The sequence below is a fragment of the Camelus ferus genome, chromosome 10, assembly GCF_009834535.1.
Source record: "Camelus ferus isolate YT-003-E chromosome 10, BCGSAC_Cfer_1.0, whole genome shotgun sequence".
NCBI classification, from domain to species: Eukaryota; Metazoa; Chordata; class Mammalia; order Artiodactyla; family Camelidae; genus Camelus; species Camelus ferus.
Window position 1 is genome coordinate 59,834,947 of NC_045705.1, and position 123,829 is coordinate 59,958,775.

General features: G+C 51.2%; 3 protein-coding genes, 1 long non-coding RNA gene and 2 other non-coding genes across 11 annotated transcripts; 4 read left to right on the top strand and 2 right to left on the bottom strand.

The window, feature by feature from the left end:
* Window positions 1-9,364: 9,364 nt before the first annotated feature.
* RPS3 (ribosomal protein S3) lies at window positions 9,365-15,230 on the top strand. Its single transcript, XM_006173296.2, has 7 exons — window positions 9,365-9,569; window positions 10,820-10,950; window positions 12,092-12,185; window positions 12,646-12,740; window positions 13,875-14,062; window positions 14,525-14,721; window positions 15,157-15,230. The coding sequence occupies exons 1-6, from the start codon at window positions 9,540-9,542 to the stop codon at window positions 14,716-14,718; spliced, it is 732 nt and encodes a 243-aa protein (XP_006173358.1). The 5' UTR covers window positions 9,365-9,539; the 3' UTR covers window positions 14,719-14,721; window positions 15,157-15,230.
* Window positions 10,531-10,678, top strand: LOC116666761. The gene has a single exon (XR_004323656.1). It is a non-coding gene; the product is annotated as a small nucleolar RNA SNORD15 (small nucleolar RNA).
* On the top strand, window positions 14,274-14,417 carry LOC116666760. The gene has a single exon (XR_004323654.1). It is a non-coding gene; the product is annotated as a small nucleolar RNA SNORD15 (small nucleolar RNA).
* A 7,927-nt stretch (window positions 15,231-23,157) lies between the features above and the next one.
* On the bottom strand, window positions 23,158-33,307 carry KLHL35 (kelch like family member 35). The gene is made up of 7 exons (XM_032489411.1): window positions 33,013-33,307; window positions 29,541-30,419; window positions 28,235-28,419; window positions 26,619-26,737; window positions 25,776-25,964; window positions 24,268-24,456; window positions 23,158-23,346 (listed from the first exon to the last, which is right to left on the bottom strand). The coding sequence occupies exons 1-7, from the start codon at window positions 33,018-33,020 to the stop codon at window positions 23,158-23,160; spliced, it is 1,758 nt and encodes a 585-aa protein (XP_032345302.1). The 5' UTR covers window positions 33,021-33,307.
* A 2,230-nt stretch (window positions 33,308-35,537) lies between these two features.
* On the bottom strand, window positions 35,538-118,461 carry GDPD5 (glycerophosphodiester phosphodiesterase domain containing 5). Of its 6 annotated transcripts, none has more exons than XM_032489404.1 (18): window positions 117,692-118,461; window positions 84,605-84,688; window positions 75,032-75,208; window positions 61,904-62,007; window positions 58,678-58,771; window positions 58,390-58,515; window positions 57,961-58,020; window positions 51,880-51,978; window positions 51,479-51,572; window positions 50,958-51,103; window positions 46,478-46,560; window positions 45,189-45,339; window positions 44,419-44,637; window positions 43,620-43,777; window positions 43,245-43,392; window positions 41,942-42,024; window positions 39,023-39,135; window positions 35,538-36,482 (listed from the first exon to the last, which is right to left on the bottom strand). In XM_032489404.1, exons 3-18 carry the CDS (start codon window positions 75,146-75,148, stop codon window positions 36,334-36,336), a joined length of 1,944 nt encoding a protein of 647 aa, XP_032345295.1. In that variant the 5' UTR covers window positions 75,149-75,208; window positions 84,605-84,688; window positions 117,692-118,461; the 3' UTR covers window positions 35,538-36,333. The 6 variants fall into 6 exon arrangements, with proteins under 6 accessions (XP_032345295.1, XP_032345296.1, XP_032345297.1 ...); XM_032489405.1 differs by lacking the exon at window positions 117,692-118,461 and adding an exon at window positions 93,651-93,671; XM_032489406.1 differs by lacking the exon at window positions 84,605-84,688.
* Window positions 43,774-48,971, top strand: LOC116666477. Its single transcript, XR_004323360.1, has 2 exons — window positions 43,774-44,277; window positions 45,166-48,971. It is a non-coding gene; the product is annotated as an uncharacterized LOC116666477 (long non-coding RNA).
* Window positions 118,462-123,829: the final 5,368 nt, after the last annotated feature.

Below are 123,829 nucleotides of genomic sequence, written 5' to 3' on the forward strand. Positions count from 1 at the left end.
ACAGCAATCTTTTAAGAGTGTTATGGCTAGGAGCACTTGTGCCCCTCCCTGCATGCTAGTACCCTGGATCAGACCCTTCCTGATGAGTAATGGAAAAGAACTAAATTTCAACGGACCACTGAGCTAGGAAAACACCCAGCTGGTTCAGGATCTTCCTGGAAAATCACCCAACTGAGCCAAGTCTGAGTTAACTCAGCCAACCAGGGCAAGGAGAGTGGATGGGTTAGAGGTTGAGGGTCGACCCCACAGGGAACTCTGGATTTTCCAGGGTACACAAAGACATTCCAAGGGTTGTGTGGAATGGAAATACAAGTTCAAGGAGAAAATTAAACAATGTATAACATGCAACTGTTTGAGAAAAACTTGTTTGTCTATCTTAAAGTGGATAATTGTGGGTATCAAACCACTGTGGCCTTTATATATCCCTATGCATACATTTAAAAGAGTGACTAACAGCTTTAAAGAGTTGACATTATGATAATACTGGAAATTAGAGTCTTTTTGAGTTTGTTTAAACTTACGATGAAGAGTTCTACCTATAATAAAGATCTCCATAACTTGGATTATACAAAGGAAAACCGCATCCTTAAATTCTTGCAGAGAGAATATGAGCACAGAATTTTGAAGACTGGGGATCTGGGCTGTATACCCTGGAGTGGAATTGCTGAGGTTTGGGAACACACAACCAACATTCCTCAAGGATACCAAAGTTTGCAAAGCAACTGTGCTAATTTACACTCCCCCTGGCAGTGGAGGCGAGTTCCCTCACTCCACATCCTCCCCAGCGCTGGATGCCTGTGTGGTGGTCTGCAACATTCATGAGGCAAACATATGGCCTTTGTCTCTCTGGGGAAGCACAAGGCTAAGCAGAGGTTACCTGGAGCCAGAACCCCTTCTGAGCCTTCTGAGCCTTCTGAGCCTTCTGAGCCTGAAGAATCAGGGTTTGGAGAACTACATTAGATGGTTCTAATGGCTTCTCACTACAAAATCCCAAAGCACTCATTACTAAGAAAAAGGCAGCCAACCCTCCTCATACCCCAGGCCTGGCTCCTGCCCCTGCCCAGTGCTGGATGAAGGCCAGCCCTTGGCTCTTGCCCTCTCCCTTTGTCTCCAAGCTAAACAGCCACCCGTTCACACGGCCTGGCCCTGGGCAGGAAGCTAGGCAGTTGGTAGCACTGGCTTGTTACCACCTTGTTCCTGTCCTCTGGTCACCCCACTGGAGCCTGGGTAAGTTCAGCCTTTAAGTGTGGATTCCACTAGTCATTTTCTGGGAAACCAGCCTCTTGCCTCCTGTTTCTGTGGAAGACACTCATCTCCCCGGCTATGTATTGTTCCACATTCTCAGCCCCTTGCACGGGGTTAATCAAAGATGCCCACTTAGCTAGCGACCAGCTGCAGGGGTGGGGAGCGTCTTCGGGGGAGAGCAGCAGCCCCGCTCCTTCCTGGGAAAGAGGCTGACCAAGGCGCTGTAATTGCCAGTTGTGGCCGCCAGATGGCGAAGTATGCAGAGCTTTTGGAGAACCGGTTTAGGAAAGGTGGAATTTCCGTGCTCTTAAACCAAACTGGAGAAACTTACTGTTTCTGGGTACTCCAGCTGTGCTCCCTGTCCTTGAGCCGGCTTGGTAACACCCCTTCAGGAAGGGTCTAGCTGGTCTTTTTCACCTGCCCCATCCGCACCCTCTGCCGTCTCCCTCCCAGCCCTTACTGGCCCTGGGCAGGGCCTGGTTACAGCTGTCCTTGGGCCCCACCTTTCCAGACCAGGCACTGATCTCACACCCCTGGAAGAAGCTTGATGAGTTGGGACCCCCATGGCCTTTTTCTCTCCCTTGGCCATGTCTTTCTGTTTCTGTGTAGCCTGATATCCCCCACATCTTTCCCTTATTTATTTTTCTGCCCCATGCATTATAGTATGGTCCTTCTACCTGTAGTTAAATAGTGCCCTGCGCGTGTGAGGATGAAAGGTACTGGTGGTTCGTGACCTTCTGCAGAGAGCAGAGCTGTGAGTCTGTGGGTTAGTGTTGGACCGTACTTGGCAAGATGACTAACCCTAACCCAAAACTTTGAAGACTGATGTAAAACTAAATGCCAAGTTGTTTATTTGCACTAAAAGTCCCATTCCACAAACACTTTCCACATTCTGGGCACTATGCTGAGTGCCTTAAAGATGCCACTTAATTCAATCACAGAAATTCTATAAGATTAATGATCATTTCTCCACTTTCCAGCTGAAGAATCTGAGATTCAGAGGGGTTAAGTGACCTACCAGAGATCACAAAGCTGGTAAGTGGCATAGAGCTGGAATATGGAACAGTTTGAGCTGGATTCATTATTTCTCTACTGCCCTGCCTTTGACGAAGCTGTGTACTCCCTCAGCACCTCCTGGCAGGACTCCAGCATCCTTCACGTCATCCACGCATTGGGTGACCCCATCTGTGTGACGTTGTGTTGCCGAATCCAAACGCGTTCTGCTCGCCGAATGACAGGCCAATAAATCAGGAGACGAGGTGTTGGGGCAAGGAATAGTGACTTTATTCAGAAAGCCAGCAGCCCGAGGGGATAGCGGACTAATGTCTTGGAGGACCATCCTGCTCTAGTCAGAATACAGGCTCCTTTTATGCAAAAAAAAAAAAAAAAAAAACAAAAAAAAAAAAACAAGGGAGGGTGAAGGAAAATAAGGGAGGAGGTGTGGTTGTTGTAATCTTCTTGCTGCAGGCATTCTTTGTTCTTGCAGGCATCCCTGTGGGCTAGGTCATGGCGTCCCTATAAACCTCCAACAAAACAAAGGTTATTCTCTGCTACAATTGCAGGTGCACAGCCATTCATCACATTGTCTCTCACGGGCTTGAGAGCTATAAACATTCCCCAAATGTTTGTACCGCTTAACCAGAAGGGTGTCATTTTCATTTGCTTCTCTTTTTCATTGTTTTTTATGAATGCATTTTATTTTTTTGAATCGGGAAAGAACACTATTTTCATAATGGTGGGGAGGAGTCCTTCTTTTGCTCCTATTCATTTTGTCTGATGTGTCTGCCTGTCTGGCAACCACTCAAGTGTCTTGTGAGCCTCAGTTGAAGGCTTGGAGCTCTGTGACATGTTTCCAACACCCTGTCCTCCTCAGTGCCCTGTTGTCCCCATCATACTTAAAATGTTTATCTGTCTCCCCAGCCCCCACCCTCAGCTCTGAGTTCCTGGAGGGCAGGAGCTGAGTCAAATTCATCAGTGTCCCCAGGACCTGACATAGGCAGTGGACCCAAGTTACGCTAATGCTTCTTGAGCCCTATGTTCCAGGTGCTTTACTAGGCACTAAGTACTTTACCTGTATCAATTAATTTAATCTCACACCATTCCATGGGATGAGTTAATTATGATTTCCATCCCATTTTACAGATGAGGAAACTTATGCAGAGATCATTCAACTAAGGTCACATAGCTAGCAAACGATCAGACCAGGGAGGTGAACCCAGGCCGTCTGGCTCAAGTCTGTGACCTTAAACATGACATCACACCAAATAATCGCTTGCAAAAGTTTTGCTGAATGAGAAAACCTGGAGTTTCCCTAAAGTATCATTCAACCTGAAGGATGTTTTGAGTGTCCCCAAAGGCAGGGATTTAAATCCATACCCCAGCCTGCTGTATGGATCCAGTGACACACAGGCAGTTTGCTCACAAGAACCTGAACAAGGTTAAATGGTTGCTGTCACTGAATTCACCTCTATTCGTTTGCTGGACCTCGTGGGCTTCAGTGTATAGAAGAAAAGTGGCTCGTGTATGTGGAGGAGGGGGCTATGATGGTCTCACTGTCTTGGCTCTGGGAACAATCCCAAATTCTGCCTGAGGGGCCTCTTCCCACCTGTCTAAAGCTGATCTGGGCCAGGGCGGGGTCCCAGGAATTCAACTGAGCAAGAAACAGCTCTGAGTTTCCCAGCACCTGAGGCAAACAGAGTAACAAGATTGGTATGTAACACTCCACTGTAATCTTCTGTTCTTTAAACAGTTACTGCAAATCTTCTGTTCTGCAATCAGTTACTAAGTGTCTGCTCTCTGCCAATCACTGTGCCTAATCTCCTGGACACAAAGAAGTAAGACACCATTGATTTCTGAGGTTGAAAGGATAACAGCAGCATGTCTAACACAAATTTAAGAGTCATAGGTGGGAGCCACAGATGTAAGTACATTTTCCAGTAGCCACATGAAAGAAAAGCGAAAGAAACAAGTGAGCTTAATTTTAATAGCATATCTTATTTAACTCAACATATCTGAAATGGTATTGTTTCACCATGCAATCAGTATGAAAAATTGTTAATGAGATGTCCTTTTTAAACTACTTTGAAATCTGGTGTGTATCTTACACTTTTCCACTCAAACCAGCTGCATTTCAAGTGCTCAACAGCTCTCCAAGGCCAGTGGCTGCCATATGGCAGCCTTAGTCTGACTAAGAGAATTTTCTTTACCCTGAGCATCCAGAAGAAAGGATGATGGGATTTGGTATTGGAGGCTGGGACATTCACATTGAATTTTCACAAGCGGCTATGTGATCAGAAATCCATACCTTTATGTGGCCCTTGCTTTTTTTCCATTTTTATGCATTTTAAATTTCACCAGTGATACATGAATAAATTTTTATTATAAGAAAGGTCAAGCAATAAAGTAAATTGCCCCCAAACCTCCCCCAATACTGTTCTAATTTCCCAAGTAATCTTAGAAATGTTACGGAAACGACAGGCCAGTCAAGAAACAAGCACCACTTGGAGGGTTGGAGTACTCAGATGTATTAAGCCGGCAGGCTCAGAGGGGCTTCTGCTCCGAAGCTCTGAGCCCCTTCAGGATGTGCACATGAGGTTTTATAGGGTAAAGTACAAGCTTGGGGTGTTCAGCCAATAGGCATGGAACAGCTTTAGCAGCATTATCATCACAAAAGTGGAGGTGGGGAGGCAGCAAACCAACATTCCAAAGCCAGATATGTATCTTTGAAAATCCAGCTGGCTAGCAAAAAAACATAAACAGCAAACCAACACTAATTAACCTAGATTTACAAGTTAGTCCAGCAGAACTCAGATCAGTATTCCAATACTTAGATTTGTGAGTTATCCTGCCAGCCCAGCCCAGCCTCTCCACATTCCTAGACTTGTGAGTTATCTTGTTAGACCAGCCCAGCTTTTCCTTCACAGTAATAAATTGGTTGAGTATACACCTTCCTATGTATTTATATGCATATACATTTTATCTTATCGTACATAAATATTACACAGGTCATATTGTTCTGCAAATGAGTTTTGTCACATATTTTTAAAAATTTTTTATTGAAGTGTAGTTGATTTACAATGTTAGTTTCAGGTGTACAGCAAAGTGATTCAGTCATACATATACATACATATATATTTTATTTTCAGATTCTTTTCATTATATGTTACTATAAGAAATTGAATATAGTTCCCTGTGCTATACAGTAGGTCCTTGCTGTTTATCTATTTTATATATAGTAATGTGTGTCTATTAATCCCCAACCCCTAATTTATTCTCCCCCGTCCTTTCCCCTTTGGTAACCATAGTTTGTTTTCTATGTCCATGTGGTCACATATTTCTTGGTGCTCTTCTCATGTGCATACACAGATTCACCTCATTCTTTTTCATCATTATATAATATTCCATAACCATTTCCCTACTGAAGGGCTTTCAGGCTGTTTTAATTTATGTTTTCACTATTATGAATAGCACCATAATGAACACTCTTGCACCACTTCCGTTTGCGTGTTTTTCTGGAGCAGATAAAAAGGAATATATTTTCTGGGCCAAAGGGAATCAACATCTCAAATTACAGTAGATATCATCGAGCTGCCCTCCCAAAGGAGCCCAGTTTACACTAGGGTGAGGAGCTCCTTTTCTCACACCTTTCCATACACTGTATCTTATTTTTATTGGAAGTAGGGGTATCAGCAGTGAGTCTTTTAGCAATGACACAAAAGCAGTACGTTTAAAAAATTCTTTTAAAATTCATTCTACAGTATTCGTCTATTTGTATCTAGAGACTCCATTCCAGGCCCAGAGCAAGTCATTGATGTATTTTAATCAAATTAAGAACATAGTGGCATCACACCTCGCTTGGGAGTGTCATCTAAAGTGAGTGATGACAGAATGTGGTCGGCGTCATCCTAGAACAATAATCCCTTAGAGATGCTCTGGTGGAGATTGATGAATCCAGTTTTCCCTCCAGGACTGGAACAGCCCCCTGATTCTTTGGTTGGGCACTAGATAAGTTTGTTGGATATTCAGGGGTTTTGTAGGAAAGAAGACGTAAATTGGTGAACACTCAGCCCAGCTGATGCTCATCCCATGAGAGGCCCTCGGGGAGGGAAGACCTAGATGGCCTGGCTGAGCAGGAGGGCCTCTTCTGTCCTCCCACCTCCCGTGCTCACCGAGAGCCATGTGCTCACAGAGCTGGGTGCGGGGGCACCCATCCTAACTCACGCTATTTAAATTCTCTCTTCTTTTTTTGCCAAGTTCCTCCAACTGGATCCGCATATGTTAAATGTTTTCTATGAGATTCCACTGTGCTAGTCTTCCAGGGACTAAACTGTTCTCCAAAACTGTGGGCTATATTCATTCAACCAGGCAAAGTCTCACCTTTGATTTTTAGGAATTTCAGGACAGGACCTGTGTGGCACTCACAGACACATGGCCCTCTCTTCACAGTTTTGGGGGCACTTCTGTGGCATGATGGGACAAACTGAGTAACGCTTGTTTATATTTTGGCTATCCAAGAAGAGAGTAAGTCACTCTCACAGTCTCAGCTCAATTAGAATTCAGTGTATTGTGACTACTATTTTTACAGCATTAATTTGAGTAATATAATGTCTTCTTATAATAGATAAAACGAAAGGCATTATGATAAAGATAAAGACTTCCTTCATGGGATTTCTCTGGGACCAGAGGGCAATACCCAGGCAGGCATCCTCTTGTGTCACTGGGGAAGGGCAGAGCTGAGCCACCATGGAGACTCCAGAGGTGACATTTACTCAGAGAACTTGCCATGGTCTGAGTCTCCACAACTTGTTTTTGTGGGCTTCCCAGGTAAGATATATGGCACTTGCAAGCAAATTCATATGACTCATACTACCAGGAATTGATCTAAAACCAGACTCCATGCACTGCTTTGTTTGCTAATCAAACTTTTTTTGACCCTGGGCCTGAGCCAGGCCATATCCTAGGCTCTGGACATAATGAGCAAAACAACCTTGGTCTTGGCCCTTAAGGAGCTTACAGTGCAGTGGGACAAACACGTAAATAGGCCATTCCAACCCAGCGAGATGAGTGTTACAGGTGTGGGAGCAACTAGGGAAGGCCCATTCCTGAAGGAAGTGACATGTTTAACATGACAGTGGGGTAGGAAAGAGCCAGTAAAGGAAGATTTCACAGAAAAGGGAGAGCATAATTGCTGGAGCAAGGTCTCAAAAGAACAGAACTAAACTTGACTCAGAACACAGGGGGTGAGTGGGTGAGGGGTGCAGATGACCTTCGGCAAAAAGATGTTCTCTTTTCTGAGTAGGGAGAAGAAGGGCCTTGGATGGCCAAGGGCACACACAATTATATGGCAGGTGAGAAGCAGTCCTTGGTTGTACAATCTATTTGCTGGACAAGGAGTTGACTGCTGAGAGTGAGAGTGAGGGGAGGTTCTGATTTGTAAAGATTGTAATAGGCACTGTGGGAGGAGAGGCACATCTGAATGAGGAAATATTCTGACCCCAGCATGCAAGGTTGGGTGCTCTCCCACAGTGCCCACACCCCAGGTGAGGGTGTAGAGAAGTCAGGTAGGCAGATTCTCCAGGGTGGAGATTTTAGCAGCCTGGTACCACTGAATTAACAGACCACGGAGCTGGATGAGGACTAAGGACAGGAGTGAAGAGCAGAGGGAGATGACAGGTGGAGAAAAAAGTCTGTTTCTGGGTTCCTCACCTCAGTGAGGCTTGTCACTAAGCATTCACTCCTGGAATCAGAAACCAGTGCATTGTTCTCAATTCCCCCCTCACCCTCAATCCATCACCAAGATACATCAGGTCCACAGCCTGTCTCTTTGGTTCATCCACTTCTTTTCATTTTCCCTGGTGCCTCTGTACAGCCACTCCTTGCAGCCCCCAAAACTCTGTTAATTTCATGATTGTAAGACAGATCTTGGCATTAGAGTTGTTTCAGTGCTGGGGAAAAGCTCAAATGGCTTCTAAGACCAGACAAGAAATGAGTGAAGCTGCCAGGGACAATTCTGGAAAAGCCCTAATCCATTAATAGGGAAGGAGAGTGCTGCTATGAGGAAATGTGGGCCCAGTGCTTTGCTAGACTTTTCTGTGTTTTTAAGGAAAACCTAAAATAGTTCTACAGAGAAATTTCCTGATTTTTAAATAGAGGCAAAGTATTTAAATTTAAAATAAAGCTGTTCATCACAAGGAAAAACTTTTTTCTTTTTCCTTTTGTCTTTATTGTATCTATTTGAGATGACAGATGTTAGCTGAACCTATCATGGTAATTATTTCATAATATATGTAAATCAAGAATCATGCTGTATGCCTTAAACTTATACATTGATATATGACAATTATTTCTCAATAAAGCTGGGAAAAAAACTGTTGTTGAAGTGTTAAGGAATGAAGTATGCTGATGTCTACAAGTAACTTTGAAATCAAAAGGTACATTGTTGGGTGGATAGAGGGATGGAGAAATACGAGATAAAGCAAATATGGAAGAAATGTTCATTGCAGCACCTAGGTGATGCATATATGGGTATGCACTGCACAATTCTTCCAACTTTTCTGTGTACTTGAAATTTTTTGCAATAAAATATAAAGGGAAATTTTTTTAATTGAAAAAGAATCGTTAGCCACTATTGTGATTGCTGTTACAGGTTGTAACAGACTTTATGAAAGTGAGATAGAAGTAAATGGATTAATAATGTAAAGGTCTTTAAACAGTCCTCAGAATATTTAATGATGTTATCATTAACGTTTGGAATGGAAGAAATGGACACATACTGGAAGAGATAGGCGCCTCCATGAATTTCACTGAGGTATGAAAACGAATATATGTATGTATATGTATTACTGAACTATTATACTGTACACCAGAAATTGACACAACATTGTAAACTCACTATACTTCAATTAAAAAATTTTTTAAATAAAAATAAAAGTTTCGTTGAGGGCTTTCAGCCAATTTTCATTACAATGTAGAGGGTAGGGACCAGGGCTCCAAGTATACCTGTAATTTCCATCTCTGCACCTGACGTTGCTCATTTTTAATCTGAGAATTGAACTTTATAAACTCCCTTGCAGTTTTGAAGTTCTGATTGATCTGCTCCCTTTCCTGTTTCTGCCTATAGGTGTCTCCCTTACTCCTCTCTTTCCTTTTACCGCCTTCCTAAAGTAAAAACTACATTTCCCATGAACGCTCACAGGCGTCGACGTCGCGCAGTTTTTTGTCGTCGTACTGCGCCCTTTATACGTACTTCCGCCCTCTAGCTCTTTCTTTTCCTTTCGGCGGCGCGCGGCGGCAAGATGGCTGTGCAGATTTCTAAGAAGAGGAAGGTGAGACTCTGGGGCCCGGGTGCAGGGAACTGTGGCGCCGCGTGAGTCAAGGGATTCTCTGGGTGCCGTCGCGAGACCGGCGGCTCCCTGCGTTGCTCTGGGCAGCGGCTGGGCCGCGGATGGCGGTAGATTGAGCGCAGGCCCTAGCCGGGCGAGCGCAGGCCCTAGCCGGGCGAGCGCAGGCCCTAGCCGGGCGAGCGCAGGCCCTAGCCGGGCGAGCGCAGGCCCTAGCCGGGCGAGCGCAGGCCCTAGCCGGGCGAGCGCAGGCCCTAGCCGGGCGAGCGCAGGGTGTTGGGGATGGGAGGGACGGGTTTTTGCCGGTTCCCGGCGGAGAGCAGAGTTAAACCCCGGGGGCCCGTCCAGCCCCGGAAAAGGTGCTTGTGAGTATTTCTTGGTCAGTGAAATTAGTAAACATGTGGTGGTTTTGAGGGCGTGAGCCATTCTCGCAATCTTACCATGGCTTTGGAAAAGGGAGGTAGCATTGTATTTCTTTACTAATAGTGTCTGGGTGCAGTCCTCTGACGCCAAAGACCTCAATTGGGAAGGCTACTGACAATTTCTTGTTCCATTTGAGGCCATTGAGAAAGTTCTGGGGACATGGAGGAAGGGGACCTGGAAAGAATGTTCCTCGAGTTTATCTTTACCTTTCCATGGGAGAGGGGTGCCCATTTGCCATTTTGTGTATCCATAACGTCGATGTTAAAATGAAATCCATAGGTTTTTTTGAGTTAGGATGCGTAGCTTTGTAAAACGCAGGTGGGTACAAGTAAGGCAAAATAAGATGCCTGGGATTCTAGTGATGGGCCAAATTGTATCTACAGGTGAAACTACTTAACTCAAGGCCCTATCTGTTCTTTCACTGGTTGCAAATATCTTCTTGCTGTGCTGTGAGTTGTAAATGTGCCCTTTTAGAGCAATTTTTTGTTTAGTATGTGTACATGTAAATGACAATTTTAAAACCCTTCAATGAAGAGAAGATGACGAGTCTGACTGGAGGTGTTCTTTGTCCAGGTGGCCTCTATTCTGTGCTGCGTTCTGTGGCACAGTTTTAAGGGCCCTGGGTCAAAGTAACTTCCAAAAGATGACCTAGAGGCATTTGTCTGAGAAGGGTGGTTATGTTCCTCCTGGAACAAAGGTAGTATGATTGATGATGGGTCATTTGTTGGAGGTGTTAGGTTTTGATGAGGGCTGCACTGGTTGGAAGACTGGGCTAGGAAAGTCAAGCCTGTACTCATGTACTTTTTGTTTAGTTTGTCGCTGATGGCATCTTCAAAGCTGAACTGAATGAATTTCTCACTCGGGAGCTGGCTGAAGATGGATACTCTGGAGTCGAGGTCCGAGTTACACCAACCAGGACAGAAATTATCATACTGGCCACCAGGTAAAAACTCATTTTTCCTGGCCAGCACCTATAATTATCTGTACTAGGATGGTTTATTCTGTAAACTTGGGACAACCAGTGAATTTGGCCTTTGCCGATGTGATGTTTTTAAATTGCATTGAAAAATAAATCTAATCCTACTTCTTGTCATCCAAAATTTATTCTTGCTTGTGTCAGATGAATGAGATTTTACTACCACTTATGCACCCAGGAGTTAAAATTGCTTCTGAAGTTTTGTGAGAGCTGTGAATTGTCACTTTTTTTCCCTTTAAAAAAGTCATAAGGTTCTAAGTCACATTTATCAGTTCATTCGGTCCCATATAATTCCTGTTGATTTGGATGAAGTCATCAGGTTTTCCGTTAGCGTTTCGTGCAGCTACAGTTCATCTTCAATCACTTGGCGCTGTTCCTCAAGTAATTTAGTATACCAAATAAGTCGAATTTATTCCTCCCTGAGATGTCTCAGGACTCCTTTGAAGCAAGCATCCCAGAGTTAGCTGGAAACTAAGAACTTGATGTAAAATTCGATATTTGGGAAGTGCTAAAAATACCAAAAATGTTTTAAAACAAGTTTGTCACTGAAACAATGCTTATTCAGTCAACTAAAGAGACAGAGTTTTAAAAAAAAAAAAGCAGACACAAGTCCCATAAAGGCACAGAAACTCATACAACCTGTTACCAAAAGCAGCATTCTAAATTTTGCTTTGAACAACAAAGTCCATTTACTTACTAAAAGTAAATATAAACTTGGACAGTCCTAACCGTGTACAAAACTTTTCTCAGGGTTCCTTTTGCACGAAACTTCCATCACTTTTCTGTGTCTGTATTGTCCCCTGATTGTCTCATCTAGAAACAGCTCTGGGACAAAATCACTTTAACAAAATGCAGTTCCATCCTTTACACCTTTCTTTGCTTACAACACACATTTATTTACTTTGACTCACTCTAGTTATTTTTTATTGAAGTGTAGTTGACTTACACTGTTAGTTTCAGGTGTACAGCAAATCAGTGCAGAATACATATATATATACATATACGTATATATATTTTTCAGATTCTTTTCCATTACAGCTCATTACAAGAAATTGAATATAGTTCCCTGTCCTATACGGTGTGAATTGTCACTCTTTATTTTCCCCAGGACACAGAATGTTCTTGGTGAGAAGGGCCGCCGGATCCGGGAATTGACTGCTGTTGTTCAGAAGAGATTTGGCTTTCCCGAGGGCAGTGTAGAGGTGAGTGATCCTGGCTTGTGCCAGAGGTTACTATGGGCCTGGAAATGGCGCTTTAGGATGGTACTTCTAAAAACTCACATCATCCTGAAAACATTACTTGTTTGTGATCATTGAGTATTACAAATGGATTGGGATCTTGTTGAAGTTCTCTTAATAAGCAGTTGGAGGATTTTATATTCACCTTGGCATGTAGTAATGATATATGAGGGATTGGCTGCCCCATCAGTCTCTTTGGTGTGGCTGTAGGAGCTAGGGGTGGGAGGGCAATGAGGAATGGTTCAGCCTATGTTACTGTGTTAGGTGTGGGCATTAGAATTGCTTTAGTACTTGGATACTGTGAATGAAAATTGTTGCACCGTGATACATACAGTGGTGTGCTTGTATAATGAATGGGCTGGTTTTTAGTTGCAAACAGGTGAAGGTGACAAGTTTAAGGGTGTGCCTTGTTTCCTTCTTAAAGCTTTATGCTGAAAAGGTGGCCACAAGAGGTCTGTGTGCCATCGCCCAGGCAGAGTCTCTACGTTACAAACTCCTAGGAGGCCTTGCTGTGCGGAGGTAAGTGTCCTGAGACTAAAATGATTGTGTCCTTTTGTGGATTGGAATATCAGCCATTTTGTCAATAGACTGTGAAGGGCTCTGCTAGTCTCTGAGGGTTTTAATGAGATATTGCTAGTCTGTTGTCTGAACTAGCAGCCTAATGAGAGACTAGTAAAGAAGCAGGGTTTTAAAGAGTGGTCAGTGCTATAATGGGAGACTATTTTTGGTGTGTTTTGGGAGTACGTGAAAAATAGAACGTGGTAGGTTTCCTGTTAATCGTTCAGATCCATTATGTGTTAACTCTTTTGGGGACCATAAGGAGATAAGACCTTTCTTTCCCTGGTGAGAGAGCTCAAAATCTAGTCAGATCTCTAGGTGTATGTCAATAATAACATGAGGAGTGATGGACTGGGAAGGACTTGAGGTGGTTAGAGTGGCCCCTGAAACTGGGCCTGCTGAAGAGATGTCAGCTGGCAGTTTTTTGAGCAGTTCCACTATTTGTGGAGTAATTGGAATGTCTTGCCTGGGTGTTTTTGAATTTGTCAGTACTTAATACAGAGCCCTGGGAGGTTTTTCAGCATGAGAGCTATGCTGTGGACAGGTTGATAATGGTGGGAATACTGTAAGGAAGGATGTGCAGAAGACTGCCCACCTGGTTTGCCAGCTCCACCACAGTGTTCTCAAAAGTTTGGTCCCTGGGCCAGCATCACTGCTGTCACCTGACAACTTGTTAGAAATAAAAATTCTGTTTCTATCCCAGGCTCACTGTATTGGGAAGTGGGGGGTGCCGCCCCACAACTTGACTTCATAAGCCCTCTCTAGGTGAATTTTGCACACACCAAAGTTTAAGTGATTCTTTTTAACCTTGAAGTGATTCTTATGTGCAGCCAAGGTTGGCAAGCACTTGGTTAGAAGGAACTTTGTGTGTATTCCCTAACGAATTAATGTAAGTTTAGGTGTGATGGGAATGGAAGAAAATTTCTATTTCTTGAGTAAGGCTCTGGTCAAATTTATTCTCCATTAAAGGAACATTGAAAGTAATCAGTACAGACTAATGAGTCTTTTTTTTTTAATGCGTTGGGGGCAAGGTGGGGTTGAGCAGTCCTGTCTGATGATAACACATATGGCTATCTGTCTCTTGCGCTCCCAAAGGGCCTGCTATGGTGTTCTGCGGTTCATCATGGAGAGTGGGGCCAAAGGCTGCGAGGTCGTGGTGTCTGGGAAACTCCGAGGACAGAGGGCTAAATCCATGAAGTTTGTGGATGGCCTGATGATCCACAGTGGGGACCCTGTTAACTACTATGTTGATACCGCCGTGCGCCACGTGCTGCTCAGACAGGGTGAGCACCCAGAAGTGCTTGGGCAAGGGGCTTTAAATGAGTGGAAGTGGTTTGCCATACACACCTCAGTGTTCTGGGAATTTGGGAGTAGTGGATCATTTTTGTACTCCTTAGGTTTATTGTTTAGCTTCATTGAATTCTTAAGACGTGAATTGCTGGTATCCGTCAGATCTGAGAGTTGGTTTGTCATTGTCCTAGGTGCTTTTGTACCCTTCAGTGATGACATGATGACGAGTCAGAAAGGGCACATCCTTGCTTTTGGTCCTTGTCAGTGCCACGTTCTGTGGTGCTGTGCATGGGTTCCTTTTGCAAGTGTCCTGTTCATTGATTGATTAGAGGCATTTGTCTGAGAAGGGACTAGACTCAGGGATGCCTGAGTAACCAGTTTTCCTTCTGCCATATCCTGTTGTGTAGTGGGGACTAGAGGAACCATAGCCAGGTCTTAACTGTGGCATCTTCCAGGTGTACTGGGCATCAAGGTAAAGATCATGCTGCCTTGGGACCCAACTGGTAAGATTGGCCCTAAGAAGCCCCTGCCTGACCATGTGAGCATTGTGGAACCCAAAGATGAAATACTGCCCACCACCCCCATCTCCGAACAGAAGGGTGGGAAGCCAGAGCCGCCTGCCATGCCCCAGCCGGTACCCACAGCATAATAGGTATGTCTCTCAGGGTCTCTTGGAGTATAATAGGATTCTGTTCCGTTGTCCTTGTGTAACACTTGTGTCCCACAGTGTGGGAGCACCTAGAGAATAATTGTATTACACTTGCTTTACATGAGAACACAGATTGAAGCAGGGATTCATTTAATTGGTATTCTGTTGGGAATGTTTGCCTTTGGTCTCTAAGAAATTTCTGCATTTACCAGTGTTTCTAAGTATGAGTTTTCCTTTATTGTCCTCCCTTGTTCAAACTTCAAGGCATTCTTGCTAGTGATTAGCTGTTTTTCAGCAGCCCCCTTAAAACTAACAGCAAGCCTCCTATGTGCAATGCCTGTTGTTGTTTCTAGGCATCCTGCATCTTACTAATTTTTATGCAAACCAGGTATTCAGGTGAATTTTCTATTCTTATTGTTGTACTTTGTTTGGTTTCAGGGTCTTCTTGGCAGCTGGATCTGGATTCTGGATGTTGCTCTATAAAGACCTTTAATAAAATTTTTTAAAAGACATGTGACCTGACTAGACTCTACATCCAGTATTCAGACTGAGGGTCATGTCGCCCATGGAAACATTGCTCGATGAAGTCTTAAGGCTGTCTTGTTTGTAATGTTTCTGTGCTTTCTCTGAAATCCTCTTGGTTTTAACTGTACTTGGAAGACGAGGGCCAGAACAGGAGGACCCGAGCAGAAATAACCGGAGAAATATCATGAGGTGGGAGAAAATCTGGTGACAGTAAAGGTTGATTGCTAACAGGACAGCACTTTAATAGACTCACCTGGAGTCTGGGGTTATAGGTTTAGAAGAGGGGCATAGATGGTTTTCTGTATTACACAGAAAAAGTAAATACAATGGCCGTTAAGCTTTGAGTTATGTTATGCTTTAGGTGGTCTTTCTATATACATTCTCATTAATTCCTCAACATCTTTAAAAGGGGATTTAATTGCTCTGCTGATGAAGAGCCTGATGCTCAGAAGTAAATTTGCCTAAGCGTTAGAGAGCTGTGATTAAAATGCACATTTCTACGTCCTGTTCTCTTAACCATTACACTCCAGAATAAAGTGTAAGAACGTTTAAATTATCTACATTTTTATCTAATATTTTGAAATGTTTTCTATTGATAATGTATTTACAAGAAATAGTTTTTCGTTTATTCAGGTGAAACTAGTAAGAGGGACAAATTAGCGTGAAAATCCTGCAAAACTAGAGGTAGTGAATTATGTTAAGAGCACACTGATGTGTCTGTGTGTGTATCCCCTTTTAATGGAGCCTTTGATAATTTTACCGTGTAGACAGTAACATCTCATTGTTTTTGTCAGTGTTAATGAAATTGAGACCACATCTCATTAGAAATACTCCCTTCTAGAATTCTCTACAATTGAAGGAGCTAATATGTTAATGACCATCTACTTTGTTCCAGGGAGTGGTTTCATGTATATCTTCTCTCTTGGGAGCTAGATCCTGAGTACAAAATAGTCTTCATTTCCCCACGCTTCCTCTCACCTCAGGGGTGACACATTTCCAGGAATGAGCTCTTTATCGAGCCAATGAAAGTTTTCTGGGAAGGGCTAAGAGGTAGTTACTGAAAACGTCGGGGTTTGAGCTCAGCTAAGTTTCTTTGTTTTCCTGTATTTTTGCACTTGTGGATGATTGATTGGTAGTGAAACCAGGTCAACTAATTTGAGCCTGTAGAATAGTGGGTGCTGAAAATAACCTAGGTTAAGACAGTCCTGGTTATCTCTGATTAGTATCTAGTACTGGCATCTCTGATTAGTATCTAGAACTGACTAGTCAGAAGGTTCTTTGCATATTTGATTGGATGATCTTTTAAATTCCTTTTTTAGTGAGTTTTCTGCAAATACCAGTCCACTTAAAGCTGGAAGTTTTTGGGTTTCAGTAGTGCTGTTAGCATTCCACCAGGTGGTGCTGTAACAGAAAAAGCACCAGAGTAGCAGCTTGGGGAGGGAAAAATACTCATTGAGGTATACCACATATGCCGAAAAGTATGCAGGTTATTAGTATGCAGGTATACGGCTTGAATTACCAATGTGAACATCCCTGTATACCCATTACTCAGATTACTCCAGGAGGGGTGAAATTAAATCTTTTGTTGCATAAAATCATGGAATAAATGTAGAGCTTAGATGAGCATTCCATAATCACAGCCCATCCAAAAATGCATACTACCTTAGCGGATGTCATCACCACTACTCCCAGACTCAGAATGATTTTTTCAGCCATCCTTTTCTTTGCCTCATTTCCTTTAAGGTTCAGGTTCCCAGGTGTGAGCATCTGACAGCTGTTCTTGTGGCCAGATTCATGCAGTGATCCCCTCCCCCTTAGTAGGCAAGGTATTGATGCTGGGCAGTCAAAACCATGTTGTAAAATGGCCCTTGGGACCTGCTGGTGGAAACTGGCTGTTGGCAACATGGAAGCAAATGCCAAAGCCTTGCATGGGCTTTTCACCAAGAGGTTACCATCAGGTTCTGAAAATGTAGGTTCTGGTCATTAGGATTTCTGGCAGCTGGTGGGGGGGTCTCAAACAAAAGTCGGGTACTGATTGAACTGCTTACCTATCAGACAAGGAAAGAATATGTGCTGGAACGTGAGAGTGTGGGAATAGGCCCAGAGGGCAAGCAAGGGTTGGAGACCAAGCAACTGTACCATCTAGAGAACCAGGAAAAGCACAGGAACTGGTGGGGTCAGGACAATGGTTAATTTTAGAGGGGATGACTTCTGCCTCTAGACAGAATCTGGTTTTGCAGGCTACTCAGTTGCAAAGGCTGTTGTAACCCACAGCTGAGTGTAGGCTGTATGTAGATCTTTGTATCCTATATGCCCTCGCATCTACCCACCCCAGGGCAGCTAATCCTTTCCACTAGAAGCTGGGAAATGAGGCAAAAGCTATGAGGGTGTCAGAGCATAGTGAGGGTGGTGGATACCTTTCTCTGCAGAACGCTTTACAAAGGAAACTCAGGGTTGTGGGGAGAATCTTGGCTTTGCAATTGGAGACGTGGGTTTAAATGCTGGCACCAGCACTGATTTACTGAGAGGTTGACTGGATCTTTCTGATTCTCAACTATCTCACAGGGCTGTTGTGGGAGTTAAAGGAGTTGTAAATATGAATATGTTTCTTCAGTATTTATCGTTTAGTAATCTGGAGACAGTTCTAAGCCTAGGTCTTCAGGTAAGACTGAATTCAAAACCAGATTCACAACTTGTAGCAGTATGAGCATGGGCACATCAGTTAGATATCTGTGCCTCTGTTCCGCTGTGTGCCACTGTGTGTTCTTGGCAGTGCCTGGCCCATAGCAAAGTGCTCAGTGAATGCTGGCTGTTACTACTACCTGCTTAGCATATGCTCATGGAAACCTTTAATAGCTAACTTCATGGTAATAGATTCTCCCCATCCTAACTGTAAGGGCCCTGGCCACAGGGGACATGCTTTCTGGTTCTCCAGGGAGGTGGGCATAGCAGGGCATTTCACTAATCCCATGTTAATGGTGAGTGCCCTTTTTCTGTGCCATGTTTCATCTTGTGATTGTTTTTGAGCTCCAATGATTGTATGTCAGTAAGGCCTACCAACATCAGACCAGGAAAACATTGACAGTCAACATTTTCTCGAGAGAGAGTTTTTCTTACTATTTTCTCAGAGACATGAGATTATCAGATGGCTACTAAACAAGCCATTTCCCTGTTACTAAAGCTACATTTATAACTTGATAAGCAGCATGACCGTGGTGATATAATTGTTACATGCCCTGAGGCTGCTTTGAACATCTTATTTAATCTTCCCAAAATCCCTGTAATGGGCAGATTCTCTTACTAACTTCATTTTACAGCAGTTTTAATTAACCCATGCAATACATCTTAGGGGAATGTGTGATTTCTCTTAGGCTTTGGAAAATACAGTTAACCTTTGAACAATCAGGGTGGTAGGGGTGCAGACCCTAACATAGTCAACCCTCTGTGTACATGATTCCTCCATATCCACCTTTCAGCATCTGTGGATTCAACTAACCCCAGATAGTATAGTCCTGTAGTTTTAAAAAATTTGTGTTTAAGTGGACTGGATAGTTCACACCCATATTCAAGGGTCAGCTGTATTTTGACTATCTTGAGCTCACCATAACAGCAGAAAAGATGGAGACCTGCAGCTCTGACATTCAAATGAAACCATGCCTCTGCTGCTCAGTCCTGTATTGTACCAACAGCTCAGTCACCCAGGTGCAGCTGGGCCTTTGTCCTCTTGAATGGTGAGGGTGGCTGTGGTGGATTCATCCTATCCTCACCTGGCAGTCCTTTGGTTGGTGAGCCAGAGGAGCTGGACCCATTAAAATCCAAAATTGCCTAGAGGGTGGGTAGGGCTCCTGTAACCTTTAAAAATATGTTTGCTTTTCAGAGGGAGGGGAAGAGAGAGAGCATAGGCACTGCAGTAGGGTCACTTTCTTATCAGGGAGGGGAACAGAGGAGATGGGTCTTTTGCTCACTGGTTTTACCCTCAATATACCAGGAAAAATAGTTATGAATATTTACAGTCTGGGCCCAGAGACATGTTCCTTTTATGTTTTAAGTCACTTTACAAATAATTTACAGAAGTAAGAGTAAAGGCATAGTGGAAAAGATTTATTACAAGTTTTAATAAGTACTCAGAAATATTAAAAATATAACAAGTATTAACAGCATAACAATATACTAAAAACATTGGATTGTAACCTTCATATGGGTGAATTGTGTAATGCGTGAATTGTGTCTCATTAAAGCTGTCGTGTATATGTATAAACTACACATATATGAATTAAAACAACAAACACCTTCACATTTTACTTGTCTTGAAGGCATGTATACTCTAAATAAGCCTTGTCACTTGATGCAAAGAAATGCTCATTAACTGCCATGAAGTGAAGGTATTCATCTTGTAACTTGATTCTAGATATCAAATACATCTAATGAGCTCTAGCTTCTGGGGCCTTTTTGGTTTTGTTTTACACTTGGATTGTCAACATGCAGTGCTTTTAAGATTTTTGGTTGCTCATAATTTTTTTGAAGAGTGGACAACCATTTACTTAATAATTTTGAAACATTTTCACTTTTAGATTTATAAGGGTCAATTCAAATGACCAATGCAATGAATTTTTAAAATTTCTACTGCATCTATTTCCCTCCATTTATCTTCGTATACAGCTGCCTTCAGCATGTCTCTACTTCTGAACTGTAACAAACTGCCAAGTAAATTTGGGGGCATAGGCATCATGAAATATTATTGTCACACCACCTTTGAGCAAAACAGGATAGTCCAGGTTTTTGTCATAAAGAATTGGGTGATGAAATCTTTCCTCTTGAACAACTTAACTGAATAAAGTAGTCCCCTCTTATTCACAGGGGATACGTTCTAAGACCTTGGGATGCTTGAAACTGCAGATAGTACGGAACCCTATATGTTTTCCTATACTAATGAATGGGTAGTGTATACGGCATGGATATATTTTGAATTTATGAAAGAATCCAACAAATCCATACAGTAATTGCAAAATATAATGTTTTGCTCTGTTTTTTAAAAAAATAAGCAAATTTCTCATTGTTCTTTAGAAGCCCACTAAGAAAGAACAATCATAAATTACCAATCCTTACAAATAGAACTACTCAAAAAAGAAACTGAAAAATTAAATTTGGGTCCAAAGGCTTCTGATGGCATACCAAGAGTTAAGTCTGTTCTCATCTGGGGAAAGGATGGCAAAACCATGTGTGGCTAAGGGGTCATGGACTTGTGGTCTGGCTTCCTGCTGAACTGAATGTAACAGTTCACATTCAGCAGGCAGCCCAGAGGCCCAGAGAGCAATGGGCTAGGAGCCAGGGAGACCCTCTTTTTATAGTCTCAGTCTAATCAGTAGTCCTAGGAAGTTAGGACATATTGGTGTCAACTTTTGCTTGTGTTCCTATGAGCCTCACTCACCAGGAGCATGCACCATGTCTTCCCTTATCAAGTCGGAAGCCCAGAAGGTCAGGGATAATACCGTATCAGGCTGGAATTTCCCATGGTGGAAATGATGTGTCTTCTACTTTTTCAACAACTCCAGTGCTGCACTCCAATCATTTTCTCAGATTAGCAGAGGCTGCATGGAGAGAACAGGCTTTGGAGATAGCTGGACCTGAGCTGGAATCCTGGCTCTGTCACCACTCGACCTGCACCATGACCTTAGTAAGCAAGTCACTTCATAAATCTGAATCTGTTCCCTCATTTGTAAGGGGCTGGAGGGTGGGGGCAATAGTGCCTACCTCACAAGCATTATGCGATGGAAATAAAGGAAACTTTGATTTCATGTGTTCAGTGGGAGGTCTTACTGTCACTGGAGGACACAGATGAAGCTGATACCTTCCCTGCCTCAAGAGGCATCCTATGGGTGTGTCAGGAGAGACCAGAGATGTCACATAAAGGCCTGACCATATGTCAGGTGATAGAAGGGCTGATAAGGAAGGGGCACAAGGAGGAAGTGGTCAGCTGTGGGGTGGAGTGTGTCAGGTCTGCCAGGTAGGGCAGGAAAGAGCCATCAGGACTTGCATGAGAGAGCACTAGGGGCACAAATGGCCATCATGTGGGAAAGCTAGGCAATCTGCCTGGCTACACAGAAATGCTCATCCTAGGTAAGGCACCCATGTCCCAGAGAAGAGCTTGCCCTGGATTTGCCCCTACCTTCCTCTCTTGTCTTCTGCCTGGGTAGGCAAGTGATAATGGCGCCTTTGCTTTGTCCTGAGTGTTATCTGTGGGGTGGGAGCAGGCAGGCTCTGAGGCTGGGCTTTTACCTCACTCCCCTCCCACTCTGCCATTATCAGCTGTGTCCAGATGGTCACAGGCTCCCTAATCTGGGATAATCCCAGCTGGGACCCAGGCCTTTGTGCTGGGCTGTGCTGGGCCAGCCCCAGCTGGAGAGATCCCGCAGACAGGGCCTTGGGGCTTTGGAAGATAGAGGGGGGCACGGAGCTGGCCCTATGCTGGAGGGGATGGAGGAGCACATGACAGCTCTTCAAAAAGCAATCTGAGTGTAAATAAGGAGAGCCCCAGATGGGGCCTGACCATCTCCTCCAGGCCTCAGAAATACAGGCACAGCACCTGAACCACTGGGCCTTGCCTCACAGAATCTGTGGCATCCTTTGTTCCTTTTTATTTCCTCCACTGAGCTCACTCCTCCTGACCCAGCAATTTTCTGTTGTTGCCCTAGAGCCCCGGCTAAACCTGGTGCTTACAATGGCATCAGGTGCTTGTGCCCCCTGTTAATGTTGAGACGTGTCCAGGGCTGATTGGAGTCTTAGGGGCCTGTGATTCTGGAGCCTACCACCCTGTCTCTCGAGTTTGCTGTGAGCCTTGACCTCAAGGCTGCTCAGTTGTACACCTGTCTTTGTTCTGTTTTGCTTCAACTTCTTTTATGAGTTGGGGAACCCCACCTTGGCCCAGGCTTCTAGCAGTGAGCCTGGTTTGGAATCCTGTTTTTAAGGCCTTTATCCCAGAGTCTGAATCCAAGAGCTTGAGCTACTGCCTGCCTTATGGTTTTACAGTTCTGTTTCTGGTTCTCATACGTGTTTGCTTATAAGCTTGTGCCTCTTTTTAGTTGTCTAGATTTTAATTTTATCTATCATTTCTACGTGTTTGAATTGGTGAAGGTGGTTTAGAAAGGGAGAACCATCCGGTCCATAAGTGCCTCATAGATTCTGAAGTTTCATGAAATAAGTCATAGATTCTGCCTCTTATTAAGTATATGGCCTTGGGTGAGTCTCCTCATCTTTTTAAGCCAGTTCCTTCTCTGTTAAAATGCAGATATTAGTAGCTAGCTCACTAAAAGTTAAAAAAGCAAACTGCTGATAACCTGAAATTTAAGAATAGTGGCTGCTGGGGGCTGGCGGTGGTGGTTGGGGTTTGGGGTATGGCTAAGTGGTAGAGTGCATTCTTAGCATGCACGGGGTCCTGGGTTTAATCCCTAGTACCTATGTTAACAAAAACAAACAAAAGAAAATAGTGACTGTTCTTGGGAAGAATGGGGTAAGAAATGGGTTTGGGGCCTACAAAGGCATTTGTAGTGATCTATTTATTAAGTTAGGTGGTGGGAACACACTTATTTTATTATAATTTTTAAACTGTACAAAATATTTTTTCTTACATATGAAATATTTCATAATTTTTAAAAATGTCCACACTGCTATTATGAAGGTAAATGAGGTAACCATATATGAAGGTGCTTTGTAAAGAGTCAAAGCAAGGAGCAGGTATTGGGTATCACTTCTCTTAGCTAAGGAGGCTCAAGCTGGAACACAGACCCAACCTTTGAAGGTTTTTATTTCTACGAGAAAAAGGGCAGTAAGTTAAGAGGCTCTTTACATGGAGGTGCCATGAGGGGAGCAGTGGTGAGCCTGAGTTCTCCCCTCCCCACCTCCTGGCTCAGGTATGAGTCACCTGCCCAGGCTCTGGATGATGGTGACGCAGCCATGGGAGCTGATGCAGCGCTGCAGAGGTGGCTGGGCCTCTACCTGCCCACTGCTGGGGTCAAAGGTGAAGACCTTGTCGGTGCTTTCCCCGTGATCATCCCGCCCACCAAGGATGTGGACTTTCCCGTCACACACAGTCACGCCGCAGCTCTCCTGGGTGGACAAACAGACAATTAGCTACAATGTCCAGCCTGTCCCTAGATAGCCAGGTCAGACAAGAAAGCTTTGACCCACAAAATAAAAGCAGGCCGTCTGGATGGCAGGCAGGAATTGCATGGACCTGACTTCAGGCTCTGGCTTGACCCTTACTAAATGAATAGGCTTAGACAAGTCACTTCACTTTTCTGGGCCTCAGTTTCCTCATCTGCAAAGTGAGAAGAGTAATAGTAGCTTCTTCATAAAGTTCCCTTAACAGTTAATGAGCTTGAGCTTGGAAAGCATTTTACACAGTGCCTGGAATATAGTAAGCATTCCATTAAGAATTACCACCCCACCAACTTAGGATCTCAGACTCAGAAAAGCCAGAAATCTCAGGCTCTTAGTATCACAGGAGGTCAGAGCTGGCAGGGACCACCAATCCATCCACACCACTATAGAGTCTTTGGAGTTTTGGAAAGGGAACAGAACAGTGTGGGGAGACAAGGAATGCAAGGGCCAAGCTTCCAGGGCCTAGACTTCCCTTCTTTCATATCACTGGGACAAGGCAACTTAACAAGTCCCTTTTCCATTCTCCCTCCTCCCCCCACAGTAGGCTACCAGCTAGTGGCCTTCAGAGCAGGAGAGACTGCAGGGTCATTGAGACCAAGCCCCACATCCAGGGCTACAGCACTTGGAACTGGGGTTCGAGGTTCTGCCTTTCATGGCCTAACTGGTGGCCTCAACCTCTCTAAGGCTACTCTCCTTATCTTCAAAGTGCAAGGCTGATTATCATTGTAAGGACAAAGCTAGAGAACTATGTAAAACCACCTAGCATGGAGTCAGACACAAGACTCACTACCTCTGGGATCCAGATCCTTAGAAGTGGGTCTTCACTCTCCTAAATGGAACCAGTGTCAGGGCTGTGCCTCCACTTACCACAGGGCTGGGGAGGACAGCTGCCTCCCCCCAGACATCTGTGCCAGGGTCGTAGGTGAAGATTTTGCTCATGAGGCCCCCGACCACATAGATGCTGTCATTCAGGGAGACAGCCTCGAGGCATCGCTGTGAGAAGGGTGCTGGTGACCGCAGGCTCCACCGGTCCTCCTTGGGGTCAAAGCACTGCACCTGAGGGGCAGGAGGAGCGGTAGTGAAGACTTAACCCCCAACTGCCCTGTTGCCCACACCGTTCATCTCTCTCTGTCGGGGGGACTTACTCAGCACATTTACCTATGTCTGCCAGGCCTGAGCTAGCGTCCCTACCCTCAGATGTGCTCATCCTGGTTCCATGTTCTACCCCCAGCTCCTGGACTCCCATTGTCAAAAGCCTCTTCATCTTTCAAGGTCCAGGAAGAGGTCTGCATCCCAGGAGTCTGCATTAGTCTGTATTAGTGCTATAGGTAGTTCTCAGAGCAGGTGCCCCATAGAGATGCATTCTTGGCTGCTTATACTATCAACCCTCTTCCCCCTTCATGTGGTCTGAGGTCATGAAAAGATTCCAGCTGGGGTGTCTTGCAGCCTCCATTCCTACCATTGTCCAGAGGCCTCCCAGGCCCATGGGTGTTTACGACACCTTCCACAGTTTCTAAGGGCTCATACCTGTACATGCCTGCTCACTTTACTCCCTGTTTCCTCAATTATTGCCTTGGAAACCCCCAGAATGGCTTGTTTACATCAGTGCTGCACAAGATGGTACCAAAGGGCATTCCCCTAGCCAGCCCAGGAAGGTGTGCTGGGAGTGGAGTCGGAATAAGGAGGTGAGGGATCCTACTTTGGGAAAGAGTCAGATCCCAGGACCACAGGCTTGTGAGGCCATCAGGGCAGGGAGGGAGCTGCCACAATGAAGGTCAATTTTTATTCAAAAAAAATCCTAGATGTCCAATATCAGAAAGTTTGGTAGACTATGATTCATCCACCCAGTAGATTATTACACAGACACTGAAATGATGGCTGTGAAGAGTTTCTAAGCATGTGGAAAGTACTTGGAAGAAAAAGCGGAATGCAAAATTCTACTAACAGTAGGAACACAAAACTAAAAAGCTAAAGCCGATTCAGAGGAAGCTTAGAAGGCAATGCACAAAAATATATTAATAGCAATAGTTATCCTTAGGTGGTGAGATTATGAATGTTTTTTTCCTATTTCTGTTTTCTAGATTTTCAATCATGAGTGTATTTTTTTTTAATGGAAGAAAAGCATTTAAACTAATCCCACCCTTGCCCTCACTTAATTTTTAAAATCTATGAAACCCATATGGAACCAACCCAAACGTTTGGGTCCAGACCTACTGTTTGACCTTGGGGTCGCCTCTCTGAATTCATTTCCTTGCCTGAAACATTGGGGGTAACTCCTCAGGGCTGTCGATGAGATTAAGTGACAAAACAGGACATGAAAGCCCCAACTCTGTGCCTGGCAGACAGCAGACTTCCACTGCCCTCTCCCCACCCACCTTATTGGTGCTGACGCCGTCCTGCTTGGCGCCCCCGATCACGTAGAGCCGGCCCACGCAGGGCGCCACGGCGGCGGAGCTCACCCCCTCTGGGAGTGGTGCGACTGCCGCCCAGGTGTTGGAAAAGGGGTCATAGCGTTCCACGCTGCGCAGGCGCCGCAGGCCGTCGAAGCCGCCCACTGCGAACAGCTGCGGATGAAGAGGGTCAGGAAGGTCGCAAGAGTTAACGAAGCCTGCATCTCCCGCCCACAGCGTTAAGGGCCAGACCCACCTGTGGGCTCATCCCAGCTCCTGGCTCCTCCACCCCTCCCTCCGCCTCCGGTTCTACCCTACCCCCCACCCCGCCACAGCCTCCCCTTTACTGAACCTTCCTTAGCAGATTTCGTCTACCAACTGGGGATAATGACATTGGTTTGTAGGATGGGTACTGAATGAGGATTAGATCTATAAAGTACTTGGCACCAAGTTGTTGCTTAATACAAATAGGTAGTAATTTCTTAGGGGTTTACCACCTTAGAAATGATTCTAAGAAGCACTTTTGGAATTCAGGGTGTAGCTTACAAAGATAATTGGCAGATATTTTTTTTCTTTCATTTTGGTCTTAAGTGGCAAAGTCAAGATTCAGACGTAGGCTGTTTGGCCCCATGTTGCACATCCTTGTTGCTCTATTAGGTTGTACTATTACAGTAATTGTTATTATTAACATTATGCAACTTTGGGCAATTCCTTTTCCTTTGGGGGGTTTCACATCCCTTCTTAAAAAGAGAATTGTAGACGGCCTTTCCCCAGGAATCTATAAATCTCTACCTTGGGCTCAGGGCAGCAGCTGCTGGGTGTCCCTACCTGCCCCTGCATGACCGCCATCTTGTGCCTCCACCTGCCCTTGTGCAGTGAGGCCACCTTGATCCAGGTATGCAGATGCGAGCTAAACATCCACACATCACGGCTGTTGATGTGACCTCCTAGAGTGAGAGAAGCAGCTTTTGATCCCAGGTCCTCTTGCTATCCCCAGCACTTCTAAGGAGCTAGAGACAAGGGTCCCCAGATCCAAAAGAAGGTTTAAAGGTAGACAACAGGGAAGACTTCCCCCTGGGCTTATGTGAGACTCTGGGTCTCTGACCCAGACAGTGTGCTTTGAATGAGCAGTGGGAATGTCTGAATTAGAAAAACAGGCAGAAAGTCTTGAAGGGAGAGGCCTGAGAGATTCTGAGAGAAGCTGATCTTCACTGGGTGCCTTGTGGTGGTGTATTAGGCTCTGTGCTCAGGGAAGCAAAGAGAGGGGCACTTACCACTCTACAGAAGGTAGTGGCCTCTCACTGCCAGAGCAATGACCAGAATTTCCAGTCCCCCACACTCAGCATTGGTATGCCCCAAGTGATTGGCTGAGGTGGTATTGCAGAGCCAGTTGGGCCAGGCACTGGGAGTGCAGGTTGTGGGCTCTCCCAGTGTCTGGTCATCCTGGGGTTCCTGACCAGTGACTCACCTCTCAGGAGCAACCTTCCCAGGGACAACCCTAGCTGCACCCCTCAGCCTGGGCCTGATCTTATCCGCTTGTTTTGTAACCCTTGCTGTGTATTTCCAGTGTATCAGGCAGAGGCCCCACATGTTGCTCAGTGGCCATCAGTGGTCTTGAATAAGTTATCCAGTAATAAAGTATGGCCTGGTTGGTTGCTGAGGCCTTCCTGGCTCATTCTCCTTAACCTTCCCAGGTACCCACAGCTCCCTACTACATCACGTGCAGTCTACTTAGGCCTGGATTCAAAGCCTCCCTGATCTGACTCCAGACTCCCTTTTGTGCCCTGTCTACAATTGTGTCCCTACCTCTCCCAGAGACATTCACCTCCACTTTGGAGACCTGAGTAAGCAGGGTTCCTGCCTGCTTTCATGTCTTTGCCTATGCTGTTCCCTCCAATTTTCAAGGTCTAGCTGAAAAATCATCCCTTCCATGAACTTGGACCAGATTCCTTGATTGGGAATCCAGATCACATAGGGACTCAGAGCTCTGATCCCATTCTGCTTGGTGGTAAAGTGAAGTCTATGTCTCCCCTACTCCAGGGGAGCAGGCACTGTGTTTTATTCTCTGAGTCTTTAGGACCCAGATCTCAGATGTCAGACTAATATTTGCCATTTTCAAGACAACAGGGAAATTCTTAGTCTCCCTATAAAATTTGGTTGTCCTGGGAATTAAATAATCTAAGCTGTTTAGCATAATGCACAGCACATGGTAGACTAGATGAAGAGAAGTGATTAATATAACCTGAATTGAAGTAAGCATTGCTGAATAAAGGGTGGAGTCACACCAGTGATTGGCTCTGCAGTACCACCTCAGCCAATAACTGTAGGTTATCTGGAAAGATCCCGCCCCCCCGCCATCCCAGTTGGAGGGAAGAACAAAGAGGGCAGTGTGCGGGAGATGGTGAGCCAATCCTGTGGGACGCTGGCTGCGGCTCCGCCCTCACCAGAGACATAGACATCATTGCGGAGAGTACAGGTTGCGAACTCTGAGCGCGTGTATCCCGGCAAGCTGGGCAGCGGGGTCCAGCGCTGGCTTTCTGGATGGTAGATGTCAGCGAAGGGAAGCTTCAGGAGCCCTTTGCGGTCGCAACCGCCAATGACCACGATCACTTCAGCTAGGTCCATGAATCTGGTGTGGGGACAAGCCCAGTGCTGGTTGACCCGCACCCAGGTTTCAGCCCTCTTACCCTCTTGTTGACCGCACTGCCTTCCCATGCCCTTCTGCTCCCCACCCTTCCCATGCTGGACTCTGCCACTTCCAACCTTCTCTCTAGTAATTGATAGGAAGAGCGTCACTACTCCTTACCCTATTCTACTGACCTCAGAGTTACAGGAAAGGAACTTTACAGAGCCCATACCCTTACCTAGAAAAATCACCTCGTTTAATCCTTATGACAGTTCTGTTAGGGAGGGATTATTACTCCTTTTACAGAGGAGGAAACAGGCTCACAGACTTTGGCTTGCCAAAAGTCATGTAGCCAAAAATGACAGAGCTGGAATTCAAGCCCAGGTTGGTCTGCCACTAACCCATTCTCTTCACCCTTGTCTGACCTCCATCATGGACTGCTAATTCTGCTGCATCCCTCCTCTGGTAACCATCTCCTAAACCCATCCCCTAATCATGAAATACACTGAGCCAGGCTATACACCTTTTCAGCAAACATTCCCCCTCCCACTGACCCCTCAGGCTTCTGACTTCACCAGAATTTCCAGACCCTTTAGCCAATGGTTTACTGCCTAATCCTTTAACAAATATTGAACATGTTCTTGCACTAACTAGGCCCTGAGTTAAGTGTTGAAGATACAGTAATGAGTAAGGCAGAACCCGTCTCTTATTCCTCTGAGGGTGACAGACCATCTTGACCACTCCACTCAAAATCTAACAGTCTGCATTCCAGGGGTGGGAGTAGGCCTTTTTCATTTTTTCCCCGCGCCCTGCCTATTTGTACCCTTTACTAGATTGCGCTCCTAGAGGGTAAGGGGTGTTTTCAGATCACTCCTGAGTGTGGGGCACGAGACAGAATATGCGCGAGGTGTGAGGTCCCTGCATTTCTTCATTGAATTGTGAACTCTTAAGGGCAGGATGCCCAGCACCAAGCCTATGAAATGTCTGTTGAATGTATGACTGGATCTCTTTCAAGAGGCACTGTCAAGTGCTTGGGTTAAAGGATGGTGGAGGAGTGAGTGAGAAGTGAGTTGAAGAACACAGGAATAAGGGAAGGCATGAGGCAAGGGGGCAGGTAGCTGTACCTCCGCGGCCGGGCCCGCAGCACGCCGGCCTCGCGGCCCAGAATGAAGCAGGCTCGGGCTTCGAGCAGCAGCGGGCGGCACTCGCCACAGGCCTGCAGCAGCTCGTCAGCCTCCACTTTCTCCAGGAAGTAGGCAGGCGCCAGCAGGGGCAAGCGCACGTGCTCCAGCAGGCGCCGCAGCTGTCCACGGCGGGCAGGCGTGTCGTGGCGCACCCAGCGCATGGCCGCCTCGAACACAGCCTCCTCGCGCACCACGCCCAGCGCCGGGTCAGCCAGCAACGCCGCCACCTCGTCGGGCGCCAGCTCCAGGAAGTCGGTGTGGCACGCCACCTCGGCGAAGGCCTGGCGCAGCACGCGGCCACAGCGCTCCGCCAGCGAGGAGAGTGAGAAGGCAGCGGCTACTCGGCGCAGCGCCAGGCTGTTGGCGGCGCGCAGTCGGCCCTCGAGAAAGCGCGTGCAGGCTTCGCGCAGGCCCGCCACACCCAGCCGCTCGGCCAGCGCCAACACTGCGGCCGCCTCCTCCTCGGTGCGCAGCCGCACGCCCGCGCCATACACGTAGTCGAGCACCACGGCCAGCGCTGCCGCTGCCCCTGCCCCTGCCGGACCCATGCCTAACACCTCTGGCACCACGGGCACCACGGACAGTTCCCCCTCCGGCCGCCCGTTCGCAAACAGGCTGTGGAAGTAGGCGCTGCCCGCGCTAAGCGCGGCGCGGTGACATGGGAAGTCGCGGCCACCGGTGCGCAGCACCACGTCGGTGAGGGTGCCGCTCCGCCGGTATGCATTGAGGGTCTGCAGGACGCGTTGCGCGTGGCAGGACCCCGCGCATGGCGCCTCGGAGCCCCGCTCCGACTCCTCTGGCACTGGGCCCTCGAGCATCCTGCCGGGCAGAGAACACAGACAGCGTCGGCAAATCCACCTGGCTGGGGCCGGGTTGGACGGCAGGAGGGCCCTTATCCATTCATTCCCTTGGATGGTTCACTAGTTTATTCAGAAAGGTGAGCAGGAACTAAACGCGTGTGCTTTCATTCACACAATCGCTCTTCCTTACATCAACCCTTCCATATTCTTAATGGCCTCGGTGAGCTAGTCCCTGCCTACCCAAAGGACTAGACCCTATCTTAGCTGTGCCACCTTCTCCCCCACTGACCTACTCCAGCCGTTTTGCTCTTTTTGTTCTTCAAACTCCCTAAGCTTTTTCCTATCAGTATTGGCAGGAGGCAGATGGCATACTCTCAAATGGGGTAATTTGAGAAGAGTCTAATATTAAAGGAAGGATTTACAAAGGCATCGACGGTGTTTTGGGACTCCCACAAGGACTAGAGCAGTGCCACGTGGCTACCAACAGCAGGGAGCCTTTACCTATCCAGGGTCTGAAGGCAGAGGCCTGGGAGGTTATTGAAACTTGCACAAAATATCTGTATAAGGAGGGCCCCCTGACAGGAGGTAGTCTTTAGTCCAGGAATTCAGGTGACCCCCCAGAGATCCAGTGTGTAGGCAGGGTATAACTCTACCCCGCTCTCCTCACCTTATCCTCTTTCCTAAGGATCTCCTGTAAGTGCTCCCCCATTGACCACACCCTGATTATTCTATTTAATATCTGCTCCTCCCCACAAAGTACAGGATCTGGCCCATAGTAGGTGCTTAATTAGTACCCATTCAAGGTTGAATGAATGTATTAAGCTAGTATTTATTGAGAGCCTATTCTCTGCCAGGCAGTGAACAAGACATAGTCCCTACCCTCTTGGAGCTCTCAGCTTGGCGGAGGCCCCATGGGGAAGTACAGAGCATTGGGGAGCTCAGAAGGGGCATTGAACCCAGTTGGAGCAGTCAGAGAAGGTGTCCCTGAGGGGGAACCATCAGACTGAGAAGAGTAGGTAGAATTAGCCAGGTGAAGGGAAGGGAGTAGAGGGAGTAAGTCTCCACCTGAGAGAACAGTCTGTGGACTCAGAGGGAAGAAGGGCATGAGGTTAGAGCCTAGGCTGAGAAGGAAGTTGGCCCTCTCTCTCTAGTGAGTTCTCTGTTCTCAAGGAAGCCCTGTGGGGAAGTGAAAAGAGCTGGCTCTGAAGACTGATCTGGGTTCTAATCCTGCGTCTACCACTGACTCACTGTGTGACCTGCACAAGTCACTCCCCCTTCAGGTTCCTAATCTGAAATGGGGTTGTAATGCCTCCCTCATGCAGTTGTTGTGACTTGGTGACTATTAAATGGATTGTATGAGAGGTGCTTGGTACACAGTACAAGCTCAACAAATGTTTCCTCACATGTTTTTACTATGTGTTCTAGTTGCTTTTATGTCCATAATTTCATTTGATCCTCACAAACCTGAAAATTTCTTTAAACTCTTTCCTCCCTTTTTAAAGTTTGTCATGCAGTAACAATCACACAGAGGGAACCTGTCCTTTGGAGGTTGCTGTGAGGATCAAAGGAGGAGTGTTTGTGAAAGCATTCTACAGACTGAAAGGCTGGTTGGGGTCTGGCCATTACAAACATATAGACTCTGCTTGCACACCTCCAGGGACAGGGCGCTCACTCCTTTATGTGGCACCTTACTGTAGGGGAGCAGAGCTCTGCTATCTGCCCCTTGCCTCTCCTTCCATTCTCTTGATATCAGCTGCTCTGCCTCCTCTGAGACTGCTTTGCCCTGGAAGTCAGATTTGCCTAGTAGTCAGTCTGGCTTTCACTGCTCATTCCTTATCCTGGGTGGTGGATCCCTTGTCTCAGCATCAAAGGAAATTAGCTCTCTGGTGGGCAGGGTCTAAGGAAGTTAGCTACTTTGCCCAAGTAGAGGGGCTGGGGCCTGAATCCACCTGGCTCTAGACTCTGCATACCTAGTGGGTTAGCCACACTTGGTAGGGTTGGGGTGTGTCCCAAGAAACAGTCCAGGACCAGAGGAAGGAGGTGAGAGCAGTCATGGGAGCATGCTGCCCCTATTCTTTTCTCTGCTGGCTGAGAAAGCAGCCGCACTCTGAGCTGAGGCTCAAGAGGGCAGGTCATATCAGCACAGGAGGGACTTCTCTCTACAGAGATGTGACTTCTCTCTGCAGAGATATCCTGGCACAAAGGGTTGCCTGGAGAGGGGAAGGAGTCCCCTCCTGGGAAGTGCGCTAGTACTTTTTCATTCATTCTCCTGCTGTCTACTGTGCTGGGCACTGGACACAGTAGGACATCAGACCCCGTTTCCACCCTAGAGATTTCCAGTCTTGGCGCTGAAGGACACCCTGTTGGAACATGAAGGGTAGGGAATTCCCAGGCAGGGCTTGATGCAGTTTTCTCCCATCCAAGCTATGAGTCTAGGCGTCTCAAGCTGAGGGTCCTGACACAGACTGAGGGACCCACCCCCTAGACATTGACATGCGACCCTGTCTCTCTTTCATACCCACATCCACTCACACAAACACACTCAGACTTGTAGATACCAGACAGCCAGGGCAGCCCTGGATCCTAAGTCCCCAAGTGTACCTGGCACTTACCTGGCCATGACCTCTCCCAGGCACTCTACAGCTGCTGCTCCTGCACTGACCACTCCTGTCTGTCCTGCTGCCTGCAGCCCTGGCAGCCTGGGCTCCAATGTCCCTGCCGCTCTGCCTGGACTCCCTCTCAGGCTCAGCTGCAGGAGGACAAAGGGGCTGGATGCCAGAGGGGAAGGGAGGGGAGTTAGGAGGATGGGGAGGAGGGGATGCTGGGCTTTTGTTCTACTCTTGGACCAACCCTGGGAAGGGAGAAGGGAGGAGGGTGGGGGTAGATGTGGGATTGACTGTATGTACAACTCTGGGATCCGCATGCCTGGATTGGGAGTGATTTGGCACTAGCTGTGCCCCTGAATGATACATGGATGTGAGGGTGGGGGACGGGGTGTGGGGGCTGGGGGGGTTAAGTGTGCAGGTGTTCCAGAATACCCGTATGTAAGTGTGGAAGTGCATGGGGACATGGTGACTGTGTGGCATTGGGGTGGGTGTGATTGAGTAGCTGTAGGTGTGACTAAGAATGTAACTGCACAGTTTAGAGGTCTGGGCTTTTCTCCTGCCTCTATATGACTCTGTACTGTGTTCCTACATGACAGCAGATATGTCACTGTGGGATTTCATGTATCTGGTTATATGCCTTGTGTATCCCTATCTGTGTCTGTATCCCTATGTGATAGTTCATTTCTGTGTGTAACGGGGGGCTGTCTCATGGACTGTGTGTGTGGACAGCATGTGGTCCTGGGGCTGTGGTATGGTGTGAGTTGAGGTGGTTTTTACTCGACAGTGTACTTGCCTTGGAGAGGGCACAGTGAGGCAGGTGTGGTGTTAATGGGCTGGCCTGGTGGGGGTGGGGGTGAGAACAAAGTAGCTCTGGGCTGGCCTGGCCTCCTAGAACTAGAGGAAAGTGGTTCCACAGGCTGGTGTCTGATCACTTGCTACCTCTACGAAGGGTCACAGGGCCTGTGTCTGTGGGGCAGGCAAGGGGATTTGCCTTCATGGAAGATGGCACCAGTTTGGGAGGAGGTTGTCTAGATAAGAGCCTCAGTGGTCCTGGGGCACCTGGAGCCTGGTCCTGGGACTCACCATGCAGCTCCAGGGTGATCACTGCCCACCCCTTCAACCCAGCTCTTCATCTCAGCAGGCAAGATGGTCTAGTTGCGACTCCTGCTCTGCTAATCTTATTGGGGTTACTGTGACACTCAAGAGGGTTTGTGAGTGAAACCCAAGTGCCATGTAGTCTGTGAGGCTGGGATCCTGTAGGAACCTGCCCCCCAGAGGTTCAGGCAGGCCAAGTTTGTGGAAAGAGTCATGATGGGAGAGGGTCACTGTGATGCTGGCCAAGTGTGTGTTTGATGGGGAAGAGTCTGTTCTGTGGACTTTGCTCCGGGGAATGGTGTATCCCATAAAAAAGGGGTGTATGTGTTGCTGTGTGTTAAAGGATGTGAGCGATTCGGGCACCTTTACACCTATACTTGAGAAGGAAGGCCCTGGAGGGTATGGAGGGTGGACTCAGCCTGGAAAGGTCTCACCCACTAAAGCTAAGAGAGGAAGGAAGGAGTAGGTCTGCAGGGGTGGCAGGAAGAGAAGGGCCTGTTTCTCTGTAAAGGGCAGTTAGGCCATCCTCCACAGACAAAGGAGGACCCACGGAGAGCATTAGGAAGGTAGACTTCTCAGTAACCCCTCAGGTCGAGGGACAGAAGCTAGGATTGACCACAGGCTGTGGGCTTAGCTGAGGGTGGAGAGGGGTCCACCCATCTGCCCAGCTAGGGGATGGTCTCCATCCTTCTTCCATTGTTTGGGATGAGGGGAGGCAGCTAGACTGCCTCTGCATTGGGGAATGGGTGGGTGGGGTACAGTGTAGGGCTCTGGTAAGAGTGGGATGCTGACTGGCTGTTCCACTCAGAACTCCCAGTCCCCCCTCCCCACTCCTGAAGACTCCAGGATCTCAAGTTGCCCAAGTGTGGCCAGGAGCCTGGGACATGCTGGCCAGTGGGCCCAGGGGCACTGACTGGACAGGAAAGGGCTGGCAGGAAAGGTCAATTGTGTTTTTTTGGGAAGGACTGCCAGAGGCTGGAGAGGAGGTTACTGGGGCATTTGGGTGGGGCAGTGTGCCCCACTCCTGACCCAGACATTACAAGTTTCACTCACACTTCTTGGTGCCCAGGAGAGGCTGGAGCTGACCTCTGCCCCAGGAAGGGAGCACTTGGCAGATGTCTGAAAGTGATACTCCCTGGGGCCAGATACTCCCCCCCCCCGGGGGGGGTGGATTCCGGCTCTGCCACTTCTAAGCTGTGTGGCTGTGGACAGTCACTTTACCTCTCCAAGACTGTCTCCTGCATGATATGGGGACATGGGTTCCCAAGCCCAGGGCTGTTAAGGAAGCCCTGGCACTGGGTGAGGCAGGGGAAGGGCACCACCATGCCACTCTCCCATTCATTTCTGAGAGTGGTTCTTCCTGTCATGGGACCTGAATCCCAAACCCAACAAGCTCTGTCCCCACCATTCCACTGACAATTCAGAGATGACACATGTCAAGGTGGCAGCTTTAATCATCTTGGCCAAGGTCCCTCAGGCTCCCACTGCTGTAGGCCTCCTTGGCCATATACCCACCCTTTACCATGCTTGAACACTTTTCCCACGTGGCCCCTGCCCTGTGCCCACTGACGTGGGAACCTGAGGTTGTGTCAGTTTGTGGATCTCCTGGGCCCTCAGGCCAGTCTGCCCTGGAGGCCTGTTGGACACTTGGGTGTGGGATCCATCAGCCCCAAGCCTGCTCTTCTGGCCATCTCCAGCTGCTCCTAGGGGATGGCTCAGGCCCTCTCGGGCAGGGCCAGCAGCAGCAGGAGGCTGGACAGGGAGGAGGAGTGTCTCCACCACTGCAGCAGTGTTCCTCCCAGGCCAAGCTTCCTTGTGGGTTGAGACTGATGGAAGAGCACAGGCCCTCTAGGCAGGAGAGACATGAGAAGTCTGTTTCCTTGCAGCGCAGACAAGAGAACAGACATACGGGCACACATGGCTCCACATCCTCCATTGCCACAGGGGTCATGGAATAGCCCAGTGACCCCTCAAAGCTTCCAGAATAGGATGCAAGGGAGGGCCTCAGGGAGAGGAGCAGGCCCCAGGCCACAAACTTCCCAGAAGGAGCCCTGGGCCTGCAGGGGCATCTGGGAGGCTGGAGAGGGGAGCCCCTCCAAGAGAGGCCATGGCTGACAAGGGGCTGGAGCCGACAAGGAGGCCGTGGAGTTGGCTCTTGGAGCATGCTTCTGCTAGCTCTCCAGGCTTCCCTGTTCTCCACATGAGGTACAGACTGGACAGATCAGTCTTCAGCTAATGCCCACTCTGGTCTGTGAGGATCTTGGCGCGGCTGCTGCTCCCTCGGGGGGCCACAGGGGCAGTGGCGCTGTTGGCGTACATGTCATAACTGTTGTCCGAACATACAGAGAGCTCATCGGAGACCTCCATGCCATCGCTGATCTCTGTTGGGCCAGAGGAGGCAGAATGTGAGTGTGGGGAGGAGAGGAATGGACAAGGATGGCAGCAGATGCAGTGGGAAGAATGGTCTGTGGCAACAGGTGTGATATTGAGTTTGGCATTCAAGGCCCTCCTTGGTCTCTGTGAACCCTCTGGCTGCACCTCAGTCTCCTCTCCCCTGGAACTCTACCTTCCAGCCACAGAAAACTATGTGCACCCTCATGAGCTTGCCATGCACGAGTTTACTCTCCTCAGGGCTCTGCATATACTGGCCTGTCTCCTGGGAGCGATCTCCTGATACTACCTCCTTTTCTTAAAATCTGGCTAAATTCTTCTTATTTCTATTATTGCAGCCTCCTCTTGAGCCCCCAGGCCAGGGTGGTGCCTCCTCATGGCTACCCTGCTCCCACCTGCCCCATCATACCCTGTACTGTCACTGTCTGTGGCCCCCACCGGCTGAAGCACTTTAAGGACAGGGGTGAGGTCTGGGCATCTGTGTGTCCCCAGTACCTGGCACAGTGCTGGACACATAGCAGAGGCTCAGAAAAGGTCTGCTGAAGGAAGCTAAGCCCACCCCAAGGGGACTCAGGGTACCTTGGGGGGCTGAGGGTCCCTGAAGAGGACTTCTCAACCTGGAGTGGGCAAGGTGTGAGACCTGTGGCTGACTCCTCAGGGCCAGGACTCAGAAGGTGCTAGGCCTCTCTGGCACTGCAGAAGGGGGTGGAGGGGGGTGGTTCGGGCCTGGGGGACAGAACTTGCCAGGCCTAGGTGCTAGCCTCCTGCCTTCCATTCATTCTACCCACCCTTTCTCACTTCTCTGGGCCAGGCACAGTGCAGGAGCCAGACGACCAAGGGTACCCTGGCTTGGCCCCTTCTAAAACCTCCCCAGTGTCGTCAGAGGGCTGTGGGACACCAGGGGGAGGCACTCCAACCCAGCTTCGGTGCTTAGGGAAGGCTCCCAGGAGAAGGGTTTCTGAGCAAGGGTAGGAGAAATTAAGTACACCCAAAAGCAAGAATCTGTGTATCTTAAGCACTTATAACAGTGCCTGGCATGTATTTGTGGAAGGAATAAAGGAGTGAATGAGTAGATGTTCACAGGCTCCTGAGAGTCAGCCTCACTGGGCTCTGGTTCATTTAAGCTGTGTATACCAAGTACCCCTCTGGGCCAGATGTGGCACTAACCCTCCCAAGTACCCTGTGAGGGGAAGCTAGCCCATTTTACAAATGAGGAGTCTGATGCTGAGGGAGGTTAGATCGTGCTCTTGTGCACACAGCTGGGGGATAAGCTGATATTTGAATCCAGGTCCATCTGGCTCCTAAATGTCTCTCAAATCTTTCCTCTCTGTTTCCATGCCCACATCTCTCATCTGAATTACTGGTTTCCTTGCCCCCAGCTTCCCCCTCTAACCCACCCTCCACCCTTGTTAGGGGTTGATTTGTGTTTCCCAAAATTCATATGTTGAAGTCCTAATCCCAGCACCTCAGAATGTGACCTTTGGAAATAAGGTCATTACAGATGTAATTAGTTAAGATGAGGTTATCAGGGTGGGCTCTAATCCAAAATGACTGGTGTCCTTATAAAGAGGGGACCTTTGGACACAGAGATGCATCTACAAGCAAAGGGGAGAGGCCAGGACCAGATCTTTCCCTCACAGCCTTGCTTACACCTTGATAATGGACCCTTGGCCTTCAGAACTGAGATAATACATTTTGGTTTTTAAGCCACTCAGTTCATGGTACTTTATTACAGCCTTATGGTAACAAAGAAAAATCTACCTGTAATCCTCTTCTGCTATCAGAACAAAGCCCAAGCTCCTGACCACACACACTCGAGGCTCAAGTTCTTCCCAAGTGCCATCCTGGGGTGAGTCAGCCAGAGGCCGTCCCTTCAAGCCAGGTACAATGATGTTTAGTTCTTGTTGCCCAGCAAGCAGTGCCCCCTCACTACCTCTGAACACATGCTGTTCCTGCCTGGAATGTCCTTCCTTCCCATTTCAGCTATATCCCCTCGTAAAGTAGGTCCTAAAACCTTCCTAACTGCTCCAGGGAGCTCTGAACCCTTCTGTCCTCCTTGCACCCCACTCTGGCTCAGCACCCCCATCTGTTAGAGCTCTCATGACACCTAATTTTCCATGTGTGTGTTTACAGCTGCCTCCCCCATCAGACTGGGAATGTCAACAGGGGTTAGTGGCAAGCTGAGGTGAAATCAGTATTTGTGGGGTCTGTGTATGAACCAGGCATGGCAGGATGGGCCTTCAAAGCAGACTCCTCCCTCCACCCCTGTATGTCACCCTTGCACACCACCCGTAGGGCTAACACTAATCCACAGTACCTGGCTGCATGTGGAAGGGTGCACATTTCTGTGTGTGTGTGTGTATTTGCGTACCTCTGGACCAGTGTGGGCATGAAGCTAGGTGGATATCTGTGCCGTGTCCCTACTGGTATGTGCTGCGTGTGAAGTGTGTACATATCCACCTGTGTGCACGTGTTGGGTGCAGAGAACAGAGCACAGAGCCTATCTCAACCTATCTGCAGGGCTGCACACCTGAGAAGATGAGTTTCTCCTTCATGATGCTGACGTCCCGGCTGGTCCGGCGTACCGCAGCGCTCAGCATGATCTGCTCAGGGTTGTAGCTCCGTATGCCACCCAGGCGCCACCTGCAGAGACAGCCCCATGGGCATCAGGTCCTTCCCCACCCTTCCTGGGAGCAGGGATCTTGCCCACTCCCATGTTCTCTCTGGATCTGGCCTGAGACCAGCAGGACTCTTGTCCTGTACAGATGGGGAAGCTGAGGCCCAGAGAAGGGCAGAGCTGGGGCTTGAGTCAGAGTCTGCTCTCAGCCAGGGCTCTCCAGTCCTCTTACTTCTAGAACCCTAAATCTACTCCCCTTGCCCAGGAAGATGGTTTGGGGTTGGTTACTTATGTTTCAGGTGCCCCCAGTTATACACCTAACTCTCTTTGGATAGGAGAAATTTGGGGGTGGGGGTTTCTTAGCAGGCATGAACTCTGATGACCCACCTAGGGTACACACCAGTCTTGAGGAGCCCCAGCTGATGTCACCTACAGCTCCACCATCAGAACCAGGCTGAGTGAAGCCAGTGAGGAACCCCCAGAGGAAGTGAAGGAAAGCAGGGAGGGGAGGGGAGACAGCAGGGAGCTTATCTTCACGGGTGCACAAGGCAAGGGTGCTGGAGTGACTTCAGGGTGGGGCCTGCTGCTGCTCTGTTCCAACAGCCTTGGAAGAGTGGGGTGCATAATCCCTAATGGGGAGGGACAGGCTGGGGTGTTACCCCTTTAATGATGGGGAAAGGTGGGGGCAAAAATTAATTGAATGGGCTGAGAGATGGGGCTGCATAGGTCATGTAGGGACCAGGCGGAGCTGGGAGAACTTGGGCTCCTTTGCCCAGCCCTGGGTACAGTTTTTGCTGTTACAGTTTTTCTGAACTAGCCCCAAATCCCTGGCCTTTGAACTTGTATTTTTCTTGGAACCTAGACAGAAGGACTCATTTGACCCCCATCCCCACTCAGGGAAGTGGGGATCAGTTTGGAAACAAAAACCCAATCCCTCAGGGCCCTGAGCCCTGCTGGAGTCGGTGGAGGGAGCCCAGACTTCACCAGAAATTGGTTGTTTCCAAATGGGATCAGCGCAGCAGAAATGAACAGAAAGGACAGGCAGACAGGTGGATGAATAAAGCAGACAGACAAGGGGAAAGCCAGAGGCAGAGGGGAGGGCAGCCGGCACTCTTGCTGGGCTGGCTGCCCTACATGTCCATGAGGACAGCATTTGGGTCTCTTACTTATCGCTGTGTCCACCCCACCCCCTAGCACTGAGTACTATAACTACTTGATTAGTGAATGAATGGAAATATGAGGCCCACAGGGAAATGATCTTCTTCCATAGGGTCCTCTCCTCCATCAGGCCTTTCCTGACCCCCAGGAAGACAGTGATGCTGCCCTGGTTGTATCCATGGAGCACACTGGGGCTCTGGGTGGGAAGGCCTGACTCCTTGCTACAGGCCCAGTACAGACCCAGCCACCACGTGTGTACATATGCCGACTGAGATGGTGGAAGGACCAGGTAAATGGCTGTTTGCTGGGTTCAGTCCCACAGTCAGGGAGCACGGAGTTCCTCCTAGAAGCTGGTCAGTGAAGGTGCCTGACCCAGGAAGGCCCAAGGCACTTGACCAAGGGGGACTTGGATCCCCAAGACTTAGGTCTTACCTTGGAAATTAACATTAAACCCAGGAGGAAAGTGTCAGGCCCGGCCGGGTCTGTACAGCAAAGTACATCAGGGATAGGAAGCTCAACCACTGGGGATCCTTCCCAGAGGAAAGTGGGGGATGCTGTGCACATAGGGGGAGACGTGTGGTGGGAGTCAGAAAGTGAAGAAGTGATAGGAACAGATGAGAGAGACAGACAGAAAAATAGAGAGTGAGCGATGTGAGAGGTGGGGAAGCAACAGGTGGGCAGGGAGAGATAGAACTTGATAGGCTGTGTGGCAGGTAGTGGTGAAGGCCCTGCCCAGAGTGCCAAACTTGGGAGTGGAGGTAGGGGTGATGCCAAGGAAGAACCCCCTCCCCAGAGGGAAATGCTTTGGTGCTGAGAGAGGCCAGGTCAGCAACCTACAAGGAAACACTTATTCCTTGTCTGTGGGAAGAACAGAGAGCAGAGGGACACACACAGCAAGACGGGAAGAGAGAAGGGAGGACTGCAGGGGAAAGGAGGGGAGGGGAGGAGGCTTCAGGCAGGGAAGGTGTCTGGGAGGGTGACCCGGGCCCAGGGCTCTCAAGAGGCAGGCTTTTGAACGGAAGTGGAGAAGGGGCGGTGAGAAGGGAGAAAGAGGAGCAGGAGGAGGAGGACCACACCAGAATTACCTGATCAAGTGATAGCTGTGAGATGCCAGAGTGCAGCAGAGAGGGGGAAAGGGAGGGAGAGAGAGGAGGGACATGCGCCGGATCAGAGCAGTATGGGACAGAGAGAGAACATCAGTCAAGAATAAAACCCCAGCCCACTGCTTTATGGCTGAGTTGGGGCCCCGGCTTGGCCCTAAAACCTCCCTGGGACCAACCCCGACCTCCCCTGTGGCTACCACCCCAGCTGTTGTCCTGAGGGGTGGAGAGATCTGCAGCCTGGCATGACTGTGTGAGTGCTGTGGGAACCCATACCCTAGGTGACAGGCAAGGAGACAAGCCTGGAGGGGAACCAAAACTTGCCCAAGTCCACACAGCAAATCCTGGCACAGCTTGGCTCGGGACTCCCAGCTGGTTGCTCATTCCAGAAGCCACCCTGCTCTGGCTGAGAGGGGACGGGCTGGGGGCCACTGGGAGGCCTCCTCCCCTGAACAGGGCTGTCTGGTCAGGACAACTCCTGGCTGAGGGCTCAGGAGGACGTTCACCTGGCTAGGGTCGGGGCTGGCCTGTCTTGGGCAGGGAAGGCCATGGAAGGTAGTCAGGGCCTACTCACTTTTGGAGCACGAAGATGCCAATGATGAGGGTGAAGGAGATCAGGTCGGCGGTGACCCACATGAGGCAGTACTCGTCCGGGGGCTGTGGACAGATGGCCCATGGCCAGCCTCCAGTCATGGCTGGTCCAGACCAAGGGTCCATGGGCAGGAGGACCCCACATCACAATCAGGGAGGGGCAGAGGAGGTCCTGGAGGGGGCTTGAGATTATACTTTGTAGAGGTGGGCTCTAGGCACCGGGTTTGGGTGTGTGTGTACACAGGATAAAAGAGATCTGTGCAGTGTTCAGAGTAGAGGTGGTATGTGTTAAACCTAGAAGGTCTGTGTGCTTAAGGGCCTTAAAGCGAGAGCTGAATAATGAAAGACAAGTAGCTGAACATGAGGGTGTGATGTGACTAGCAGGTGTGTATGTGAAGAGGTGTGTGGCATCCATGTGGCTATCATTGTAGGGTGTGGAGTGTGGGGGCTTCCTCCCCAGGGGATGCGTAGAGAGGGGACAGGGAGGGCAAAGCCTCCAGACCGGCCAGGCCTCCCACCCCCTCGATCTCAGGTAACGTGTGGAGGAGGGGTTGGGGCTGGGTGAGGGGCACTTCCTGCTGTTGGTCAGCTCCTGTGGCCTCAAATTTTGTGCTCATAGCTCCTGCCGCCACAGTCAGTTACATCATCTCATTCCAAGCTGAGCCTTCAGAGATTTTAAAGGACAGTGGGTGAGTAGACGGAGATAACCACCCGTAACCTAGATCTGGTTCACTGTCATTGTCTTAGCTGTTAATGGGACTGTCCATCTGCCTTGCATGTCCTCAGGGAGGTGGCAGTGGGAACACAGAAGGGAGGTCAAGGGCTCCCCAAGCTCCCTGGTTGGCAGAACTGGGACTGGAATGCAGGCCTGTCTTCAGGTGCTGGGTCAACCAGCTGAAAACTGGTCTTACTGGCTGTAATCTCTGAACAGATTTTAATGTTCCTTATTCTTGTCTTATTACCCTCTTTCCCCAATGACTTCCCTTCCTTTAAAACAAAACATAATAATCCCCCAAACCAAAAAAGCCCAAGGAGGTATTTATTTTTCTAGGGCTCTTGATGTTTTTCATCATGTGGCTCAGGCCCAGGTTCCTCCTACCTCCCAGCACCTTGGTGCAGACCCCAGAGGCCATAGGAATCCTCTTCGTGCCTCATGGCTGTCCCCCCCACCTGCCTGCACTCTTCCACCCTGAGACCTCCCCAGAGAGACAGCCCCAAGTGTGGAAACTGCCTCCCACCCCAGGTGTCACAGGCAGCTCTCTGCTGCCAACATCCCCCCAACTCACCATGATCCAGAGTGGGGAAGGCACCTGGGACAGGGTGTGGGAGTTGTCAGAGGTGACAGACGGGACCCCCGCGCACCACAGCAGGGAGAAGAGCCACGGGGCATTGACTGTGTAGAGGTTCACACTCAGATTCCAGGATGCATAGTCCCTGTGGGGCAGGGACAGAGGCTGGTTGGCCCTTGGACCAGTATCGGAAGCTTGTAAAGCAGGGCCCTTCACAACCTCATGCCATCCTCACAACTGACCCTGGAGGAAGGCATCCCCACTCCCAGAGGGCCAAGCTCACATACAACCCAGGTCTGCCTGATTGTTCGCCACCTCTGCTTTTTGGACCCTGAGCCCCGTGAGTCCAGTCCTCCAGGTGAGTCTGGGCACCTGAGCTCCTGGCGGGACACCTGAGTGTAACGCAGGTTCAGCCACTGGATGTGGCCTCTCCGCAGGCTGGCAGCTGCCTCCTTGGAACCCGATGTCTGCTGGAAGCCAGGAGCCACCTTCCGCACGAAGGGCCTCTGCCTATTAGGCAACCACAGGACCTGCGGGCAGGAGAGGAGCAGCTTCAGATTTCTCTTCTGTAAGGTGGGGTTAGGATGTCTACCCCTCCCTAATGGAGTACCTGGAGGGGGTAAAAGTGAGAGGACCTGGCATGCAGTGAAAACTTACATGTAATAATCATCTCCAGGGACGACTCAGTCCCAGCCAAGGCTGGGAATTGCTCTGGCAACACCTCAGGAAGTTTCCCCTCCAGACCCAAGTCAGGACAAGACTGATAATCTCTCAAACATCAGTTACTCTGCATGTGGCCACCAGTGTCCAGTGTGCTGTCATAGTTGGTATTGGATATTACACCACAAGGATGTGGGCAACACTTCATAGAAGTACTGTGTTCCCAAGAACGGGCCCTGCTTCTGCCCTTTGTGCATTTTAAAGAACTTTCTTGTTCCCTCTTGACTCCATGATGACCCTGTCAGGGAGGCGAGGGGCATGCTACCCTCATTTTACAAATGTGGAAGCTGAGGCCTGAAGAGAGCATGTGGTGAGTTTATTGCTGGAGCAAGACTCCAGGCAGGCTGGGGGTGAGGGTGCGAAGCAGGGCAGGGCTGGGTGGTGCTCCCGGAGGGGAAGGGCAGGGCTCCCTAGGGGTAGAGCTGGATGAGACTGGGCTGCAGGACCTCACCTGGTGCTGGGGGAAGCCCGAGTGCAGTAGGGCCTCCAGCGTGACGTTGAGGAAGCTGCTGCGATAAGGGTGCTCCCGTGGTGGGTCACGCAGGTTGAGCAGCAGTGTGGCATTGCCCTTGGCCAGCTCCAGGAGCTCCACTAGGCTGCAGATGGACTGGTTTTGGGCCTCCCTGTGGTCGGAGGGTGACAAGGAGCTGGCCGTCCAGAAGGGGTCCGTCTGGCAGAGACAGGGACGCACGTAGCTTATCTCACCAGTCCTATGGGGCCTCCGTGTGCCTTCCTGGCTGCCAAACTTGGAGACCCCTGATCTGTCAGTGTCTGCTGTTGTGTGCAAGTCAGGCAAATTGAAGGCTGTGGCCCTGTGGGGCTCCAGGAGAACCCATTCTAGCCTCTCTGTCCCAGTCTGCTTACCAAAAGATTGATTCCCTTGGAACCTCTCCCAGACCTCAGTAGTTTCTCCTTCAGTAGCATTTCAGACCAGAGAACAAACCTTCTACAGTTTTGCAGCTTTAACAACTTTAACTATTAACCATTAAAATCATTATCAAATTTTTCTGGTGGGGAGACAGAACCAGACAAGCAGTGACACCCACGACATCTGGGCTGCAGTGGCAGGAGCCCAAGGAAGCCACTAACCAGCCTGGCTGTGAGTCGGGGAAGCTCAGTGTGTAGGGGTCACCTGAGCTGATGGCTGCCCCTGGCCCCCTCACTCCTTGGGGTCCCCACCCATGCTTTCCATGCCTAGGACTGGGACAGGTGCTGCCAGACCTTCAGGAACCACTGGCCGGCATTGAGCCTCTGCAGGAAGGTCCAGTTGAGCATGGAGGCAGGCCTGCGGGCAAGCTCCGGGAACTCCTCCTCCACGTTGGTGGTGCGTTGCAGGGTGGTGTCGTGCATGAGGAAGGGCACACCGTCCAGGCTGTGGGAGGGTTGGGGCCATGGAGTCACTGCCCACCTAGGTCCCTTACCTGCCCCTCCCACACACTCCTCCTCGCCCACCTATACCAACCTACCAGGCAGGCTCTGCCCCTCTCTAGGTCTCAGGTTCCCATCTGCAGACGGAGGTCAGTGGACTAAATGACTCCCTCTGGCTCTCTCTGAGGGTCAGACAGGGGTGGGGACTGCTGAGGGGGGAAGAGCTGGGCCTATTCTCTTAGCAGTCTTGGAAGGTAGGTGCTATCTCATTTGATAATGGGGAAACTGAGGCTGGAGAGAGCAGTATCTAACTGAAGGCCCACCAGAAAAATAAATGGTAAAACTTGGCTTAGAACCCACTCCACATGAAGCCACTATCAGAATAGTGCAAATGCAAGCCCTTTTGACAGATTCCACCCTACCATTATCCTGGTCTACCTTGCTGGGGTTACCAGTAGCCCCATAAAGTAGCTTAGTGTGAAACAGTACAAGGCACCTGTGCTCCTCTTCCTCAAGGAGTTTTTCTACCATCTGCTAGAAAGTTTTGATAAATACACAATTCTGTGTCTATAATGGGAATCATGTCCTCACATATGTGGTGCCCTTGTTCAATACACAACCTGTGGACCTATAAGTGGCAGCCCTGTCCCTCTCCTCTTCTCAGAGATGTTATCAGATCAGTGTGGATTCTCCTTGCCCTTTACACTAACACATACTTACACATCTTACATATCTATGTGTAGAAAATGTATAAATCATTTTTAAGTGATCCTTAAAATTGTAATTGACATCACAGTGAATGTATCACTCTGCAACTTGCATATTTCACTCATCACAATGTTTGAGCTCCATCTCGCTGAGCCATATAGATAAAGTCTTTACATTAAGTGGATCTGTGGCAGGACTCCAGGTCCTCACCTCAGCCCTGCTTGAACCAAAAGTGTCTTTTTTCCCCCTCCATTTTATATCCTGGAATTTGGCACAATATTTATTTGCACTAACATGGTGCCCTGCAGTGGATAATCCTAGCCTCTGCTCTCCCACCTCCAAGGCTCTGGGACCAGAGGTTTCTCCAGTAGATACCTGGATGTGGATGTGCTGAGGAGAGGAAGAGGTGCTGTCCTCCGGGCCGCCACACCTACCTGATGGTGATGTCAGCCTGGAGTCCATACAGCTTCTGCTCTAGCGCCTTCCTGAAGGACATCAGCGTGTGCTCTGGGGCGAGCTGGGGAGGAAGGTGGTGGTGAGGGGAGGGTTGAGATTTAACTGATGTACTCTTCCCCAGTCAATGGGAAATCTTTCATGTTAGGAGGCTGGTGGAGGCCTGGTTCCAGTTCTCACTCCTCCAAGCAGTAGCTGTGGGGCCCTGGGCACCTACACAGCTTCTCTGAAGCTCAGTTTCCTCATCTGTTAAATCACATCTGCCTCACAAGTTTGAGGGGACAGACAGGGGTGGCTAGTGTTGATGTATATAAATGTAGGGGTGGGAGGGTTTTTTTTTTGTACAGTCCTCTGCCTGTATGCAGTCTTGGGCTGGGCTGAATGCCAAGTTTCCTCCTAATTATACCCTGAGTCCAGGTGGAGATTCCCAAAGGGAGAGGAGAGGGAAGGTAGTATGGCAGAGTTTCAGTCGGGTGACCCATTCCCACATATATATAAACATGACAAGACTATCTCCTGGAGTGTTATAAGGATTAAAAGCCCCTAACACGTTGCCTGACATATAGCAAGTGCTTAATAAATGACAACTGTTAACCCTATAACATATATATCGGAAAATCCTGGTCTAGTCCAAACTCTGCCGTTCACTAAGTTTGTGACTTTCACTGCATCTCTTTATCCTGTGGGCCTCAGTTTCCCCACTTGCCACTTGGGGGTGTACATTCACTGTTCTCTGAGGGTCCTTCCAGTTGAGGGAGTTGGGGTTCTAGTCTCCCTCCCTAGTTGTCTGGTCTGATGATCCTGTCATACACTTCGCTGCCACTGGGGGTCAGCACCATACCAAGGACTAGGCTTGGACCAGGTGTGGTGTGGGATCGAGGACAAGGAGGACTTCTGGCAGAGAGGGATGGGTGGAGCATGCTCCTGTGGATTATCCCATTCCTACCAAGACATGCTTATTCTCATCTTCTCTCCTTCTGGCCATGCTGTTCCCCAGCACAGAACATACTCTGGGAAGCAGCCTGGCAAGGCAAAGGCTTTAGAGCTGAGAAGGAGCAATTTACCTTCCCAGTCACTGACCTGGGCTGTCACTTCACCTTCTGGACCTTGGTTTCTTTAGCTATAAAAAAAAAGGGCTGATTTTATCAAGCTCATAGGTGAGGTAACAGACGTCAGCAGTCTCTGCAGTGTGAGCTCCTTTCTTCCCCTTTCCCTCATGTTCCCTGGGGGATGTGCTGCCTTGTCTCTAGGTCTAGTGGGCTGTGTGAGACCACACAGAGGCATCTAGAGAGGTGGATTTACTGCCTGATCATCTTTATATGCCCTGTGCCCAGACCTCCCACAAGTGACCACCTGAGAGGTACCAATGTCCCCTCCCACATGGGCTGGAGTGGCAGCAGGTAGACTAGGTAGACACGAAGAGTGTGGCAGAGGCTATGAAGACCCTTGCGGGGCAGAGGAAGTGTTTGGGAAAGGAAAAATCTTTTCTGGAGGTTTTTTAAACTCAGATCTCCCAGGGTTAGGAGCTGGCCTCCTGGAGAAAGAAGACCCCCACTGCCTTAGGCCTAAGCCCAGGTGGGGTTATTTGTCAGAAATGTGCATGTGGGCCGGGTGGTTAAAAGGCCCAGCTTTGGAGTTGGTCTTATGAAATATTAAAGTACGCCCGTATGCACAGGCCACCCACATAGGAATGATATCTCCAAGGGCACATGGACAGTGTCTCCAAAACAGGGATGAGCACTTGGGCTTACCACACACAGATGTGTGGACCCAGAGTCAACCACCCCCTCCCACACACCCAGGCAGATACACACAAGTGTAGACACCAATACTTAGGCATTCACAGTGACACAGGGAGATGTGTCAGACCCCATGCCAGCCCCTCAAGAACTACCACCAGGACACAATCAGCCAGGCACACAATGCGGGAAATTGTACAGGACAAATGAGTCCATTTCTTCAACAAATAAACAGCATATGGGGGAAAAAAAGAGGAGCTTTATTATAGACTAAAAGATACTTAGAAGACCTCAGCCATATGCTTCATGTGGGCCCCGTTTCGATCCTAATTTTTCACAACGCAACTATAAAGTATTTTTGAGGCAACAAAGGAAAACTGAACATTGATTCAGTATTAGATAATATTGAGGAATTATTAATTTGGTTGGGTGTAACAGCATTTGTTGTGGTTCTGTTTTAAAAAACCTTTATGGGTTTAGAGGGTGGGAGGGCAGGCATAGCTCAGTGGGTAGCGTATGTGCTTAGCATGCGTGAGGTCCTGGGTTCAATCCCCACTACCTCCATCAAAAATAAGTGAATAAACCTAGTATAACAGCAGCCTTGTGGTTGTGGTTCTGTTTTAAAAACCTTTGTGGGCTTAGAGGGTGGGAGGGCGGGCATAGCTCAGTGGGTAGCGTACATGCTTAGCGTGCGTGAGGTCCTGGGTTCAATCCCCACTACCTCCATCAAAAATAAGTGAATAAACCTAATGTAACAGCAGCCTTGTGGTTGTGGTTCTGTTTTAAAAACCTTTGTGGGCTTAGAGGGTGGGAGGGCGGGCATAGCTCAGTGGGTAGCGTACGTGCTTAGCGTGCGTGAGGTCCTGGGTTCAATCCCCACTACCTCCATCAAAAATAAGTGAATAAACCTAATGTAACAGCAGCCTTGTGGTTGTGGTTCTGTTTTAAAAACCTTTGTGGGCTTAGAGGGTGGGAGGGCGGGCATAGCTCAGTGGGTAGCGTACGTGCTTAGCATGCGTGAGGTCCTGGGTTCAGTCCTCACTATCTCCATCAAAAATAAGTGAATAAATCTAATCACATCCTTCCCTCAAAAAATAAAAAATAAAAAGCCTTTATGTATTAGAAATACATCCTGAAGTAAGAATGAGTAAAATAGTATGTCTGGGATTTGCTTTAAAATGTTGAAGCAGGGGGAAAAAAGCAGATAGATGAAACAAGAATGGTAAAATGTTGATAAATGTTGAAGGTGTATTGCATTATTATACTATTCTTTCCACTTCTGTGAATGTTTGAAATCTTTCTGCTAAAAAAAAATCCACACGAGGGCCACCTTGCTCCCTCCCTCCCCTTGCTCCTTCCACCCTGCCTCAGCACTCCCTCTTGTCCCATGGCCTCCAGAGCAGGTGGGGTGGGTAATGGGGGTCACAGAGAGAAAAGCAGCTATATTCTGGGCTCCTGCCTTCTGGAAGAATGTGCTCCTACTCATCCTCACAAAAGTCAGCAGCAGGAGGCTTGGAGGGGACCAAAAACCTCCTGAGACCCAGAGAGCAAGTGGCAAAGCTGGATCTCAAATCCAGATTCCTTACTCCAAAACCATGGCCTTTCCAGCTGGTTGCCTCCAGGAGGTGCTAGGAGTAGCACTGTTCACGGGGTGTGGTGGGAGGGCATCAGGGTCCAGCTCAGGGGTACAGGTCTCAGAGCCTTTTCTAGACAATGAACACACTAATGCCTCCCACACCCAGTGAGGGGTAGGACCTTCAGGGTGATTCACAGCCCTGACAGACTTTTAAACGCTTACTTTGTGAGGCCCCTTTGACTGCCCTGAAATTCAGTGACACCATGGAACTCCCAATTACTGTGACCACCAAGAAAAAGCTCTCATGGAGTCCCCAAGCACCCTCTGGTGATGAGAAGTGGTACTGTCTCAGTTGAAAACAGGTTCAAAGTTTTCATAGGTCAGGAAACTGTGTCTGGAGAAGGGCAAGGGCTGGTCCAAGGTAACAGGAAAGTTAACTCTTACTTTCTGTGAGCCAGGCTCTAACCTGGGCACTTCACATGTGCTAATTCCTGCTTCTTGTGGTCCTATGGTGCAGGCATTCCCATTATCCCAAGGTATAGGATGAGAAAACCAGGCACAGAGAAGCTGGAATTGGCCCAGGTTCCCACAGCTGCCAGGGAGCATGGAAGCCTGGCTCTGGAGCACGTCCTCTTAAAGGCAGGGCCTATTGTGGGGTCACAGGAGTGTCAGAGGAGGAGCAGGCGCTGACTTTGACTCTTCCTCTCTGTTTCACCCCAGTTCAAATGTTTTGCTTTAGCAGTGGGCTCTGAGCCTCCTGCACAGCATGGTGGGCTTTCCTGCTGCCTTGTCCCTGCCCGCAGGCCCAGCTCTCCTCTCCCAACATCTCTCTCTCCTGGGCCTTCCTAACCCACAACCTGGTGGTGTCTTTCCAGGGCTTGGGATAAAAGTTCTGTCTTTTCAGCAAGATGCTTTCAGGCTCTTCAGGACTTGATCCCAACCAAGCACTCTCTTTTCACCAATCCTTTACATACCACCCCCCACCAAAAGGGTTAAAAATTGTTGCTATTAGTAACATTACAGGTATTATATCCATTTCCCTGCAAGCTCCTCCCTACAAGGAGATAGGTCTTTGCCCATTTTCCCCTGGAATGGCTGCTTCGCCACCCCTCACCCTGGTCTTTAGGGCCCTCAGGTGGCACTCACCATAGGAGCCCCGCGGTGACCAATGAGGGCAGGCTTGGGACCCAGGTCCTTTTTCTCCATGATGCAGGGAGAGGAGATGGTGAGAGGGGCCAGGTAGAGGGTAAACACGACGGCGAAGAAGGTACCAAGAATGGCCACCTGGGAGGCTGCAGACATGGGCCCAACCATGAGCCCTGGGCAGCTAGGCAGGGCAAGCTGGACCCCTCCTCCCTCCACCTGTCAGAACCCAGATGCTCCAAGGGGACCCTGTACCAAGGAGAAACCTCATTCTTCCCAGGAAGGTGAACCTGGCCTCAAACACACAAATGTAAAGACACGGAAGAGGAAACATGCAAGGCCGAAGCTGCAACCTCTGTGGAACCTGCAGGCCACGCTGACCAGGACCCCTTATGCTGACAGTGAGGGTCCCACAGTATCCCCAGGCCACCCGGGTAATATCCAGGTTGGGGCAGGACAAGCTGGCCTTGGTACTTGGAGAACATGGTGGGGGTGAGGGGCAGGTCCTGCCCAGTTGTACTTACAGGACCGCTCTGCACGGGCAAACTGTCCTGCCACAATCCAGGAGAGCGCAGTGATGGCGGCCAGGGCCCCCACATGTAGGAATGGCGCCGTGCCCTGGTGTGCAGGAAAGGGCAAGAGAGATCACTGGCTCCCAGCTGTGCCTAAGCCCTCTGGTCACACACATCCTCACAGCCTATCTCTATCCATGGGGCAGGCAACTCTGTGTCCATTTTTCCATGGAGGAAACTGGGAGTCCAGGGACCCTGGGTTGTAGTACCGTCTCTGCCTCTGAATTGCTATGTGATGTGGACCCCTCCCTACCCACTCTGGGCCTTGGTCTGGAAAAATGGGAGACGAGAAGGCACTGCCTTGTTTAGAGGGTCCTGGGGAAGCAGCTACCCAGCCCCCCACCCCCACTTACCTGCAGGGAGATCAGCAGTATCTCCCACTCGTCCTCCCACAGCTGGGCCACAGCCGACATGGCCACTACCGTGGCCACCAGGACAACCACCAGCCCTATCTGGAAGGGGAAGAGCCACCAGAGGGTCAGGGCAGCGTCAGATCCTGGACAGCCCAAGGGTCCCCATGAGAGGGAGAGCAGAGGCAGAAAGACAGGGAGAGGCTGAGAGATGGACAGTGGAGAGTGTGAGAGAGGCTGACAAAGCAGGGCAGAGATAGGCACCAACTGAAAGAAAGCCAGAGGCAGCCAGACAGACTACCGACTGCAAGGGACAGAAGTAGGAGGAGGCAGGCAGACCCAGCGAATAAGGGAGGGTGGAGAGGAGAGGAGACCAATGCGCTGGAGCTGGGTAAGACAGAGGCAGAGCCCCCGGGCTCAGGGTGTGAGGAGGGAAGATCCTCAGCAAATGGGGGCCTCCACGAGCCCAGCAAGTCCCGTCCCAGGCCCCGCCCAGCCCTCCCAGCCACCTTTCATCAAGCATGACAGATGAGGAAACAGGGGCTCCACTGGAGGTAGTGAAGGGTGACTTGCCCAGGCCACAGGGTAAAAGGCTAAGGAGCCAGGCCCTTTAGGAGCCTGATGCTCAGCCCAGCCCAGCCCACTCCCCAACCCTGGTCTTCAGGCTGGACCAAGCAGAGTTGTGAAGCAGGGGTCTGGCCCACCTGCCCCGTTGCCAAGGCTTACTCAGTCCCAGCCACCAGATTCCAGATTCTGCTATGCGAGCTGCCCTCCCAGAGAAAGTGGGGAGCACAACTCTGATGCAAGACTAGACAGAACCCTCGCAAGACAGAAAGCTTTGGGGACAGATGGGATCTGAAATGTGTAACACAAGATGCTAAGTGATGCCTAGTTTCCGGCTACTCAGCCCTCAGGGCTTCCCTCTTGGGCCCTGGATCTCACTCTGCCTACCCTCTCCACACCACCAGGCCTGCTCAGGTCACATCTCTACCACGAAGCCTTCTAAAGCGCCACTGTCATAAGGGGCCAGCCAAGACCACCACACCCAGCCCTCCTGACCCCCTGGTGCCTGCCTCCAGCTGTTCTCTGTGCCAGCAGGGCCCTCGCTCCTTTTCTCTTCATGCAGTGCCTTTCCTGGAGGCAGCAGCATTCTGAGAACCCTCCCAACGACTGAACAAGCTCTAAATTGAGTTTCTAGCTGGTAAGGCCAGAGACAGAGGCTAATCCATCTTTGTTGGCTGCCAGGCGGGGAAGATTCATTTTGTCTGGGATTAGGTTTTCCTTTGGAGGTTTGTGGTTCCAGCCCATCAGCCTGAAAACAAATGTTCCAATAAGAAGCAGTAATAAGTCTGGAATGGGCAGGGGCCCTTATGGACTGAAGTGCCAGCCTGGAGGACATGGGAGGAAGAGAAATGACAGTGTGCAGAGGGCCCAAGTGGGCCTGGGTCTGTGGGAGGCACTTTCCTTGTTCTTCATGTTTGTTCTCGTAAAATCCCAGTTGAGGTGTTATCATCTTCATTTTACACGTAGGAAAATGGGGCTTGGAGAGCAGAAGGGTTTGCTTGGTCATGTAGCTTTGAGAGGGTGGATCCAGAAGCGAACCCCATTCTGCCTGTCTGGGAGGTTGTGCTCTTTCTGGGCTACAGTGTCCCTGGGAATCCGCCCTGCCCTCCCCCGCCAGCAACACACAGGCTCCCTGCAAGCACCTCTGAAGGGTCATCTCTGGGAGTGTTCTATTACAGTTATTTAACTGCTTGTGGAAATACTTGTAATAAAACTGATTTCCCAGAATCCTAACGCAATTAAAATTTTTATTCTCTCTGTGCTCTGCAGTTGCTGTAGTGGCACCCATCATGCTGCGCAGCATTATTACAATGTTCAACATCTGTGGGATTTCCCCATACACAGCCTTAAGCCATGATAACAGCACTGACTCCCAACAACGTGACCACCATTCCTCAAATCTGACTGGAAAGGATAAATCCCACCCAGAAGGCCCAGGGCAGCCCACTGTCCTCCTCTGAGAAAGCAGTCTTTGGTTTTCTGTGCTGGAGGAACTGTGGTTTGTGAGGACAGCAGGAGGGGTGGAGGACTCAGGAGGTACCCGTGTGGGGACCTGGGAGGAGTGGGAACCCAGCCTTGCCAACAGGTTGGCCTCTTGTGGGGGGTGGTTAGAATCTGGGTTCTCTGGTCCAAATGGCAGCCGGTTGGCCCAGGGTTCAGGGACACACTTATATCACCTCCCTCGATGACTGTGTTAGCAGGGGTGGTTTACCTCTCCAAGTGTGTTTCCTGAGCTGTGAAATGGGGAGAATGAACACCTACCTGAAAGAGGTTTGGAAAGAAAAATGAGAAAATGCAAGCGAAGAGTTTTAGCATCATGGCTTTGCAGATGCAAAATAGCAAATGCTTACTAAATGTTAGTGGGATAATTTTCAATTTTAATTTTTAAAAGTGGGCATAATATCAAATGAACAGGATTATTACAAGGAGTAAAGAAAATACAGTGTGGAAAGCGCCTCACATGTAACCCAATAAATGATAGTTTTGGCACAGTGCCTGACATGCAGTATGAGTGTGCCTTCCTGAGCTGCAGCTGGAGGGATTGAGGCTAGACACCAGGAAGAACTGTGGATCCTGGGCCGGTTGTTTGGAGGGCAGTCTGGATTCATTGGGGGTATTAACGGGGAAAAGACAGCCTGAAGAGGCAGGAGCTGTGCTCAGAGCCCCTCACCATGGTGGTCTCTGAGCTGATTGTAGAGTAGTGGGGTTAGGAAGGGAGGTACCTCAGGGAAACCACCTCCTATTTGCTGTAAAACCCCCCCAGCACCCTTCAACCCTCTTCTTCCTGCCCTGGGTCCCTGGACTTCTGGAGGCTCAGCAGCAAGGGGTTTCCGGGAAATAGGAGTTTTGGGAGGACTGGGGAGGAGGGGCAAGGCCCCAAGTGGACACTGGATCTGCTCATAGGACCCAACCTGCTGCAAATGGTTCCCTCCCTGCACTGCCCTGAGGTCCTCTGTCCTTCAGGCCTCCCTTACTCAGGACTCGGGGGGGACCAGAGACTTGAAATAAAGATTGTGATGAAAACATAGCATAAAACTGTAGCATTAAGTATGGTACTGGTATATGACCACAGAGATAGATAAAAGTAAATAAAAAGCTTAGAAACAAGTCTAAACACATAAAAATATTTAGTATATGATAAAAGTGGCATCTCAAATTAGAGGGGAAAGGATGGATTACCCAGTAGAGAGGTGGGAACACTGGGAAGCCATCTAAAAAGCAAAAAGTAAGGTCACACTATGCCCTTCCGTAAGTTGAAATGTTAAAAAAGTAGAAACATAATTATCAAATGATACTGCAAAGAAATTTTTTATAATCTTGGAGTGGAAAAGCCTTTTCTGACACAAAACCCAGGAGTCATAAAAGAGATGACAGAATCTTTAAGAATAAAAAATCGTTAAAGATAAAAAAATATCCGAGGGCAAAAATATAACCAGCAGAGTCAAAAGATGAATGACAAACTAGGAAGGATTATTTGCAGTTCGTCAGCCAAAGGCCTCATTTTCTGTATCTATACAGAGCTCCTGCAAATGAATAAGCAAAAAGCAAATCTTGCAGCAAAAAGGGCAAAAGATATGAAGAGACAGTTTATAGAAAAGGAAATGCAAATGACGTAAGCAGGTGAAAAATGCCAAATCTAACTCATCATAAGGGAAATGCAAATTAAAACTACACGGAGTTATTACCCCTTTCCCTTATCGAACTGGCAAAGTCAAGAAATCTCTGGACACTTTATGGACAAGGGTATTTTTATAGGCGCAGTCATGCATTACTGAGGGACCATGAATTGGTGGCACCTGGCAAGGAGGCAATTTGACAAGAACTATCCAAATTAGAAAAGTACACACTTTTAACCCAGCAATTCCCCCACGCAGGTCACTGCCACATTGTCCTGGCAACGAACTGAAAGTGACTGGGATGTCGATCAGGCCCATCAACAGGGGACTGGCTAGATACCTCGGGAACTAGGGATTAGGTTGTGGGACAGGAGTAAGGGATGAACACTGATGAGAATGCTCTTAATGTCCTGAAGGGAAGGGAGCTTAAAATATCTCTGGAAAGGTAACAGGGAGATTTACATTTTGAGCTTTTTTGGCACCTTTTAAATTTTGAACCCTGTCAATGTATTAAAGGTCAAAAATTGGTTAAAACAAAACAAATACGGAATCCTTAGGATTTTAGAATCAAATGATAGAATCTTAGAAATAGATGAGTAGACTTTCAGGCCCTACTTGAACACTCTGAGACCCACTCCCTCCTGGCACAGTGGGTCCAGCTATGGACCAGCTCTGCCTGGGGACTGTCCTCGTGCTGAGATCTCTTGAGAGGGATCATAGGGGAGAGGAAGGCAGGACTGGCACCCTGGGAGCTGGCACCAGTGCAGATGAAGGGATCTGAGTCCCCTGCCCCCAGGAGAAGACCCCCTGCACTGATCTGCTGGCCTGACTGGCTTGGCGCCTCCAGACGCCTCTCCGCTAGGATCAAGGAGGTGCGCCCTGGCCTGCTGAGAGCTAGGCGTGCCCCAGAGGTGTGCCAGCCCCTGCCTGGGTGCCAGCGGGTGCAGTTCTTTCAAGTGTTAGCTTTGCAGCTGGGAGAAGAAAGTCCCTCACAGAGGGGACTTCAGAAGCCCAGAGGAGACCTTAGGCAAGAGTGACAAGCAGGAGGAAGGTAGGAGGGGACCAGGGGTGGCTTGCTGTTCTTCATCCCTCCAGGACTCCAGTCACCTGGGTCTGGCTCCCTATCTCCAGATTTCAGAGCCCACCCCCCGCCCCAGATGCCCACAGGCACCTCCCATTCCATGCAGCCCAACCAGGCTCACCAGGTCCTTCTTCTGATTCCTGCTCCATATCCTGCTAGCTGGAAGTGAGCCCCTCCCCTCAGAGTCACTCTGGACCCATCTCATGGGGTCATGGTTATTTCTGGGCATTTCTTGCCCCTCCTAAGTGGCATGACCACTCTGAGCCAGGTTTGGGGAAAAGAGATGTCCCTGGCTTCCCTCCAAGGCCCAGGTGCTCCTGGGAGAGAGGGGCTCTCTGTTGGTCAGCTCTGTGCCACCCCTGTGCCCACTGGGGCCTCAGGAAGGGCAGGCATCAGCCCCACGCATTCAGCACCATGTGTGCCATGAACAATGAGTGAGAGCCAAGGCTCTGGAAGGGATGGAGCCTCTCTGCTTTGGGCTCAGCCCTGCGTGGGGCACTGGGGACACGGAGATGAATGATCGATTCTGGTCTGCATAGAGCTCCCAGATCAGAGAGGGTTGGGGTCAGGGAGCCAGATGGAAATGGACAACAAGATGCCAGGACTGTGGCAGGGGCTGCAGGGGCTGGGGGAGCCTGAGAAGCCTCGTGTAGGTGGAGAGCCAAGGAAGAGTCGGAAAGTGAGAGGGAGGGCAGGAGCGCAGGGGTAAAGCAGAGAAGAGGCAGACAACTGGGAGGGCCTGAGATGTCTCGTGGCAGGAGCTGAGGGTGAGGATCTGGTGACAGCAGTTGGGGAGACATCAGTGGTGCCAAGTCATAAAAGGCCTTAATGCCAGGTTGGGGGGTGTGGATCATCCTGGGAGTACTGGAAGTGGTGGGAAGGGCTTTAAATTGGGAATAATATCACTGGATCAGAGTTTTGAATGAGCTCACTGAAGAGAGGGTGAGACCGTAGGCAGAGCCAGCCAGAGGGCCGGAGCTGTGCCCTGTGCTGGTTAATCACAGCTACAGAGCTAGCATCCTGGAGCCTTCCCTTCTCAAGTGGGAGGTCTAGGCAAGTTACTTTACCTCTTTGTACCTCAGTTTTCCCAACTGCAAAATGAGATAACAGTACCCATGTCATAGGGCTGGTGTGAGGGTTAAATGAGTTACTAAGTCTAGACCGTGAGAACAGTGCTGGACACACAGTGGGTCCTCAGTGTTAGCTACCAGAACAGTTACAATCATGATCCAGGGGAGAGAAGACGTGTCCAGGCTCTTCCTCTGCTGCTGCGGCCTCCGGCCTCCCCCCACCTCCCCCAGCCTCCGTGTAAGCAGCCCCTACCTTGTGCAGCCAGTGCAGGTTCATCTGTTGCCCCACAGCGATGTGACATAGTGCCAGGACCTAAACAGGGGACCCGCAGGGCAAGAGTCAGGCACCATATGTGACCCGAGTGTTTCTGCCAGTTCCCCAGACACCCTTCTCCCCACTGCTCTCTGGGCCTGTCTCAAGCAGTCAGCAAACCCTCCCTGTAGGCGACGACAGTGCTCAGCCCAGCCCAAGCCTGGCCTCCTCCCAGATTATTCCAGGCCTCCTCCCAGATTATTCCAGGCCTCCAGGCTCCTATTCCTCTAGGATTCTTCCCTCAAGAGGTCATTGGGCCCTCCTGCACTTGGACTACCTAGTTAATCTTTTGGGCGTTCCAAAGCCTAGGATTCTGAAGCAGACTTGAACCTTGTCCCCAAAAAGCCCCCAGTCCAGCACGAAACTGACCTGAGTCTGGGACCAAAGCAGAAGATCCTGGAAGAGGAAGTCTGCAGTGGGCCTTAACGGTGGGATGGCTCCCATGGGGTCGGGGGAAAACATGCCAGGATGGGGCAAAACAAGGTGACCTTCCACCTTGAAGGAAGCAAGCCCCAGAGGTGCAGCAGCCCAAGAGGCTCAAAGAAAAGCCAGCTGTCTTCCTTAGTCCAGGGCGGGCCCCTCCATCAGCCCGGCCCAGGCCAGGTCTCTTTCTCCCTGGGAGCAGGGCCACCTGCCCCCTGAGAGAGTCCCACATACCAGGAGGCCCGCAACGTAAGTGAAGGCAGCGGCTGTGGTTATGAGGATGGGCACAGACCAGTCACTCCAGTAGCCCATTCGGTTGTAGAGGTACCTGCCGGGAGAAGGGGCAGGGATCAGATCTCCACCAGGGAGCCAGGATGCTCCCTCAGGCCGGGCAGCTCTCAGCTCTCACATGGCCGGACTCAGTGACCAGGCCCTGCTCACTCAGGAATGATGTCATTGCTTCCCTGAGCATCAGTCAGGCCTGTGTTGGGGCGGGGGGCGCTCACAGGGGACCCCTGGGCATGCCAAGAAGCATAAAAAAGAAAACGCTTCCCGCTAATTATACTACCCAGAAGCAACCATCACCAAAATTTCACTGACTTCTTCCAGTGGGTTTGGCCCCCTATGCTGAGACTTACGTAAAGAGCAAAGCTGGGACCCCACTGTGTACAGCAGCGGTCGGAGTGCGGACTTTGGAGAGAGGTGCACATGGGTTCAAATCCCCACTCTATCTCTGACTGGCTTGCAGGAGTCTGTGGAGAGGTGACAGGCTCCCCTGATTCTAAGATGCCATCAATTGTGACATTCTTCTCAATTTCAATGTGAAAATGTGACAAGACGAGATCTTAGGATTGATAAAAATGTAATACCCGACTTCCCTGAGCCTTGGTTTCCTCCTTTACAGGATGGGGAGAGCAGAGTGCCTTTCACAGGGTTTCCTGAGGATGAAGTGAGGTGAGGCATGTGATAAGTACTCAATTCTCCTCTTCTTACTAACCCAAGCATTTGCTGATGTCAGTCAAATCCTGAGGAAACGTGATTTTTTTAACAATCACGCGGTCTTCTATTGAATGAATGTACTGTATGAAGCCAGCTTTCTACTAACAATTAATAGTTTCCAATTATTCACTATTATAAATTAACATAAAAAAATTTTTTTTGCACATACCTTTCTGTACTACTAATTATTTCCATAGAATAGACTTCTACAAACGGAATTACATGGTCAAAGGGAATTAACTTTTTAAGGTTACTGATAGATCCTGCTTAGTGGTTCTCCAGAAAGACTGAACCACCCACATCCTCCCTGTATAACAGGGGAAACTGAGGCTCAGAGAAGGCAGCAATTTGTTCAGGGTCATCAGAGAAACTGAGGCGGCGCCAGGCAGCTTTAGGCCTGCTGCCCTCTTGGGCTTGGGCTGGGAGGGGACACCAGGAGGACATGATGGGGTATCTGCTATCCCCCGTACCCTTCCCTGGCCCTCACCCTCCGATTCCACGGGAACGCCTATTGCCTGGAAGATCACTGAGCGCTCTCTTCTTCCTGCACACTTAGGGAAACAGAGGCTCAAAGTGGGGCAGGACCTTCCCCTGGTAACTGCTCCTGCCAGATGTTCCAGCTCCATTGTCTCTCCCTTTTGACGGAGAGCCCCCTGCATAGCAACAGCCCAGGTCCCTCCCTGGGTTTCCTCATCCAGCCCTGACCATCTGGGTCTTGCTCACCTCCTCTTATGACATAAATTATCCCCAGAGACTCTCCAGACCATCAAGTCTGGGCCATGTTCTCCCGAATCCCAGCACTGGCTCCACAAAATGGAGGTGACAGGCAAGGGGAGCTGCAGGTCCCCAAGCCATCCCTAAGCCTAGGCAGGCCTTCCCTCTGCAGCCTCCCCAGTGGAGCAGGCACCTGTCCTCTGCTTGAGCTGCCCAGTGACAGGGGGCTCACACTCTGGGCAGAGCCGGGTAGCTCCATGGACAGCATGAGACAGTCAGGCAGGTTCAAGTCCCTGACCCAGATCTGACTGCATCTTGCTGTGTAACTTTGGAAAGGCTACTTAACCTCTCTGAGCCTCAGTCTCAGATTGTCCTCAATGTGTACATTTGACACTGACTGGCTGTGTGGCCATGGGTGAATCTTGCCCTTCTCTGGGCCTTAGCTCCCCTATCTGTACATGATAGGGTGGTCCCTGTGATCATCGGGGCAGCAGAACTGCAGTTCAGCAGAACTGTCCAAGGTCTGCAGTTGAGGGCCAGCAGGGAATGCTCCTATTTGCCGACAGCAGTCCTGTGCTTTGGATACCTGCAAAGATGAATAATTGATTTACGGCATTTAATAAAGGCCAGAGGCCACCTCTGGGACTCAGCTGGGGCTCTGGCTCATCTTGCCAGGCTGCAGTTGGATGGCATCCCCTCCTTTATGGGGCTCATTTATAAAAATGCCAGCCCAGTGCTATGCAGAGGGGAGCGGATGCCCAGGCTCTGTGAACCAAATCTTAGGATCATCACAAAATCCTAGAACCACAGCCCATCAGAAGCCCAGAGTCCAGAAATTCTAAATTCTAACATCATGGCCACCTTCCAGCCAGAGATTCAGCCTCCTAGGAAGCAGCCCTCAGGTTTAGGTGAGCTTGGAGCTCTGTCATGTCCATCATCTCATCTCATCCTCGAAAAGACCTGATGAGGTTGGAGTTGTCCCATTTTACAGTTGAGGAAACTGAGCCCGAGAGAGGAGTCACACTTAGTGTGCTCATGGTCACACTGAGCTGAACTAACCAAAAGGAAAAGACAGCACTGGATGGGGAGTGAGGAGGCCTGGCTGCCAAGCCCCAACTCTGCCCCAACCTGGCTGTGTGACCTTGGGTCTCAGTTTCCACATTTGCTGATGAGGGAGTTCCCAAAGGAACCCAGGGAACTTCCCCTCCTCCCATGCTTTTCACTGTGGGGGGCAGGGGGTGACGAACAAACAGGTGCCCTTGTGCACCCAGGTCCCAGCCTCAGCCCTGCCCTTGGACCTGAGGCTGGGCCCACAGAGGACCCTGAACCGTCCCAGAACTACAGCACCTGCCAGCCCTGCCCAAGGCCCTGCTCAGGGAGTTAGGTGGCCTCAGGTCTGGAGCTACTTCCTCTACTGAGGCCTTGGTCTCTCTAGGCCTTGGAGTCCTTGTCTACAAAGGGGTCCAGAGGCCCCTGCCCCTGCTGAGCGCAGCCCCCATCTTACATTCCTATTTTCCATGACAGCAACACCAGGAAGGAGTTCCCTGTTCTCCCCAGCTGGTCTCTGTTCCTGCTAAGCCTTCCCTCTTTCCAGAGGACTATGCCCCCAGGGCTACAGAGCCTGTGGCCAGTGGAGGCAGAGCCCTGAGGACCAGCCTGGGAGAGCAGCTCAAACCCAAATCCCGGTGTTAGTCACCGGATGCCTGGGCCCAGGCCCCTGACCCCCATACCCCAGATCCCCACTCACCAGTTGAATTCATCATAGTCATTGTGGACTTCCCACCAGAAGTAGAGCCATGTGAGCGTGAGGCCGAAGGTGAAGGTGAGGAGCAGGAACCAGAGGCGCTCCCACTGGAGGGGCAGAGGGAAGGGAAGAAAGGGGTCAAGTGGGGCAGGGCTGGCCCCTCCAGCCACCTCCCCCCAGAATGTTCCTACTCTTCCTTCTTTGGAGCCCAACTGCCAGGCAGGGATTACTGCCCTCTTTACAAGGGTGAGGACCTGAGGCTCAGAGAGGGAAGGGACCTGTCCAACATCACCAAGCCTGAAGTCACAAAACAGTGGGGAGCTGGAGCAGGGTCAGACTCCACTCCAGAGCTGGGCCTTTTATGTTGCAGCTGGAGGCCCTTCCAACGTGCACCAGTCTCCAGGAGCAAAGGCCACGTCTGCCTAAGCCTTTGCCTTGGGAGGGGGATCCGCACTCTGAGAGGTCACATTCCTCCCCTCCTCCCCTATGTCTGCAAAGCAGGTGTTCCTCCTCACCTCTGCCCTGGGCTACCGATAAATACACTGGGGCCCAGAGAGGTGAAGCTACTTTCCCAAATCACACACCCAGTTAGAGGAGGATTGAAAAGCAGTGCCCAGCCTCTGGACTTGAAGAAGTGCGGTGTTGTGCCACCCTTGCTGGGCGCCAGGCCTCTGTCTCCTATGGGGGTGGGGGCAGGGGGATGGGAGTGCTGACCCCACCACTGCTGCTTCCCGAGGGGTCTGCAGGCATGTCCGGCTGAGCCGTTGGGTTTATCCCTGCTTTCATCCGTCCGCTTATCTCAGAAGTACAACAGGCTTGGAACATCCTGCTCTCTGGGAAATTGCTGAGATCATCAGAACAACAGCCCTCGAGGGGAAGTCAATGCAGCAGAGAACCAAGACCACCCCCCACCTAGAGGGGCTGGAGGAGCCCAGCAGCCCTCACCTGGGCGTGGCCCAGGCCCCTTGCCGAGCTCCTTGCAGCTCTCCTGGCTTCTTTGATCCTTCCAGCACAGGACAGCCAGTTGGAGCTACAGTTCTAAGCCCAGTTTAACCTCTTGATGGCTCCATCTAGAGAAAACAGCCCTTCTCTGGTCCACGGGGCAACCCCCCTCCTCCCCGAGGACCTCCCTATCCCAGCAGGCGAATCCTATCTCCTCAGAGCTCCCATGACCACGGTACCCATGTTAGTCATGGCACAGACCCCACAGTTCTAGAACTGTCCTTCTATACCTTGGTCTCCCCTGTTCTACTCTAAGCACCTTAAGGATCTGTGCGGTCTTCATATTCCCAGGGTGGGTGGAAACTGAAGAAAGATTTGACAGTGAAATCACAGGTGAGAAAAGACCCTTTCTCTTACGCTGGCATGAGTATGCCCACCCAGGAGGGACTTCACTGGGGCTTACCACCAAAACTCATAGAGGAGCCCTTGGTCTTTTGTGAACCCCAAGCCAGCGGCAGTGAGTGGCCATCTGTCTGCAGAGATCTCTCCACCTCAGCGGGGCAAGGCCGCTGGCCAGAAGACAAGGTTCTGAGAAGGGCCCAGGTGAGGGGTGAGCCTTGGCCTGTGATGGGTCTTGTCCCAGGCCAGCAGCATGGGGATCAGTAGGTGGTGGGGCCAGGGAAATTGCTGCAGGGACAGTGGCAGGTAGAGAACCTGCCACAGGTACCTGGGGGGATGTCATATGGTGATGTGTGATGCAGGACCCAGGGGCAATTCTGACAGGTGGCCAGGAAGACTGCAGGTGTCAGGAGGGCCCACAGGAGACAGGGGTCTGTGCATTAAGGGCTACTGTCCTCACTTGGCTTGATCCTGACAGTGGGGCAGGGAGGACAAGGCAAGAATGAGGGGCTTCCCCCACCCCTGGGAAATAAAGAACTTGGAACCCCATTATCGGAACCAGGCATGAGCTGGGGTTGGGGGCCACCCAAGGATGAAAATCCTGGCAGCTGAAAGCCGGAAGTCCCGTGGCCACAGAGAGCCTGTAGATGGGGATGGAGATGGCAGGTCACTCTAAGAACAATCAGAGGGAAAAACTGAACGGCAGAGGCTGAAAGAAAGGGGAGAGAAGGCCAGGAACTGGGGGAGGAAGTGGCCTGGGGAGCAGCCTCACAGACAAAGAGGCTCCAAAGGGCACTAGTGGTCCTTGTCAGGGTGCATTACAGGAAAGAGGCCTGAGCCTGCTCCTCCCATCAACGGGCCAGCCTGGCCCTGCTCCAGAGATGCAGGCCATGGGCAGGGATGCTGGAGCCACTGGCCCTCTGTCACCTCCCGCAGTCTGCACGATGCCTGGGTGTTTATCCCCATCCGACAGTAAATGAAGACACCAGGTCTCAGAGAAGGGCCCACCACACTCTGCTGAGCAAGTTGTGGACCCCAGCACTAAGAAGTGCCACTCATGCTGTGGTTACCATCGATGCGCAGATTTGTCATGACAGTTTTCCAACAGTCACTGGTCAAGAGCCCTGGGGAAGGGGCACCCCTTGCTAGTTTGCACAGAGACTCAGTATGGGTGAGCAGAGGTGAGGCAGAGGGTGAGCTACATACACAAGGTGACCAAGTAGGGGAGGAGTAGGATGGGGCTGAATGCAGGTGTCCATCCTCTGCAAGCCCCCCTGGGAGCCAGCCTTGCGCAGCTCTCCCCCAAACCCGCCCTTGCCCTCTGGGACCCAAGCGTGGTGATCCCAGGCCCAGCTCAGCGCTCTGGCATTCCTCTTTTCTCTCTCTGGGACTCACTCCTCAGGCCAAGCCTCCTTCTCCTTCAGGAAGCCCTCCCATCCCTCTAGCCTCTAAGCCCTCCCTTCCCTGACTGCTTCTGCACAGCCTCTTGGTACCCACCAACAACCCTCAGGCACATTGTGAAGTGTGGAGGCAGAAAGAGCCTAGGCTCGAGACGTAGACAGACCCAGGTCACCTGGGTGAGTTACTTCACCCCTCTGAGCCTCAGATTCCTCACCTGTAAAATGGGAATAATAACCCCTACCTCGGAGGTCTGATGTTAAAAGAGGTGATGCCTGTCATATGGCACACTGTAGGTGCATAATGAGGGACAGCTCTCAGGGCTGTGGACTCCTTCAGGGCAGGGATGGCTGGGCCCATATCCTCGGAGGTGGTACTGAGACATGGTGGGAGGAACAGAAAGTGTGCATGTGATGGGGGGAGATGTGGGGAGACCTCAGGCCACCAGTGGACAAGGATGTCATCCAACCCCAGACTTATCCTCAGGCTGAGCTTGGAGCCCGAGGGAAGGAGCTCCCATTGTGACACCCCAGACCCTTTCTATCAGAGCCTAACAGTCACTGGGAGCGGGAAGAAGGTCAGGCGGTTCTTGGGCTGACAAGTTGCAGCAGGGACAAAGGAGTGGCTGAGAGCAGCTGGGGAAGGGGATGGCCCCTGGCCATGGATGGATTAGGCTGCTCCATCCCTGCTCCAGTAGTGGCTGTGACAGAGAATCCCAGAGGCCCCAGCTCCTTCCCATCTCCTCCTATTCTTGCCCCCACCCTCCAGGAAGATGAGACCCTCCATCCCCTGCTGGGCACCAGTGTGCTGATTTCTCCTGCTCACTGTCTCCTGATTGTCCTTCCTTCTCCTCACCCCTCTTATCTCTGTCCCACCCAGACCAGAGCCTTCTGCATTCAAAGAACATGCATGCAGAAAGAGAGCTTCTGAGCAGCTGGGGCTCCTAGGGTCACAGAGCCCTGCAGCCGCAAACCCCAGCCCTCCGCACAAGAGGCAGGCGTGGGCCCTGCTGCTGCCGTATGCTGCCCACTACGGGCGCCTGCCCGCCCCAGACCCCGTCCCTGGGCCAGGGCACAGACACTGCTCGCATAGCCAGGGCCCCCAAAGGCTCTGGAGCACTCCAACCCTGGGTCCCCAAAATAGAACCTGGAGCCTGAAATCTGCATTGGGACAACATCTGAGCAGGAGCCGCCTCCCTGGCCTTGGCACCACCGCAGACTTCAGATTCACTGTTGGAGCCAGAGCTGTCTTGTTGGACTCCTGTTCCCTATCTGTCCCCCTTGGGGCAGAGAGTGCCTCTGTGGCCTCCAGGGCAGCAGTTCGTCCTGCTTCTGCTCCAGCAGCTCCAGGGATGGGCATTCTCCCTCTGGATGCTGCCCACTCCTCCACTGGACTGAAAGGTCTTCCTTCTGAGACAGCGGCCGGAGAGGGGCTGGCTGCATCTGGGAGTCCAGTAACACTGGTTGTGAATCCCAGACAGGCCTCCTACTAAATGGGTGACCTCAGAGAAGGCATCGTTTCATCCTTCCTGAACATCAGCTTACTGCTCTGTAAAATGGGGACAGCAGCGTTGGACAGCAGTGTCTGGTGACAGCAGGGTGGCAGGAGTTGTTTTCCTTGTCTCCATCCCTCCCTGAGGTGCAGCTGAAATCTGCCTCCTCAGCTGCTGACCTGCAGCTGCTTCTCTGATACTACACAAAACAAGTGCAGCAGGAGGGCAAGAATACTGGGGTCCAACGACCAGGACGTGGAGGAATATAATCAAGAGGTGGATTTTAATTCCCTGCCATTCTCCCACTGGCTGTGTGGCTGTGGGCCAATCACTCAGGATCTCAAGCCTCAGCTTCCTCCTCTGTTTGTGGGGATGACATCACCTCCACCTCACGGGAGGGCTGCCAGGCACGAATGCGATTACAGGTGTAAGCTGTAAGTCGCCAAATCCATGATCATGCCTATAATTATCATTCCGTGTCTGACAGCCCTTTAATTATGTGAAGACAGTGATCAAGTCTTCCCCACCCCCTGCTCTACACCAAATTTCTATGGCTGTTGAGGACAGCTAAGCAGATCACCCACTCCCAGTCCAGGGTCGGTACCATGGTCAGGGGATGCAGAGGTCAGGCTCAGTTCTGCAGGCTGCAGTCCTAGGAGCCAGCATGAAGGAAGATGAAGGAAGAAGACCCCAGCACAGCAGCTGCCCCACCCCGGCTCACAGCCCCGCTTCCCGGGCTACAGACAGAGCCTCCATGAGCACCTCAGAGTCAGGGCTGGGGCACTCCTAAGAGCCCTCTGCTTACTCCATCTCATCTCATCCTCTCCACAGCTCTGCAAATCAGGTGGAATAGTTGGAGGAAAACAGGGCTCAGAGAGGGTAAGTGACTTGCTCAAGGTCACAAAGGGCAAATGTAATGATGGAACCAGAATTCACACCCAGGTCTGAGTGCCTCCAGCTTCCTCAACTGTCCAAAGCAACAAAAGCAGGACATGTAATTATCCTTGTCTGACCAAGGAGGAAATTGGCTCAGAGGGGCCAGGCCTTGCCCAAGGTCACACAGCAAGTCACAGAGAGTGCCAGGGCAGGAAGCCTGGAATTAGAGTTAGAAAAAATTTCCGAGATCATCTTGCCTCATCCTCTAAAGGTCCAATTAGGAAATGGAGAAACTGAGACCCCAAAACAGGGAATGTCCTCGAAGAATGCACACAAGATTAACACCAGGTAAATTAGTACAGAAAGGATGGAGAATTCAACAGATGGCGTTGGGACATCTGGACATCCATTCGATAAAAAAGAAAATGAGACCCCTACCTCACACCCCACTCCAACTAAATTCCAGCATCTCCCCTCCACATCCTCACCACCAGTCTCTTCCAGTCATTGTATACACAGGTGCTAAGCCCCGGACACCGGGCGCTAGATGAGGCCTGGAGACTACTCCGAGCAACCTACACAGACCAGCTAGCACGCAACTCCACTCCTAGAAATGACTGCGGTGACTGGGGCTCGCAAGGGCTGCTTAGGATCACACTGCTAGTTATGGGAGGAGGGATGGTCTGGAAGGCTTCCTGGAGGAGGCAATGCCTGCAAAAAAGCTGAAAGGAATGGGCTTGCTGGGATGAGGTAAGGGCAGAGTGAGGACGTGGATGATGCAGAGGTGCAGAGCCTGGCAGCGTTTGGGGCAACTGGCTTCTTTTCATATGGGCTTATAAAAGCTTTCTCTATGTAAGAGAATTAACTTTCACATAGATGTCTATTTTTTCCTATTTTATCAGTTGATTTTGTTTCTCATGCTTTTCATATAAAAATTTAAATTTTTATGCAGTCAAATCTACACTCTTCTTTTCCTTTACAGGTTTTTGCCTTTGGTATCATGTTTAAGGAAGGTGGCCCAAGATTATATATTTAATTCATATTTTACATTGGTAATTTCTCACTGTTTACATTTAAATCTGTAATCCACCCATCTATCTATAGCTCCCTATGTGTGTATATGTGTATGGAGAGAGGTTTGAAAGCCTTTCCTCTAAAGCATTGAGATTAGAATTTCCTTTCCTTTACATCTTCCTGAGTTGTTTGAATTTCCTCAACAAATGTGTACTCCCTAAATAGAAAAAAAGGGATCTTATGGAAAAAAAAAATACATTTTAATCCATCTGGAATTTCTTTTGGTTTGAGGTAAGAGGCAGGGATCTAATTTTACTTTCACCAAACGGATACTTCAGCTGTCCCTGTACGGTTTGTGATATTTGCAATAATTTCCACGATCATTTGCTATGCAGTACGTTCTCAGATGTGTGTGGATTGCTTCCAGGTTTTCTAGCTTGTCCCAAGGCAGCCCTTTCCCCGTGTACTGGCTCTGCCTGGCACTGCTCCCTCCCCATGTCTGAGCTCTGCTCCCTGTGCCACTCCTGTGGTCCCAGCTCTGCTTTGAGGCCTCAGAGTCCAACTGCGCCCTCAGCACCACACAGTCTTGCAGCAACTGGAGGGCCATTGAGGGGTGCCGACCCACCCAGTCTGCCCACCTGCAGGCTGGACCTTGGGCATGCCAGCTCGTCCAGTCATCAGTCTAATTAACCCTCGCCAACTTCCAAATGGGGGTGCTGATGAATGTCAGCTGGGAAGGGTGTGGGGCGCTTGCAGGAGAGAGATGGGCAGCCCTGGCCAGGATTACTCTGGCCCTGACCCAGGAGATTTGGGGGAGGGTGCAGCCTAGGGAGGTTTGAGATGTATTGCAGCATTAGGGCCGTAAAGGGAACAGGATTAAAATCCCCACCCCCAGCCAGCTCCTGACAGCCTAAGAGGCTGGATTTATTTTTCTGGGCTACACAGAGCTGGGCAATTAGGCCTCTGTCTGCCCTTGCATCTGCTGGGGTGCACTCAGAGTGGCTCATTAGACAGGAAAATGAAACCGGGCTCAGCCTGGAGCGGGCCGTCTCTCCCCACCCATCCTGTGGTTGCATCAGCCCGTGGGGAGACATGAGCAGAAGAGCTGGGGGCCCTTAGAAAGGATTATCCCAGCGCCCCACAGAGGGCTGTGCCAAGGCCACAGGGTGGTGACTGTCCACAGCCTCCTGCTGATGCCCATCATCTCCTGCCCCATCCACGCTTCCTAAGCAGAAACTTAAGGTTGTCACGGAGTCATGAACAAGAGCGTATCCGTTTCCCCGGAGTGTGGCGTGACTATACCAGGCACCCTCTGTGCCATTCAGAGAGAAGCTAGGTGGAGTCCGGGGGTTCCCGAAGGCCAGAGGCGGCTTGGCCTTATTGCAGTAATTAATCCTCAGCTCCCTGCACTGCAACAGCCAGGCCTCTGCCAGCCTTTTCTCTCTCTCATGGATGCAGTAATATCGTCTCCCATTTTCTTATCCTCATAGCAACCCTGCCAGGTTTCCAGGATTAAATGGGTCTTATCATCTCCATTTAGAAGGGGGAAACTGAAGCTCAGAGGGCCCCTCTCTGACCTGCTGGGTCCCTTTTCCCCAAAGCACCAGAGAAGGGAACAGCCATCCCTTTGAACGTCTGTATGGAGGACACATTTTCCCCAGGTTGGAACAAGGGTCTGTCTTGTTTGGGACATAAGACACGATGGTATCTGTTATCTAACTGGACACATGGGGTGTGGGTTTGTACCTCCACTTGACCCACAAGCAAGCTGAGGCCCAGAGAGGGTCTGGCCTTGCCTAAAGTCACACACTAAGTCACTGGAGGAGGCAGGGTACAGTTCAGGTCATAGTTCCCTCAGCCAGAAATGCCCAGGTGATTCTGGCGGACTCCAATCACACCCTGGAGCCCATCCCAAAGGCTGCTTCCTCCAGGGAGTCCACCTTGATTCCCCAGTGAGATCCATTCTTCCTTGCCCCTGTTACAGGTCCACATGGTGTTGGTAGGAAAGGAAGGTGGGGAGCCAGTTAGGAAACTCACCCCCTCTTCCTGCCCATTGGCAGAGCCTGAACCCAGCTCCAAGGGTGGCCTGGGAGGTCCCTTGGCTGAGTCAGCACCCCTCCCTCCAGCTATAGCCAGGGGCACTGGAATGCAGTAAGCAACTCTATAACCAAAAACCCAATCAAAAAACAGGCAGAACACCTAGAGATTTCTCTAAAGAAGACAAATGGATGGCCAATAGGTACATGAAAAGATAGATGCTCAACATCGCTAATTAGAGAAATGCAAGTCAAAACTATAGTGAGGTATTACCTCACACTGGTCAGAATGGCCATCATTAAAAAGTCCACAAACAATAAACGCTGGAGAGTGTGTGGAGAAAAGGGAACCCTCCTACACTGTTGGTAGGAATGTAATTTGGTGCGGCCACTACGGAAAACAGTATGGAGATTCCTTTAAAAGCTAAACATAGACTTACCATACGGTCCAGCAGTTCCACTCCTGGACATGTAACCAGGGAAAACTCTAATTCAAAAAGACACACGTACCCCAATGTTCATAGAAGCACTATTTACAACAGCCAAGCCATGGAAGCAACCTAAAAGTCCATCCACAGCGGGGGTGGGGGGTGGGGGTGGGGTTGTGTGTGGATGTGTGTGGGTTTGGGTGGTTGGGGGTGTGTGTGTGTGTGTGTGTGTGTAGCAAAGGGTGAAGGCATGTTGATGGATTTCCTCACTGCAGGTGTCTTCCTGCCATGGTGGGAGGGGCTCCCATTGAAAGAGGTAGGCAGCTGGGGGAGATAATCTTTTCTGTGTTCCCCCCAGCTCTACCACGCTATTCCTGGCCTCTGCTGAGACCGGGCCCACTCTGGGCAGAGCAAGGTTTCCCACCTCCAGGAACGGCCTCAGTCAGGTGGGAATCATAGGATGACAGGAGCATCATCAAGATTCGACTGCACCTTCTAGATGCTTCTGCACCTAGACTCCCTCCCTTTGTTATATCTATGCAGACCCCTTCCCCTTGTTGAGACCTCAGCCTTTCTCATCTGGCTCCCCGCCCTCCCCACCTCCACTCAAGGCCCCTCAGCTCATTCTCCATGATTGAGCCAGAGGGGTCCCCACACAGCCCAAGTCCGCCTGTGCTCCCACCGCCCAGGATGGACAGCAGGCTCCCTAGCACAGCCTCTGGCTGAGCCCCCTGGGCCGCACTCTCCCCCTCTCCTCACCCTGGCCCCCCAAGGCTGAATTGCTTTCAGTTTCCAAACGCAGGACACTTGTAACACGCAGCTCCCCTGCCTTGAATACTTTCCCACTTGGCATGACATGACCAGCTAACTCTCTGACAAGCTTTCCTGCCTGGGGTGTCCCTGGGCCTTGGCAGTGATCAACCTGGGTGGTCTGGATGTCAGTTCCTGTCTGCTCTGCACCCTCCTGGGAGCCCTTCAAGGGAAGGAGAAACCAGGTTTGATATACCTGAGACCCCCAGACCCAGGGCAGGTATCAGGACAGGTTTGTTGACTGAATAAATGACCAGTACTGCCCAGACAAGACTGTTGTTGTGGGTCAGGGGACAGGGCATAGGACTGGGGGTGCAGTCAGGGGCAATGCATGCTGTGCCTTCTGCACCTTAGCTTGAATAGATCACTTCCTCTTCCTGGAGCCCCATCCGTAAGAAGAAGGGGATCACAACAAGCTTAAAATACCCTTTGAAAGGCAAACATACTACAGAAGTACAAGAGACTTGACTATCACGGTCTGTCTCCTGCAGTGTCTCGGGCTGGAAGTTCCTCTAGGCATCTGACCTGTATCCCCCTTGCTGCAGCGAAGCTGGTTTTGACACTGTGCTGCCTCCCACAGATGCACAGTCTTCAGGGAACCCTGTGGGGATGGCCTGAGAACTGTCTTCTGTCCTGCCCCATCCTTAATTGGCAGTAGTAGAGTAATGAGTCACAGACAACAACCAATTAATTATCCCTAGTTATAAAAAGCTTTTGCTTCCCCTTCTTAGCTGTCAAGAGAGCCGGCCTCCTGCTGCCAGGCTCCTCCACTCCCTTCGTGCTGGGGGACAGGAGAAGAGGTCATTTCACCTCTTCCCAGTCCTCAGTTTCCTGTTTCCTTATTTGTCAAGTGTGTGTCCTGGGGGGAGGGGACAGGAAGGAAGGAGGCCAGTCTGGGGAGAGGAGGGGGCTCCTTCCCAAACTCCCTGCCCTGCCTCTGCCCTCCCCAGGAGCCACTCCAGGACCACAGGGCCAGATCTTCACCAGGGAAGCACTGAGGGTGCCTAGTCTGGCACTCAAGCCACTCACTCCCTATCTTGTCCCAAATGCTCCTGGCCCATTGCTCTCTCTTTGCATCAGGTAACTTCCCAAGTCCTCCTCCCTGCCCTTCCTTTCTTCTCCTTGAAACACACCCAGACTCAAAATGCACCTGCCTTCCCTCCAGCCTCTATCTTCCTAAGGCTCTTGCTGCAAATCTCTCAAGAACTCCAGGTATGACATGGCTTGGAGCCTTGATTTCTCCATCCATAAACAGCATGCCCCACAGGGGTATTAAAACAATAAACTTGGCAATGTTAGGCTCCCTGTAAACAATGGGTGCTCCAGAGGTGCTCAACAAGAGACTCTCCAAAGAGGTCCTGAGGAAAGGCAATGCCTAAGAGGGGGCGGTTCACAAGGAGGAGGGGAATATGGGGATGACGCCTCTCCACCTGCCAAGCCCGAGGGGCTCTCCTTTCACTTCCCAGCCTGTGCTCCCAGAGCTCACTCTGGGCCTCTATTTGTTCAGCAAAATTCACGGAGCTTCTCTGCACTGACCCTGACTTTGAGACCCCAGACTGCTGTTCCCTTCACTGTGTCAGGCCAGAAGCCCAGCCCCCCATCCCTGTCCTGGCCCAGCTGTCTGGGGAGGGACTGGGGAAAGAAAAGAGAGGAGAGAGATGGGGAGAGAAGGGGGGCAGGCTGAGGCTGGAACCCAGGAAGTAGGAAGGAAGCGGGAGGAAGGGGGAGGAGACAACTCCTCAGCTGGGAGGCTGGGGTTGCCTGAGGTAAGCTCAGCCCTTTCTGCAGAGGCCCCACCACTCGGAGGTGCTGCAAACCCTCTCCCCTCTCCCAGCCAAGCTGCCTTGTGGCTCACAGCCTCCTGCCATCACCCCGTACCTGGCACCCTGGGCCTTGGCATTTGCAGAGCCTGCACCAGCGCAAAACCGGCCTCAGCCTACCACTTCCTCCACCCTGGGCCTGGCGCTGGCCACAGCCAAGACCTGTCACTTCCTGACTCCACAGCCTATGACTGGCTGGCCCTGGGCCCACCATGAGGTGTGAGGTGCCTGGGAGATCCACCTTCCTCCAGTGTCTACTTCGACAGCCAAGGGCTGTCTGCTGGGATCTCAGCCAGCCTTCTCCTCCCTTCCTCAGGCTCAGCTTCTCCCCTTCCCCCTTCCCAACTTCCCCAAGAGCTTTGGGCCCACACCACACAGTGCCAGATCTCAGCTCTGCCCCTCACCGGCTGTGTGACCTCGGCCTGGTTACAGACGTCCCTGGCTTCTGTTACCCATGTGAAGTGGTGGCAATGACAACTAGCTCACCTCAGCACCCGGCACACAGACACCCGGGTGCCAGCTGCCTGCGAGCTCCGGCATTCCTGACACACGGAGGCCCTGCTGCCTCCCTTCCACCGTCTCAGGGGAGAATGGAGCTCAGAGTAAAGCAGAGGGACTAAGGAATTCTGAAGTCTTAACCCAACCTCGCTTCTACCTCAGATGTGAAGAGGCCGAGGCGTGGCAGTCAGGAATGACTTGTCTAAGGCTAGCCACAGCCAGCACTGTGCCGGTCACTTCATGTTGTGCCGCACGCCATCCACCCAGCAGCTCCTTGAGAGTGGTGGGTGTTGTTTAACACTAGGTGAGAAGGCTCAAAGTCAAGTCAGTACAACTTGAACTTGAGGCTGCCTGACTCCTGATCTGATGGCCTGCACCACTGTTGAGGAGATTCTAGGTCCACATTAGAGGGCAAGGCTGTCCCGGGCGGGGGCCTGCTCTGTAGGCCTGGGCAGGCCCCTTCCTCTCCCTGCCTCCTCTGTGCTACACTGGAGACATGGTAACAAATCAGGCCAGGTGCCCACCAGGTGGTACGTGCTTCTCACCTTTGGGGGTCATGACCCCAGGCTCCTGACTCAGCCTAGCGCTGTCTCTCCCCGCAGAGGCAGAGGAGGGCAGACAGGCAGACAAGCTTCCCCAACCTCCCCATCTAGACAGCCCGGCGATGCTTGGCCTCTGACCTTAGCCGCCACCCCGCCCTTGGCCACTCTGGCCTGTTTGGGGGCTGGCTGAATTTGGAGGCTGGCTTCTTTGTTCAGACAAGCCAGAGGGAGGAGAAAAGTTGTTTTCCAGACAGCAAAGCTTTTAGATAAACACCATTTATCTCTCTCTCCATTCCCTCCTGAAGGAATTGGGTTCCTTCAGAGAAGAAACTAGATCCACTGGCTGATGGCGCCCCAGGGACGGAAGTGCGGCTGGGGGTCTGGCCTGAGAAGCTGGACACTAAAGGAGGCTTTCTTTATCTGGCTGAGCACCTGCTGCCAGCCCTGGCAGGCTAGCAGCTCAGGTGACTGGGCCCTGGTGCCAGGCGATGACACTGCCAGCTCCCAGGCTCCAGGATGGCCTGACCTACCTCCTCACCCTCCCCTCTGGCCTCCTGCCTGGTCCGGATCTGCCAGGAAGCTGAGAACTTCTGCTCACCATGGGGAGAGCCCTCCCTGCCGAGAGCAGCCCAGCCCCTACACCGTCAGAGAAGAGTTAACAACTAGCTACACCCATGACAGGCTGGCCTACTTCCTTGCCCACCAAGTCAGGTAGATTCGGAAATTACCACAGGCCCATTTTACAGAGGGAGAAGCTGAAACCCAGAAGGGGCGGTGGCCTGTCCGGAGCCACACAGCAGAGTGACAGAGCTGAGACCCTTCCCCCCAGACCCTGGGGCTCCCTGGGTCCTTTGTCCCCATCCCAGCACAGCTCACCGGTGTGGTGTCATCGTGAGAGCGCTGGTAGCGCTTCCAGCGGCAGCCGTAGATGCCCGTGAGGCAGGAGAGGCACAGCTGTGGCTCGTAGTACTGCAGGGGCTGGTGTCTCACCATGCTCGTGCCTGCGGCCCTGGCGCCCTGCCCTCAGGCGCCCATGGAGGCCCCCAACTGGTCCTGCAGGAGGAAGCACAGGCCTGTGAGGCAGGGGAAGGGTGACAACTTGGCCCCAACACAGCATGTGTCATTGTAGTCTAGGTCAGAGTGGGTCAGTCTCTGCTCAGAGCCCTGCAATAGGTCCCTGTCTCTCTTGGAGTCAGAGGCCTATCCTTGCAGGTCCCCCAGGACAGTGCCCTGCCACCCACCCATGACCTAATCATCCAACAGAATCCCCATACCCATTAGCAGTCACTCCCCCACTCCCGTCCCAGACCCTGCCCACCCAGCAACCTAATCTACTTTCTGTCTTTATGGATTTGCCCATTCTGGACATTCCATATAAATGGAATCATATGATATATGGCCCTGTGTGTCTTGTTTTTTTCACTTCAGGTTATGGCCTGAATCAGTGCCGTATTCCTTATTATGACTAAGTAATATTTAATTGTATAGATATACCATTTTATCCATTCATCCACCAGTTGATAGAGTTTTTGGTTAAGTCCGCTATGAACAAGTTTTTGTGTGTGAATGTATGTTTTCATTTCTCTTAGGGACATACTTTGGGATGGAATTGCTAGATCACATGGTAACTCTACGTTTAACTTTTTGAAGCTGTTTTCCAAAACTGTTGCACTATTTTACGTTCTCAAAGTACTATCATCCCCATTTTACAGATCAGAATTCTGAAGCACAGCAAGGTTTAGCCATCTGTCAAAGGTCACACAGCAGAGGCCAGCAGTCTGGCTCCTTGCTCTAACCTGGGGGTTGGCAAACTATCTCATGGGCCACATCTAACCAGCCACATATTTTTCTGCAGCCCACAAGCTAAGAATGGTTTTTACATTTTCAAATGGCTGGGGGGGGAAACCAAAACAAAAATATGTTGTGATCCGTGAAAATTATAGAAGAGTCAAATTTCAGTATCCATAAATAAAGTTTTATTGGACGCAGCCCCATTCATTCGCTTATGTACTGTCTATGGCTGCTTTAAGTATAACTGCAGGGTTATGACAGAGACCATGTGGCCCGCAAAGTCTAAAATACATACTGCCTGGCCCTTTACAAGGACAGTCTGCTGACCCCGTAACCACAAGGCTATGATGGCCCAGGAACTGGTATTGGAGTGCAGGATACAGTGGAGAGAGGAAAGGGCGCTGCAGGGGCTTAACAGTTACGGGGAGGGTCAGGGCTGCTTCCCAGAGGCAGCGCCAAGCTGAGGCAAGATGAGCTCCTCTTGCTAAGGCCCCAGAGGCCACACCACAGGGGCAGCGGGCTTCAGGCCCACCAACTACTTCCACGTCTGGGCCTTACTCGGGGCCTCTGCCTAACACCCCCTACTTGCCCCCACTCCCTAAGTGCTAACCTCACACAGGGATTACAGCCTCCAGTCCGGGTAGGGAGATGCATCAGGGGCTTGCTGGGAATACTGGCTGACATGGATCCTCCTAATCACTGGGATTTGTTGATGCAGCCTCTGTGCCCGCGGCTCCCTGGGGAGCCCCGTGGAACATGGTGCAGCTCCTGTGGACTCTCTGAGTAGAGCCCAGGGCTTGGGGGATAGGATAGGAAGGGATGCTACTACAGTTGGCTTAGCTCTCAGGAGGCTGGGGAGGTTGGGGCCGGGGTGGGCAGGTAGGAGATCGTCGTGGCTTTACTTTCCTCCTCTCTAGAAGGAGTGTGTACTCACTAATGTCCTCCTATGGCCACGGCCTTCCAGAGGGGTCAAAGGCCAGAGTTCACAGCCAGGGAGTCAGGTCTCACCATGTGCACCCCCAGATGAGGGCCTCCACCGTCAGGTTGGCCACCACCCCTGCCCCTACCTCCCCAGGAAGGGAGGAGGCAGCTGATATGTAGAAAGAAGCCCAGATTCATCCCGCCTTGGCCAATGGCTTGCCCTGTAGCCACAGCCACTCAGGGCTCTTCCCTAAGCCTTGGCTTCAGCTTTTGCCTTGACTTCTAAAAAAGATCAGATGACTGGGGAGGGGGATGCCAGGAGGGCACTTCACGGCAGTGACTGAGGTACAGCAGGTGGGCATTCTGCAAGCAGGTTCCCTCGCCCTCACATTCCTTTCCCAGGACCGCCACCCCCACCCAACCCAGGGCTGATTCCCATGTGCCCTCTCACCTCTCCCCCTCCCCACCCCCATGACTGAGCATTACAACTCACCCAGGAATGGAATTTCCATTTCAAATCTGGAAAAGAGGGAAGTAGATGGGCCGGCTCCAGGTCTCCAGGCCTCACCCAGGACTCAGCTGATTGTAGCTCTTGGAATTACTCCCCTCCTGCACTCCTTCTCCCCCTCCCCCACCATGAATTTTCACAGTATTCATAACTGCAGGGGTATCTCAGAGAGGCAAACTTCTCTTTCCTCTGCACGTTCTCCTGAAGCCATCAAGACAGCCAACGGCACAGTGCTGTCTCCAGGGGGTCACCCAGGCCCTGCAGACCCAGCACACAGTGACCGCCTCACCACCCCCAACCTGCCTCTAACATCCCTCAAGGCCCTTTAATCACCATTCCCTCGGCCCTGCCCTGGCCAGGTCTCATCTCTCCCCTGGATGGGGAATCCTCTGGCCTCCCTGCAGTGGCCTTGCCCCACCAAGCCAAGCTCTCACCTGCAGCCAGAGTGAGCTTTTGAGCAGGCAAATGGCTAGGATCCGGCTCCCCCAGCCTCACCACTCCAGAGTTTGCTGTCCCTTCATCTGGCTAACACCTCCGGATGTTATCTCTGCCGGGGAGCCTCTCCCAAGCCTCAGGTTTGGTTAGAGGGCTCCCAGCGTTCCTCATTCTTCCTGGGCAGCCTGTGTGAGCACCACTGACATGCCCGTCTCCCCCATGGGACTACTCGAGTTATTCCCACATCCCCAGGGCAGCACGGGGAGGCGGCCCTGGGGGCTTCCTAGACTACACTTCTGAGAAAGTCCAGAAGTTCTGCTAACAGATGTGCTGCCCAACCTTGGGTAGTCTGGACGAGCTCCCAGAGACCAGACCCTCCCCACCCGCCCCACTTCCTGCCAGCGCTAATGGCATTACTTAGCATCAATTGATTTCTCCAAGCCACCTCCCAAAGCTGCTGATATCAGCCAAGTTCCAAAGAAACCCCAGCCCAGAGCCCCCATTGGCTCTGGGACAAGAGAAAGCTCTCACCTCTGAGTCTGATGTTTGAGGGCCCTCCTCAGCCCTGAGTCTTGTTTTCTGTCTGAATTCCTGGTCCCTGCCCTGAACTTGCACAGCCTCCTGTTTGCACAGGGAGGGGCCTTCCAGGAGTCAGGAGTGAGATGGAGTAATAGATTTGGGGACAGGCCCACACCTCCAGGGGCCTCTCTCTCCTGACATCCTGGGAACACACCTCACCCAATCCCCTGCTCCTTGTCCCTCCCATGACTGGCAGGCCCTCACTGCCCCCAGAGCCCGCTGCCCCTGGCCCCAAGCTTGCTCTCTTTCCTGAGTATGGAAAGAGGACTCCAGCTTGGTCTCCTTCAACTGACTTGCTGTGTGACCTTGGAGCCTTACTTCACCTGTCTGAGGAGTGGGGACTAGACAGAGTGACACAGAAAAGCCCAAGGCTGCAATAAGAAGGGATAAAACACTGATACATGTTACAACATGAATGAATCTTGAAAACAGGATGTTAAGTGAAAGAAGCTGGTCATAGAAGGTCGTGTGGGGGCTTGTGGGGCCCATGCTGAGCTTCGTACCTGCCTCAGCTCCTGATGACAACCGTCCAAAGCAGAGCTTGACTGACCTCTTTTACAGATGAGAAATATGGACCCCAGATGAATGGATGAAAAAACTGGGGTCCATCCAGACAATGGCGTATCACTCAGCAACAAGAAGAAATGAGCTATCAAGCCAGAAAAATACATGAAGGGACCTTAAAAGCATATTGCCAAGGGACAGAAGCCAATCTTAAAAGGCTACAAACTATATGATTTCAACTACATGACATTCTGGAAAAGGCAAAACTATGGAAGCAGTATAAAAAGATCAGTGGTTGCCAGGGGTTGGAGCACGGGATTTTTAGGGCAGTGAAATTATTCTGTATGATACTTAATGATGGATATCTGTTATTAAACATTTGTCAACCCCCCGAGAATATACAACACAGAGTGATCCCTACCATAGACTATGGACTTTAGTTAATAATATCATATCAATATTGGCTCATCAATTACAACAAATATACTCCCCTAACATAAGATGTTAATAAAAGGGAAAACCATGGGGTGGGGGAGGGAGATTATGTAGGAATTCTGTACTTTCCAATCAATTTTCCTAAAACCGTTATAAAAAATAGTCTATTAATTAACTATATATGTATTTAATTTAAACATCTATGTTGATTGATCAGTAGATAGCTAGATCAATGGATCTAGGCCTGAGAGATTAAGTGATTCACCCATGGCCAAACAGCTGTGGAAGAGAGAAGATATGAACCCAGGGCTGCCAATCCTAAAGACCAGTCTTTCCATGGCACCAGCCCCAAAGGGAGCGTCTGCCCATGTTTCTGCCGCCTTCCATGTCTATGCCTATGCCAGCCACAGCATTTGTCACTGCAAATTGCACCTCAAAGGGCCAAGTTCAATATTTTGGTTGGCACCAAAGAAGCAGGGGCGTGGAGTGTGGGACCAAGAACCCCAGGGAGGAAAAAGAAACCTGCCTCTCACTGACTCCTTCCGGGTTGAGGGAAGCACAGACCTGACCTCCTCCAACAACCTGCCAGGGCCCCAGGGAAGGAGGCAGGGCACACCTGTGGAGGGGGGACCACCTCGCCTTCTCCTTGGCCATGGCTGTCCTCACTGGGCCTCAACCCTAGCCTTGCCTTGGGGCTGGAGATGGGGGAACAGGGCTGGGTGACCTCCACAAGCCTCTGGCCTCAGCGTTCCCATTTGTATCACAGGAGGGTTTGAACAACATCAGATGATCTCCAAGGGCCTTTTTGGCACTCAGCTTCTAAAACCCTTTCACCACCAGCTCTCTCCTCATCCCCCAGAGATAAGCAGAGACGGGGTTGCTGGAAGGGATGGAAGGATAAATCCCACAGTCCTTGCCTGATCTGATGAGGAAGAGCCCCCTCCATTCCCAGGACCAGTGGCTGGAAGTCAGCAGCTTGCCACTGACTGGGGTAGTCGAGATGAGGACGAAAGCTGCAGGAAGGCCTGCGACAAGGTTAGAGGCTTGGTCACCCTGAGCCCCAGCCAGGGCTCTGCTGCTGCCCAGGTGCCTCCACATCTTTGACAGGGACCAAGGTGTAGGCAGTCATGGCCTGGATAACTCAGTGAGGAGCCCAAACTTCACTTAGGGTGAAACTCAAGGAATAAAAGGCACAGGGCCATGGGGACCCCTCCTCACAGTGCTCAGGGAACATGGCCCTGGAGCGAGACAAGGGCCTCCCTGTTGTCCTTTCCCACGGCCATGACTATCCCCTGTCCCCAAGCAGGTGTGCCTGTGAAACCACCGTAGCTCTGGGCTCCTCTGCCCATCCTCAAGGCCTGGAAAACTCCTACTCATCTCAGCTCAGCAGCCCCTCCCCCAGGAACCCAGCCCTGCCTAGGTCAAGGTCCCTTCTGGATCCACAACTTCTATGCTTCCTCTGGTCCCAGCTCTGATCACTGCAGGGCGGCTTCCTGGAGAGGGTGGATATCAACAGAATTCAGAAATAAAGGAGGATCTGTAGCACAACAGGGAAGAAGGGGCTCTAGGTAAGGGGACAACAGAGGGAAAGCCTGGTGGCAGGGAGGGGTGGGCAGGGCCTCTCCCAGGGCTGAGGGCTCCAGCAGCAAGTTAATCCCCATGTGGGTTCTGTCTGGTGGTGACAGTGGGGTCTGCTGCCAACAGTAGCCTCCCAGCCCTCTGAGGACCCAGGGGCAACAGGGCACCCCCCAGGCAGCTCGCCAGCTGGGCTGTTTCTCCAAACAACCAACCGAAGTCAAACCCACAAAACAAACCACTGGCCCCAGAGCTGGGGCTTGAGATGGGGGGACAGGGCTGATTCTGGGACTTCCCACTCTCCGGACCAGCCAATTCCAGACCCCACCCCACAACTCTCTGGCACAGCCTCCGAGCTTAGCTTATGAAGAATGTTCAGTCATTACATTCCCTGCTGCCTGGGCCTCATTAGATGGCTTAACCTGAGAGATGTGGGCTGCCACATCTCACTGTGTGGCCCTGGGCAAGTTATTCCACTTCTCTGGGCCTCAGAGAAAGCCCTAGATCCTAATGAAATTAGCAGAGAAGATAAGCAGGTGTAGGGCAGGAAGGAAGTCGGTCACTGAGGCAGCTGCCAGTGGGGAGAGGCTGGGGGAGGAGGTGCAGGAAGGGGCCTGGGGGGCCAGCAGCCCCCTGTCATGGCCACTCTTTCTTTAGGGAAAAGCTACTCAGTGGGCCAGGCTGGGACTCCAGCAGGAGCCATCAAAGAATCAATCATGCCGTAATTAGGGTCATTATTAATCTCTTTCCACTGTGGGGCCAGGGCCTCCTGTTTACCCAACACTTCTGTCCCAGAAGACTCCTGACTGCGCTTCCTCTCAGGGAAATTCCCAGTGGTGGGTTCTCTGGTTCTCTGGTCGCTCCTGGCTGCCCTCCTGCAGGAAGCACTCCCCGCTTCTCCTTCGGGAAGGGCTGGCTTCCTGGGAATCCCGGCCCCAGAACGATCTGTTCCACATCTAAGGCTTTTTAGCTCACTCAGTGAATGCTTCCCCTATGCACCAGGCACTGCTGGGACCCAAGAGGGATTCACAGAGAATGAGACATGGCCCTTCCTTTCAAGGAGAAGACCTCATCGCAGCAGCAGCAGCTATGATTATAACCATACGCACAGCGCTTTACAATATACAAAGAGCCTTCACACACATTTCCCATTGAAGCACGGCCTCAACTCCGCAGATGAGTACCAGATCCCCATTTTATGGATGAGAAAGTTGAAGTTGGTGGAGGGCAGGACTGGTCTGCTGAGCCGCACCCTAGGTTAAGGCCCTCGGGGGACAGACCTGCATGTTTGGGGCCATAGGCTGAATGGGGGCCAGGCTCAGGACCCTACCCAAGGCCTGTGGGTTCTTGGCACAGAAAGGACCTCTCCTTGAATCTCTCCCAGGTCAGGGCTATGAGCTTGGGCTGCAAAGTCACTGGGATGGACCCAGACACTCTCTAAACTTAGAACACCTCCTCCAAGATGCACACAGCCGTGGAGTCCAGTCGCAGCCCAACAGAGATCACAGAAACACCCCTGGATTTCAGACTATGAAAGTCATCAAGTGTCAGCACCAGGAAAGACCTGGAGCTATTCCATCCAGCCTCCCTTCCCTGCAGAAATTCGCCAAAGAGCCTCAAGTGGTGGTTCCCCACTACTGGCCTGCATGGGCTTGCAGACGCCTCATGACAGGCCCCTCCCTCCCTGAAGGGCTGAGTGGTTCCCTCTTTGAGCCAGGACAGTAGGAAGGCCCTTGGATGGGAGTGGCCCCAGCCACCTCCTCCCCCATCAGCACTGACAGGTTCTGCCTGGAGCAGGCAGAGTGAGCCAACGTCCCCAAGGCCTCAAGGGCTAGCCCAGGGGACTGACGAGGAGAGAGACTTTCACCAACCTCTTGCCCTCAGTGGACACCCTAGCCCCTCCCATGCACGCAGTGATCCAGTCACAGGGACCAGGCCGGCTTTTTCCAATGCCTCTCCCTGGGTTCCTGGGAAGGGGGAAGGGAGTGCGAACAGGAGGAGAAGGAGGAAGCGGAGTCTGGCAGAGACATGCACTGAGCAAACTTGTCTCTGCCCAGTTTTTGCCCCCTGAGGGAATGGAGAGCAATGATTTATTTTATTTATTCATGTAAAATAGCAGAGGTATTACACAAACAGGCTTCCCAAGCAGGCCCTGGGGATGGAAGGAGAAGGAAGTCCTACCATTTTCAGAATCTTTCTCTTCCTTCCCCTCACGCCTCCCTGTGTAGCCTCACCTGCCCCTGCCCACCTCACACCGCTGTGGTCTCAGCACACGGCGCCTCCCAGCCTTCCCTGCTCTGTGCCTTTGCTCGGGCTGGGCCCTCTGCCAGGAGAGCCCTCCCCCAACCCCAATCCAAATCCCACCCATCCCAACCAACACGCCCTGGGCAAAGCTCAGTCTGATCCCTGCACAGGAGCCCACTGCTTCCTCCCTTTGTGCTCACATCACCAAGCAGAGCTCTTGAGACATGATCACAGGCCTCTGTGCACCATAATTATCTGCTTCCGAAGCTGCCTTGCCCACCAGGTTGAGGCGAGGATTTCTGATCCACTCAGCCACGCTTTTCTAAAGAGCCACAGTATCTGTGACCCTACACCAGGTGATGGGGACACAAGATACCCCAGGCCCCGTCCCTGCTAAAGGAACCACTGTACAGGGGGACCTGTGTCCCTGCACTGGGCCAGCATCAAGAAGGCACCCATTTATATGTCAGTCAGAAAAGCTGGTTAAACGTGCAAAGGAAGAAGGAACCCGTTGGAGCCTCTTAAGCCATCCAACTGCTGAGCCACTTCTGAGCCTGGTCCCAATTCTGCCTCTGAATAATAATTAGCTTTTTCCCTATTTACAGAAAATTTTAAGTTACTAAAAAAAAGGCTCAATTAAGTATTTTCTCCCACAATTTTTTCTAAAGCCTCTGATACCTGTTTGCACATTTCTGTTCCAGGTCTAGTATAAGAGGACCTCAGATTTAGCACAGAATACTGATTTCCTCACTGTCATATGCATCTCTCTTCACCATGGTGCTCTATGGTGAGCAGCAAGCCCTCTACTTCCAGGCAAGTCTGAGAACCTGGGGCCTGATCTTTCCTCCCCCTGTTTCAAATTTCCTGGTTTCCTTTTGAGGGGAAAAAAAAAAAAAAATGACCTTGCTCGAATGCTGAAAGAGAAAGTCCCTAGGGTTGGTTGACCCAACACACCTTGAAGGTTCATGCCAAATCCATGATTCAAGGCCTCCAATTTCATCATTCACCATTCATTCCTTTGGTTGAAGCATCACTTTCTCTAGGATTCTCTCTTAAAATAAATATCTCCCCTGGAAATGGGAGCCCATTAAACCTTCAAATTAGAGGTCAAGGAAACTTAGTTTAATACTTGGCTTTAGAGAGGCAGTAAATCACAGGGGTTAGAAATGTACACCCAGCGCCAGCCTGCCAGGCTTGAAACCCAGCTCTACCATTTACTAACTGAGCAGGCTTCTCAATGCCTTTGTACCTCGGCCTCCTTGTCTATAAAGTAGAGCTAATACTAGGACCAACCTCACAGGCTGTTGTGAGGATTAAATGAGCTAAAATGTGTAAGATGCTTAGATAAGTACCTGGTCCCCTGGAGTAAGCAAGAGACGACTCAGAGTCTCCATTTTTTTTGTTTTCCCTTGCCTCTAACACCTTTCTCCCCGCCTCCTTCCTTGCTTTTTGTTTACCTGGAAGAAGGTACCAGTGGCTGTAAGCTGGGCTCCCAAGGGGGTCCTGTCCACGGAGGTGGTGATGTCACTTCACTGGGAGAGCTGAGGGGACAAACCCAGACAGATTACACATCAGTCCACCCCGCCTTCTCCCCTCCCACCCAACTCTCAGTGAACCCTCACCTTGTGCTCACCCTGTGCTGGGTATGGGGCCCAGGGATGGGTCACATCTAGTCCATTCCCTGGGGAAGCCGCCAAGCTGGTGGGTGAGCCCAGGAGACGTATGTGAACCAGTCGTGGGCCGTGAGACCCCACACAAGCAATCCTACCCTGACACACGCTGCCCACAAACCATCCCCAGCCCCAAACCCAGTACAACCTGCTCCTTGAACCACTCCTGCCCTCTCAGGACCCACAGAAATGTGATCCAAGGCCCAGCCACCCTGGGATGAAACCTGGGGCTGTGCCTGGCTCCTGGGCGACAGAGGCCCTTTTGTGCTACCCAGGGACCTGCTTCTCTGGAGGCAGATGCCAAACCAGCTGTCTTCTCAAGCAGCCACTGAGGGAGGGCCGATGGGCTGGAGGCGGGATCTGGGGCACCACAATTATGTGGCTGACTTCTGACTCACGCACTGCCTCCCCATCACCAGGTCGTACAGCCAGCAGGGCAGCCCCCCTGCCCAGGAACTGGGAGGAGAGATGGTACTGACAGGCCCTGGGGAGAAGAGGAGAGTGGAAGGGGGCTCCAGGTCAGCACTGCAGGCTTTGGAGTATCGATGCTGCCACGTTGCCCACTAGGGGACACTGAGGCTGGCAGGGCCAGGGGCCTACCTATGTCACCCAGAGAGTCAGAGTCAGAGCCAGGGTGAGACCCAGGCCTCCTGGTGCCTGGCATACCCAGGGAAGCACTGGTTCAGGCCTAGTGCCCAGCCCAATCCCATGTCAACAGAATTCTCTTCAACCTGATGGGGCCCTGGAGCCACACACCAGCAAGAAATATAGCCAAGTCTCAGCCCTGGACGGGAGGGGCACAGAGCTGGGCTCAGAGACAGCTTGAAAATGACATTCAGCTGCAGAGAGATGGACTCCTGGGAGGCCCCCAGCCCTGCCCTCCACCTCCAGGCCGCAGGTTTCTCACTGAGCCCTGAATGCACTGCACTTTACAGTTTAGAAAACACACTTATTTCCTTTATCTCCCACAACGATCCTAAGGCTTAAGTGACAGAGGGAAAATAAACAGAGCAGGGCTTCTCAAACTTTAACGTGCAAACAAATCACCTGAAGATCTTGTTAAAAGACAGTCCAAATCAGCATGTCTAGGCTGGAGTCTGAGATTCTACACTTCTGAGAAGCTCCTGTGTGATGCTGATGCTGCAGGTCCAGGGACCACAATTTGAGGAGCAAGAACACAGCTGTTAACAGCATGGGCGCTGGGGTCAAACTGCCTGAGTTAGAATCTTGGCTCTTACTGTGTGACCATGGGTAAGTGACTTAACCTCTCTGTGCGTCAATCTCTACATATAAAACAATAATCATCATAATAAAATATACCCCATAGGGTTGATGTGAGGATTGAATTATGTAAAATGCTTAAAATGATGATTATTATTTCAAAATTTTTAAAATGGAGGCTCTGAGAGGTGGACACACTCAGCAAGGCACTGGAGCAACAATTCAAACACAAATCACTTAATGTAAATCCTGCAGTAACAATTTGCCACAACATGTGCCAGCCAGCAAGCCCTCCCTGCATTAGACAGACATGGATATTGGGGCCTGGAGAGGGGCCAGGACTGACAAGGTCACCAGAAAGTCAGTGTCAAAAATTCAAGTCCATGACTCCCAGCCTAGTGCTCTTTCCATCACACTTTACTGTCCTGAAAGGAAGAGAAAGTGTCACAAGTTCTCTCTGGGGGTGGGGTCGGGGTCGGGGGTTCCAGCCCTGCTGTCAGCACCTCCTGCCCCTCCCCCCACAGTCTGGGCCAGGAGAACAGTCTAGCATCTTCCTTCCATCACCCATTTAATTCCAGTCAGTGGCACTCGGTCTTAGGGTCACCCAGCTGGGGTGGCAAGCAGGGGATGCAGCCCAGACCTGTCTCCACCCCCTCACTGGCTTCCCAGCAGGGGGCCATTGGGGACCAGTGAGTCACTTGAAGGAAGCGCTTGGCCACAAACAGGAAGTAGCTCTTCAAACAGAACCCCCCTCCTCCAAGGATCTCCCCAGGGCAGGTGGCCTAGATGGCAGAGTCTGATGAAGGAAGGGAAGCTGACTGAGACAGAGCAACACTTATTCAGATTTTACAGAAAACTCAAACGCAGCACCCATCCTCTGCACTGTGAAACCTGGCCAGGGGACTTCTCTGCTGTGTGATCTTAGGTACATCAATGTCCCTCTCTGAGCCTCAATTCCCTCATCTGTAGACTCATGGGACTGCACTACAAGACTGCTATGGCCTTTTGTTCTACAATGAAATAAAGGATTCGGGGATGTGAATCCAGATTTAAATAGATGAACAAAAACATATATGAGAGAAATGAATGAGTGAATGCCAATACCTAGATTTAAGCTCCAGCTGTAGCATAAGCACCATCACTTATTTATTGTTTGCTGTAGGACAGAGATCTCATTGGCAAGAAGACACCCCCTGAATCACACTTAGGCACAGGGAAGAAGGCCATGCCCTGAGCCCCACACACCACAAACGTTATATATTCCATAGGTATATTACAGAACATACAGAACTTCAGTCACACACCATCCTTGGGACCCACAAGGCTAATCTGCTCCCCTAACGTTGCTCAGGTCCCAGGTCCCAAAGAAATTCCTTTTCTTGGGCTTGAAGAACAAATGGTGACTCTGTCCAGATGAAAGTCTGCGGGTTGCACAGTTGCTGATGGGGGTGAGGGGTTGGGGGATCTGGGACACTACTCGGGGCAGGGGCCGGGAGAGGCAGACAGAGGGAACTAAGTGGCAAGAATGTTTAGAGGGGCAGACAAATTAAACTTGTCAAATCCTTTCAGAGAGCAATGTGCAACAGCTTCTTGCATAACAAAGTATCCGTTTCCCAGTAATGCTGAGCATCCTTTTTTTTTTCTTTTTGGCTTTTCTCCCTGTTCCAATTTGTGGTTCTAAAAGTACTTGTGAATTAGTGTGGTATTCACAATAAATGCACAAGGCAGCTGAGGAACATCTTACAGTCTTTAACAATTGATGTTACTCAAATCAATGTGACATGGAATGTGATACTAACCCTTCACACTGACAGCTAGATGAACATTAAACACTGAAACTGCGAATAGTTTCATTTTTACAAAATCTTCAAAAATTTGAATTACTATTTTGTGTCTATTTAAATAATTTTATTTGAAAATCAGATATTTGTTATTTATGATGTGTATAGTTTTAAATTCCTAGATAATTTCAAGGAATAAAACCAACTTTTGAAAATAGAAATTTTCTTTTTATGTTTAATTTACATTTTTGATGGAAATATATTCAAATTCTATGCACTTTAAATACAACTGCATTTTGTTTCGGATCCTTCAGACTATTATCATCAATACAGAATTTTCAAATGATGTGGAAATCTTGGTTATAACAATTATAGTGTCCTTGCTAAAATGAAGATAATAAAATACATCTTATGAAATAAATAACAATGTATGAAATATGTCTTATTATTCATCCAAACATCACCAGCCCACCAACACAACACCCAGATGTGCAATAATAACTACATTCATTCTTCCTTGATATTTTGCCACTTTGAGTCGTACAAAACCATAAGTTTAAAGAGGGAGGGTATAGCTTAGTGGTAGAGTGCTCGCTTAGCATATACAAGGTCCAATCCCCAGTACCTCCATTAAAATAAATAACCCTAGTCCCCCCCCACCAAAAAACATAACTTTACATGTATATCTCAATTTACGTTATGAAGTTTTATTTATCAAAGTGGGAAAATGAAACTATCTTATTTAATAGTTTCTTGGTCTTTTTCATAACCTTCAAATATCTGACAAACACATATGGGTCTCTATTCGTATTTCTGTCCTGAGCTCTGCAAATCTGGGGCCAGACCTGCCTGTCCAGCACCTGCACACCAGCTCTCATTTTTGTGGGACCCAGGCTGTCTGTGCTGGTCGCTTCTCCTCGCTGAGGCTCAGCGGGGCAGCCAGTCACCCTGTCTTCCTGAATCTGCCTTTTAGAAAGTGCCCTATACATGAGAGGTCCTCATGCTTAGATCAGAGTCTTATTTCCAGAGCTGACATGAATGTCCTCAAGGGCAGTGACCATGACCTGACTGCCATCTCCCACAAACCTGGCTCTCCTTAAAGTCTCTTACATTCCAGCAGCATCTGCGAAGGGCCCTGGGTGGACCTCTGGTACACCAGGCTGATAGCCTCCTGGCCAGGCTAGCGCCAACTAGCTCAGGCTGAGCGTGGCCCACACAACTGGTTTTCTCTTCCTCTGCACCCCAACTTGGTCCACCTCTACTCATGCCCTCCTCTTGCCCCCTTACTCTGGGCCTACCAGTCACAGTGACCCTCTTCGGGCTAAAGCCACCAGCATGCAACTTCAGCCCCCTGACATCTGGGCTGACAAATCACATTCCCTGCCTGCCACCCTTCCTATCATTTTCCACAAAGGGCATCTCTGGGCCTTTCCAGAGGGCAGGAACCAGGTTCTGGAGGGGCTCAAGGTAGGGGTGTTGAGGAGAGGGCAGGAGACTGAGAGCAGGGAGACCTGGGTTCTGGGCCTGGCCTGGCCACTGAAAGGCAGGTCGGCCCCCTCTTTAGGCTCGGGGTCTTCATTTGTCAGGTGGGGATACTATAGCCAGCCCAGACTGCCTGTGTGATGAATGGAGATCCCAGTGAGCAGGATCTGATGGGGCTTTGTAAACTGTAAAGTACTGAACCACGTGATGGGGCCTAACCTCATCTTACCTGTTCTTCCTACTCAGTCTGGCACATGTAGAGTCTGTATACTAAGACACTGTCCATCATTTATGGAGGGCTGGCCACAGCCCTCTACAAGGCCAAGATTCCCAGTCCGTTCTCTCACTTAATCCTCTTAGCCTCCCATTCCAAGTACGTTCTACAGATGGCAAAACCAAGGCTCAAGGGGGTTTGGGTGCCGTGCTCAAGGGCACAGCTAAGCAAGTGGCAGAGTCAGGATTCATACACTGTCTGTCTCCCAAGCCAGTCTAGACAACATAAAGCCAGTCACCAACACGTATTTCCTGAGCTCTCCTGTGTGCCAACAGAGCCCTGAGGCCATGGGACAGACCTGCTGGAGGAGCCCACAGTCCACAGTACAGACAGACGTATGGAGAGTGCATGTGAACAAAGGTATCCTGCCTGGGGAGGGGCACGAGAGAGCCTTGTTGGTGGATCAAAGCTGCCTTGCCTCCCAGCCTAGCCCACCATAGGCAGCAACAGATACTCAGGAGTGGAGCAAACTTGTTTCCCCTGTACCCACCACTCAGCCAGCACCCGCGTGCCTGCCCCTGGGAAGGGCAGGGCCCTAGACAATTCAGACGACCTCCTCCTCCTCCAGGACCACCACACTATGTCCACCTCTACCCTGGGGTCTGTGGGTTCCCCAGGCCTTAGGATAGGGTGCAGCCTTGCAGCAGACTAGACAGTAAGCCTGGCAAAAGTAGGATCCTGTCCATCTGAGCACAGAACCCCTACACAGTAGGTGTTTAATAAACTGTGGTCAGAGAACTAATGACTAAATAGCAGTGACTGACCACTGTGATGCCCAGCTCAGTTCCTTGTGACCACTAGGCAGTTAGCTCAGGTTTCCAATCAGACTAGGGCTGGTGGGGGCCGGAGCAGAGCTGATAAAGGGTAAGGTGCTCAGATAAGCAGCCATGGTGGGGGCAGGGCAGTGGGACCCAGCCCCCTTACCTCCACCCTTTTGCTATGTGATCAGGAGCAAATCACTTCACCTCTCTGGTATGAGTCAAGCAGGGATTAAGATCACATTGAAATCATCTGATTTTAGATGGGTGCATATGAAACTTTGGTCAGAAACATGCGGCACAGAGGCTCAGAGAGGGCAGGTGACTTGGCCAAGGTCACACAGCAGGTGATAAACTCTAGACTAGAACCCAGGCCTGTCTCACTCTGTGGGGCTAGACTCCTAGAGGCCAGATTAGGGTGACATCCTTTGTGATATCACAGGTGCCAGAAAGGGTTTGGGACAAGTTCATCAGGCTCATATCACCAGTTAAAGCCATCATCATCAGAGTCCTCAAGAAGCACAGTTTGTTTATTAGTTCCTGGGACACACTGACCAACACGAGTTTCATAAGCGATCCCTGAGCACTTTCTATGGAAAAAGCCCAGTAGACAGAGTTGGGTAGGCTGGGCTGGGCAGAAAAACCAAATTCAGTTCAGTTGGGGATGGGCCCCTGGGACCTCAGTTTCTTCCATGGTGCTCACTGCCTCCATGGTCCTGACCAAACCTCTGCCCATAGCCCTGTGCTATCCCCTGATCTTCACTGATCCCCTCTGGGAGGTGTAGGCAGGGCTGGAGGCAGGGTGGCATGGAGGCAGACTTCCCCAGAAGGGGCTATCAGGGCATCAGACCCTGGGCAGGGCTGGAGAGACTATCCAAAGCCAAGTGGTGGGAGAGAACCCCAAGGGCTGGGGCCAGGGGAGCTCTGAGAAATTCTGCCTCTGGAAGCTTAGAGACAGTGAGCCAGTGCCTGGGGTCGGGGGGACAGTGAGGGCACAGGGCAGCTCTCAGAAGGTCCTGCCTGCTGCTGACCACACAATTCTGGGCACCCATTCTGCACCCCCTTTATAACAGGTGAGAAGAGCTGACACTTACTGGTGCTTCCTCTGAATCAGGTTCTGCATAATTGGCATCCCATTTGCTCATCACATGAAATCCAAACACAAATCCTCAGGAGAGGCCTCTGTTCTTTCCACCCACCCCTGGGATCCCTTTGCCATTCAGGGTCAGACCAGGTTGTACCTTCCCACCCAGCCTCCCAACAGCCAACATCTGTGAAGGCATGTGGACAGACTGCCCTCAGGCTGCCTGAATCCCTTTACCAGTGACCCTCAGGCAAGGTCTAAGTTTCCCAGCATTCTTGCCCCTGGCAGCCAGCTCTAGGGACTCAGCCAGGTTCCCCTCCCAGAGCTTGGCTTGAAGTCACTCTTGCTTCTCCTTCTCTTTTCTTGGTTCTACTTTCCCTATTCCCTTAGGTTTTGTTTTGTTTTTAAACTTCCTAATAAATCCCTCTCAAACAAATCCTTGTCTCTCAGGGTCTGCTTTTTAGACCCTCCAACCTCAGACAGCCATGACATAGATGCTGTTAATCTTCCCATTTCAGAGATGAGGAAACTGAGGCTCAGAGACTCAGACTTGTCAAAGATGCCCCATGTGGCAAGCCACAGAACAGGGACTTGAATTGAGGTCAACTCCATGCAAAGCCTGAGCACTGACCCCTTCGGTCCACTGCCAGCACAATCTGAGCCTGTTTACATCCCAAACGCTGTCCCCTCCAGGCCATCTGAGTTAATTTTTCCTCTTTTTTCCTACTGGAAGGAAAGCAGGAGAATCTGTAGATGATCCAAGGAGGATGACTAAGTCCTCAGATTCCTCTCGTTGGCTCAGATCCTGTTTTGGTCAATCCTTGCGAATCAGGGCGGGTCTGACATTCTGGGAATGCAGGGAGTCTTCAAACCAACTTCATGAAAACAAGTTGTAAAAGCCCTGGCCCCCACTCAAAGAGGCCTGCTGAGGAGCTTGGCTCCATGGAGCAGGGCTGAACAGGTTCACCGGTAGGGAACGCACAGCAGGAAAGACTAAGGCTAGACCCAGAAGAAGAACTTCCCGATAATTGGGAGCTGGCCCAGGGATGGGATTGCCCTCTTTGGAGGCAGAAGAATCGATGTTCTGACATTCCCAGGCCTTACTTGTTTGAAGTGTCTAAGAAGCCACTTTGGTGAGCACTGAAGACACAAACCACGGAGACCAACTCTGCCCAGCCCTGCGCTTCAACTGCTGACCTGGAACCTGGTTTATGAGGATGCTGAGTTTGTGGGGCTTCTGCCTCCTAGGAGGTCAAAAGTCTCAGGACCCCCAATCCTCCCCACACCGAGCATGGATGGAGGCCCTGGAGCCTGGCAAAGCTCAGATCTGCCATCTGGTCACCTCCTCTGCCCCTGCCCTCTGCATCCATCCCTCCAGGAAGAGCTCCCCTTGGGCACCCTCCTGGCACTGCAGCAACCACAGCAGGTGTTTATAAAAGTGCATCTCCCTCCTGCAGCTCCTGGCTCCTGCCAGACAGCAATAAACCAGCCCAAGTCTCATCCAGTTCATCCCCCTCCACCCCTTTCCAGCTAGCACTCCCTTCTCTTATTCTCATCCAAATTTCTGAAAGAGTTGTCAACACTCAGCGCTCCACTTCTGATACAGGAAAATTGGGCGTAAGAGGATCGCCATGCCCTAGGTCTCGGTTGAGTCCCTGGGACATACCCCGCCAAGTGAGGGTCCTTGGCTTCAGAGTACAGGCCGTCTCAGAAAGCAAGAGAAAGGCCATGAGGTGCGGGGTCGGGCGCTTAGTTTAAAGTAAAAGGGAATGAGAGGCCGCAGGGTTGCTGGTTTTTGAGGGCTTGGTAGCTTCATACGCTAACAAGTGGGAGGATTATTCCAACTACTTTGGGGCAGTGGTTGGGATTCCCAGGAAATGGGCCACCACCCACTTTCTGACCATTTATGGTTAGCCTCAGAATGTGTAATTCACCATGCTAATACATTACAATGAGCGTCTAATAAAGCCCAAGGTCTACTAGGAGTCAAATCTCCCGCCATCTTGGGCCTCAGGGTCTATTGGGAATTGAATTCTCCACCATCTTGGTGCTAATTGTTGTGTCATTCTTTTAATGATTGTGCCCTGCCCTCTTCCTTCCAGTCTCACTTCCTCCTTCCAACCTGTTGCTAAACCCACCGCCCTCTGCTCCCACCAAGTTCAAGCACACCCTCCATGTGAGGAAGCTCCCTGGACAGTCCTCAGTCCTTCCTGACACCGTGACCCTCACTCACCCTGCTTCTGGAAATGTCCTCCTTCTCTAGCTTCCTGGACACCAGTGGTTCTGGTTTCCCTCCTCTCTCTCTGGCTGCCCCCACCCAGCCCTGAGCTGGCTCCTCCTCAGCCCAGGCCTTCGCTCTTTATCCTAAGCTTTTTCCTCCTCCCCTGACCTTCACACTCCCCAAGGGCAATCCCACCCACTGCTGGGGCTTCAGCCACCCCTCCCTGCCTGGACCAATTGCAGGGCCCTGGTAACCAATGACCTGGCTGGTTGTCTCAACCAGGACATCCCACAGGAACCTCACACCCACAGTGGCCGAATGGGAACTCACATTCCCCTAAAACTGCTCCTCTCCCTTCCTCCCATCTCAAGGCGCCTCCATTCTCCCGTTTTCCAGGCGTGGAAGATGAGAACCACCCTCCTTACCTCCCTCTCCTTCAAGCCCCCAAATCAGACCTGGCACCAAGCCCTGCTCTGCTCTCTGCCCTCTCCCTTCATCTCCCACCAGATGTCTCTCACATCTCCCTCTGCTCAGATTCCTCTTACAGGAAGCCTTCCTTGACTCTCCTGACAGACTTGGGCTGGCTTTTCCAAGCCAAGGTGTGCCCGGTACAGCCCTCAGTTCAGCAACCACACTAGTGTCCGGCTGCGCATCTGATGGCCCCAGGCTGGTTTCAGAGGTGCAAGGCCAGGGCCTGGTCTCTGGGTCCTGACATCCAGGCTGAGCTCAGCACAGAGAGGCCCCAGGAGAGGTTTCTCAAATCTGGGAACTTATCTTTCTGCTGAATTTTCCCCACTGGTGAGGTCTGGATCTCCCCACAGCCTACAGGCCCCCTGGGGCAAGGGCTGTCTCTGCTCTGCCCTTCTTCAGGGCTTAAAACACATGAGCACTTAGTCCCCTTGTAGAAGACGTTCTAACCTTACATGCATTTTCAAGGAGATGTCACATGGGGCCTGCACATACATATACTCAGACATACAAAAATACACCAAACACACAATCACAGACAGATCCAGGTAAATACTCATGGGCACGCTGGCTCATGGAGGTATGTGAAGATGTGCAGACAGGCTCTCATAGACACAGCTTCCTGGAAGCAGCATGGACTTGGGCCACTGCCTCTCTGTGCATCGAGGGCTCCAGGAGTCAAGGCTGGCTCAGCATGGGATTCTACAGCTGCAGTGCAGGGGTTTGGGGAATGCTTGGCCCTAGAGGACCTCTAACTTCCTCAGCCCTTCCTTCCCTCTCAATTTTCACAAACTCTTCCTCCAGGAAGCCCTCCTTCATCATACCCTTCCTCTCAGTTCTGGGGGAGGAGGCTGACCCCAGAAGGGATGCTGCCTGGATCCTACCTCAATCTTTCCCTTCTCATACGCAAGGGGAGGGCTGCACCAGCCCAGAGCTTTCAGGATCAAGATCCTCTACTTTCCCAGCCCCAGTCCTGCCTCGCCTCCAAATCACAGCTCAAATGTCCCCTCCCAGTAACCCTTGGCAGTTCCCTTTCCCAGATGTGGCACCAGCATTAGAGAGATAAGAACTCAGCACTGGTGAATTCATTTAATCCTCAGGACAAGCTGCTGGGGTCGGTGTTCTCACGCTCCTTTTACAGATGAGAAAGTCATGGCTCAGAGAGACGACATTGACTTCCCCAGGGCCACATAACTGTGCAGCCTTTCTTTTCTTTCCTTGAAATCATCTTCCCAGCCATGACTTCCCTCAGGAGGGAGCACTGGCCTTAGAGTGGGGCTGGGAGTGGGGGACAGACAGCCTGGCAGGGAGGAGCTCTGAGCACCACCGCACCTGGCTGCAGCCACGTGAAGGGCCTGTGGCTGCTCCTTCACCAACTTGCTGTGGGATTTGGGCAAGTCACTGGACCTCAGTTTCCCCACCTGCGATGTGAGGGAGGCTGGATACCACAGCCTTTGGGATAAGTTCCATTTGGATCCTGCAAGGCTGCAGAGAAGGAAGGGTCGTGGGAAGGGGAGACCACAAGGGGTGCAGGGGCTGCTCTCTACAATGGGGTTGGGGCCAGAGGAGGCGGCCACTGGGTGTTCTCCGGCCCTGCTGGCTGCCCCAGGGTTGGCTGCCAGACTCCCCTCCCTTCTGCCAAGGCAGCCACCCTCCCACCCTTCTATCTTCCTCTGTAGGAAAGCCAATCTGAGCAGAGAAAAAAAATGCTGAAGTATCTGATATACTGGAAGGGGTTGGAAAGCAAGACAGGTGGGTGTACAGAGCACATGCAAAGCTGATGTAAACACCCCAGGCAAACACCTGGGTATAAGCTCCATCATTCCTGTCGTCTCCCTACACTTGATCCCAGCCCAGGAGCTCCCCAAGTCCTGCTGATTCCACCTTAGAAGTGGCTCCTCCAGTGGGGCACTCCAGCCCCTAATACCCCAGCCAAGGGCTCCCTGGAACCTACACGGGATCAAACAAACCCCATATACAAAGCCTTTCTCAGTCTGACCTCAACTCTCTTTCCTGGGTTCCTCGTCCTCGCCACAGGGGAGCCCCAGCCACTTGGAGCTAAGTCCCTGCCCCAGCTCCACACCTTTACACAGCTAGTTCCCTCTGCATAGAATGCCTTCCCACTTGCCTCTGCTTGTTGACTCCTATAGATCCCTCAGTACCCAAATGAGAAATGCTGCTGGTTAGTGAACCAGATTCTAAGGTGGTGGGAGTCACATCTTGAAGTCAGCACATCACAAGTGAATTGCATATGGTCCAAATCACCCTTGACTATATATAGCTACCGTTTATTTACAATGCCTAGGCATTGTTCTAGATATTTCCTGTGTTTTGATTCATCTAACGCTTACAACCCTGGCAGACTACATTTCCAAAGACATAAGCAGCAATATCTCCCATCCCATATGCTCTTCTCGTAACTCTGACACTCTAGCCATGGAGAGGTGGGGTCTATGTTATTACCCCCCACTTGAATCTGGGAGGGCTTGGGACTAATGGCTGAAGTGGCACTACAAAAACTTCCAAGGCCAGGTCATCAAATGGGATGCAGCGTCTGCTCATTTAATGGAACACTTCCACTGGAGCCCTGAGCCACCATGCAGACAGTCAGACAAACTGACTGCTCTGAGGCTGCCAGACTGTGGGGAAGTGCAGATGAGCCTGTGGAGAGAAATGAAGCCCTGAGACCATGTGAGTAACCCTGAGCCAGAACCGCTTGGCTGAGCCATCTTAAATGCTGACCTATAGGAACTGGGGGTAATAAAATGATTGTTCTTACATAAAGTCACTAAGTTTGGGGGTGACTGGTTATGTAACAATAGTAACTGGAACATCATTACACCCTCTTTAAAGAGGAAGAATCCAAGGCACAGAGAGGTTAAGCACCTTGCCCAAAGTCACACAGTTGGTAACCAGCAGAGTCAGGATTTGAATCCAGGCAGTTTAGCCCCAGAGTCCACACTATGCACTGCCACATCATACTAGGTTTCTCCAAGGTCTGATTGGTCTCCAGGCCCATGGCAGGCCTCAGGGAGCAGTTGCTGAATAAAGGAGCAAGGGACAGAATAAGCAAAAGAACAGTGGAATGAGTGTAAGAGAAAGCAGAGTGAGCTCCCAGAGCCATGCAAATGAATCTAACATGAGCCCCTTGTCATCTGGAGAAGGCGGTGATCAGAGAAGCCTGGCAGATGCCACCCACCTCTGCCCTTCACAGACGAGCCCGAGATGCTGTCTCCCTGCTCCCCGCCTGCCCCAGCCTGCATGCCGCAGGGTTATCCCCCAGAGAGCCCGTCTCTCCTAAAGACATGGCCTGCGGATCCTGGAGACTGCAGCGAGAAGCTTCCCAGGTGGGGAGGCTGGAGACCTTGGCTGTGTGAACTTGAGCAAGCCCATCTGATCCCAGATGCCCTTGAGTGACACTGTTCTGACTCACCAGATGCTGAGCTGGCCTAGTGGGTGGGGGTTGAGGTGAGCTTCAGTGTGTGGGTCCTATAAACCCCAAAAGAGATGTGTCCCCAGGAGGAAAGTGGATAATGAGAATGAACCTCTCGCCTCCCCTCCACTCACCCGGAGCTCATGCATGCTCGGCATTTTCCTATGCACCATTCCTAATCCTTGCAGCAAGCCCATTAGGCACAAGGGGAAGTGACAAAGGACCTCAGGCTTACCACTCAAGTGATGCTGGTAACCAGGATCTGACCCAGGCCCATTCAGCTTCAAAACTCCCACTCTTTTTACAATAGCAAGTGGTAGAAGCAACTTAAGTATCTATTGACGAACAAATGGATAAACAACACGTGGTATACATGTACAATGTCATGTTATTTGGTCTTAAAAAGTAAGGAAATCTTGTCACACGTTAACAACATGGATGAACCGCGAAGACATTATGCCAAGTGAAATAATCTGCTTGCAAAAAGACAAACACTGCTGTTCCACTTATCTGAGGCATTTAGAGCAGTCAAATCCACTGAAACAGAAAGTAGAGTGGCGGCGGCCAGGGGCAGGTGTGGGCACGGGGAGCTGTTGTTTAGCCGGTATAGTTTCAGGTTTTTGAGATGAAAAAGTTCTAGAAATCTGTTGTTGCAACAATGTGAATATAGTTAACACTAGTAAACTATACACTTAAACATGATTAAGATGGTAAATTTTAAGTTATGTGTTTGCTTTTTAACCACAGTTAACAAAATTCCCACTCTTGGTGTAGAGAGGGAGATGAGGAGGGGCTTTAGTGGCGAGAATCCAGGCAGGCTTCACAGAAGAGGGGACATTTGAGTTGGGCAGGATTTGGGCAAGCATACTTGAGTTTGGGGCACTACAGACAGAGCCTTGGCCTTTGGCCCTTGCCTCCCGGCCTCCATTCCAGGATCCAGCTGACTCCATCCCTCAGTCCACCCCAGGCTCCCCACACAGTGACCCACAGGGGAGCAGGCACTGGCCTGGACTAAAGAAGGGATTTCTTGAACCCCTACTACGTGCTCCCAGACCCCCTTACTTAGTGACCTTGGGCCAGTCCCTGTCCTTCTGGGGCCTCAATTTTCCAGTCTGTACAATCAGAAGGTCACCCAGGATTCCTTCCAATTCTCACACTGGGAATAATCTCTGAGGAGGAGGGGAGATGGGAGGCATCAGGAAACTGCAGAGAGTTGGGACCAGGACACTCCTAGTCAAAAGACCAGGAATCATGATCCTGCCTCAGGTGTCCTCTGCCCACTTCCCAGAAGGGGACTGTGAGACCCAAGGGGGTTTGGTTTCACTCCAACTCTACCAACAGGTGCTCACACCTACCATGTTTGGGACAAGATCACCATCTCCCCTCTTAGCCCAGTACTGGAGTAACATAAGGTAAAGCACAATTCACTGCCCTGGAGACAAAGTCCTCCATGCCCAGGGCTCTTTCCAAGAATTCTGACTGTTACCTCTCCTCGGACTCAGGAATCCTTTGTCCCCAGAAAGAACAAGGTAGGACAGTCCCTGGTTCCAAGCCCAGATCTGCCAAATACTAGCTGGGCTTCAATGTCCTGGTCTGCACTGTGGGGACAAGCGTGCCTCCCGAAGCACCCCTGGGAGGGTTAGAGGAGGCAAGGGCACAAAATGCTGAGCCCAGGGTCTGGCATACAATAGGTGCTTAATAAATGTCCACTATCATCCGCTCTCTCTTTGAAGACAAAGCCATTTTCATCCATCTGTTTGTTCCACTCAGAGCTGGTTTGTTTGTTTGAATTCTTCCCAGAAGAGATTTTCCCCAGCGTTCCAGGGGGAATGCTGAGTGATGCTCCCCAGCTAGCCCCAGGGAGAAGGGAGGAGCAATGAGCTTTACTTGATGGAAAAAGTAAAATTATCGTCACATGGAAACGGGAGTGAAGTCCTGGGGAAGCCCGGAGGCTGCCCCAGTACCCTTCACCCACTCTCTCCTTCCGCCACCTAGGAGGACCCACAGTGGCCCCAGGTCCTGCTTCCTAAGCTCCCCAAGGCCTGTCTGGGAGGCCTGATATGATCAGGCTGCTACTTAAATCACACAAAGCCTTCTCTATTCTTAGCTGACCAGGGGCGTAGCTCCCTCCCAGCTGCCTGTCAGCGCCACCAGCCCCAGTGGTGTGGACCTGGGGGTCAGTCATGACCACAAGGAGGTGGTGGGTGACCTGACTGAAGCCTGAGCCCTGCACGAGAGGGCTGCAGAGTGAGCTTCCACCCTGGGGTATCCAGGGCGGCTGCCTAGGCTGGATGGAGATCCAGATCAGATGACCCCTAAGGCCACTTCTGAGTCCAGCCTGCTTCTCAAAGTCTTGATTTCAAAGGGCCAAGAGTCTAAGGTTCCATGATCCAGTGCTTCCAAGATTTGGGAATAGAACGATTCTGTAGCTCTAGAGGATAAGTTTCTGAGATGCTAACAAAGATCTGCCACTGGGCTCTAGCATGTGCACCTCCTCTTTCTCTTAAGAAGCAGAGGATGGCGGGCTCTATCCTGACTCTGGGGCCCCTGGCACAAGCCACACACACAGCCCTGGTGGACTCAGCTGCTCCCCCTCCCCCCAGATCTGCTGGGGGCAGGAGTTCCTGGGGCACTTCTGGACCCTGCAGGAGAAACTGGGAAAGGAGGAGAGGACAGGTAGAAGCTGCCCTGAGGCCCACCATCGCCAGACACTGCTGGGCAGGGCGTCCATTATAACTGTGTGCCCTGTGCAGGCAGGGCCACCGTAATCCCATCAGGCAGGCTTAGGGAGGCTCTGTGATCTGCCCAAGATCAAGGCTGGGATGTGGAGGAGCCAGGGTGAGAACCCCAGGCCTGGCTGACTTCAGAGATCATTCCTGGCTTCACACTGCTTTGCTTCAGCCCACAGCTTCCCAGGACCACCTCTCCCAACGTCCTCTTTTAGATGGAAAACCAAAGTCCAGACAGAGAAAGGGCTCAAGGTCACAGAGAATTCTGGGGGCAGAGCCAGGCAGAACTGTTTCCACTGACTGTCCCTCATCCCTTGACCATGTCCCTGCCACTGATCCTTCCCTGGATTCCCGCTCTCTGCCCACCCGGAAGCAGGCTCCAGGGGCAGAGCTGTCTCCTGCTCCCTCAGTTCCCAGCACAGCAACTGCTCCATGGGGTCATCTGAGGGACGAGCTGAGAATCAGGGGATGGGACAGTGGGTCACAGCCTCCTGCCCAAGGCTGGCCAGCTGAGCATAGGGCTGACAAGGTCTGGCTAGGGCTGACCTGACACGTGTGGGGAGTTCATGGGGGTGCTTGTCAGGCTAATTAACCCCCCCCCCCCAACTAAGGAAAGCACATCAGGCTGTACTTGGCTGGCTTTCACAGAGCCTGCTGGTCACCGGAACAGGGAGCAAATGCAGCCTCGGCTTCCAGAGCCACTGGCCGGCAACCCGGGCGCCCTCCCAGACGCCCCCGAATGCCTACTATGCATCAGTAGTGCTTTTACTCTGATAATTTTACAGGTAATTTCTCATCTGAATCTCACAACCTTGAGAGTTAGGAGTCCTTTATCTCCCTTTCACAGGAACAAGGAGGTCAGGGACTCACCCTAGGTACTGGTAAGCATGCAAAGTCAGGACTTGCACCCAGGGCTGCCGGGCTGCCAAGACTCACCTGGTCCCAGAGGGAAGTTCTCCAGGGCCCCGGGGAGCTGGAGCCTCCTCTGCTGGGCTCATCAGTGTGAGAATGTGTCTAAGCTGCACTGACCATTTTTGAGGAGCTTAGAGAAATTTCCTTTCTTGCTTAGAAGGATCACAGATCAAGTATATAAAAACCCAGTTTCTTTGCTCTGGGCTGGAATTAGATCCTATCTGCAAATCGGTGGCCTAATACGTGCCCGGCACCCTACTAGGTGTCACACCCACTGGGTGGTTTGATTTGACTTCATACCAGCCTTGAGGTTAGCCTAGGCTGAGCCTCAGACTGGCCATGTTACAAATGCAAGGTTGCACAGGCATGGGGTAGAGCTAGGACAGAACTCCAGGCACGTCAGGCCTCTGTAAGATGGGGGAGAACAGACTGCGCTTTTTTTTTTCTTAAATGGCTTAAGTTTATGCTGCTACTCCACTATATCCTTCTCCCTGCCAGCCTCCCCCCACCCTAAACCAACACAAGAAGAGGGAACATCTGTCATGCCTCTGGGTGCCAGCCGAGCCCAGCTGTTTGCCCACGACCCTGGCCCTGGTGGGGCCAGGAAACCATCTGGGAGCCGCTCAGGAACAAGGGCATTGAGAGGAGCCCTCAGAACTCTTGGGAAAAGGATGCTTGGCACAGCCCAGCCCTGTCCCCCATACCCCATCCTGGGCAAGGGTGGCTTTGACCAAGCACTCTGTGTGGCAGGTTGTGGCCCCCTAGAGTGGGCAGCCCAGGCCCTGCTGAAATAAAGAAGCATCCACACCAGAGATCTGAGTTGCTCCCACTGACACCTCTTGGGAAGTGGAAAGGATGGAGGTGACAGTCTTGTTCTGCCTCTTAGGCCCTATCTATTGTTGCCCCTGCCCCAGGGACACAGGCCAGAGTCCCTTGTACAAAAACCAGCTCTGTTGGACCCAGGCTGTGCACAGAACAGACAATCTGGGGAGGGTCAGTTCCTGACATCTGCCCCTACCCTTCCCCAGAGGCCAGACCCAAAACTCGAAGGCCTCTGGGGCACAGCTGGGGAGGGGCAGTGTCTGGTCGCAGGGCCCAGAGCAGTTTCTCCTCCTGTTGGAATGCACACACACAGGAGTGCAAACACACAGGTCTGGCCTGCAGGTGCAACCTGTACATAATTCATGGGCTCCTATTGCTTTGGCCTGGATAAAGTGTACCAAACAGGAGAATCCCGCAACAGGGAGCACTTCTGGGAAACGGGTGAGCAGGCCAGAGGGCTGGGGGATTATAGAAATCAAACAAATGAATACCACCAATAACAAGAGCTGTTTACATATGTGGGGTCAGCTATCGGCTTTCACAAATTTCATGTGATTGAATCTTCCGAAAAGCCTAGTGTGGGAGTTAATATTGTTCCCATTTTACAGATGAGGAAACTGAGGCTCAAAGGTTAAGTAACTTAGCCATGTTCACACAGAAGGAAGAAGCAGAACTTCTTACCCTGCACACAACCCTCAACCCCAGCCTGGCTCAGCTCCACCCCGCAGCCCTCAGTCATAGTCTGGGGCCTTAGATGAACCATCAGTGAAGACACCAGAGCACTTCATCCTGAGCTCAGCAGGCTAACTGCTGAAGCAAGAGAGAATGAGGATTGAATTTCTCCAGCAGAGCCAGCCTGACCTCCACTCCAGCAAATGTTTGCCCCCCACCCAGGGAGCCTCTGGACCCTGCCCAGCCAGGTAGCCCAGTGGACCTCAAGACTGGGGGAATAATGGTCTGAGCTCCCCCTGCACACATGCCAAGAAACCTGAAATCCCTTCAGAGCTGGAAGGGACATGCTAAGTGACCTTGCCCAACCATAAGCATGAGGAACTCAAGATCCAGAGCAGGGAAGGACTTGTCCAAGATCCCATAATGGAGGAGCCCAGACAGTCCACCATCCTACCGGGCATCAGCTAGGTGCTGGGGACACTGGGATGAATGGCCTGGCCTCAAAGCACCCTAGTCAGGGGGGCACCCACTCAGCTGGTGTTCAGACCCTTGTGATCTGCCCCAGCCAGCTTCTCCAGCCCCATCTCCAGTGACCCCTGCTTTCCTCCCTCCGACCCCATCACCTCAGGCTCCCACAGTGCCCTGATGTGTAACCCACTTGTTGCTACCTCTGTATGTTTGTTCCAGGCTGTTGCTTTTCCAAGAACGCCTTTCCCAGCTGGCCAGAACCTGCCCACCCCCCTTCAATCCCCATGGTAACCTCAGCTCTGCTTTGCAGAGCCTCACCCAAGTTCCCCGACCCCCAGCTCAGGCTGACAGAGTGCTCCCTCCCTTCCTCCCTCCTTCCCTCTTCTGAGCCCCTCACCCCCAACACCTCCTGACAATATCTGTGCACTCTGCCCAGGGTAGCTGTCCCTGGAACTGTCTCCCTTACGCCCCTCAGGACCTGGGACTAAAGATCCCCCCAATCGAGTAACTGTGGCACCCCCACCTACCTGCCACGAAGACTTGGAACAATGGAAAAACCCACTTCTTCCTTTTAAGGCTTATATTTGTCTTTTTAAAAAAAAAAAAAAAACCTTAGTGGGCACGGGAAAATGAAATGGAAGGTTCTTAGATGCGTCTTGGCATTTCCAAACGCTGGCTCTGTGCCTGGCACACAGGAGATGTCTGAGATATGTTCCTTTGGTGGATTAAAGAATCAAAGTATCTCTACCGTCTACTCCCCCCACCCCTACCTGAAACTCCACCATTATTACCAATTCTTTCTTGGGGCTAAACAGTGCTCCCTGGGTTCCTCTCTCAAAATGCAAGCTGCCCTGGGAAAGAAATGAGCTCTAGCTGGAGGCTTCCTTGAAAAATGGGAAAGTTAAGGTCTGCTGATCAGCCCTCTGAAGTGTTATCTCTGGGCTATCAGTCACAGACCCTGCTCTGTGACAAAGGAGCTGCGTGTTCACACAGGCTTGGGAACGTTTGGTGGCACCAGGCCACCTGCTGGGTATCCCTCATTCGTATCAACCTATTAAAGGCCCTGAGAAGTCCTGTTTTGACTTACGTGAACTCGTGAACTCGAATTTTCCATATCTGTATGTGCCTTAGGACCCATTACCATCCCAGGGAACCAGGGCTCCCCAGAGCACAGTCTGGGAGGTGTGGACTAGATGGCGTGCCCAAGTCCAATGCAGGACATGCATGTGCACTATAGGGTATTTGTGGCTGGCACCCAGCCAAGCCCATACTTCCCTGCGCTGATCATTCTACAGAGGCAGAAGGTCCCACCCAAACCACCAACAACACTTCTTTGTGACAGAGCACTAAATGAATGGGGGCATCGTGCAGCTGCAAACAGAGCACAGAGGATGGAACAGGTAACAGGCCAGGCTGGAGACCCCAGTTCCCATTGCCATGCTGTGCTCACTGCTGGCCACTGGGCAGGGGACCTCCTCCTGCTGAGCTCTGCTTTCACTGTCTGCAAAACAGAGATAATGCTGTTCTCAGGGCTGTTGTGAAAATGCGGTGTGGTACTGCAGGCAGAAGCAGATTATAAACTGTAAAGTCCTGTACTGGCATTTGCTATATACATCATTATTTCCCTGCATGTGCTGCCAGGAGGGTGTGTCAAGTTTTGATTGCTCACAAGCCACTGCAGAGGTCCTCCAATCAGGATGGACAGATTGGATGGATGGAAGGAAGGAATCCCTAGTAAAACCTGGGATCAACAAATGGCTGGTTGAATAGTTATGCATGAATGAATCAATGAACCAATTCCAATAAACTCAACTGCTCCATTTCTTAGTCAACTGGTAGAAGAAGCAAATTAGGAAATATCCACAATAAGAGCAAGAGAGGAAGAAAAGAGGTGCTGGGCTGCTGGAGGCGGGTCTGCGGGCAGCAGAATGAAGGGTCGGGGTGAAAAAAGGCAGAAACCTACAAAGTCAGAAAATGGTGCTGAAGGGGCACAGCAGCCCAGGGTCACTGGGTGCAGGGACAGCTGGTCTCCCAGCAGAGCAGTCAGTGTTCACAAGGCCCACCCCTGAGAGGTTAAACTGTGGGCGTCATGCTGAGAAAGGAAGTAATCAATTCTTTTCACAAAGATTTCTATCCAAAACTATAAAAGGGTTGTTTTTAAAAGGAATAGGGAACAGAAGGAAGCCTTAGGGACGCAAGCCTCAGCTGTCTGAAAAAATACTTACATTTTTTTCCCTTTTTTTATTTTGTTTTGGATTTTGAGGGGGAGGGGGTGGTAATTAGTTTTTTTTTTTTTTAATGGAGGTACTGGGGATTGAACCCAGGACCCCATGCTTACTAAGCAAGCACTCCACCACTGAGCTATACCCTCCTTGCTTCCTTACATTTTTATACTAACTTATCAACATATTCATGCACAGGACAAACATTTTTAAAGTGCCTCCTGTGTGCCAGGCAAGTGCTATTAGGTGCTGGGGGAGGGGGACACAAGGCCTCATCAGACAGTGTCACACATCAAAGACTTGGATAGATAAATGAGGTGCTGGGTCACTTGAGGAAAGAGTAGGTGATGGAGGGAAACAAAAAAGCCGTAGACAGGAAGCTTGGAGGACCAAACTAAATCCCCACATGACCTCAGGCAAGTCACCCTCATTCCCTGAGTCTCCATGTTCCTGTCCATCAAATGGGGCATATAACAAAAATCACAGAAGCTACTACATTGCACCAGGCACTAGACCAGTGGTTACAGACCTTGTCTCACCTCATGTACACAGCCAGCAAGACAGCTGTTGCTTTACTTTGTGGGGGAAGATGGTCCCTTTCACAGATGAGCAAACTGAGGCTCAGCTGGTTACTTGTATGCCCAAGGGCAGAGCTGGTGAGAGCCGGAATTTAACCCCAGGTTTGTCTGACTCCAGAGCTCACTGTCTCCTACCTTCCCCAACACGTCCCGCACTGCTCTCACAGATTGCCATGAGGATTCGGTGACATCATGGATATCAAACTGCTTTGTAAAGGTAAACGATCTTGTCTCCAAAGCCAACAAGAAATCAGTCTCAACCCTCTATGAAAGCAAACGCTGAAGTTCACAGGGCACTCAGATCTGGCAGCAGCCCAGGACTCCTGGTTCCTGATCCCTCCACCTCCTTGGCCCCAGCAGCGCCAGGAGCCTCATCTAACTCTACACAGCCCATGGGGCCCCTCTCAGAAACGACCTCATTCCTGACCATCCACCTCCGCTGCCCCACTATGCTCGACACCTCCAGGCTCCTTCACCCCACCACTGGGCCAGTTGCCTCATCGATCAGAGCCTAGGGTTTCCCACCCACAAAATGAGGGATTAAAGCAGAACTCACGTAGGAAAGGATCTGCTCCAAAGAGGGACTCACAAATATGACTGAACTTTTGTTGGATGAGTTTAACTGGGTGGGTAGGACGAAATCCAGGCTCTCAAAATCCCTGGCTGAGGAGGAAGGCACTACCCCACCCACAAGGAATCCTCCACTGTACCTTAAACTCCTCACCTGGCCTGAGAGGTGAACTCAGCTCCTACCACCACTACCACCACCAGCAGGACCCTAATCTGCCAGCTTCCCAGGGTAATTGGGGCCCAGGTAAGTGAGAGAGAGGAAAGGGGGCTTCAGATGAACCGCATTTATCTTTACTGGAGACACCTGGGCCCTGGGGCACAGACATCCTCATAGGCCTAACATGGCCCAGAGAAGCTGCTAACTGGCTTCAGGCCACCCAGCAAATCAGAAGGCAAGTGGGTGCTGGGACCCAAGCATTCTAGGCCCAACCCAGGGCTCCCCACTGCCCTAGAGTCACTCCTTTTGCAGCGTGGATCAAGCGCAGAGAACAGTGAGTATAGTCAAGATGATGCACCCACCCCACCCGACGCTGGTCAGGAGGCACTGGCCATTGACAGCTGTACCCCCAAGAAGCAAGTTGAAAACCAGCAGCTAGTTGCTCCATTCCCTGCCTCACTCACTGCAGATACTGACAGGGCAGATTTGTACAGAGAATGGGCTCAGTCTGCCTCTGCAGAGTCCTCAAGAAGAGGAAGGAGGTTCCAGTTGCAGCATAATGGATTTAAATTAGACACCAGAAAGAACTTCCGGAGGCAGTATTAAAAATGACAGGGCACCGAGAAAGGGAGCAGGATGAAAGCGGTTGCAGAGTCTCTTCTAAAAGACAAGATGCTATCTCACTCATTATGTCATTTTAGCTTCAAAACAGACCTGAAAGGTAAGTGTGGCTGCCCATGTTTTCTAGATGAGCAACTGATGCTCAGAGAGGGTAAGTGACTTGGCCAGTGTCTTCAAAGCTCTGCTCTGAAGAAGCAGAGCTGGGCTTCAAAGCCAGGACTGACTCAGAAGACTGCACATCTCTCTTCTCTGGAAGGCCTCTGAGATCGAGATCAAGGCACCACCACACCCACCACAGGCATCTTACCGCCCATCTTCAGACGCTCAGTGGTGGCCAGTTATAAAGAAAGGGCTCTGCGTTCCCGGCCTGCCCAGCTGCCCCCAAGATGCTATGCCCTGGAGCCTCAAGGTGCTTTCCATGTAATGTGCCCGACACCTCTTCTGTCTCACTATGCACCTCAGCTCCCCTGACATCAGCCTACCTGTGGCCTTTGTCCCACTCTGGAGATAAGGCTGTCCCTGGCAAGGCCACCCTGGAAGCCACCTGTAGCCTGATGTGTGTGTGTTGGGGGGAGAGTTGCTGTCTTCTCTGCAGCAACAGGGTAGACAGGAGGCCTGGCTCCCCCAGATGCACTCAGTGCTTCACACATCACTGCCCTGGTCCTGGAAGGGCTGAGCCCCATCCCACCACTGCGGAAATGGAAGGTCATAGCAACCAAGACACTTGCCCACCATTAAAGTATAAGGAATAATTCAATAGGAAACTGAGCCAGGATTCAAACCCAGGTCTGCCTGATTCCAGAAGCCAAATGTGTCCCCAGCACATCACTGTACCTGTGAGCGCCTGCTGTGTGGTCTGCTCGCCACGACCCCTGGGGCCATGCCTCCTGGCCTTATGCTTACCCTTCCCCCTTCCTAAAATACCTTTCCTGTCCAGTTTGGGCCAGTGGAGGTCCTAGTCTAACTTCAAGACTCATTTCAAATGCCCCCTTCTCCATGAAGCTTCCCTGATTTCTCATTCTCCTCCGAGTTTCTCTGTTCTCACTTGTCTCCTGCTCGTAGCTGCCAGACCTGCCCCGTGAGGAAGAGACCTAGACTGTGTCCCAACCACTCCCCTCCACCCCAGCCTTGGGGCTCCTCCAGGGCAGCGACACCCGAGTCCTCTTGCTCCCAGCTCCCAGCACACACTTTGGGGCAGAACTTGGGGACCTCTCGTCCAACTGCTTTCTTCCACAGAGGGGACACTGAGTCTTGATAGAATGAGAGGCCACTTCTCCCACTTCTCACAGGACCTGGTTTGCAGGAGAGGGCTTGGGGGAGGGGAGGATAGCTGACAGGTGTGTGTCAACAACGTGGCAAGGTTGCGGGGAAGTGTCACAGCCTCATTACTGGGGCAAAGTCTAGACTGAGGGCGGTGATGGTCCCCATCCTCTCATTAAAGGTCCGGCCACACCGTCAGTTCTGGGCTTTCACTGTATTATTTGGGATAATGGTAAAGGCTGTCATTTACTGGGCACTTCCTGCTTGCCAGGCACCGTCTGAAGCACTTTTTGTTTATTCACTAAATCTTCACAACAACCCTACAAAGTACTTCCTGTTATTCCCATTTCCAAGATGAGGAAACTGAGGCACAGAGAGATTAAGGGGCACACTGTTTTGTTCCCCAGCCATATTACGGCAGAGTCAGGACTGCAGGATAAAGTCTGGTTTCAGAGCCTGTGTTCTAACCACTACTCTCCATTGCCTGACAAAGATGGACAGAGACACAGGATGGAAAAAACTCAGAGCCAGGTCCTCAGTGGACTGGTGGTGGCAGAGCTGAATCAAGTGATGGGGATAGCGGCCGGGGGCCTAGGCACCAATCTCAAAGGGGTGATAAGGAAAGATGGGTGCCCCCTGAACTCCTCTCCCTGAGGGGACTGCGGCTGTTGGGATGCCTTGGTTCGTCTCTGGGGTCGGGGCTGAGACCCCCTTCATAAGGGATATGCTCAAGTACCAAGAGATGAGCCTTAAACTGCATCCTAAGGAGGGTGAGTCCACAGACCCCACTGCTTTTGACCAAGAGAGTGAGGAACATCTTCCGTTTGCCTCTCTGGGCCTGGACCACTCTGCGTGGAGTCATGGAGGCTGATCTCAATGGATTGCACTGGGCTACGTGCCGCTGGAGGTTTACCTAGTAGGAGGCCCCCATGGGAGACCGAAGGAAGAAAGAGAGTTGAGGTTTTATTCCCTAACCAGGTCTCCTAGGCTGACTGGGTCACTCACCTGCAGGACACAGCTGCTGTCCACACAGCTGACCACTTCCTCCCCTGGCATCTGCAGCCCTGGGCAGTGGCTGCCCCCGGGTACTGCCCTCCCTTTGTTGGTTTGCCACACTCCACTCCCGGGCAGCTCACCCTGGGCTGATGCACCCTCTCTGGCTGGGCCAGAGCAGGATCACGGGCTGCCGCCAATGACCCCATTTTTGCAGTCTTTCCTCAAACAGAGCCTCCTCTCAATGTGCACAGAACAAATGATTGCAGAATAGTGGTTTGCAGGGGTGCTGTTACTAAGCATACAGGTCTCTACTGTCTCCGCCTGGCCTGGCCCAGCATGCGGAACAGGTTGGGGGCAGGGAGCAGGACTGGGCCACGAAGGGCAGGAGGCTGAGTTCAGTGAGGCAGTCACAGCCAGTGTGAGTGCTCACCATACGGCAGGCACTGTGCGCTACACGCCAAGCACTCCATTCGCCTCTCAGAACCCTGCAAGGAGGTACACCCTATTTATGCATTTTATGGAAGAGAAAACTGGTGCTCAAAAAGCTGAAATGACTCACCCAGAGTCATAATGCCAGTAAATGACAAAGCCAGGACTCAAATGCAACTTTCTCTGCCTCCAAAACACATCCTGGTAACTACCTTGAAAGAATTTTATTGGTTTGGCTTTCAGCAGAGGCAGCTGACGTAAGTGGGGTCAATTACTGGTGAGGGCCACACAGAGGCCTCCCATGTCTCCCCAGTACCCTCCCCTGGATGAAAAAAAAAACCCTCTGACATTCTTCAGTTCTCCCAGGTGGGACGGAAGCCCTGAGCAGGCAGTGCAATTGGGTGTTTAGGTTGGAAAAACAAGCAGATTCAGACAAGGCTTCATTGTTAAGGAGAGCTTGACGCTTTGGCCATTAAAACAAAACCAAGCAAGATAAAATGCTTGCTGCCTTGTCTTATCTCTTAGAAAGAAGGCAGACAGGGAAAGGCCCCCACACTGGGTGTTGATCCCCAACCACCCATCAGCCTCCACCTCAGAGACCCAGCCTCAGGTGGCCCGGGCAGTAGAAAGAGCACTGCATGGGGAGTCCAGGGTCTGAGTCCAGCCAAGCTCTGCCACTGTCTGCGAACTTCTGCTGCACACGGCCAGCGGGTCCAGCACTGCACTGGTGCTTTCTGTGCCCAGCCTCGTTTGGTCTCTCTGGCCTTTCCAGAGAGAGATTATTGTTATTTCTGTTTTCAGATGAGGATGCTCAGGCTCAGAGAAGACACCCAAGCGGGGAGGAGAGAAGTGCTGGAACCCAGGTTTACCAGATTGCAAGGTCTTTCCACTCCCCTGTTTCTCCAGGGAGAGCAGTATCGCAGAGGAGGGAGCAGCCCGGAAGTGCAGGTATCGTGCTGGAAATGCTGTAGGAGCCACGCTGCAAGGGGTGGCCAGGTGGTTCTCAATCTTGGCTGCACGTTGACATCACCTGGGGAGCTTTAAAAACTACTGATACCTGGGTCTTGCCTCAGATTGTGAGGTGGGAGCAGGCAGGACTCTTAAAATTTTCCTAAATCATTCTAATTTGTGCAGCGAATTTAAGACCCATGGGCCCAGATGCCCACTACAGCCTCTCCTCCCTCACAAGCTTCCCACCCCACTCCTCTTGAAGGAAAGAAGGGCTTTGTTACTCTGACACCATTTTACAAAAGGGACAAAAACCAGGCAACACGTAAGGGACGAGGTCATGTCCTCAAGGCCCCACAACCAGCCATGACTGCAGGCAGCATGAGATGACCCGGACTTCAGGGTGCCTCTGGGTTGAACTCTTTGAAGATACTTGGGGGGTCTTGGCTCCCTTGTCAGTGGAAGAAAACTTTCACTTTGAGCCTCCTGGGTGGGAGAGTGAGATGAATTCTTCATGGCATTTTTTTTTTTTTTTTCAAATAGAGGCCACTCATTCAAAAGCTAAACAGCTGTGGGATTAATGCTGGAAGACCACCTCTGCCGGAGGGTGTGCCTTGGGAGCAAGAAGATAAAAGAACTCTGAGCAAGGCCTGTTTATTCTTTTCTGTAGGAGATTTTGTCCCAGGCCTGAGAAGAGCTGGGACCCTCAGACCTAGGCCCACACTTCCTCCCCACCTGCCTTCCTTGTACCCTCCAAGCAGATTGTCACAGATGGCGAGATAGCGTGGGGTGGTAGGAAGAGGCATGCCTGTGGAGTCCAGCAGAACTAGGGTCTGCCCAAGCTCTCCTCCTAGACAGCTACCCTGGGACAGGAACCAGTCCCCTCTGAGTTCATGCCTAGTGCTGACCTCACAGTGGTGCTGAGGTGCGTGTGCGTGCATATGTGTTAAACAATTCTTTCAAATTCAGCTCCGGGACCACCACCTCCGGGAAGCCTTTTCCGACTTCCTCCCCACCCAGCACTGGACAACCCCAGCCCCTGGCCTTCCCTGCCATATTCTGTCTATTCTGTGTTGGCACTGCTGCCTCCCCTCCCCACTGGACCGCTCATTCATTCATTGCACAGAGCAGCTGCCTCTGCCTGGGATTCATTCCATTCGTTCTTCCTTAGCACCTGTCCTACCAGACTCTGCTTCGTGCTCCAGGTACAGGTAACAACAGCTAACATGCATCAAGTGTTTGTTATGTGCTGGGTAGTTTTCTGAGTGCTTTACACATATAACTCATTTAATCCTCACCACAAACATCATTGTTCCCATTTTACAGATGGGGAAACTGAGGCCCAAAGAGGTTACATCACCTGCCCGAGTCACACGGCTAGTAAGTGTGCACTTGGGCTGTGATTTGAGCATTACCCTCTACCCACCATCCAAGGATGTCGATGGGACCAGTCGCCGCCCTGAGAGCTCATTCTTTACAATTTGGAAGTTTTGGATCTGTGTTTACTTGTTTAGTGTCTGTTTTCCCTAAAGACCAAAATCTCCAAACGTGTTACATTTTGGATGTGTGTGTGTGAGAGGGAGAAAGAGGGAGACCAAACGAATGCTGCTTCCCCTGAAGGAAGGACTCACTCTGCAGCATCTGCTACCTAGACCCCAGATCGGCTCTCCCAGTCATTCCTGCTGCTAAGGCCTGAGAAGAACCAGGTCCCTGGACATCCTGGTCCTGCTCCCTGCCTAACTTAGCTTGGGGCCTGCCCAGTGGGAAGGTGGTGGGAATCACAGCTCTGCAAATCCCATCTGACAGTATGACAGCAAAGTGTCCTCCTCTGGGAAGCCCTCCCTGCCTGCCTGGCACACCCCACTCCTGGCATCACTAGCTGGACTCTTCCATCAGCTTCTTACTGAGTCACTCAATCTTGAAGCTACTGAGGGGACAGGCAAGGGGACTCTTGCTGAAGGAGCACCCGCCTGTGTGTCAGGCCTGACACCTGCCTCCCATTGTCTCATCCAACCCCCACAACACTGTGATTAACAGCCCCATTTTATAGGGAAAGAAATAGAGGTACAAAGTGAGCAAATTGCCCAAGGGGTAGCTCACACTACCTGTCCCAGATAGGGGTGGGGCGGCCACTTTGTGCCACGCACGCTGCTGGGCACTCGGAGGGTTGGGACGGCAGAGAATCTACTTCTGACTGGCTAACAAGGGAAGCAGACCTGCCCAAGCCCAATCCACAGACCACAGTCGGTGAGCGAGGGCTGTGGATCTATGAGGGAGGAATCCTGGAAGCTTCTAGAAGGAGGTATCTTCAGGCCTGGCTAGATTCCTCACTGCTCCACTCCCATGACCACCACAGGAGGAAGGGCAAGCCTTGGCTTACAAAGCTCTGGTGCCCCAAGGGTACCGCCTTGGAGGCTGTGAAAGGAGAAGCAGCTGCCCAGCCAGCTGCCCTGCCAATGACCCCCCTGTGGCTGAGCCAGCCCTGCCAACCTGGCCTGGCCCAGCCAGCTCCCAATCACAGGGTCTCCTCTGCCCAGCTAATGACCGTGCTGCCAGCAGCCCAGGCCACCACCCTCCTTCGGGGGAGGCAGCAGCTAACTACAGAGCCTGCTGGCCCAGACAGCGACCGGGCCAAAAATCACAGTCACTTGTCACACCACATCCTCTGGCCCTGATGCTGTGGTCTCCTCCCCTACCTTCCAGGGTCACAAAGGACACTGCAGAAGGCTGGAGCTCTGGAAGCTCAGACACCACCCCATTCACCATAGACCCGGGAAAAAGACCACAGAGAGGGGCTGATTCACCCCAAATCACACAGCCAGCCAGTGCAGGGCCCAGGGTCCCCTGCACAACTCAGCACTGCCCTTCCTTAACCTGAGAAGGTTCATTTCTAGGCTTTTTACACGTGCAGTGTGCTCTCCTGCTACTTGGGTGGAGTTGAAGAGGCAGGACATCTTCTAAGAGCTGTCTGTTTGGTCACAGATAAGAGCACACTCTTGATTCCTCACTCCCCATTGTCTAGCTGTGTGACCTTGAGCAAGACAATGTACCTCTCTGAGCCCCCGTTTCTGAGGCCTAACAGTAGCTACCTCCCAGAGCTGTGAATGAGATCCTCTGTAAAGAGCTTAGCACAGTGTCTGGCTCAGAATAAAAACTCAAGAGCATTAGCAACAGTTCACATCACCATCACAGTATTATTAAATGAGCATGTGGACGCATTTTACAAACTGTAAAATGTGATGCGATGGTAGGTATTGTTTGTAACTATTACTGTGACATGTTAAAGATTCAGAGGGGGTGTGATCAGAGGGCTAGGTAATCCAGGAATGTTTCTGGGGGAATTTATGACCTGAGTTGGGCCCTGTCAGACAGGGAGGTGAGCTGAGAAAAAGGCGGTATGGATGGTGTGGATGATGGGAGGAACCCTTTAAATAAAGGGGCCACAGGTGATGTGTTTAGGAGATAATGACGAGCAATGACCAGGAGTCCACACAGTGGCTGCGGTGGGCAATGCCTTGAATGTACAACAAAGAGACCTGGTCTCCATCTTACTGGCAAGGAGTCACAAGGGGCTCTGAATGGGGACCTCATGATGCTTTCTGCAGTGTGAATTCTGTCTGACGCTCAAAGTCCTCAACCATCTGATCACCCATCCCTCTTCTCCAAACCCCCTTCTAACCCCACAGATCCATTATCACCCCGGAGTTCTTCCCACTTCCCTGCTTATTACACTTTCCCATCTTCCCTGCCATTAGCCCACCTCATGGTTCATGTTCACCGTGAAGCACCCTTTCATTAAGTGCCTATCGTGCCATCTGCTTTACATATATGACTTCACAGTCACCATAACTACCCTCACTTTACAGAGGAACCTGAGGCCTGGCAGGGTCAGGTGTCCTGCTCACAGTCTCACAGTGGGTAAGTGGCACAGCCAGGATTCTATCTTGAACTGTCAGGACCACTACTCTCTAGCCCCAGCCCAGGCACCTTTCTCCTTAATAAAGCCTTCCTGGTTACTCCAGTCCCTAAGAGCCTCCTCTCCTCACAACCCCTCCCCACTCATTTGGAATCAGAGGCCCACAGCTTGATCCTTGTTCTTCTAGCTTGGTTTTCATTGTTTCCCGTCAGTCCACCTTGCCCCTGATAAGAGAGCTGGGGTGGATAACAGGTCACTTTCTTCCTATCCCTCCTTCCCCTGTATCTAAGACTTCTAGCACTAACAGGAACCACCTGCCTCCTCTGGTGGGATTCAGAAGCTCAGCTGAACATAGAGTAATTTCCCTGAGACTGCCTCCCAGTGAGGGGAGCCATAAATTATTCACTGCACCTTTGTGCCTAGGGAGGCCAGAGGGAATGAACACCAGTTCCCCACAACCCCAAAGGAAGCCAGCAGCCCTGGGGTGGGGGGCCAGAATCCAGAGCCCCTTGCCAGGGTCCCCAGGCAGATTCTAGAGGACTGTGGGACCAGGGACGTGGTACAAGGGAGCCTGACCCATACAGGGGTCTCAGCTGAACAAACCAGGCCTTTGAACCTGTAACAGTAGCTTGCATTCCAATCTAAGGCAAATCTTAGAATGTCCCAGGATTTCCTGATCAAAATTCAAGCTTCCTTGTCTTCTAGGGAAGGAAACAGAATCTATTTGGTCACGCACTGTATATTTATATCTCATTTAAACCTCACAACAACCTTGTTAAGGAGGAATTCTAATTTATAGAGAAGCAGCTGGGGCTCAGAGGAGTGAAGTGACTTGCCCAACGCCACATGGCCAGTGGGAGGAATCAAAGCAGATGTATGCCGCCTGGTCCGCTGACTCACTGTGGCTAGCCCAAGCCGCTTAGCGCACTCCATTGAGAGCTAGTCACCACACTGCCTTTTCCATCTGGGTAACTTCCAGGGCACCTGAGTCGGCACTCAATTCCTGAAGCAAACTCAAAAGGCCCTGAGCAGGTGGTTTCAACCGTCTCTGAGCCTCAGTTTCCCACACGAGGTAGCCATTAATAACAAGCCCAGTCTTGGTAAACACACACAAAAAAACTCTTCAGCACTTGACAGTATGTTGGATGTGATGGTCCCATTATCTGAGCAAGTAACACACAGCCTGCCTTGACCCCATTTAACAGGTGAGGCTTGGAGCCATAGATGGATCCAAGAGGTCCCAGACTGGCCCTCCAGCCCTGTTCTGCCTCACTCCAGATTCCCACCACACCATGAAACGAGATCACAGGTGTGAAATTATCTCATCAAAGAGGAGCTTTGTTTAGTTGCAGGGATTATTATGAGAATTTGAATCCCCATGGATGGTGGTGATATTGGGGGAATCCCAAGTCCCTCAGTCACTTTCTCTTCTGGTTCCCCCCACCCCCTCACCCCCAGGGACTGAGCTTCCAGGCTTCAGCTGACCTCTCCACCCTCCCCCACCTCCCAGGGGCTTTCCAAGGTGGTTTCCCCTAGACTCCAGGAAGCTGGGCAAAGCAGGGATTAACTAGTCCCAGCCAAGGCCACAGGGCTCAGACAGAGGCCACGTTCCCCCTCACCCCTGAACAACAGCCCACAGAGGCCATGCCAAGCTCTCTTTCACAACACTCCTCTCTCTGTACAGCCCCAGGGTGCAAGAGAAGTAGTCCCTGCTTGGGAATCCAGACACCAGAGACTGTGCCCCCAGCCCTGAGGTCTTGTGCAAGCCCCTCCCCTCCTGGACCAGAGGTGTCTTGCAGGTTCCCCTGCCCCGGAGAGGCTGAGGTCAGACCCTTAGTCTGGGGCAAAGGCTGTGGGGCTGCTGGGATGTCTGACGCCCCAGCACCAACCACACAGACTCTCACAACAGCTTCATACATGGTCACCCAGACCTCACATCAGGGGTGGGGAAAGCCCCAGCCACCCACCCAGAAGACGCTAACTAGGGAGGTGGGTGGACACCTTGAAAGATGTTTGGGAAGGTTTTCTCAAGTGTACTTCTGGTTCAATTACTCACTCACTTTAGGACCCCAACAATTGCCCTGAGCCCAGGCCTCAGTGTCCCCCTTACTATTGTGAAGGATGTGAGCTGCGGAGTGCTGAGGGGGCTCATCTCCAGTTCTGATGGGCTCTGACTTGGGGTCCTCTACAGAGTGTTTTCCCAGCAGATAAGCAGAGTCTCAGGGCCTCCGGAGTGTCTTAGAGACACTGGAGTCTGGCACACAGGGGAAGGGGCAGCTGCTCTCGGACAGGGAGGCTTCTCACCTCTGCTCTCAACTCTGGGTCATCTTTCCCGGGAGGTGAAATGGCCATGGAGTGGGAGGGAAAGAGGCCAGAGGAAACCACTTCCCCAGCCTCAGGATCAGCTCTCAGATGCCCCAGTGGCCCCACCTTGACACCTCCCCTCTACCTCCTGCCTGGCGGCTCAGCACGTCCTTTCTTTTCCTCCCCACTCTCCGCTCCTTTCCCTCTCCAGTCTAACAGTCAATCCTCCCCAGTCTCAGCCTGAGTGAAAAGGGCAGATCACTCAACCCTGCTGAAACTGTTTCCCCATCTATAAGCACACAGCACCTTTTATCTCACGGAGTAGTAGCGAGACATTTGAGGGATTATTTGCGCAAGGGTGGGGCGCGGACCCACACACAATGGGCGTTCAATATGTGCCCGTTTTCTCCCTTTCCCCGCTCCCTTTCCTAAGCCCCCTCCTAGCCAGTTCCAGCTGCAGCTGTGCCCCGCGCACGCCCGCAGGTGGCCCAGGCGCTACCCGGATGGGGTCGGAGACCGCCCTTGCCCGGCATCCGGGGCTCTCTCACCTGCAGCTTTCGGCTCTCTCCTGTGTTTTCTTCGGAGCAATCGCTCAGCCCTCAAACTGGGGCAGCAGGAAGGCGGCAGCTCTGGCTCGCAGCACCAGCCTGGTCCGGTTCAGTCCGACTGGGACCCCTCACAGTGCTCTGAACGGGGACTGGGGCTTCCCGGACGTTCGCACGGTCCCAAGTCCTAAGCACCGAGTCGGAGGCAGCTTAAGGTTAGGGTTTCGGCGAACCAGAGTCTGGGGGCGTCAGGGCTCCTTTGCACTCTGCCTTAACCCTGGGCGGAGGGCCGGGGGCTCCGACACACACTACAGAAAGGCTGGGAACGAGCCCGTAACCATGGAGCCGTATGGTGGGCCAAGAGCGTCCCGCCCCGGTGCACTGGATCAGGGTCAGGGGCTCGGGGCGTCCCGGCTACACGACCAGGACCGCGGACCAGGGAGCGTCCCGGTGGAACCCGGGGCTGGGGCAGGCAGGGCAGGGCGCCGGCAAAAAGGCTCGGAGCCGCGGCGGCCGGCGCCCGGCGGGTAAGTCTTCCTAGGTCCGGACTCGGCTCGCTCTGCGAAGTGGGGCGGTCCTCGGCGTGGCAGCTGAGTCCAGAGCTCCAGGTCGCGGCTCCACTTCCTTCTCTTCCTCCGGCTCTCTCGCCGCTCGCTCAGTCTCGCGCCGCAGCGGCTACCACAGCCGCTGTCATCCCTGCCGCCCACCCCCAACAGGAGCTGCAGCTCGAACCTGAGCAGAGCTGAGCCGAGGCAGCGCCGCCCAGCGCCGGGGCTCCCGAGTGGGGCGGAACCAGCCCGCGGCCCCGCCCCACCCGGGCTACAGGCAAGGGGCGGGGCACGCTCCAGATCCCCTTCCCTGGTCCCGCGCCGTCGGGCAGCGGGAGCCAATCGGAGAGTGGGAAAGGAGCGGAGCTCTGCGGAACTTGGACTCTACCTCCGAGAGGGCGGGCCATAAATGGAGAGGTGCGGCTGGACAGAGGACAATGAGGGGGAGAGGGGGTTAAAGAGCTGAGCGGGGGATCCGGATGTAGGGAGAGGTGGGGTGCTGCCACGGAGGTGGAGGAGTCATGGGGTAGGAACAGGGGTCGGGGTAGGAAAAAGCAGGGTGGAGGCTAGGTGAGTTATCGGCCTTCGGGACTGGTGGGACACACCCTCGCGGTACTCCTCTCCCTCCCCAGCTTCTAGGGCTTAACGCAAGGTGAGTATTGGATGGCATGAAATATTCAAATTTCAGGAATCGGTGAAAAATAAGTTTGGAAACAAAGAGCAGATCTTTCTTCAACATTTCCCCATTCCCAGCGCCCATCCGCGGGGAAGAGCGTCGCTGTCAGTTCTAAAAATAAGAAACCAAGAGCAGAGGTGTGTGAGGACCACACACACACACACACACACACACATTCTCGCGCTCTCTCTCTCCTTGTCTTGGTTTCTGCCGTGTGCTCCCTCCCCTCCCCTCGAGCCTTCAGGCAGGAGCTGTGTCTGATGTAGCTCTGAGTTCCCAGACCCCAGCACCCTGCGCAGGGCGGGGCACAGAGCAGATCTTGGAGGGTTTTGATGTATGAATAAATGAGTTGAATGTCCTGCAGGGGCCATGTGAAAGCCACTAATTGGCCTGGGGAGCAAAGGAATGGAGCCTGCACAGTACAGGTTTTCTGCAGGCCTTACCAGCAACCTTATGCAATAGGTACCCCATTTCACTGATGAGGCCACCAAAACAGAGTGGCCAAGTGATGATCCCAAGACCATAGAGCTCACACAGGATTCCATTCTCTCATCACTATCACATTCTTGGGCAAAGCTGTGTGGGTTTGAACTGGTTACTCAACCTCTCTGAGCCTCTGGTTCCTCATCTGTAAAAGGGAAATAAAGATGTTGCTACTTGGCAGGGACCGGGTGAGCACCAGGCTTCAGAGGGTGGAGGGAAGTGTTCTCGTGGCAGAGGAAATAGCATGTGTAAAAGCAGGCAGTCTGAGAGAACACTTCTGGGGACCCGTGGCCTATTATGGGGGCATTAAGAGAGGCTTCCCTCAGGGAGTGACAGGCTGCCTCAGGCCCGAAGCAGGGGTTAGCTAGCTTAGGAGGGAGTCTCAGGGAATGGATAGTGCCCTGTCTGGGCAGAGGCTAGCCTGGGCAAATCCCTGGAGGTGAGGGAGAGCACTGCTCTGTTGAAGAACCCAGACAAGTTCAGGGTAGCTGAAGCTCCCAGAGAAAAAAGAGCAGAACAGATGGGAAGAGGTAGGCGGAGCCGGGGAGTTTCAGACTTTTTTCTAAGGGCCAAGAACTCTCTTGGGGTCTTGCTTGTGTGCCTGACCCAACAGGGTTTTGCTGAAGCCCCAGCCTTGAAGCCCCTAAGCCATTGGTTACCAGAAGAGCACCCTGGGAAGTTTTTAAGCCAGGCATTGATATGGGAAAGATAGCACTTTGTAGGGAAACCAAATAGCATGAAAACACTTAAAGCCCACAAGAGGCAAATAGTGTGGGGCAAGAGGTGTGAAGGGTTGGAGTCCTCCATGAGGCCTGGACCTAGAGTGCCTTAGAGTTGGGTTAGGAGAACAAGGAAGAGAGTGAGCTGGAGGCTGAAGCCCAGGCTCTGAGTAGGGGTGGAGGATGTTGGGGGAGGGGATATACCCTCTCCTGGCCAAGCCCAGGGTTGGGGGTGGGGAGGTTGGCCCCAGGAAACTCACACTGGTGGCTGTGGCCAGAGGGCTTGTATTTTGCCTTACATGTTGAGCTTGGTTATGGTGCAAAGAAACCTTGTGACTTCTCCCTCTCCTTAGAAATTCTGTGGCTCCCAGTCGCCAGCATGATCAGGTCCTAGGTCCCTAGCCCAGTGTTCCATCCCCTCCATTATTGCTCCTCTCAATCCCAATAGCCTCATCTCCCAATCACTTCCCTCTCCCCTTACACCAAGCTTCTCCCAGCATCACCCATAAGCAGGATACAGTCTCTCCCCTCCATATGGTTGCTCCTGTTTGTCTGGGGGTCCAGGTTCCCATTCTCTCTTGAGTTAATTCCTGCTTCCCTATTAGAGTGAAGGGAAGAAACTTTGGGGCAAATACTTCATCTGTCTTCTTCTGCTGTATCCTCAGAGCCCAGCACAGAATCTGGCATGTAATAGGTGCTCGGTAAATAATTGTCGAATGGATGCGCCATCTCTCAAATCAAGTGTTTCCTCCTTTGGAAAGCCTTCCTCAATTCCCCCAGGAAGTCCACCTTTGGTCTGGGATCTCTCAGCTTGAAGTCTCTGTAATCAGGTATTTCGTGTCTAGTTGGCCCCACTGGGCCAGGAGCTCCTCCGTGGCCATGCGCCTCTACCCACCACCACCCCGCAGAGAGCTGGGCTGGCCTCTTAAGACCTCAGCATTGGGAGATGAATGAGGCTCTCAGAGAGATGTTCTTTGGCCGCCCCTGCTGTGGGAGCCTCTGAAGCAGGTCAGATGAGCAGAATGCCTGCATGAAAAGGAGGCTTTCAGAACAGACCCTCCATGACCCCTGAGGCCTGGGAGAGAAGTGCCCAAGGTCACCTTCAGCACACAGTTTTCAGACGCCCACATTCACCCTCTGACTACCCTCGCCGGGGGAGGAAATCTCCTGACCTGGGAGAATCAGGCCTTTTTGCAGCCAGAGAGACCTACAAAGCGTGGCAGAAGCATGGTCATGGTGGCTTGTCTGAGGATGACTGAGGGCTCAGAGGTCGGCTCTGAACCTGGGCCTCAGGGCAGACAGGAAAGGCTAGCTTTGTCAGCCTGGTGCCCTGCTCCTCCGCTCCGAGAACCTCACCCTCCACATGTTCTTCTGACCTCACTTTCTTCTGCTGCAAGCTCCTTCCCTTTCTCAATTCAAATAAACATTCACTTTCCTGCCTACATTTACATTAGGAATTTTGCATTCTTTTTCTTAAACAGGTCCACCAAATTGTATTAGACTTTATACCCCATGAGATCTGCTTGCAACAAATCCTTACGCTGCACCCATCAGGTGCAGGCACTGTGCTAGGTGCAGACAGACATGGCCCTCCCCTCCCACAGCCCATGGCCTGGTAGGGTCAGTAGGCTCAGCTGAGCTCGGCCCTCACACTCTGTCCTGCTTTCCTACCTCTGCCAGCCTGGAATCCTTTCCCCAGTTGTCCTGCCTGCATGCACCCACTCAGCCATTGGACTTTTCTCCAGCCCTCAAGGCCCAATACGCAAGTTGTCCCCTCTGAGAAGCCTGTCTGACTTTTCCAGAGGGAAGCACGGCATCGTCCCATGGAGCTGGTGACGCCGCAGCTCTTTATGCCTCTCCTGGGACTCTAATTGGCTTAGATCTTGAGCTGTATGTGGATCAGTTTTTCCCACTGGAGTGTGAGCTTCTAGAGGGCAAGGGATGGAATCTTGCTTCTCTCTGTGTCCCCTTTTCAGCCCACATTTACCAATAATTCTTAGGCTGGTCAAACAGTGAATGCTGGAGAGGCTGTGGAGAAAAGGGAGCCCTCCTACACTGTTGGTGGGACTGTAATTTGGTGTAGCCATTATAGAAAAGAGTATGGAGATTCCTTAAAAAACTAAAATTAGAATTACCATATGATCCAGCAGTCCCACTCCTGGGCATACAAGCAGAGAAAACTCTAATTCAAAAAGATTCATGCACCCCAATGTTCATAGCAGCACTATGTACAACAGCCAGGACAAGGAAGCAATCTAAATGTCCATCGACAGAGGAATGGATAAAGAAGATGTGGTATATATAGACAGACAATGGAATACTACTTAGCCATAAAAAAGAATAAAATAGTGCCATTTGCAGCAATATGGATGGACCTAGAGATCATCATTCCAAGTGAAGTAAGTAAGCCAGACAAAGACAAATACCATGTGATATCACTTACATGTAGAATCTAAAAAAAAGACACAATTGAGCTTATTTACAAAACAAAAACAGATTCACAGACACGGAAAACAAACTTATGGTTACCAGGGTAGTAAGGGGATGGAAAGGGATAAACTGGGAGTTTGAGATTTGCAGATACTAACTACTATATATATAATAGATAAACAACAAGCTCATACTATATAGCACAGGGAACTATACTGAATATCCTGTAGTAACCTATAATGAAAAAGAATATGAAAAGGAATATATTTATGTACATATATAACTGAAACATTATGTTATATACCAGAAACTGATGCAATATTGTAAACTGGTTATACTTCAATAAAAAAAATAGGAAAAATAATTCTTAGGCTGGATGAAGTCCTAGACCAAACATTGGGCATCTAGGATGGAACAATCAGGAAGAACCTGCCCTTGACATCAAAGAGCCCCCAGTCTCAGGGCCGTCTGCTCCATGAACACAGCGAGGCTGCCTGGGAGAAGGCAGGGAGAAGGCAAGGCAGGGAGAAGGCAGGGCAGGGTCATGGCGGCTTCACAGGGAAGGTGACACTTGAGGCAGACGGAACACTGAGCACAAAGGGATGAAAATGGGAACAGGCAGGTGATGGACAAGAAGTTCAGTCTGTTGGGGGAATGGGAATGACACAGGAAAGAAGAAATTGAGGTTGCACTTGGAGCAGTTAGAGCACAGACTCTGGACCACATGGTGGGGGTCTGCACCCTGGCTCTGCCATCACTAACTCTGTCATCACTCTGTGCCTCGGTCTCCCCATCTGTAAAGTGGGAATAATACTAGTGCCTATTTCGTAGTCTATTTATAAGGATTAAATGAGTTAATTCTATAAAAGCTTAGGGTAGTGTTGGTACATGATAAGCCCCACTGTGAGTGTCTGATAAATAGGATGGAGCTGGAGGGACCGGCATCGGCCATACTAGGTGGAGTTTTGAGTTTGGTCTTTGTATTCAGAGAGCATCAGAGTGTTAACAAGTGAGGAGGGGGGTGAAAGGGAGGAGGCGGCTTGGCTTAGGTCCAGCCTCGCTCCTCCCAGCCCATGAATACCCAGAGGGCCTCCTGCTGGCCCCAGCCCTGCCTGCCTCTCCCCACCCCTGGCCTTCCAGGGCCCCCTGTGGCCCTGTGGCATCAATCGATGTATAGGAGACTGTAGGGGCTGGGGCCACCCCCACCAAGGCACAACTGCGGAAAATTTATGGCCCAATTACTTGCCACAAGAGGTCAAGGAGGGGCCCTGAGGAGGTCCAGGGC

Coding starts and splice junctions, on each gene's coding strand:
- KLHL35 (XM_032489411.1), bottom strand. Junction 24,457..25,775: donor ACGGCGTCAGCACCAATAAG/GTGGGTGGGGAG, acceptor CCTGCCCCTCAG/GTGCAGTGCTTTGACCCCAA. Junction 23,347..24,267: donor CTGTCCTCCCCAGCCCTGTG/GTAAGTGGAGGC, acceptor TTGTCCACCCAG/GAGAGCTGCGGCGTGACTGT.
- RPS3 (XM_006173296.2), top strand. CDS start 9,540: ATGGCTGTGCAGATTTCTAAGAAGAGGAAG. Junction 9,570..10,819: donor AGATTTCTAAGAAGAGGAAG/GTGAGACTCTGG, acceptor CTTTTTGTTTAG/TTTGTCGCTGATGGCATCTT. Junction 12,741..13,874: donor GGAGGCCTTGCTGTGCGGAG/GTAAGTGTCCTG, acceptor GCGCTCCCAAAG/GGCCTGCTATGGTGTTCTGC.
- GDPD5 (XM_032489406.1), bottom strand. CDS start 75,148: ATGGTGAGACACCAGCCCCTGCAGTACTACGAGCCACAGCTGTGCCTC. Junction 58,772..61,903: donor GACTATGATGAATTCAACTG/GTGAGTGGGGAT, acceptor TTCTCCCGGCAG/GTACCTCTACAACCGAATGG. Junction 58,021..58,389: donor TGCTTTGGTCCCAGACTCAG/GTCAGTTTCGTG, acceptor TCCCCTGTTTAG/GTCCTGGCACTATGTCACAT.